Source organism: Oncorhynchus clarkii, chromosome 7 (genome assembly GCF_045791955.1).
Source record: "Oncorhynchus clarkii lewisi isolate Uvic-CL-2024 chromosome 7, UVic_Ocla_1.0, whole genome shotgun sequence".
Taxonomy (NCBI): Eukaryota; Metazoa; Chordata; class Actinopteri; order Salmoniformes; family Salmonidae; genus Oncorhynchus; species Oncorhynchus clarkii.
Window position 1 is genome coordinate 75,770,138 of NC_092153.1, and position 144,179 is coordinate 75,914,316.

General features: G+C 41.7%; 1 protein-coding gene across 1 annotated transcript; it reads right to left on the reverse strand.

The window, feature by feature from the left end:
• Window positions 1-52,416: 52,416 nt before the first annotated feature.
• LOC139412682 (ladderlectin-like) lies at window positions 52,417-55,455 on the reverse strand. The gene is made up of 5 exons (XM_071159342.1): window positions 55,398-55,455; window positions 54,623-54,900; window positions 54,346-54,480; window positions 52,921-53,029; window positions 52,417-52,583 (listed from the first exon to the last, which is right to left on the reverse strand). Exons 1-5 carry the CDS (start codon window positions 55,453-55,455, stop codon window positions 52,513-52,515), a joined length of 651 nt encoding a protein of 216 aa, XP_071015443.1. The 3' UTR covers window positions 52,417-52,512.
• Window positions 55,456-144,179: the final 88,724 nt, after the last annotated feature.

Sequence of the window (144,179 nt, forward strand, 5' to 3'; positions counted from 1 at the left end):
CCAGGAAAGGAAGCTGCTGATCCAAAGCTGCCTTCAAACAATCAAAACGTACGGTTTCTGATAAGAGAAAGATTGAGATCGAGATTCTCATGTATATAAAAAAAAAAATGTCATTGCACTTGTCACATTATAGCATGTCAAGAAAAGGAAATGTATTCAAGCCTTCGGCTAAGTATGACCTTTTTTTTAGGGAATCCCAGGCACACTATTACTAATTAACCCGTCCTGTTCATGCGCACAGACATTCACACACACGACGACGCTGCCTTCATTAAGAGAGACACGGAGATCAGACGATTAATTTAATCTACATAAATGCAAATGTCCTCCTTGAGCGTCCTACAGTTGAAGAGTGCGTTAAGGAGGGCACGCAATTTGAGTGCTGCAAAAGGCTATGAAATAGTATCGTTTACAAAAGTATTATGTATGCATAATATATCAATTTATTAAAATGTTTTAATAAGACAGCACTTCCTCATATAACTATTCACCTCTGTCCTAAATATTTCCGTTGTTGCTTTGATTTTCTTCTTCCCAGAAATAGACTACAGACATGGGCCTATGGCGCTAATTAGATTGAAACAAAGAACACTTGGTTTGAATTTGAACCGAGGACTTCATCATCAACCTCATTAAGTTGATAAATATACATTGATTATTAATGCAAATTAACCTAATTCGTAATGCTCTTTCTCTTCTCTAGCAGTCGGATATCGAAGCTTTGACATGTCCGGAAAGAAGAGTTAGTGCTTGACAGACATACATGCGTCTGTAGACTCAACTGTGAAATGCTTTGATTATTAGACAAACCAAATACCACACCATATGGCTACTCTTATTGACCAAAATATTGTAATAACGAAAATATAACAAGGACATAACTGTAACCCAATTGTTTTCAGCAATTGCCAAAACGTCAAGGTTGAAGTAAAATCAAACATTCAGTGTTTTATAGCATTATTGTACAATTGTATTACCAATCGAATTACTTGGTGTGATGCTGATAATATTTAAAACAACTTTTGAGGGGGAAAATCATCCAGAATTTAATCAAGGTGCTCTGACTCCTGTTATGTAAAAATATCTCATGTGCTTGGCATTTTATTGCACTACGCGAGCGATACATTAATTGTATTCAGTGAGTGGTGAAAATGTCACTGACCGTATTAGGCCGGTTAGTTATTCTTAGAAACCACAAGAGAAATGTTACACACATTGTGAAGTGAAAGGAACTAAGCTACATGCTTAACGTTGTTTTTCAGTGCTATCTCGAACTCCTTTTGATCCCTCACATCTACGTTTTAGAAAAGAACAAAAAGAAACGTGATTTGTAAGTTTATTGACATTTATGCGTTATCTTCTTAAATATGATTAATCACTCTACTAATTCTATAGCCTATAGGCAAACATAATGATAATGAATGACATCCAGTAGGCTTTGCCAATTGAGAACCTTTTTAAATACTAATCAAAATAAATACTGTAAGGCCTATGTCTAGAGCTTTTACAGCTAAAATTAAAATAATAACGGATGAACAGTTATTTTAAATGTGCACCCACTTTCAACCTCATGTTAATGTCAACATATGCCAGATAAAATAACATTTAGGCTACCTTTACAGCTCCAACTGTTGTACTAGAGTATCACTCAGATACAGGAAAACCTGTGTTTGATGCTCTCTTGTGTAGCCTACTCAATCATGTTTACAGTTCCTGACCAATTGAGGCAGCTGTTGTTGGTGAGTTCTGGAGAGAGAGAGAGCGAGTAAAAATAACACAGCACCTATAGTAGTTTTGACCCACCAGGCTCTGTTTAAGCGGTTAAAGGGTTCCCTAGATTGCTGCAGTGGGACTGCATCAGCCTCACATTTAACAAGTCTCCCCCTTTTAAAAAGCATGTTAAACAAACACAGCTCTTTTGTACGGGCCTTCCCTTTGAGGCCGGCACAGTGTGAAAAGGTGGAGCTGGGGGTGGAGAGACGAGTTCACCGCAAGCTAACACTAAAGGCTTGGCCCTTGTTGAACACAGGAGTTTAGGGAGTTTATTTAGAGAGAAGCAGTTGAATGGGGCTGCTCGGGCTGTGAATAGGGGGGGGGGGGGGGGCTGCTTTCATTAGGTAGTGACCGCCTGGCTGGGGTATAACAGGGCCTTAAAGGAGGCTTGATAGGTATGTGATGCCCTGCTGAGGATCCAGTGAGATGGAAATGCTGTAATTGTCATGATCTAATGACGGCTCCTCATGGCTGTTCCCAGAGAGTGCTCACTGTGCTCGCACCATAAGGAGGGGGCACAGGAGAGCTAGGAGGGTGGGTCAATCAAATAGAGCCACGGGCCCCTCTTGTCGCACTAGAATAGGGGAAAAAGAGCCAGGGTTAAGTTCAACTAGGTTCTGCCGAGGAGAATGTGAGGAAAAGGCTAATTTGAGACTGATCGTGTAGGGTTGGTTTGTACGCTTTCTAGGGTTTCAGTAAATACAGAGGTTACCACTTTAACACAGTGTCTTGAAAGATGTCATATTTTTTGAATTAATCAAAAACATCATACAAATAACAAAATAGTGCAAACGTTGATCAGTGCTTTTGTTTATCCAATTAAGTTCATTGTTTTATTTTACAATATCTAGTAAATAACAAAAAACATGCCTTTATCATTTCCACTAGCGCTGGCTTTGCTGATAACTACTTTATTGGGGGAAAATATACTTGATTTGATTGTGATGTGTTGTCTCACCTAGCTATCTGAAGATGAAAGCACTAATTGCAAATCGTTCTGGATAAGAGCATCAGCCAAATGACTAAAATGTCAATGTCAAACGTTCTGGATAAGAGCATCAGCCAAATGACTAAAATGTCAAATGTAGTAAGCCCAGATACAATATCCACATACTTCTAACATTTGTCATTAGAAATTGAATGAATAAAATATAAATGATAAAAACACGTTTATTAAAGTCCTTGGGCTTTTAGGGACATTTTGTTTGTATAAATGTAATCCCTAAATCTCCCCATTCCAACCCTGAAACATCACGCTGAAAGCATGAACAAAACGATGCAAGCCCAACGATATCAACATGACAAAATCACACCATGACATAACTTCCAATCCAAGCCCTGGCACAAACAATAGTGTAAACACCAAATCCATTGCCTAAATTATTCTGGTTCACAGAACCGATTGTATCGAGCCAGTAAGGCTATCACCGGTCACATGACATGCATTTAGAACAATAAATGATGTAATTGATGCCGCAGCTATTCACTGCTTCCCACTGCTTCCTCCGTGCCATCATTATGGAATAACTAAAGAGTGTGAACATCCTTTCTCCACCCGACGTTGCCTTTAAGACTCAATGGTGAGCAATACAGTCATCCTGATGCTGAGTTGGTCTCCTCTCCTCCGGCAGATATGATTTACAAACTGCATCAAGGGGACCTCAGGCTTTGTTTGCTGTGTCGCTGCCCTGAGACAGAGTACAGCGCATGCCTTCTGGACTACACTAAGCTAGGTTGGCAGCGGGCGTGTGTGAAGTGCCAGGCTTGAGGGAGGATTGGTGCATGTGTGTTTGTGTGTGTGTGTATGCACTTTGTGAATGTGTATGCATGCGTCTATGTGTGTGTGTGTGTGTGCCTGTGTGTGTTTGTGTGTGTGTGTATGCACTTTGTGAATGTGTATGCATGCGTCTATGTGTGTGTGCCTGTGTGTGTATGTGTGTGTGTGTGTGTATATGTGTGTATGTGTTTCGGTGTCTGGTGAGGACGATGTGACTCATACCACCTCGTTTGGCACTCATCAGTTTGAGACTTGTGAAAAGCGCCAAAGTGAGGATTGTAACGGAGCAGGACACTCGTCACCGGTTCCCCACGAGACTCCCTGACACCTGTCATGGCTGGTTATAGTGAGGACCTGCTATTCTCCACCTCCAGCCTCGCCTCTCCTCGCCTCTCCTCTCCTCCACCAAGGATGGGGGGAGGGGGGTGAAGTGGTGGAGGAGTGGAGTCCTCTCTCCGTCTCGGTGTTCCTCTGGTTAGAGGACATGGAGTGTGGAGAGGAGTGGAGAGGAGTGGAGGGGATGGGTCTGGGAATGTCTGCTGGGCGATCGTATGTCCTTCAGATAAGCATGCTTCTCTATGGGCCCTGTGGCTACTGCCTGACTGTGTGTGTGTGTGTGTGTGTGTGTGTGTGTGTGTGTGTGTGTGTGTGTGTGTGTGTGTGTGTGTGTGTGTGTGTGTGTGTGTGTGTGTGTGTGTGTGTGTGTGTGCGCGTGCGTGTGTGTGTGTGTGTGTGTGTGTGTGTGTGTGTGTGTGTGTGTGTGTAGCAAGGACAAAAGAGAGACTGTGTGTGAGGATAAAAACATAGAACATGTTTTTTACACAGTGGGCCCACTCTGATGCAGAGTTGGACAAAACGTTACATGAAGTTGCCCCTATTACTATCTAATTAACACAGTATTAACTGTGTTAACAACATAGCAGTTACATAGGTTTTACTATGTCATTACATGGTCATAGGGTTGTTATAGAATCCGTTATTACACAATTGGAACAAGGAATGTGTAATTACACAATCACTTGCTGAAGATTATTCCACATGTGTGTCACGTCCTGACCTTAAACATCCTTTTTATGTCTCTATTTTGGTTTGGTCAAGGGCGTGAGTTGGGGTGGGCATTCTATGTTTTGTGTTCTATGTTTTCTATTTCTGTGTGTTTGGCCGGGTATGGTTCCCAATCAGAGGCAGCTGTCTATCGTTGTCTCTGATTGGGAATCATACTTAGGTAGCCTTTTCCTACCTGTGTTTTGTGGGTAGTTGTTTTCTGTTTGTGTGTTTCTGCAACAGACACAACTGTTTAGCTTGTTCCGCTTTGTTATTTTTTGTTCTAGTGTTCAGTTTTATTAAAAATCATGAACACACACCACGCTGAACCTTGGTCCTCTTCTTCAAACAGCCGTTACAATGTGTAAATACTAACGTTATTAGACATTATCGTGTTCCACAGCTGTGAATTACCATGTTAATAAAACGTTAATAACTCAAACCAAAATATGACCTTGTTACATGTCACAACAAGGAGCCACTACCAATAGACTAGGACCTGGGTTGATACATAGACTAGGACCTGGGTTGATAAATAGACTAGGACCTGGGTTGATACATAGACTAGGACCTGGGTTGATACATAGACTAGGACCTGGGTTGATACATAGACTAGGACTTGGGTTGATACATAGACTAGGACCTGGGTTGATACATAGACTAGGACCTGGGTTGATACATAGACTAGGACCTGGGTTGATACATAGACTAGGACCTGGGTTGATAAATAGACTAGGACCTGGGTTGATACATAGACTAGGACCTGGGTTGTTACATAGACTAGGACCTGGGTTGATACATAGACTAGGACCTGGGTTGATACATAGACTAGGACCTGGGTTGATACATAGACTAGGACCTGGGTTGATACATAGACTAGGACCTGGGTTGATACATAGACTAGGACCTGGGTTGATACATAGACTAGGACCTGGGTTGATACATAGACTAGGACCTGGGTTGATACATAGACTAGGACCTGGGTTGATACATAGACTAGGACCTGGGTTGATAAATAGACTAGGACCTGGGTTGATACATAGACTAGGACCTGGGTTGATACATAGACTAGGACCTGGGTTGATACATAGACTAGGACCTGGGTTGATACATAGACTAGGACCTGGTAACAACATCTGTAACAAGGCGCACCCTGTCATTAACTACCGGTCATTTTCAATGTGTTTATTTCTATGTTAGGACCTGGCTCAGAGGCTAAACCGAATCAAGTGTAATGTAAGAACAATGCATTTACATAGGATATACTTGTATTTACAATGTACTTACCCAGGAGCAAGCAACTTAATATAAAGTGACATTTGAATTACTTTGTAGTTACAATGTAACAACTTTTGCAGACAATAAGCTATCCAGGAGAAATAAGGAGACAGGAGACATTTTTTAGTTTGGCAACTTAATGTAAGAGTGTTACCCAGTTCTAAACAGTCTCTGTATTGAGATTGTATACTCTACTTTATTTAAAGTAGCAGGTTTGACATTTGAAAGAGAATGTGAAGAAGTATTTATTTTATACTCACTATGAGCAAGACACTTGAAATCCCGCATCAATCATGCACTGATGTCTAAGGTAGATCTGAATTCAAACTTGAGACGAGTGCGGATTTCAGGTTAGGATTTGATCCTTTTATGCTGTATATAGAAGACTGTTTTCAGTCTTGAATACGTTGAGGAGCACGTTGTTATCAGGAATCACATTGACTGGGAAAAGTTGACATACAAACAGTCTGTGGGATGCTAAAATAGAGCAAGGTAAGAGCTGTAAAACAGTGTGAGGGAGAGAGAGAGAGAGAGAGAGAGAGAGAGAGAGAGAGAGAGAGAGAGAGAGAGAGAGAGAGAGAATGCGCACAGAGAGAGGGCGAGAGAGAGAGAGAGAGAGAGAGAGAAAGAGAGAAAGATAGAAGAAAGAAAGGGAGAGGGAAAGAGAGAGAAAAAGAGACAGAAAGAGCTGGAGAGCGAGTGAGTGATGAAGATAGAGAGAGGGAGAGGAAGAGCAGCAAGCTGTAAGCTCTGCTCTCACATGTGCATGGAAGCAATTAGACGAGAACAAAGCTGAAAAAGTCAAGACGAAATGTCGAAAACACGAGTTTGGTAAATGACCTCATAAACACCAGCCAACCCCCCCTTTCCTCCCCTTCGAAACACTACACCCCCCTTCCCTCCCTCTCTGCTCTCTCCCCCCTCTCTCACACCCTTTCTCTCTCTCCCTCTCTCTATTTCTCTTTCTTTCTCTCCCCCTCACTCTCTCTCTCTCTCTCCCCCTTTCTCCACTCTCTTCCCCTCTCTTCTTCAGCGCTCTATCTCCTTCTCTCACTCTGTCTCTCTCTCTGTCTCTCTCTCTCTCTGTCCTGCTTGGCTGCATGTTCAGTTCATCTGGTGTTCATATGGGCTCCAGTTCCCTCCTGCAATCCAGCCCAAAACTATTTCCTTTTTCAATTTCCAGGGGAAGTTGTTAAATGGTTCCTGAACCAAGCTTTTTTTTCTCCCTCTCTCTGTGTGCATTCTCTCTTTCTCTCTCTCTCTCTCTTTCTCTCTCTCTGTGCACATTCTCTCTCTCTCTCTCTCTCTGTGCGCATTCTCTCCCTCTCTCTGTGCGCATTCTCTCCCTCTCTCTCTCTCTCTCTCTCTCTCTCTCTCTCTCTCTCTCTCTCTCTCTCTCTCTGTCTCTCTCTGTCTCTCTCTCTCTCTCTCTCTATCTCTCTCTCTCTCTAGCTCTCATTCTATCTCTCTTTCTCTCTCTCTCCTCTCTCTTTATGGTATATACCTTGACTTTTACTGTGCTAGGGAAAGTCATTAATCCGTGAAATCTTTTTAGTTCTCCACCTTTTCTCCCATGCTCTTCTCTGTCACTTCCTGTTGGCTTGATTAGACTGGATATTCCAGCCGATAGTTCACTTCCTGTTGGCTTGATTAGACGGTGGATATTCCAACTGATAGTTCTGCATGACTCATCAAAGCATTTCCTCCTTAAAGCCAATCAAAACATTGCAAAATATCTCTGTTCATAATTCATCAAGTTCATCATCTGTAATGTCAGACAACCTGCAATGACTATTGTGTTATGTGGTTGAACTGCCCAGACTCGTCAAAATTACACAAGACAAAAAAGACATTACAAAACCTGCATCAGCGGTGGCCATTTTGAATCCAGCTAGGTCAGAGGTCACTCACAGAGGAGCGAGAGGGCACATTCATCCCTGGTGTCATGGCTGAACTGGTAACGCCCACTACTGTGAGAGGAAAGTGGCTGAACTGGTAACGCCCATTACAGAGAGAGGGAAGTGGCTGAAATGGTAACGCCCACTACAGAGAGAGAAAAGTAAAGACATTTTATATTTAATGTTTTAATCACTTAGCAGACACTCTAACCCAAAATGACTTACACTAGTCAGTGCATACATTTTCATTCGTACTGAGGGAGTGTACTGAACACATTCTTCCCACGGAGAATAGCAAAGCAACTACTGCCAATTGGGTGGGCACAAAACCAAGCACAGTTTCTCAGTAGATTCCCCCTGCTTGTATCTATATTTTAAAGTCTGACGGGGCTGATGTGATTCAGATAAGTCTATTACCTGAACAGTATATTACCTGAACAGCATATTTACTGAACAGTATTTTACCTGAACAGCTTATTACCTGAAAAGTATATTACCTGAACAGTATTTTACCAAAACAGTATATACTACCTGAACAGTATATTATCATAACAGTATATTACCTGAACAGTATATTACCTAAACAGTATATTATCATAACAGTATATTACCTGAACAGTATATTACCTGAACAGTATATTATCATAACAGTATATTATCATAACAGTATATTATCATAACAGTATATTACCATAACAGTATATTACCATAACAGTATATTACCTGAACAGTATATTACCTGAACAGTATATTATCTGAACAGTATATTACCATAACAGTATATTACCTGAACAGTATATTATCTGAACAGTATATTACCATAACAGTATATTACCTGAACAGTATATTATCTGAACAGTATATTACCATAACAGTATATTACCTGAACAGTGCATTATCTGAACAGTATATTATCATAACAGTATATTACCTGAACAGTATATTACCATAACAGTATATTTCCTGAACAGTATATTACCTGAACAGTATATTACCTGAACAGTATATTACCTGAACAGTATATTATCATAACAGAATATTACCTGAACAGTATATTATCTGAACAGTATATTACCATAACAGTATATTACCATAACAGTATATTACCATAACAGTATATTACCTGAACAGTATATTACCTGAACAGTGTATTATCTGAACAGTATATTACCATAACAGTATATTATCTGAACAGTATATTATCTGAACAGTATATTACCTGAACAGTATATTACCATAACAGTATATTACCATAACAGTATATTACCTGAACAGTATATTACCTGAACAGTATATTATCTGAACAGTATATTACCATAACAGTATATTACCTGAACAGTATATTATCTGAACAGTATATTAACATAACAGTATATTACCTGAACAGTATATTATCATAACAGTATATTACCTGAACAGTATATTATCTGAACAGTATATTACCATAACAGTATATTACCTGAACAGTGCATTATCTGAACAGTATATTATCATAACAGTATATTACCTGAACAGTATATTACCATAACAGTATATTACCTGAACAGTATATTACCTGAACAGTATATTACCTGAACAGTATATTATCATAACAGTATATTACATGAACAGTGTATTATCTGAACAGTGTATTACCATAACAGTATATTATCTGAACAGTGTATTATCCGATCACATATAGGAGAAACACACATAGGTACAATAGATATGTGAGTGTCTCACTCTCAGGAACGACCAGTTAGTGATGGAAATGTATGTATAGTGAGGCAATCCGTCATTGTAGAGAGATACAGTATGCTAGATGTATGTTTAAAATGTTTGCACTTTGTTTTGAATGCCTGTAATGTGGAACCATGAGTAACAATACACTTAAAGCAAGGTACCACTCTTTGTTTTTACACTGCTGCTACTCGCTGTTTATTATCTATGCATAGTCACTTTACAAATGACCCCGACTAACCTGTACCCCCGCACATTGACTCGCTACCGGTACCCCTTGCATATAGCCTCGTTATTGTTATGTACATTTCTTTTGTTACCTATTGATTGATTCAATTTTTTTTTACTCTAATTTAGTTAGTAAATATTTTATGAACTCTAGCTCTTGAACTACATTGTTAGTTAAGGGCTTGTAAATGAACGTCTCTCAGTAAGGTCTACACCTGTTCTATGTAGCGCATGTGACAAATACCATTTGATTAGATTTGATTCCGTACCATTGATGACAGTAAAGAACCCTGTGTTCATATGTCATAATACGGACAACGTACTTCGGCCATCTCTTGCCTCTTATAATTTAGCAATAAGGCACCTCGAGGGGTGTGGTATATTTCCAATATACCACGGGTAAGGGCTGTCCTTAGGCACAACGCAATGCGGAGTGCCTGGATACAGCTCTTAGCTGTGGTATATTGGCCATATACCACAAACCCCCGAGGTGCCTTACTGCTGTTATAAACTGGTTATCAACATAATTAGAGCAGTAAAATACATGTTTTGTCATACCCGTGGTATACGGTCTGATATACTGTACCACGACTGTCAGCCAATCAGCATTCAGGGCTCGTACCACCCAGTTTATAACACATCATAATAATACAGTCATAGTAGAACTATTGTTCTAACAGAAGTAAACAAAAACGATAACTGTCAAGGTTGCTGTTCATGGATCAGTCTCGTGACTTATATGTGTGTTATGACATTGGGATGAAATTTCCATATTCATATGTGGCATTAAATTAACCCTTTGGGGCCTGAGGTAATTCATAATCGCTTGATAAATGCTATCAAGAAGCATATCTGTATGTTCCCACTTACCCAACATGACTGCAAAGTTAAGTTGATATCTTTTTTTTGTTGTTGCATTTTGACGTTTCCTAAAAAATATGAATATACCGTTAAGGGCACAAAAGCATGGTGAGGACACGAGGACAGTGTTGAGCTGTGAGTCACCCTGACATTTCCGAATCAGGGCTAGAGTTGCTTTTCGTACAACGCAGTCTATTATACGACCCTATTCGTGCGCAGCCACAGGGTCATCCACCATGCACAGAACACACAGGTAGGGGAAGAGCTAAACACTGCCACTCTTCTCAACAGGTTCAGGTCGACTGCCCAGAAGACATGTATTCTTCACACGCATTAGATAAACATTCGTTATGGCATTTGTTGCAACACAACATCCACACAATATCACATGGGCGGGTTACTTACATGTAATAATTAGATACTGATCACACAGGATAGACAATCCTACTGTGTGTGATTTATAACGGAGTACACCTGCAGTAAGAAATATACATTTAAAGACATCTCTCTATTCTACTATCAGAGCCATTCTTAACCAATGTTTAAAATAACAGAGGTACTTGGGGCACTGTGTCTTAGTAATTCATTAGCCAGGGGGCTGTGATTATAGATCTAAAATATGTCTTCACAAGACAAGGTGGAACCCTGGGTCCTTTTACAGGTGACCTGACAGAGTAGGAAGGAGGGATAAGGGAGAAAGTGGGGGAGGAAGAAGGAGAGAGTAGGATGAGGGAGGCAGAAGGAGGTGTGGGGGTGGGGTGGGGGATCTTTACTGGCTTCCCAGGGCCTGTTTGTTAACATGGCATACAGGGTTAAAGGTCTGGCCCCAAGCTGCAGCCCTGTCACTGTGAATTACAGACAGGCAAAGTGTAGAGCCTGCCAGGGCAGATCTGGCAGGGGGCCTCAGGGAGAAGACACTGGAGGAATCCTCTGGTGCTCCGTGGACCCCAGCAGACCACCTCAGCCTATGGAAGATACTCCTTTGTAGTGTTTCATCATGGATGCTGTCCTTATATGGACAACATAGATTATAGCTACCGCAAATCTTTACAATTACAAACATCAAAATATGTGACATTCTAATTGAATGCAATACATTATTTACTGAAAGATTGTTTATGAGATTGTGTTGCAACCATTGCATCTGAGAGAGTTGCAGTGTTGGTTAAACTAATGTAAATGACAGTATTTGTCTTGAAAGCCATGGGAGGCTGAAAGGATGTAGTGGAGGATGATATCAAGGACACTATCATGTATCCTATCAATGTTCTCCACCTCGCAGCTTTGCTGTCTGTCTGTGTGCAGTTAGATTACTTCCTAGGAGCACTCGGCGATGTCAGACTCTCATACCAGAATCCACCCACTCTGGAAAAACAGATACTCTTTAAGGTTATTTACATGAGGCCTCCATCGTCTGTCCAACTCCACATATTCAGATGTCAATCAAAGTGCCAAGTGATTACAGACGATCACATCACTTTGATTAATTATGACTTTTATGCAAAACTTTACATTCAATGAGCGCTTATTTAACAATCTTATTTAACAATCTTATTTCACAATCTCAGTAGAGACTGCGGCGACCGACCAACTGACAGCTTTTAGCAACAAATTCATCTCATTAGATTAGGGGAAATGAAGAATGACAATATCTCATAACAGGTTCATGCAAACGAGCTCTTGCATTCTGATGTACAGGATCAGATCCAACCAAATATGCTACTCATCTCCTAATAACTTTATCTCCCAGTAATAAAACACACACTGTCATCCATGTTATCAGCAAAATACAAATTATTAACTTTTTACTGATAAACTTTTATCTATATTTTCCCCCTTAACTTTTACTTTTAGCTTCTTAACTTTTTACATAGAGGACAACAGAACAGACCTCAAACATCCTGACCCGATGCTTGCAATGACGCATCCGCACAAGTTTTGGCATTTATTAAGGATGACTTTGACGAGTTTGTCATTAGCTCCGAAAATGGCTTGCTGGATAGTGAGCCTCACTAATCCAAATTCGCTCACATTTCCTTGGCATGGTAATTGTTGTTAAAACAGGGCCTGTGGCGAAGATCTGCCCTGTTCATTAGAGAGGCTTCATCAATTAACGCTACCCAGAGGGCTGTGTGTCTAAAACGCTCTGAGCATACTCTCCTTTCTTATCAGCACTCATTTGGTTTTCTTTAACGCTCTACTTTTTCTCTGTGGGGAGAAGATACGGATACGCTACTAAGCACTGCTTATGGTAATGTTTATGTCATGAATTAACATGGTTTGATTGGTTTAGAATGGGTGGAAATAAGCAGAGGAGAATATTACTCAATTTGACTTCAATATATTAGCTATATGAGATCACTGTCCACCGATTTTGATATTTTGGGTCAATTATTGCAATAAACATACTGCAAATGCTTATTTTTGTATATCCACATACTATGTGTTTTGTTTATGATAGGACATGTTATTGATAATCGCAGGTAAAATATTAGGTCATAATAAGCCATGTGACCCTTAGATAAGCCTCTACTCATGTTTATGCTGTATTAACTGTACTGTAAGTCTATATAATGCACATACAACACATCATAAACTATTTATTGTGTGTGTGTGTGTGTGTGTGTGTGTGTGTGTGTGTGTTTGTGTGTGTGTGTGTGTGATTCACATCATAACTCTATGCTTGTTAGTGCCAAAATATCAACTTCTGTTGGCACAGAAATCAGAGAGAAAGATCGCCCTCTAGTGTCAATAGATGTAAACAACATCAAATTATTAGTCATTCTCAATGTACAGTTGACATATATTTATTAGGCCCAGTGCAGTCAAAAAATAGATTTCCTGTGTTTTATATACTCTGAGGGTACAAAACATTAAGGAGACCTGCTCTTTCCATGACATAGACTGACCAGGTGAGACCAGGTGAAACCAGGTGAAAGCTATAATCCCTAATTAATGTCACCTGTTAAATCCACTTCAACCAGTGTAGATGAAGGAGAGGAGTCAGGTTAAACAAATGTTTTTCATGCCTTGATACAATTGAGACATGGATTGTGTATGTGTGCCATTCAGAGGGTGAATGGGAAAGACAAAATATTGAAATGCCTTTGAACAGGGTATGGTAGCCGGTGCACCGGTTTGTGTGTGTCAAGAACTGCAACGCTGCTGGATTTTTTCACACTCAACAGTTTCCTGTGTGTATCAAGAATGGTCCACCACCCAAAGGACATCCATCCAACTGGACACAACTGTGGGAAGCATTAGAGTCAACATGGGTCAGCATCGCTGTGCACGCTGTTTTGAGGGCAAAAGGGGGTGCAACTCAATATTAGGAAGTTCCTAATGTTACTAATGATCCTAATGTTTTGTACACTCTATATTTCCACATTATGAGGTTGGAATAATACTGTGAAATTGTGAAAATAATGTTAATGCCCTTTTAGTGTAAGAGCTGTTTGAAAAGACTGCCTGAAAGTTCAGCCTGTTTTGGTGGGATGGAGTTGTGGCCTTACTTGGTGACATCACCTTGTGGTAAATTAGTCGATAGACCAAAAAGAGAGTTCCAAACCTCTCTGCTAATAACAGCACATTTTCAGTTTTCCTCTCCTTACTCAGAGCACTCCCAGACAGTCCTAGCTAAATTCTTGCTTGAGAAATTGCTCTTCGCTAAGAAGCTATTTTTGTTTTGTTTTTACAATTTTTAATGAAAACAATTACAGTACGCTACTTAATTGTTACCCAGAAAGGATTTGATATTTACATAAAAACGGCTGCATTGGACCTTTAATGGCAGTGTTTATGGTCTCCCTTTCTTGCAGTGAAATTACCAAATCACCCTCTAATGTCCTTATGGGTGGAATATTATTCATATGAATAATTCATCATTTATTTAACTTTATTTTAGAAATCCACTGAAAATCCAGTGTTTTTATATCATACAGTTTTGCTATAATTTTGTATATAAAGTGTAATATTGGGATGCAAAACTCAAAATGTAATACATTTCAACTCTTTATCTGACATGGTACAGGTGCCTTTTTGTTAAGCCCATAACCATGTGTCACATGCTAAATATCTGTGTAATGTCACATGCTAAATATCTGTGTAATGTCACATGCTAAATATCTGTGTAATGGCACATGCTAAATATCTGTGTAATGTCACATGCTAAATATCTGTGTAATGTCACATGCTAAATATCTGTGTAATGTCACATGCTAAATATCTGTGTAATGGCACATGCTAAATATCTGTGTAATGGCACATGCTAAATATCTGTGAAATGTCACATGCTAAATATCTGTGTAATGTCACATGCTAAATATCTGTGTAATGGCACATGCTAAATATCTGTGTAATGGCACATGCTAAATATCTGTGTAATGGCACATGCTAAATATCTGTGTAATGGCACATGCTAAATATCTGTGTAATGGCACTTGCTAAATATCTGTGTAATGTCACACTAATGTTTTCCATATTTTCCTTATGCATATTGAGAAAACTTGGGTAACACTTTGTGAATTCACAAACAGATGCAGGCTTTCTTGCTGCGTAGAAAATATGACATTCAATCCTGCAAACACATTCAATTATATATACAATAGTAAACACAGAATATAATAAACCATGTTGAGTTTCCTTGTTAAAAAATCCACACATTATGCTTCACTCACATTTAAAACAATTTCCATAATAACAGACAACAAATGAACAGGAGGAACTGTCACAGAGTGAAAATTCAGAAATTCCAGGGCAACTGTCGATTTGTTTCAGTGTGACTGAGAAAGAAAGGTCAGTGTGTGTGTAAGGGGCGGGAGTGCAAGGGAGGCCAGGAGGGGGGCGACTCCCCCACACACCTGAGAAGGCTAAAGAACCCTGCTTGTCCTTAATTACTGGCTCCATAACTTGGTCTATTGTCATGCATAGACGATTGGGCAGGACTCGCAGTGTGCAGACAGCATGCCACACTAAGTGTCGGGTGTGGTGGGTTGGTGGGGTCACCGAGATCAGCATCTCCTGTAATTAGCCTGTGTACTGGCCCCTTCCCAGAAAACAGGTAAGAGTCTTCCCGAGAGAACGCAATCCAACAACCAACAAACCCCCAAATTGTAAAGTTAATGAGTCCTCTTACCTAATCCTTTCTCATTTTGGCAGCTGAGGCCAGTTTGAGTTGAGACAAGTTATATGTTTTTAAATGCAGCTAATGGAATTAAATTACTATCTGGTCTGAATGGTTGACAATGTAGCGGGGTGATGTTGTCTTTGGTAACAGAAAACATTTAAATGTCTCTGTTTTTTAATGAAAGGTGTACTTTCTATTTTCCTCAGTTGTAAAACTAACATGTGCAGTCTCTTATTACTCACGTATAAAGCCCTGATATTGAAAGCGTTGGGCTGAAATTTACAATGAGCCCAGTGTCGTTTTATAACTTAAGACATTTACAACCCGCATTAAACCCCAGGATAGTCTCCCAGTAAAAAGTGCTCTGCTGTTAGATTAGTGGCAGGAATGAATGGAGAGTAGAAATGCCACTAAAATACACTGGTGATCTTCATCAGCTCCATGGATGATGTTGGATAGGCTTTGGTACTCGTGCATCTCTAGTTGTTCTTAGTAATTATTAATTACTATGAACTAATAAATATGTCACTTCCTACCTTTGCCAATACAAGTCCTAAACTCATTCTGAAACTCAACTAAGATAGATAGATATACAAGGCAATAAATAGATAGATATGCAAGGCAATAAATCTGTCTTAAATCAACCTAAATACATACAATATGCCCCCCCCCCCCCCCCCACCCCCAAACCATTTAATAGAAACAGAACACATTGAAATCAGACAATGCTTTGTTTCCATGTGAGGCTTCTCATGCAATATCCCTCATCTGGTTGAGAGTGCCTTTGAAAAGCTCAATACATAATTCAACATAAAAAAACAGTAGAATGAAACAATGGGTTCCTTTAAAGAGTTTTGGATCTTCAACCTTTTTTAAAAGTTTGCTTTTGTGTGGCTGTATCTGTCCAGAACGGGTAGTGAACAGGGACCAACAGTTATTCTCCATTTTCTTTTTGCACCTTGTTTCTAAATCATCAATGAGAAAGAAAGGAGCTTTTCTTCTTCTCCTGATGCTTCTCCTCGAATTGTCAACTAAGTGCACCACACCACAGACAAAATCCCCTGTACCGCTTGTTTACCATAAACAACACGATACGCATCACAAGGAAAAATGCCTCTGGGGAAAAGTGTAGGGTTAACAAACCAAAAATCCAGCCCTTCTAAATGTTGTTGCTTGGATAAAATAATTGAGGAAACAAATACCTGTTTGACTACATAATACATGCAGTGCATTCTTAAAGTATTCAGACCCCTTGACTTTTTTCACATTTTGTTACATTACAGCCTTACTCTGAAATTCATTACATAGTTTTTTCCCCCTCATCAATCTTCACACAATACACCATATTGACAAAGTATAAACAGGTTTCTAGAAATGTTTGCAAATGTATTCAAAATAAAAACCTGAAATATTACACTTACTCCACTCAAGGACATTCAGAGAATTGTCCAGAATTGTCCTCCAGACGTGAACCTTGGCATTCAGGCCAAAGAGTTCAATCTTGGTTTCATCAGACCGGATTTCAAGGTCTGATTGGTGGAGTGCTGCAGAGATGGTTGTCCTTCTGGAAGGTTCTACCATCTCACAGAGGAACTCCAGAGCTCTGCTTGAGTGACCATTGGGTTCTTGGTGACCTCCCTGACCAAGGCTCCCCCGATTGCTCAGTTTGGCCGGGCGGCCAGCTCAAGGAAGAGTCTTGGTGGTTCCTAACTTCTTCCATTTAAGAATGATGGAGGCCACTGTGTTCTTGGGGACCTTCAATGCTGCAGAAATGTTTTGGTATTCTTCCTCAGATCTGTGCCTTGACACAATCCTGTCTCTGAGCTCTAAGGACAATTCCTTCAACCTCATGGCTTGGTTTTTGCTCTGACATGCACTGTTAACTGTGGAAGCTTATACAGGCAGGTGTGTGTCTTTTTCAAATCATGTCCAATCAGTTGCATTCAAATCATGTCCAATCAGTTGCATTTACCACAGGTGGACTCCAATCAAGTTATAGAAACATCTCAAGGATGATCAATGGAAACAGGATGTACCTGAAGTTTCGTAGAAAAGGGTCTGAATACTTATAAGGTATTTCTGTTTTTTATTTTTAATACATTTGCAAAAATGTCTACAAACCTGTTTTTGCTTTGTCATTATGGGGTTTTGTGTGTAGATTGCTGAGGATATTTTCTTTTTTTAATCCATTCTAGAATAAGGCTGTAACGTAACAAAATGTGGAAAAAGTCAAGGGGTCTGAAAATGTCAGAATGCACCGTATATGTATTTGTGGGACTTTGACGGGGATAGAAACAGAGGGCACCAGGTAGCCTAGGGGTTAGGAGAGTTGGGTCAGTAACAGAAAGGTCGCTGGTTTGAAGAGCCGAATAGGTCAAAAATCTGTCGATGTGCCCTTGAGCAAGGCACTTCATTCTAATTGCTCCTGTATGTTGCTCTGGATAAGAGGGTCAAATGTAAACAAAGGCATTTGTTTTGAATGTGAGGGAGAAAGTATTTTTCAGATAAAAGGAGAACAACTCACCAGAATACTTAGAGGTGCTGAGTTTAGGGCTAATGCAGGATTTGTGCAGTAGAGTGACTACACTGGCTACACGGGCAGTGAGTGACAGTTCCAATCTCTTGTTGTTCTGAGGAGGCAGGAAGACTGCAATAGGGTTTGAGAGAATCAGATCAGGGTGGATGCTCTTATCTCTCTAAGTATGTGACAGGCAGGGCCTCAGGGCTAACTGGGGATGGAGCTTGATATCGTTCACATTCAGAACAGGCAGGCAGGCAGGCAGGCAGGCAGGCAGGCAGGCAGGCAGGCAGGCAGGCAGGCAGGCAGGCAGGCAGCAAGTTGGAACATTCATTTACTCCTGTCTCTTCAAGAAGGCTTTTAAACGATGTGATGTAACGATTGTCAATATAGGCGATTAGACCTTGCATGAATCTTAAAGGGATAGTTCAGCAAAATTACCTATTTAGATATTATAGGGGAAATCTGCTGTTGAAAAAATAACAAAGGACCACCTCAACACGTTTAAAAAAAATAAAAAGCTGGGGATGGGGAGGAGCAACATAAATATTCAAATTCATAGACAGAGCTATGGATGCAAAAACGGACCATCCTTGATATAAAAATGATAACCATGTTTTGAGGCTATACAGTATTTGTTTACATTGTTCTTTCAAAACAAGGCTATATTTTGGGTCATGATCGGGTACGACAGTTAAACTAAGCTCATGAGGCATTTATGAGTTATATTCTTCAAGAATTAATGGGTCCATATAATTTATTTATATGTCCGAAAATGTATGCAACTGAAGATTTCCCCTTTAAGTTGGTCCTTACCTTGATCCCTTTTATAATGGAGGACAAGCACATATGCTAACATGGATAGATAAAACAAAACTAAAAAGACATGGCTTTAATCAGAATGTTATGCACTGGATACCTACCACACTAAAGTGAACTCTCATACCACAAATCAATCTAATAACAACATGATGTAAATCAGTCCGTCTCTCTGAAACCCATCATCAATATAATAACCATGCAGCATGTGTACTGTATGAGTTTCAGTGCCATGGTTTAACCCAGTGACAAGTGAGACACATTATATAATCTTCATACCAAACAGTCCACAAAGCACAGTTGTATCTATGCATATAGGGTGGCTTCTGAATGATAACTTTCTCAGTAGGATGAGACTTGGTAGGGGGCTGCAACACCAGAATGTCCCTTGGGCAGAATGCTCCAACACCAGAATGCTCCAACACCAGAATGCCCCTTGGGCAGAATGCTCCAACACCAGAGTGCTCCAACACCAGAATGCTCCAACACCAGAATGTCCCTTAGGCAGAATGCTCCAACACCAGAATGCTCCAACACCAGAATGCTCCAACACCAGAATGCCCCTTGGAATGCTCCAACACCAGAATGTCCCTTGGGCAGAATGCTCCAACACCAGAATGCTCCAACACCAGAATGCCCCTTGGAATGCTCCAATAGCAGAATACTCTGAGTCGATATTCACATAATAATAAATAATTCCCCTCGACCACGTCGACAAATTGGGGAAAACAACCATTCTTTTCCACTCACCCTCATTGTAAAAGAGGCAACTTTGTTTTAGATTTTTTCTATACAGAAATAACTAAACATGCCAAAACGCTGCTGTGTTGTTCAATGTAACCAGGTCAAAAATCCCGACCTACGAATCGCAATGCTCCCTCGTAGGGACATTGAGCTTGCAAGAAGAGCCCTGTCGCTTCAGGCTATTCGGGGTGGGAGAGTGGGAAATGTGGGACCCGGTGCCCAAGTAGTCTACACGTAGCTATGGTAAGACAGGTAAGACGTTTAACTTGTTTAGTATAGTCCGTTTGTTTGTGTTATTGGTCTTGGCTATAGCTTAATGTGTCACTCATAGAGAGCCTTTTTATTCTCTATTTTGGTTAGGTCGGGGTGTGACTAGGGTGGGTAATCTAGGTTGTTTTATTTCTATGTTGGCCTGGTATGGTTCCCAATCAGAGGCAGCTGTTTTTTTTTTGTTTTTTTTGTTGAATTTTTACCCCTTTTTCTCCCCAATTTCGTGGTATCCAATTGTTGTATCCAATTGTTGTAGTAGCTACTATCTTGTCTCATCGCGGACTCGGGAGAGACAAAGGTTGAAAGTCATGCGTCCTCTGATACACAACCCAACCAGCCGCACTGCTTCTTAACACAGCGCGCATCCAACCCGGAAGCCAGCCGCACCACTGTGTCGGAGGATACACCGTGCACCTGGCAACCTTGGTTAGCGCGCACTGCGCCCGGCCCGCCACAGGAGTCGCTGGTGCGCGATGAGACAAGGACATCCCTACCGACCAAGCCCTCCCTAACCGACAGAGCCTGGGCGCGAACCCAGAGACTCTGATGGCACAGCTGGCGCTGCAGTACAGCGCCCTTAACCACTGCGCCACCCGGGAGGCCCTAGAGGCAGCTGTTTAGCGTTGTCTCTGATTGGGGATCATATTTAGGCAGCCATTTCCCCACTTTTTTTTGATCTTGTTTATGTGTAGTTGCCTGTGAGCACTCCATAGCTTAAAATATGTGAAACCCATATCACGCTGTGCTTTTGTCCGAATGTTCTTACGACAACCGTGACATGATGTTCCAGTCAGTAGCTAGCTAGCACTCACACACGTGGCTGCTAGCACCGTCATGACAAGGGGCATGAGAGAAGCTACAATATTAGGTTTTTCTAAGTAGTGAAAATGCTCTGCAGAAGGCAATGTTGAAAAGTCATCTTTAGACACTTTGTACTATTCTTAAATGTAGTTTTGTCATTGACTAAAACAAGCAGACAACAACAAAAAAGGTCACGTTTTTGCTGTGAGTCAATGGCAACCACAGGTTATTTTTCCCACAGGTGGGCAGGGCCGCGATGTTTTATCTAATATTGACTGGGACTATACCAGAATGCAGAATGCTCCACAATACCAGAATTTCAACAGAAACCTAAAGCTTTTCAGACCAATTGAACATACAGCGAAGCTATTAGCCTCAACTACAAGGAGAAACTGCCAGTTAAAAGCTAAACTTTTACAACTCAGACTATGGAAATGACTGATGCCATAAGATGTTCATGTGGCACTTGACTGTTTTGATTCATATTAAGGTTGTGGGAAGCACTTGTGTACACACCATTTTGTGAATGACTACTAGTATGAGACTGAGGTATGAATAATAATTGTCAGTCATACAGTATAGCCAGCCATTCATCATGTCTGTATCATCACACATAAAATACGATTATTTGATCTTAATGTTTCCCTTATACAGAATAAATAATAAACCCATAATCTTATTAATCTATGTTCTTTTTTAAATACTCTGTGTAAAAAAATACATAGAAGATATCTTATGTCATGTTTTTTCTATCACACTATTCAACCAGTAAATACAGAGAAACAAATAGGTCCAGACTTAGTTGTGTGGACAAATGTGTCTAAATGTGCTGATTGGAGCATTAATGTGGTAATTAACGAGGCCATCACCTGACATTACAGCTTGGCAGATGAGCACTGAGCCCTCCAACCTCTCTGATGATGAGTCGTTGTTCAAGAACCTGAACAGGATGCAAATGGTTCACTCAGACCCGTTGCCAACTACAATGCACTCAGCAACCCTGGATCCAACAGCAGGGCACTAATTCTTTGAATATCCACACAAAAAAAGAGCAGGAGATCCATCCAAGACATACCACAAAGCATTAAAAACATGTCAAAACTGGACATTAATAAGAAGGACGAGAAGGGGTTGAAAGAAGACTTCGATTTTCTCATTTTCTCATTAAAAGGTCTCGAGGGAGATGAGTTGACTTCCTCCAAGGCACGTAGTTTTAGACAGAATTAATTTATTCAAACGTAACAGCATTTTTAAAACTGTACTTGGAAACAACAAACTAAGAAACTAATTTAGTACAATCGGGTCATTAGTGCGATGGTAAATTTTAAAAGCAATTTTCTTGTTTGTGCTATATCCCTTGAAGCCTTGTATAAATCTGAAAGCACAATAGTCGACGCCTAGAGGATTTGGCCTTAAACATTCACGGTTGGTGAAAGTAAAATGAAATCAGTTATTTAAACATAAGCCTTCTCACACTTCATGCGAAGGACATCCCCCGTCCCCATCTGTCTCACACATTTCCGCATTGCTTGACAAGAACGAGATTCTTACCCTTGAGGCAGACGGCAAAAAAACATTACTTGGTGTCAGAAGGGACAAACAGCCCAGGTGAGAATGGGATGATTATTACATTTTAACATCACTATTTAACCATAAATCAAATGGCCTGTGTGGCTGCATGCTGTACAGTCTGGGAGTTCTACTGCAGTGGCTATATTTCTCTACCTCACTCACTTTCACAGCTGCTTTCCACTGATAGATAAGCATGTTCAGTTTTCTTATAATTAAGCAATAAGGCACCTCGGGTGTTTGTGGTATATTATCAATATACCACGGCTAAGGGCTGTTCTTACACACAACGCAACATAGAGTGCCTGGATACAGCCCTTAGCCGTGGTATATTGATAATATACCACAAACACCCGAGGTGCCTTATTGCTATTATAAAGTGTTTACCAACTTATTTAGAGGAGTAGAAATAAACGTTTTGTCATACCCATTGTATACAGTCTGATATACCACGGCTTTCAGCCAATCAGCATTCGCTGCTCGAACCACCCAGTTTATAAAATTGTATAATATACACATATACTGTATGTCACATATAGTATATATAATGACATTTTAATACATACAGTAAACTAAGTAAAATACTGATTCAAAATGTATATTTTAGGACAATATGTTCTGTTAACATATGTTTACATATATCAGAATGTAAGTCATTTGTTTAAGAACAATTCTCCATAACAAATATATATAATTCATGATTGCATTATTTCATGTCTTTAATCAAAATAATGTTACCAGAGGTAGGTAGAGTACTGAAAATCTGTATATAAGTAAAAGTTTAGATTGTAATTAACTCATGTAAAAGTAAAAGTATCCATCTTAAGAAACCAGTCAAGTAAGAGTAAAAAAGTATATGGTCAGACTACTTAAGTACTAGTTACACATTTTGTTCTGTAATTTTTTACACCTTATGGTAAATTGTGACAGCAAACAAAAATAACATGAACTTAGTGCAAAGGATTTGACATTAATGTAGTATTTAAGCCTGCTAGCACCATCTTGCACAGGTAGGCTGTAACGTTTCAATTAGTCTTATTCAAATATCTATCAATATGCTCAATTTCATAAAAAGGTAAATGGTACGAGACATCAGAATACTTTCACAATTTCAATAGCATTAATGAACATTTATTTCACAATATTCACAATTTCAACTACCTGTGATGGTAAAATGCGTAGTAAAAAGATTGCTACTGTCACGAGTGTCGTTGGAAGTAGACCAAAGTGCAGCGTTGTGAGCGTACATTTTCTCTTTTTATTTTAAAATGTCGCCAACAAAACAACAAACGAAAGAAACAACCGTGTCAGAACTACCCACCACCAAAGGACCAAGCAGCGTGGTCAGGTGGAGAGGACATGACGGAAACCTGAGAGGCAGCCCCAAAATATTTTTTGGGGGGAGCAGATGACGTGGGCGTCGGTGCTGAGGGGTGAGTCCAAGGGTGCCCAGTCCGGGGCCCACAGCGAGGGTGCCCAGTCCAGGGCCCGCAGCGAGGGTGCCCAGTCCGGGGCCCTCAGCGAGGGTGCCCAGTCTGGGGCCCCCAGCGAGGGTGCCCAGTCCAAGGCCCACAACAAGGGTGCCCAGTCCGGGGCCCGCAACAAGGGTCCCCAGAACGGGGCCCGCAGAGAGGGTCCCCAGTCCGGGGTTTGCGGCAAGGGTCCTCACACCAGAGGCGCCACCAAAGCGGGGTGAGCCAGAGGTGGAGTGGGGTCTACGGCCCACCCAGACCCTCCCCTATAGGTTCAGGTTTTGCGGCCGGAGCCCGCACCTTTGGAGGGGGGGTACTGTCACGCCCTGACCTTAGAGAGCCTTTTTTATGTCTCTTTTTGGTTTGGTCAGGGTGTGATTTGGGTGGGCATTCTATGTCCTTTATTTCTATGATTTGTGTTTCTATGCGTTGGCCAGGTATGGTTCTCAATCAGGGACAGCTGTCTATCATTGTCTCTGATTGGGAATCATACTTAGGTAGCCCTTTTCCATCCTTTCAGTGTGGGTAGTTAACTATGTTTGTGGCACTAAAGCCCTGTAAGCTTCACGGTTGTTCATTTTGTTTCTTGTTTTGTCGGCGTCATTCCAAAATAAAAAGGAAAATGTTCGATAACCACGCTACACCTTGGTTCTTACGACGGCCGTGACAGCGACATTCTTTTTATCAAGGAGGTTCTGGTAAGTCTTAAAACAGTCAAACAAAAATCAATATTGAAATTTCACTATCAATCATGTTAATCGTCAGAAACATTTCAGCATGGAATTAAACATTAAGGTAAGAATCAATCATCTTTTTCCTGCCAAGGTAGGATGTACCCTCCATCCACCTTCTCTTCCGAACCCGAATCCTTTCCACTTTGAAAGGTGTTTTCTTGGCTGGCAAATTCTCCTCCCCCTTGGTTGTGTCCCTACAAGCTGTGAACACACACAAATATATATTTCTGGAGTTTCTCTCATTCTTCTCTGCAGATCTTCTCAAGCACTATCAGGTTGGACAGGGAGCGTCGCTGCACAGCTATTTTCAGGTCTCTCCAGAGAAGTTCTATCGGGTTCAAGTCCGAATAGAATTAAGGTCAGATTTGCCAAATGGAGGGCGGGGGAGAGATTTGTATGCATCTCTGTGTGTAGAGTAAAGGTGGTCTAGGATTTTTTCCCCCCTGGTTGCACATGTGACGTGCTGGTAAAAAGTTGGTCAAACTAATTTAAGTTTGCCTGCATTAAAGTCCCCGGCCACTAGGAGCACCACTTCTGGGTGAGCATTTTCTTATTTGCTTATGGCCTTATCGAGTTGGTTGAGAGTGGACTTAGTGCCAGCTTTGCTTTGTGGTGGTAAATAGAAGGCTACAAATAATACAGATGATGATTCTCTTCGTAGATAGTGTGGTTGACAGCTTGTCATCAGGTACTCTACTTCAGGAGAGCAATACCCCAAGACTTATTTAATGTTAGACATCGGTCACCAGCTGTTATTGACAAAAAGACACACCCCCACCACTCGTCTTACCAGAGGTAGCGTCTCTGTTCTGCCGGTGCATGGAGACTCCTACGTTGTCTTTTCTGTGAGCTTAGGATCATTGTTCTGTTGGAAGGTGAACTTTCACCCTCAGTCTGAGGTCCTGAGCACTCTGGAGCAGGAATTCATCAAGGATCTTTCTGTACTTTGCTCCATTTAACTTAAACCTGATTAGTCTCCCAGTCCCTGCCGCTGAAAAACATCCCCACAGCCTGGTGCTGCCACTACCATGCTTCACAGTAGGGATGGTGCCAGGTTTCCTCCAGACGTGACACTTGGCATTCAGGCCAAAGAGTTCAATCTTGGTTTCATCAGACCAGAGAATCTTGTTTCTCATGGTCTGAGAGGACTTTAAGTGCCTTTTGGCAAACTCCAACTTCATGTGCCTTTTACTGAGTAGTGGCTTCCGTCTGGCCACTCTACCATAAAGGCCTGATTGGTGGAGTGCTGCAGAGATGGGTGTCCTTCTGGAATGTTCTCCCATCTTCAGAGGTTCTCTGGAACTCTGTCAGAGTGACCATCGGGTTCTTGGTCACCTGCCTGACCAAGGCCGTTCTCCCCCGATTGCTCAATTGGGCCGGGCAGCCAGCTCTAGGAAGAGTCTTGGTGGATCCAAACTTCTTCCACTGTGTGCTTGGAGACCTTCAATGCTGCATACATTTTTTGGTTCCCTTCCCCAGATCTGTGCCTCGACACAACCCTGTCTCGGAGCTCTACAGACAATTCCTTCGATCTCGTGGCTTGATTTTTACTCTGACATGCACTGTCAACTGTGGGAATTTATATAGACAGGTGTGCCTTTCCAAATCAACCCCAAGCAATTGAATTTACCACAGGTGGACTCCAATCAAGTTGCAGAAACATCAATGATTATCAAAGGAAACAGGATGCACCTGAGCTCAATTTCGAATCTCATAGCAAAAGGTTGGAATACTTACAAATACTTACAGTTGAAGTCGGAAGTTTACATACACTTAGGTTGGAGTCATTAAAACTAGTTTTTCAACCACTCCACACATTTCTTGTTAACAAACTATAGTTTTGGCAAGTCGGTTAGGACATCGACTTTGTGCATGACACAAGTCATTTTTCCAACAATTGTTTACAGACAGATTATTTCACTTATAATTCACCGTATCACAATTCCAGTGGGTCATAAGTTAACATACACTAAGTTGACTGTGCCTTTAAACAGCTTGGAAAATTACAGACAATGATGTCATGGCTTTAGAAGCTTCTGATAGGCTAATTGACATCATTTGAGTCAATTGGAGGAGTACCTGTGGATGTATTTCAGGGCCTAACTTCAAACTCAATGCTTCCTTGCTTGACCTCATGGGAAAATCAAAATAAATTGTAGACTTCTACAAGTTTGGTTCATCCTTGGGAGCAATTTCAAATGCCTGACGGTACCACGTTCATCTATACAAACAATAGTATGCAAGTATAAACACCATGGGACCACGCAGCTGTCATACCGCTCAGGAAGGAGACGTGTTCTGTCTCCTAGAGATGAGCGTACTTTGGTGCGAAAAGTGCAAATCAACGCACGCACACACACACACACACACACACACACAGTGAGTGAGTCCAATTGAGTAGGAGGATTCTGCGCTGATTTGACCGGTTGATCTAGCTCACATCAGACTTTTTGCAGTGCCTATGTTCTGTTGCTTGTATTTTCACATGATGCACAATATGTAAATAATAGCCAAATGTAACCAAACATTGTCGACCAAAACGCGTTCCCTCGCAATCAGCTGGAAGCGCTTATGAAATTTGCCAGGGACAACTTTTGGTCTGTGCTTCAGTTAAACTTGGCTATTGTTGACATACTGTGCAGGTTTCATGTGAATTGTATCAGCATTGAAAATTCTAACCGACATACAGACCAGCGTACTGAAGTCGGGTTAATAACACTATTCTGTGGGTATTTTGTCTCGGTTTACCTACTACATAAGAACAAAATCAGAGGACAACAGGTAAAGTACTTATAAATGAAGTTTATTCAACTGTCTGACTTGTGATGGTACTGTTCACAAGTCGTGAACCTAAATGTTAGAGACGAGAAATCGGACGAGAAATAGGAGATTGAACATGCTGTCAGATTCTGCGTTAGCCAAAGCAAAATGACTAACTAGCTAGTTCGCTACCTAGCCATTTCATTTGCATTCGCCCTCAAAATAACATTTCAACAGCAGAATTGTTTACGAGAAACACTTGAATTACTCCAGAAATATATAATATTTCAAAGGCAGAAGGTAACTAAAGTCCAATTTTCCACTGATTGCATTTGGCTAAAAACACACAAACAAAAATCTCTTTAGGAGTGAAGATGTGCGCTTCACTTCAAGAGTTGTGGTGGAGATACAGGGTTTGACCGACAACTTTGAGAGCCAATCGACTTAAGAGTTTTGATGACAAGATATTTAGAATACATTTAATTGGTAGAGGGGTTGTGAAACGTTCTTACAGATGTAAAGGGAAACCAATAGTATCGAATCATGTAAAATGAAAATCACAACATTTGAGTGACAAGAGTGACAAGGTTTTTTCATTTCACAGTGACTAAACAGTGTAATACTATAAATCTAACTGAAGTGATTTGGTAAATGTAACAGAGTACTTCAGAAATTACTTGAGTAAGAATACAAGTACAGCCCACAGAGAGTAACTAGAAAAGTACTAGTTCCTCCAGACAGTACAGCCCACAGAGAGTAAATAGAAGGGTACTAGTTCCTCCAGACAGTACAGACCACAGAGAGTAACTAGAAGGGTACTAGTTCCTCCAGACAGTACAGCCAACAGAGAGTAAATAGAAGGGTACTAGTTCCTCCAGACAGTACAGCCAACAGAGAGTAACTAGAAGGGTACTAGTTCCTCCAGACAGTACAGCCCACATAGAGTAACTAGAAGGGTACTAGTTCCTCCAGACAGTACAGCCCACAGAGAGTAAATAGAAGGGTACTAGTTCCTCCAGACAGTACAGCCCACAGAGAGTAACTAGAAGGGCACTAGTTCCTCCAGACAGTACAGCCCACAGAGAGTAACTAGAAGGGTACTAGTTCCTCTAGACAGTACAGCCCACAGAGAGTAACTAGAAGGGTACTAGTTCCTCCAGACAGTACAGCCCACAGAGAGTAACTAGAAGAGTACTAAGAGTACTAATACTCACAGTAAGTACATGTAACGTGTTTTTACTGTGTGCATATTTCAAGTGAAGTAATGTCAAAAAGGTCACAATGTTATTTTTTTTTCGTGTGTACTTTCTAATTAGAAATGAAATATCTCTGTGTTGACGTGATTAGCTGGCTTCTGTTTCATTCAAAGCCTTCATCTGAGCTCCAGAGTGTTGACATTGATGAATTTACAAATGAAGCACCTCAGGGTATGCAGTGAAATGCGAAATGTCACTTCAAGAGGAATAACTGGCATGCCTCTTCTTTTCTTAATGCCCTATTTAACAACAGTGATAAGGTTGAAAAGTGAACAACGAGGAAATGTCATAAGGGAAAAATGTTTGGCAGGAAAAACATGGCATTACTTTTAATTTGTGGTACGTTAGTTACACACAAATACATACACAAATACATAATCCACTATAAATCTATCTAAAACACAACTAGTGTATGATGATGATTAAATAATGATTAAATTAAATGTAGAAGTTATAATAAAATAGTTTGCCTTTACAAAGGTACTGTACAATTTACTCTATATTACACGGGACAGATGAGAGACATTTGCATGGCACTGTTATTGTGAATATAATTACGAGCGACATTAATTACTGGGATTATGCTAATTTGGTAATTTCAGAAAGCCTCTAATTTGAACAAACCCTGAAGTATGAATATGTGATTGTGTCAGGACTTGAAGAAAGAGAAAGTGACAGTTTATTTGTTCATCCCTTTCCATGTTTGTTTTCACTGGTGGTCTCTGATATTTGGGCAAAACTGATTTGTGTGCCGAAAAAACAAACATACGAACACTACCCGCACTGTCCAGTTCTTTTTATCCTTTGGACATTTCATAGCCAGTTTCTCTGTTTACGAGTGGGACCATATGCCGCTCCAAACAAATCTATTTTTCCATCTCCACAACACATCACAACTCACAGACCCAACTCACATTGAACAATGGAATCGTTTGGTCATGTTATTGGGCCAATGGTCAAGAGACACTCATGGAAGAGAAGAAGTGAAGGAGCAAGCGAGTTCGATATCATAACATTAACCCTCCACCTCGACATCGCCATGAGAAAGGAAGTCTTCTGTAATTACCTATAGGCAGGTGGAACGGGGGGAACGAGGCCATGAGTTGAAGAAAACGTGTCCCTCTGAGTTTTTTAAACAATCGCAGCCTGTTGTTGATGCTCATGTTGTTGTCAGGTCAGGGACACTTGCTAGCAGTTTGGCCCCCCAGCATGGGGTGCCAGGGTGATGTAATCCTGCCCTCTCTGAAACTCTAATTCCACTGTGGGGCCAGGATCTTTCTCTATGTCCTTCGGGGACCCCCGGGCTTCAGAGGCTAACATTCAGCTAATCAGAGCGAACAGGGATGGCCCCTGGAGTCCTCTGCTAATGCAAGGCCAATTCAGCCAGACAGGAGGGTGACCCGTGTGGGATGGGAGGCCCATCTCTCCACAAATCACATATAGTGTAGCTACACTGTATAAACCCCATCGGCATATTGTCTATTCCCTCCCTATTCCATAGCCTGATATGTTTGTTGCTGTCATTGCTTCTCATTCGATGAAGTTGAAGCAGCCCTGCATCAAAATAGGAAAAGCACACCTATTGTATTGTACTCACATGGCTGAAAAAACTCTATGTATTTTCAATAGGAAAATACAATTCATTCATTCGCACATGCAAATATACTTGTTGCACGTGCGTGGGAAAATTAGCTTATGTCTTTTAAAGTAGTCCTGCATGACATGTTACAGTCCCATTAAAGTCAATAAAGATAAACGTAGGGTGGCATTTGACTTGAGATATGTGCACCTAACTACGACATTCTCCTAAATCATGCATTGATGTCATTGAGAGACTTGCACGAAAATTCGGAATACCTGCCATAAAGTATTATCATTTGAAACCACAATATTGTAGTAGGACAAATTGTAGTGATCAAATGCATTCTTTCCTTTAATGTCAACGTTATACTGAACAAAAATATAAATGCAACATGTAAAGTGTTGGTCTCATGTTTCATGAGCTGAAATAAAAGATTCCCGAAATTTGACACACGCGCACACATAGCTCATTTCTCTCAAATTTGGTGCACAAATTTGTTTACATCCCTGTTATTGAGCATTTCTCCTTTGCCAAGATAATCCATCCACCTGAGAGGTGTGGCATATCAAGAAGCTGATTAAAGAGCATGATCATTATACAGGTGCATCTTGTGCTGGGGACAATAAAAGGCCACTGTGAAATGTGCAGTTTTGTAGCACAACACAATGCCACAGATGTCTCAACGTTTTGAGGAAGCTTGCATTTGGCATGCTGACTGCAGGAATGTCCAACAGAGCTGTTGCCAGATAATTTTAGGTTCATTTCCATAAGCCGCCTCCAACGTTGTTTTAGAAAATCTGTCTGTACGGCCAACCGGCCTCACAAGCGCAGACCACACATAACCACGCCAGCCCAGGACCTTCAGATTTGGCTTCTACACCTGAGACGAGCCACCCGGACAGCTGATGAAACTGTGGGTTTGCACAACCGAAGTTTCTGAGTTTGTGCAGAAATTCTGTCTCAGGAAAGCTCATCTGCGTGCTCGTCATCCTCACCAGGGTCTTGACATAACTGCAGTTCGGCGTAGTATCCGGCTTCAGTGGGCAAATGCTCACGTTTGATGGCCACTGGCCCGCAGGAGAAGTGTGCTCTTCATGGAATTAATCCGGATTTCATTTGAACCGGGCAGATGGCAGACCACATGTATGGCGTTGTGTTTGGGAGTGGTGTGCTGATGTCAACGTTGTGAACAGAGTGTCCCATGGTGGTGGTGGGGTTATTGTATCGGCAGGCATAAGCTATGGACAACGAACACAATTACATTTTGTTTATGGCAATTTGAATGCACAGAGATACTGTGATGAGATCTGGAGGCCCATTGTCGTGCCATTCATCCACCGCCATCATCTCATGTTTCAGCATGATATTGCATAGCCCCATGTCACACGGATCTGTACACAATTCATGAATACTGAAAATGTCCCAGTTATGTCATGGCCTGCATGCTCAATGTCGCCCATTCAGCAAGTTTGGGATGCTCTGGATCGACGTGTACGACAGCGTTTCCCAGTTCCTGCCAATATCCAGCAACTTCGCACAGCCATTGAAGAGGAGACGGACAACATTCCACAGGTCACAATCAACAACTTGATCGACACTATGCAAAGAAGATGTGCCACATTGCATGAGGCAAATGTTGGTCACACCAGATACTGACTGGTTTTATGATCCATGCACCCTTTTTTTTAAAGGTTTCTTTGACCAACAGATGCAAATCTGTATTCCCAGTCATGTGAACTCCATAGATTAGGGCCTAATTCATTATTTCTAACTCCTAGAACAAATGATACTAACTCCTAGATCACATGTGATACTAACTCCTAGAACACACATGATACTAACTCCTAGAACACACATGATACTAACTCCGAGAACACACATGACACTAACTCCTAGAACACACATGATACTAACTCCTAGAACACATGTAATACAAACTCCTAGAACACACATGATACTAACTCCTAGAACACACATGATACTAACTCCTAGAACACATGTAATACAAACTCCTAGAACACATGTAATACAAACTCCTAGAACACACGCGATACTAACTTCAAGAACACACGATACTAACTCCTAGAACACACGTGATACCAACTTCTAGAACACACATGATACTAACTCCTAGAACACATGTGATGCTAACTACTAGAACACACATGATACCAACTCCTAGAACACATGTGATACTAACTCCTAGAACACACATGATACTAACTCGTAGAACACATGTGATACTAACTCCTAGAACACACAAGATACTAACTCCTAGAACACATGTGATACTAACTCCTAGAACACACATGATACAAACTCCTAGAACACACGTGATACTAACTTCAAGAACACACGATACTAACTCCTAGAACACATGATGCTAACTCCTAGAACACACATGATACAAACTCCTAGAACACATGTAATACAAACTCCTAGAACACACGTGATACCAACTTCTAGAACACATGTTTTACTAACTCCTAGAACACACATGATACTAACTCCTAGAACACATGTGATGCTAACTCCTAGAATACACATGATACCAACTCCTAGAACACATGTGATACTAACTCCTAGAACACACATGATACTAACTCCTAGAACACATGTGATACTAACTCCTAGAACACATGTGATACTAACTCCTAGAACACACGTGATACTAAGTCCTAGAGCTTTGAAGCTCATCCTCCACATTTCTATATACCTCAAACCTGCATAACCCTTCAAGTTTTTACCCATCTGTCTCCATTCTCTGCAACATTTAGAAAACAAGAAAGATTTCTTCTGAAACTATATGTTGAAGGATGTGGTTCAACTTCAAGCGATTGTGAACGCTCTTCCAAAAATGTCAACCAACAAACCAATCTTGGGATCTGGGTTAATTAAATGTGTGAGACTAGGATGTTCTGTACTCATGCTGTCAGTGTTGACAGGTAATTGGGGCACAATTATCCAGGCACTTGGACACTTGAGAATTACGCCATTGAACGCAACTCATTAACATGCCGCCCTAATAAGGAGTCTTTAAGTAGCGTTCAGGCGCTGCTCAGACTAGTTCTTGGGTGGGAGGCTGTCACTCTCGTCTCTAATATCTTACACAGAGGTGTGTTTACGTGTGGGTGCGTTTGGGAGAGAGGGTGAGGGAGAGATGAGGGTAGAGATGGGGGAGAGATTTGCATGTATGTTATATAGTAAAAGTTGAACGGTCAGCAAATATATCAGTGATTATCGATTATAGTGCCATCACAGCTGTGAAAAGAGATGTGTGTGTGTGTGTGGATTGTGGAGAAGAGAGTTATATGGGTGTTTCGTAGATCCATAAAAAAGATGTCTACATTTACCTTTTTACATGTTTTTGCGTAACTTTCCTTCCTGTTTAAGTTCAGTTTGTCATCATACACTAGGCCAGACATGTTCCCACAGCCACAGAGGACTATTCATAATGACGGAGGACGATTATACAGCAAACCGTTGTCAGTCTGGTGCGAATACCTGACAATTTAGAGTTTCCTCACATCTGTCCCAAATGCACTCAATTCCCTATATTGTGTACTACTTTTGACCAGGGTCCATATGGACGAGGGGTGAATTTTGGGGTGCAGACTTTGTTGTACTTCAATTGTCTTCACGGCTGTCTTCGCTGTCTCCGAAACACAGCTGCTGTGTCACTTTCAATCTCACCTTGCCTCTTACAGCCAGTCTCGACAAGCATGACGCAACCACATGCCCGTACTAACTCAATGTTTCGACACCCAAAATCATAGGCTGCCTGGCTAGTTCCTCCCTTCATTTACAAGACCAACTAAGAGTAGCACGTTCTAACCTTATGGCTTAGTTCAGTGGTTCTCCAACTCTGGGTCAGTGAACAGTGTTGTGCCCATAGAAAAGGGTGTGGCATGTGCGTGCGGGGGGGGGGGGGGGGGGGGGGGGGATGTTACCCAACACTGGAAGGGGGGACCGAATGAAAAAGTTTGGGAATCCCTGGCTACCTCTCCATTCAGATACTATAGCTACACAGTAACGGGCAGGAACACCCACAGTCAAAACCAACTAACACTACCTACAGTAAGTCTAGAACAGAACAGTGCACCCATAGCATACTTCTGTTCCCTAATTAATGAGTCCCTTTAACTGTTCAAGATCACAGAGACAATTTTATTTCATTTTGTTTCCTAAACGCACCATGGATTTTAGTTTGTTTTGACTGCTATGTGTGCGTAATAAAAGTTAGATAAACTTTAAAGTGAGTTTCTATAGGGCTAATGTACGGTAGGAGCTCTATAGGGCTAATGTACAGTAAGAGTTCGAAAGGGCTAACGTACAGTAAGAGCTCGAAAGGGCTAATGTACAGTAAGAGCTCTATAGGGCTAATGTACAGTAAGAGCTCTATAGGGCTAATGTACAGTAAGAGCTCTATAGGGCTAATGTACATTAAGAGCTCATTCTTCCCATGCTGTGGTGGAAGTAAAACTCAATTTTATTGATAACAGAAAATCAAAACGAGAAGCTGTGCATTCTCTCTGCATAACTAGGCCGTCATTGTTAACAAGAATTTGTTCTTATCTGACTTAACTGATAACAAAATTGTTGTTTAACATTAACCCCAAAAACTCCCTGATCGAATAGCAGTCTTTGGTAGGTTGACATTGTTGTAGTTGATTATTTCCTAAGACTTGGATCAACTACTAAGTAGTGAACCCCCTCCCCTCAACCCGTTCCCCAGTTATTTGCCCCATATTACCCCCCCCCCCCCCCCCCCCCCCAATTGGCCCTCAGGCTTCTTCCATTCCTCTTGAGTATGAAAATGTGGCTTGTGTGTCTCCAATAAATCCCTCAGACTAATGATCCCTTTTCGGTTGATTCACGGCCATACTGACAGGTCAAATTGCTGGTGTGAATCCTTGGCACGGCATGAAACCACAGAGAGCCCTCAGGCCAGAGAGCAGGAGAAAAGGGGTGGATCCCCAAGCTGCTTTTTAACTCTCTTAACCGACCAACCGGTTGTGCAGTATTTTGGGTGTGTGGAGAGTTTGAATTTGAAAACTTTATTGTCCACGATGTAGCAAAGATGTAGTACATTGGCAGAGGATTTAGAGAGTTAATCAAATTAGAAGGAACTTTGTTGTCCACACAATGTAGTCTACAGACTGACAGGTTGAATAATGTGAAGGAGTGATGTTACTGTAAAGATTGTGGGAAACAGAAAGGAAAACACCGCTCACTGCTGCTCATGCTCCCAGTTGATATTTATTTACAGCAACGTTTCGAAACGTGAGCAGCAGTGTGGGGTGTTTTCCTTTCTGTTTTCAGTTGAGTTTCCATTAAGCACAGCTGGATGTGCATATGTTCTTCAGCTTTTTACTGTAAAGATTGTGGCTATCGACAGTGTGGAGGGTCCATAGTGATTTTATTGTACCTGTGTTGAAAGTCTAACTATAACTATTGGCATGGTTTTCAGATACGTTCCTGGCTATTCAGTAAATATGATCAGGACTTTTATCAGCTGTTAAGTAATATGTGTTTCATGACGCTCCTAGCAGGCCATTGCTCTTATTCCCACCTACACACACACACACACACACACACACACACACACACACACACACACACACACACACACACGGTGACTCTTATTTGTTTTCTGGTTGGATCAATGAGCCAATGGCATGCCTACGATTAACCCCTCAATTTCCTCCCTGGCAGTTCCAGCAGTTTCATTTCCCACTCCTATGTCTGATGTAGCAGGGAGTTTTAACGATAGGGGGAAGATTTAACAATAGGGTTTTTTTATGCTTGGTTTAAGCGGCCGCTTATTTATATACAATAAATTGATGTGAAAATTATACTCAAGCCATTTGGAAGCCATTACAAGGGGGGAGAACACATAATGAAGTGTCTCTAGAAATAAAGCCTCTCTTCTGGTTGGATTTAAATGAACCCTGGTGTGTAAATCAGTGTTAACATCGTTAGGCAAAGTCTTTGTGGTGAAGGGTGGCGGGTGGTAGTGGTTTAGCAACATAGTACTGTACAAGGAGGGAAGACTGAGTTGTGTGCAGTGGCGCTGTTCAACAAAAGTTAATTTCTCAACTACTGTATGTACCTATATACTATTTTTCTGTTTATTGGTGCCTGACCTGTGCAGTGTTCTTCCCTGACAAAGAATAAAATACTGTAATAATGTAATAACTGTGTCATAAGCAAGCAGCTATACCAGGCCGATACAGCACTTAATCACAGAATTTGCTTTATGATCCCTAGAATGCATTTAAACCTCACAGTCAAAACTCCTTCAGGAAATACAAGTCCAGGACTACATCGGCAATAGAACAAATATGCTCATAGTTAAATGCAGCATTTCCCTTCAGATTATACCGCTTGTTCTGTCAGAGTCATGCTCGGAAACATGTTTCCACTAAAATCTACTTTATACTCTCTCTCTTTCTCTCTCGGTCTAAATGTTTTCCTTTCTGGCTTGCAGACAACAGCTTTTAGAGCTGTACTCCCCTAGGGCCCTGTGGTACTTTTTCCAACAGAGAAAAACAGTCTTCCAATGACAAATAACAGGGACTCACTCACTCAAGGGCACTGTGCTATGCAGATGGGAGCAGATCAAGGTTTGGGAAACTGAGCATCTCAGGACAGAGGATAGGTGGTATAGGCCATAAACTTCAGTATGACACTAAAATAAAAATGTGGTTTGTTAACCATCTGGAGTGCATTGTATTTCGTTTTTACTTTTATGTGCAAAGTAGTCGAATAATGCTGATTATATTGTTATAATGAAGTGGAAATGTAGCGAATCGACGACATTGAAGTTAAAATATGCCACAAGCTGGTATTTTCTGGCATATTTTTCATTCTTTTTTTCAATAAACAATGTGCATTTCAACATTAGACCAAAAGTCAGTAACACACTGTAAAATGTCTTGACTGATACGTAATATCAATCTGTCATATCAGACAACATGTCCTACAAGCCATACATGACAGTTGGACATAGCCCTATATTTTTACAGTCACATCCACTTATGGCGCTGTATCTGTCATTGATTTTGACTACATGATGGCATAATCAAACCTAATAAATAACCTAAATGGTTACACGTTGAACTCGCTGTGTGTTCAAACCCAGTCCTCCATCTGCTCATTTAATTTAGAGGATCTTTAGGAGCACTTACCTTACCTTGCCTGCGACATTTCGGGACAAGGCCTGGGAGAGACAAGAACCACAAGCTGTCAGAGAACAGACCCTGGCATCCCACATTCCCGTCAACGCCACGTCTCACACTAAATGGGATGATGGTACAAAAGCAAGTTGTAAAGGAGAATACTGAAGCAAAGAAGGCATAGCTCTTTGGTTCACTGCTAAGGATTCCGACTTACATATTAAGATACTTTTCTTCTCTGGTTTTTAGAGAGAAAAAGAAAAGTCTGTCAGCATTTGCGAGGTTGTGACTCAACAAAACGGAGAGACTCAGGGAGGCTAAAATGCTAAATAAGTTACATATCGCTATTGAGAAAATTATGAATTCTGTCATGGAATCTCTCGGGAGTTTTTTGGTGTCTGCTGAAAGAAGATGAATTGATTAATGTTTTGTTAGAATGAGGGCAATTTGAGTTTTGACGGTTGTGAAATAAATCTGATTTATATTAACCGCACAGACATAAAGGGATAATGTAATACATCTGAAAACTACGTAAGAAAGATGGCTCATTGTTTTGTTTTAGCACTGCCAATATTTCATTACTATTTTAATTTTATTTCACCTTTATTTAACTAGGCAAGTCATATATATTTCTTGACTAGACCAATTCATATTAGCCATTTTCTAAATATCCATTCAGGCTAAATATTTTTCATATCAAGTTAATGAAGAGGCAGACAAGTAAACTGCAGTTAGCCCAGAACAGAGCAGCACGGCTGGCCCTTAAATGTACACAGAGAGGTAACATCAATGACATGCATATCAATCTCTCCTGGCTCAAAGAAGAGGAGAGATTGACTGCATCACCTACTTGTCTTTGTGAGATGTATTGACATGTTGAAGGCACCCAGCTGTCTGTTCAAATGACTAGCACAGAGCTTAGACACCCATGCATACCCCACAAGACATTCCACCAGGGGTCTCTTCACAGATTAAAAAAACAGATCAAACTACTATGGAACAATGCGGACTGTGAAGAGACATAGACACACACACACACACACACACACACGCATACTCACACATGCTAGCGCATGCAATCTACAAACACATCCATTTTTAATATTGTTGAATGGTGTGGGTAAGTCAATTATTGAATACTGCAACAAAATAATAGGTGATAAGCTACAATTAGCCTAAATAATTGTATGGTTTCATACATTTATTTAATGCTTTTATCCAAAGCAACTTACAGTCATGCATGCATACATTTTTAGGCACGGTGGTTCTGGGAATCGAAACCGCTATACTGGCGTTGCAAAGCGCAATGCTCTACCAACTGAGCTACAGAGGAGGATCAGATGAGCTATAAAGGATTTGATTTTGAAAGCACAGATGAAAAGGTTATGTCCCAACAACTTGACATTTATACAATATTGTTATCAGTGGTGGGGAAAGTAGCCAATTGTCATACTTGAGTAAAAATAAAGATACCTTAACATACTGAACTAAAATATAAACGCAACATGCAACAATTTCAAAGATTTTACTGAGTTACAGTTCATTTAAGGAAGTCAGTCAATTTAAATAAATGAATTATGCCCTAATCTATGGATTAACAAGACTGGGCAGGGATTCAGCCATGGGGAACCAGGCACAATAAGAAATAGTTTTTCCCCACAAAGGGTCTTATTACAGACAGAAATACTTCTCAGCACCCACCTCCCCTCCCTCAGACGATGACACAGGTGAGGAAGCCGGATGTGGATGTTGTGGGCTGGCGTGGTTACACATGGTCTGCGGTTGTGAGGCCGGTTGGACGTGCTGCCAATTTCTCTAAAACGACGCTGGATGCAGCTTATGGTGGACATTCCTGCAGTCAGCATGCCAAATGTACGCTCCCTCAAAACTTGAGACATCTGTGGCATTGTCTTGTGTGACAAAACTGCACATTTAAAAATAGCTTTTTATTGTATAGAAGGTGCACCTGTGTAATGGTCATGATGTTTAATCAGCTTCTTGATATGCCACACCTGTCAGGAGGATGGATTATCTTGCAAACAATTTGAGAGAAATAAGCTCTTTGTGCATATGGAACATTTCTGGGATTTTATATTTCAGCTCACGAAACATGGGACCAACCCTTTACATGTGGTGTTTATATTTTGTTCAGTATAGAAAATTACTTAAGTAAAAGTGAATATCACATAGTAAAATACTACTTGTAAAAAAGTTAACATAATTGCTAATATATACTTAAGTTTCAAACGTTAAAGTATAAATAACTTCAAAGTCCTTATACGAAGCAAAGCAGATGGCACAATTTTCTTGTTTTTTTTGTATTTACGGATAGCCAGGGGCACACTCCAACACGCAGACATAATTTACAAAGAAAGCATTTGTGTTTAGTGAGTCCGCCAGATTAGAGGCAATAGGGATGACCAGGGACGTTCTCTTTAAAAGTTTGTGAATTGGACCATGTTCCTGTCCTGCTAAGCATGTAATGAGTACTTTTGGGTGTTAGGGAAAATGCATGAAGTAAAAAGGACATTATGTAGTGAAGTAAAGGGAAAAGTAGAAACAGTAAAAAATTACTTAAGTAGTAATTTAAAGTATTTTTACTTAAGTCCTTTACACCACTGATTGTTATTAGCTAAATCTGACTGAGATGTAATGATAATGTTGTTAGGTTCTAAATAAACAGAGTGGGTCAAACAGCTGCAAAGACAAAGTCATGTTTCCACCAGCACAAGTATTTATACCCTCCTATTAACAACAACATTGGCTCCTGAGTGGCGCAGGGGTCTAAGGCACTGCATCTCAGTGTTGGAGGTGTCACTACAGACCCTGGTTTTATTCCAGGCTGTACCACAACTGGACGTGATTGGGAGTCCCATTGGGCGGTGCACAATTGGCCCAGCGTTGTCTGGATTGGCCAGGGTAGGCTGTCAATGTTAATAAGAATTTGTTCTTGACTGACTTACCTAGTTAAATTTAAAAAGATTACTGACAGAATGTAAACTTTCGAAACTCCCCCTTTCTTACTCAGTGACTTTCCATACACCTAGTTCTCATTGACCCAAGCATAGACATTCATAATACATGCAAAGTAATCAGTAAGTTGTAGTATGATAACATTAATAAGTATATTTCTAGCGAGAATCCAACAATGTTTATTTGGTCTATTCCAGAGCTAGCACACCTGATTCAACTTTCCATCTCATCTTCAAGCTCTTGAATCTCACCTAGTTATTTTAAGATTAAGTCGCTCTGGATAAAAGCATCTGCAAAATGACTTGCCTCGTTAAATAAAGGTTAAATAAAAAATACAAAACGTGACCGACCGACTCCATTAAGTCTTATGTAGCAAAATCAAATGGTGTTGTTTTACACTGGATACAAGTAGAGAATCAGAGCTAGAAAATGGTATATCATACATTACTGTTGAGGAACAGTAGGAAAGTAATTCTGCTTTGAAAGTTGATTAACTTGTCACCCCACATTTCAGAAAATAGCTGGGCAATCCCAGTCCCCGCGGGCCTGATTGGTGTCAGACTTTTCCCCCATCCCTAGCAAACACACCTGATTTAAACTAATTGCATTTTCAACTGAAGATCATGATTAGTTGATTATTGAAGTCAGGTGTGTTCAAATCAAATAAAAATGTATTCATCACATACACATGGTTAGCAGATGTTATTGTGAGTGTAGCGAAATACTTGTTAGCTGGGGCTTGGGAAAAAGTGTGACACCAGTCACCTCGAGGACTGGAGTTGCCCAGGCCTGTAAGAGTTCTTCTTTGTCGACACCCATTCAGCATCATTCACACCCTCTTATGCCTTAGCCCCACCCATCTCTTTGAGGATTCACATGTGCGAAATAGAGTGAGGATGGTAGTGTACTAAACAACCAAAGAGTTCAAGACTAAAGGCAAGGTTATACTATGTCCATTGTCATGTCTGTAGATAGTTGTCGCAATGACATCATTAACATTTTATTGTCGTCCAACATCAAACTTGTTGTTATTGTCGTTATGAAAAAGTATGAACACAAAAACGACATTCTGCATGACATCGGCAGCCTGATGGTCCAAATACCATAACTCGTGTATTTTAACACCAATAAACCCCATCCGTTTGAAATGAATTTTGCATATGTAAATATAGCAAACCAGGCAACTAAAAGCAACTTTCTAAAAAATGTTTTGGTTATTTTATAGCTTGTTAGCTAGCTAGCTAATGTTAAGTTAGCTGGCTAGCCAGTTCAAATAATTACTATATCATATAACTGACAACATCTTAACTTTAGCTAATTTGGATTCATTTTTACAGGAAAATAAACTCAGGATAAGATCATTATTTACAAGTTAATGGTGAGCTAATTAAAGAAAATAGCTTATGGTTGTGTGTGTGACAAAAAAAGCAGGGTTTTAGAACTTGGACACTGTCTCGTTGGTCTAACGTTATATCCTAATTTGACTTTGGTGCAGGTCATGTTGTTCATCACATTAGTGTCTGGTAAACACACACTATATCAAATAAAATCTAAGTTTATTTGTCACATGCACAGGATACAGAAGGTGTATACTGCACAGTAAAATGGATACTTGCATAGTGGAGTCTTTTGTTTAGACATAGCTAGCTAGCTAAACAATAAACCAAAATCCCAACTCGTAACGTTACTACCCTGTAGCTAAAACTAACCAACTAGGTTCAATGCTAGCTGGCTAGCTAACATTATGCTATAAGTATCAATTTAAATTACTCTGAGATATGAATAATATTACTACACAGATCACACATGTCATGTTAGCTAGGAAGTCAGCCAGCTAACGTTAGACTCTCTTACCCGTACACATGGATGAAGACTTCTCCCTCTGTCATGGATGCCATTGTTGCACTTAGTTTAAAGATGTAATCGGGAGGCAGATGTTTTATACAATAGCCTTCAATTTGTTTCCCTTTCGACTCCCTCCGCATATTCGGAATCAAACAGCAGAATTTTCTCCATCTCTTTAGCTAGCATACTCTGCCTCCGGGCATTCCACTGATTTCAAAACTCAGTCCTCCAGAAAGTGGAGAGCAACACTTTTACAGTTTTACACGTTAGAAAAGGATCACCATCACCATCATTGTGCAGCTCCTGTTATAGACAGAAGCGAGCTACATAGCAGACCAATCTGAACTCATCTCTCGACATGTCCAGTCCATCCACTATCTCAGCCAATCATAGCTAGTGTGAAGGTTCCTTCCTTTTTCCGTGACTAAACCAACTAGGTTTGTAATTTAATACTTTTATTCGTATTTACAGATGGCATACAAGTTTGTTGCTAAGGCTCATTGAAGTTCACATGTCCAAAAACACATTTTGATAAAATAAAAAATATTTACGTTCAAATGCCTCAACTGTGAAGTAGGGATGTGCGACATACACCTGGTTTCCTGAAACGAATGACAAAAATGTAAAAAATAAATTGGTAGTTCAGAGCTGCAACAAAATTGTGAAACGTCTGGGTTTCCCCAAGGAGAGGTTTGAGAACCACTGCCGTAAAGCACAGCAGAGGTTACAGCAGTACATTACAGTAAAAAAAAGTTCCTTCAGAACCGAAAATGAACCAGATTTCAACGTCTATAAAAAAAAGTATTTTCAATGCAAAAAAAATATATGTATATGTATTTTCACGTTTAATTCAGAACCTGAAATTACCCTAACTAGAACGTCTGGAAAATTGGTAATTTTGCTTAATGGGATCAGGTTTGTCGCAACACATTGAAAAATAACTTGCGACTGTTGATCAGTCAGTGCAAATTTGGAATAAAAGGGCATGAAGAAAATGGTATTGACAGTGGACGGGGTTTACTGAATTAATGATACATAAGGTAAGGGAGGGAATTTGTCATGTGTATTGATATAGCTAACTTGCTAGCTAGCTAGCTAGCTAGCATGTTTACTCTCACTGCAATAAAACATTTTATTTAACCTTTATTTAAATAGGCAAGTCAGTTAAGAACAAATTCTTATTTACAATGACGGCCTACCAAAAGGCAAAAGGCCTCCTGCGGGATGGGGGCCTGGGATAAAAAAATAAAAATACTACTTGTTTGTGTATTGGCCAGGTTTAGATTCAACATAGAATGACAATTCATTTTATCATATAGAGTTTGTGTTGTTAGAGGCTGGTCTTGGTTGAGGAAATTTAGGCTAGCTAACAGTTGTTTGTGCTAAAACTAAAATCTGTCTGCACATGTAGCTAGCTAGCCAGCTTGACTGTATCATGCCAGAGTAGCTAAAGGAGCAATGCCCATTGCATGTATTATAAGTTAGCAGAGTGGCAGTTTCCCACATTTTTAAGGAAGAATGTAGCTAGTTAGGATATATTGTCAACATTGAGGTGTGGTCTACAATCTAAACAGCTATGATACAGTCTCGTCTGCTTGTAGCAGTGGCTAGTTGGCTAGCTAACTGGCTATAATATCAGCCAAGGATGTTTCCTAGCTTATTTGTTTGTGCTCTGATTTAGTTTACACAGATGATCAGCCATATGAAAACCTTCCATAGCAAAATATACCTAGCTAGCTACCTAGCTTTCTTCGCTTGTAGCTTGCCTCTCATCTGACTGGTGTTAGCTAGGTAGCTGCTAGCCTGCTACTAGCTAGCTGCTGCTGTTGCACAGCAAACAAGTTGCTGGTCCCAGTTTTAGAACTCAGATTCAGCTGAAAATATATTAGCATTGTCAGAAATGTTACAAAAAGGTAGCACATTGTTGGTTCTCCATTGTCACGTGAGAGAGAAAACGTACACATTTGTTCAAAACATTTGCCCCTACAAACTTATTCAACCCGGAAGGTTGCAAGTCTAATGGGCACTTTATGAATGCTGTAGTCTCTTTATTACCCGACACCTAAATATTGAGCTAAGTCAGGGCAAGAAATTAAATGTTTTCCTAAATACTAACAACCCTAACAATACGGTACGTGGTTCTGGACGGCTCATGAGGAGAGGTGGGGGGTATGTGTTCTGTACCTCCAATCAAGTTGATTTGCAAAGTTTCATTGACTTTGTTGTCATATTGGCTTAGATATAATGGTAGGGAAAATTGAATGTAACATTGAGTTTCAATCAATCCCTACTTATAGTGGCACCAGTTAGAGTGATTTTTTTTTCCCCTGAGAAGGTAAATGTGTTAACGGGAGATATTGTACTAGCGCTCTACTGGGGAGGTTGGGATCAACTTTATCAAACCAGTTATAGCCCTATATACAGGCATATCGTTCAAGAGTGAGTTCAAAATTGGACGTCTAACCATGTCAAGGACATTGGGAAATGCCTTCAAAACTGTCTGATGGAGGCAACAGTGAGCGCTATTAACATCAAGTAGGCTTGGGTTTTGCAACGTTAGTGTCAACATCCTGATGTCTGCCTTCAATGAATAACTCTCTCTTTCCCCTCCTTGCCTCTTTTGATCTCACCCTTTCCCAGTCACTTCCCACTCACAAGGCAGGCAATACGCTTGACCTCATCTTTGCTAGAGGGTGTTCACCTACCAATCTCACTGCAACCCCCCCCCCCCCCCCCCCCCTGAATTGTTCTCCATCCCGTGTCCTGATTCTGCCTCCTCAAACCTACTCACCTCCCTTTCCGTATCCTATGATTCGCACTGTCCCCTTTCCTCCTGGCCGGCTCGGCCCTCCCCTCCTGCTCCATGGCTGAGTGACTCATTGCGAGCTTACAAAACAGGTCTGCGGGCAGCTGAGCAAAAATGAAGAAAAACTAAACTTCCGGAGGACCTATCATCCTTCCACTCCCTCCTCTCTACCTTCTCTTCCTCCGCATCCACTGCTAAAGCCACTTTATATCATTGTAAATTTCACACTTCTGCCTATTACCCTAAAAAACTATTTTCCACCTTCTCAGCATGCAGTGTCGCTCGCATACTCTCTTTATAAAAGAGAAAAAAACCTCAATATTACATCTAACTAGGATGTTTGGAGTATTTCTCAATGAAAAAATGTGCATGAAAACAAGTAATCTCTCATTAAATGACAACAAATAGTCTATTTAAGAATCCCTGCTGTTGACCAATCACTGGCGAAGGGGCATAGAATTTGGCTTCTGAATTTGGCATGCCTCGAGAAAATGTGTGTCTACTAAACAGACGAAAAAACGCCACAAAATGTCTTCAAATATATGCACGACCTCGGACGACTTTGTTAACCACTTTTAAAAGGTTGACGACATCCGGTTCTCATTCACTCAGCATTTTGAGTACAGTAGTCCCACTGACACAGAACTTCCCTACGCCTTGACCTCTTTTTCCCCTCTCCATATGAAATCCTGTGACTAGTGAGGTCCGACCACCCGACAACCTACCTGCTCAACCTTATCCCCTCATCCCTTCTCCAGACCATCTCTGGAGACCTTCTCCCATTCCTTACTTCCCTCGTCAACTCATCCCTGACCCCTGGCTGTGTCCCCTCAGACTTCAAAAGGACCCGAGTCCCTCACCTCTTCAGGAAACCAACAGTCAACTCCTCTAATGTCAAAAACTATAGAATGGTGTCCCTTCATTTTTTCTTACCAAAACACTTGAGCATGCTGTCTCTAGGGAGTTTTTCCTAGCCACCGTGCTTCTACACCTGCATTGCTTGCTGTTTGGGGTTTTAGGCTGGGTTTCTGTACAGAACTTTGAGATATCAGCTGATGTACAAAGGGCTATATAAATACATTTTATTTGATTTGTCTCTGACAAACTCTCTCGCTATTTCTCTCTGAATGATCTTCTTGACCCTAACCAGTCAGGCTTCAAGACGGATCAGTCAACCGAGACTGATCCTCTCTGTGTCATGCAGGCTGCCAAAGCTAAATCTCTCTCCTCTGTTTTCATCCTCCTAGATCTATCCGCTGCCTTCGACACCGTAAACCATCAGAGCCTCCTCTCCACCCTCAGGGCTAGGCATTTCAGGCTTTACACACTCTTTGATTGCATCCCCTGGCAGGCCGCTCATACCAGGTAATGTGGAGATGACCTGTGCCTGCACCACGTACTCTCTCGATCGGTGTCCCCCAGGGCTCGGTTCTAGGCCCTCTTCTCTCTTTACACCAAGTCACTCGGCTAAGTCATATCCGCAAATGGTCTCTCCCCTTCTGACACCCAGGTGGCGACATGCATCTCTGCATGCCTGGACAACACCTTGTCGTTCTCTGCAAACATCAAAGCAGTGACTAACTCCTGCAGGTTCCTGCTCTACAACATCCGTAGAGTGCGACCCTACCTTACACAGGACGTGTGTAGGTCCTAATCCAGGCACTTGTCATCTCCCGTCTGGACTACTGCAATTCACTGTTGGCTGGGCTCCCCATTTGTGGTATTCAACCTTCCCAAGTTCTCCAATGTCACTCTGTTCCTCTGCACACTCCATTGGCTTCCAGTCAAAGCTTGCATCCATTACAAGACCATGGTACTTGCCTACGGAGCAGCAAGAGGAACTACGCATGCCTACATTCAGGTTATGCTCAAACTTTACACCCCAACCCGAGCACTCCATTCTGTCTCTTGGTCCTCCCACCCCTACGGCTCCTGCTAAGCCCAGTACAAGGTCTTCTCTGTCCTGGAAACCCAATGTTGGAACCAGCTTCCCCATGAAGCTTCAAAGACTATATCTTAAATAATCCCACAGCACACTCCTCGCACCCCCTTCCCTCCCTGAAAAAAAAGTGGATAAAAGAATGCCTTTCTAACACTAAGAGCAACTTGGAGCATCTTCGAAATTAGACGTTTGGAGGAATGTGGATGAACGTCTAAATCTGCAGTGCTAGTTGTATATGATCTCTCACACTAATATCCTAAGATGTTACAATTTTATATGATACAACTCAAGCATGTGTGCACTAATGCACACACGCATGCACGCATGTGTACTTGCGGGCACACACACACACATGTACACATGCACACACAATGTGAACAATGTGATTTAAATTGTGAGTTTCTATTCATCCAAGACAGTCAGAATGTACACAAACCATTGTAGAGATTTTCTCAGGGGCAATGTTATTTAGTAAGAACCAGAGCTGTACACAAGCATACCTCTTCTCCCACAGACACACGCATGCACACAGAGTGAGAGTGAGAGTGAGAGTGAGAATGCCAGGGTCAACCCCTGAGATTCCACAAGTGGTGTTATGATTTGTTAAATAGCTCCACCTACAGTATACATTGCCCACTCCAACCAAAGGATAAATGACTCCAGTGTGTTCTCCTCACAACATAACTGCAACTTCAACATCCTTCTCTATAACTCAAACAGACAGTGTAGTACACGGTACCTTAAACACCCCAATTTTGAAACTCAAATACTTTCCCTGTGATAACAGACCTCTAAGCAACCACTAAGCAGGCTGTCCAGACTATCAACACAGAGGGTCTTGATGGTTGGAATGGAGGCCTGGCTCTTTGAGGCAGTGTGGAGCCTTGATTTGCTCGACACTGGCGATTCACAACTTGTCACAACATATAAACATGAAATTCATCAAACGTCAAGACATCACTCACTTGTGGTTCAGTCACTGCAGACTCTGTGGTCCTGACTGTGTCTTATTCCCAGATATTGTTCGACTGATGGGGACATAGACTGAACAAAAATATAAACGCAACAAGTGTTTGTCCCATATTTCATGAGCTTAAATATAAGATCCCAGAAATGTTCCATATGCACATAAAGCATTATTCTCTCAAATGTCTTTCATAAATTGGTTTACATCCCTGTTAGTGAGCATATCTCATTTACCAAGATAATCCATCCACCTGACAGGTGTGGCATATGAAGAAGGTGAACAGCAGGATCATTCCACAGGTGCACCTTGTGCTAGGGACAATAAAAGGCCACTCCAAAATGTGCAGTTTTGTCACAACACAATGCCACAGATGTCTCAAGTTTTGAGGGAGCGTGCAATTGACATGCGGACTGCATGTCCACCAGAGCTGTTGCCAGAGAATTAAATGTTAATTTTTCTACCATAAGCCGCAGTCGTTATAGAGAATATGGCAGTACGTCCAACCGGCCTCACAAAAGACCATGTGTAACCCTGCCAGCCCAGGACCTCAACATCAGGCTTCTTCATCGTCTGAGACCAGCCACCCGGACAGCTGATGAAACTGTGGGTTCGCAGAACCAAAGATTTTCTGCACAGACTGTCAGAAACCGTCTTTGGGAAGCTCATCTGCATGTTTGTTGTCCTCACCAGGGTCTTGACCTGACCGCAGATCGGCATCATAAACAACTTCAGTGGGAAAATGCTGACCTTTGATGGCCACTGGCACGCTGGAGAAGTGTGCTCTTCAAGGATGAATCCGTACTGGATCAACTGTACTGGGCAGATGGCAGACAGCATGAATGGCATTGTGTGGGCAGGCAGTTTGCTGATGTTAACGTTGTGAACATGGTGGATAATGGTTATGGTATGGTCAGGCATAAGCTACACACAATGAACACAATTTAATTTCATCAATGGCAATTTTAATGCACAGAGATACTGTGACGAGATCCTGAGGCCCAATGTTGTGCCAATCATCCACCGCCATCATCTACTTTTTTAGCATGACAATGCACAGCCCCATGTCGCAAGGATCTGTACACAATTCCTGTAGGCTGAAAATGTCATAGTTCTTCCGTGGCCTGCGTACTCACCAGACATGTCACGCATTGAGCTTGTTTGGAATGCTCAGGATCAATGTTTACCACAGCGTGTTCCAGTTCCTGCCAATATCCAGCCACTTTGCACAACCATTGAAGAGGAGCAGGACAACATTCCACAGGCCACAATAAACATCTTAATCAACTGCATGCGAAGGAGATGCAAATAGTGGTCACACCAGATACTGACTGGTTTTGTGATCCACTCCTTTACATTTTGTAGGTATCTATGACCAACAAATACATATCTGTATTAGGGCCTAATGAATTTATTTAAATTGACTGCTCCACAAGTCTGGTTCATCCTTGGGAGCAATTTCTAAACGCCTGAAGGTACCACGTTCATCTGTACAAACAATAGTTTGCAAGTATAAACACCATGGGACCACGCATCCGTCATACCGCTCAGAAAGGAGGCGTGTTCTGTCTCCTAGAGATGAACGTACTTTGGTGCGAAAAGTGCAAATCAATCCCAGAATAACAGCAAAGGACCTTGTGAAGATTATGGAGGAAACAGGTACAAAAGTATTGATATCCACAGTAAAACGAGTCCTATATCAAAATAAGCTGAAAGGCCGCACAACAAGGAAGAAGCCACTGCTCCAAAACTGCCATAAAAAAGCCAGGCTACGGTTTGCAACTGCACATGGAGACAAAGATCGTACTTTTTGGAGAAATGTCCTCTGGTCTGATGAAACAAAAATAGAACTGTTTGGCCATAATGACCATCGTTATGAATGGAGGAAGAAGGGGGAGGCTTGCAAGCCAAATAACACCATGCCAACCGTGAAGCACGGGGGTGGCAGCATCATGTTGTGGGGGTGCTTTGCTGCAGGAGGGACTGGTGCACTTCACAAAATAGATGAATTAGTGAGGCAGGGAAATTATGTAGATATATTGAAGCAACATGAGGCAGGGAAAGGCATGAGGCAGGGAAATTATGTAGATATATTGAAGCAACATCTCAAGACATCAGTCAGGAAGTTAAAGCTTGGTCGCATTGGGTCTTCCAAATGGACAGTGACCCCAAGCATACTTCCAAAGTTGTGGCAAAATGGCTTAAGGACAACAAAGTCAAGGTATTGGAGTGGCCATCACAAAGCCCTGACCTCAATCGTATAGACAATTTGTGGGCAGAACTGAAAAAGTGTGTGCGAGCAAGGAGGCCTACAAACTGACACAGTTACACCAGCTCCGTCAGGAGGAATGGGCCAAAATTCATCCAACTTATTGTGGGAAGCTTGTGGAAGGCTACCCAAAACGTTTGACCCAAGTTAAACAATTTATAGGCAATGCTACCAAAACTAATTGAGTGTATGTAAGCTTCTGACCCACTGGGAATGTGATGAAAGAAATAAAAGCTGAAATAAATCATTCTCTCTACTCTTAGTCTGACATTTCACATTCTTAAAATAAAGTGGTGATCCTAACTGACATAAAACAGGGAATTTTTACTAGGATTAACACTGAGTTTAAATGTATTTGGGTAAGGTGTATGTACACTTCAACTGTATATATATATTTTTTCCACTAACTGTTAGTACTATCTCTTACAATACTGCCAATAAAATGTAATAATAAAAGCAAGAAACATGCACATTCTGTCACGGGTGAATAGGAGTGGAAGTTAGGAGTCAGGTGCAGAGAGCAGAGGGTTCAAGAAAAATAGGCTATTTATTCCGGCACAAGCGGTCACACTGACCAACCCAAAACACAGGGTAAAACAGTCCAAAGCACAAAACCACTGCCAACACTAAACGTGAACACAAAATAATCCTGCACAAACTAGAGCGGGCCTAGCAAGTTTAAATAGGCTAGAAAATCAGGAAAACACAAATAGGAACAGGTGCAACAAATAAGACTAAACTAACAGAAAAGGAAAAAAGGATCGGTGGAGGCTAGTAGGCCGGTGACCACAGGTCACCGCCCGAACAGGCAGTGGAGCCATCGTGACACATTCTGCATGACACATTCTTTAACAGTTTTATGATTTACGTTTTATTTGAAAGGCATCTTTACTGAAAACATTGCCTTTCACTCTTTTATCCAATTGTCTAGACTGGACAAAATTAATGTGTGTGCCCATCGACACCAGACATGATCAGGACATACAAGTTGAAATATCAAAACGAAATCTGAACAAACTATATTAATTTGGGGACAGGTCAAAATACATGAAACATTCATTGACATTTAGCTAGCTAGCCTGCTGCTGATATCTCACATTAGGTTGTTATTTTGAAATGCACAAGGTTATTTTCTTCTGAATTTTTAAAGAATTTTGACCCATATTGAGTCACACAAAATCTTGTGTTCTCTACTCCAACAATTCATTCACAGATAAAAGGGGGAACCTAGTTAGTTTCTAATCTCTCTTCCTTCAGTGTTCTTCTGTGGACTTTATATGTCAGTTGGCAACCAACTTTGACTGGATTGTGGACCTCAGCGTACTTGCAGCGAACTTGCAGTGCAACAGGTGTCAAGCAAAATAACCAAGTTCTATTTTTAGTGCCTGGCTACGCAGCCGCATGCGAGCAATTGGGATAAAATTATTGAATTGAAATGTACATTTATTTTGCAATGCACGGACACGCAACGTGTGGTCATGTCACTCCTAGGTGACACTCGTCCCTCAACCGATCTGTCTTATTTTTTATTTTTTTTAATAAAAAAATTATTATTATTTCACCTTTATTTAACCAGGTAGGCTAGTTGAGAACAAGTTCTCATTTGCAACTGTGACCTGGCCAAGATAAAGCATGCAGTTTGACACATACAACAACTCAGATTCACATGGAATAAACAAAGCATACAGTCAATAATACAGTAGAAAAAAATAAAACAAAAAAGTCTATATACAGTGAGTGCAAATTAGGTAAGATAGGGGAGTTAAGGCAATAAATAGGCCATGGTGGCGAAGTAATTACAATATAGCAATTAAACACTGGAACGGTAGATGTGCAGAAGATGAATGTGCAAGTAGAGATACTGGGGTGCAAAGGAGCAAGATAAATAAATAAATAAATACAGTATGGGGATGAGGTAGATAGATGGGCTGTTTACAGATGTGCTATATACAGGTGCAGTAGGTGCTCTTGTAGGAAGTGGAACTCGTTTAAAAAAAAACAAATTCTCTGCACCAGACAGAACTCTTTCGGTTTCGTTCCTTCTCTTTGTTATTTTTGTTATTTCAGTGTTCAGTTTAATAAAAATCATGAAAACGTATCACGCTGCATCTTGGTCCTCTCCTTCCAACAGCCGTTACATCAGTGCAGATGGCTGTCATGTGAGACAGCTTTTATGCAGACATACAGAAGTCAAATATCCAGACAAAAGTCAAATGAAATCAAACTTTATTTATATACCACAAGTATACAACAAGTATATTAATTAAAAACTGATTAAAGTAATCTATGCAGTAATATATGGTTCATCTAGCATAGTCTTTTAGAGCAGATGGAGGGTAGTGTGTAGTGACAGGGTTTGTTGTTCCAGCGCTTATGTACTGTAGAGAGAAAATACACAAGTCAATATATGCACTGTATATCCTAGAATATCTTTATACTATTTTTATTTGCCAAAATAGGTGTTTGTTGTGTATGTTAAATATGTGTGCGCCATTTTAAGAGTACACAGAAGTTATGGGTTTAGGGAGAGAAAAACAGATACAGAAAGCATTGTATGCATTGTAAGACTACGAGACAAAATATGAATAAACAAGCCCAGGTTTCACATATTTCTCACACTGTATTACACTCTTTTTTACTAAGGACAACTACACAACAAGGTGGTACTCTGCTATACAATGGTTGATATACTGTATATATAGCTATATCCTTTACCGCCAAAGTTCATCTCTAGGCATCTCTCTCTGTTGTTGTTGCTAGGCTCTCCTGGGTTCCAGCCATGGTAATCAAACCTGGACCCGTCGCTCCAAAGCCATATCGTGTTCTGTTCACAAACCCCACCCGCACACAGACAGTCAGTCACTGTAGGCCTAGTGTAGTCTCAAATTGTTAGAGGGTTGAGTTCCTAACATTGACTGAACCAAAAAGAGGCATATTATAGAGGCATATCAAAATGTAAGAAAAAATAAATAGAAACAGTTAACGTTGTTGTTTTGGTTTTGTTCTCTCTGTAATTTAAATGAGAAAAGTAAGGTCAATTACGCTGAGCAAAAATAGAAACGCAACATGTAAAGTTTTAGTCCTGTTTCATGAACTGAACTAAATGATCCCAGAAATGTTACATATACACAAAAAGCTTATTTCTCCCAAATGTTGACAAATTTGTTGACATTCCTGTTAGTGAGCATTTCTCCTTTACTAAGATAATCTATCCACCTGACAGGTGTGGTATATCAAGAAGCTGGTTAAACAGCATGATCATTACACAGTTGCATCTTGTGCTGGGGACAATAAAAGGCCACTCTAAAATGTGCAGCTCTGTCATAGAACACAATGCCACAGATGTCTCAAGTTTTGAAGGGAGCGTGCAATTGGCATGCTGACGGCAAGAATGTCCTCCAAAGCTGTTACCAGAGAATTTAGTGTTCATTACTCTACCATAAGCCACCTCCAATGTAGTTTTTGAGATTTTTACAGTACTGTTCATCGAACCAGCCTCACAACCGCAGACCACGTGTATGGCGTCGTGTGGATGAGCGGTTTGCTGATGTCAACATTGTGAACAGAGTGCCCCATGGTGGCGGTGTGATTATTGTGTGGGCAGGCAATAAACTACGGACAACAAACAGAATTGCATTTTTACCAATGATGAGATCCTGAGGCCCATTGTAGTGGCATTCTTCTGTCGCCATCACCTTTTGTTTCAGCATGATAATGCACAGCCCTATGTCGCAAGGATCTGTTCACAAATCCTGGAAGGCTGAAAATGGCCTGCATACCATTGAGCATGTTTGGCATGTACTGGATCGACGCGTACGCACAGCCATTGAAGAAGAGTGGGACAACATTCCACAGGCCACAATCAACAGCCTGGTCAACTCCATGTGAAGGAGATGTGTCGCGCTGCAGGATGCAAATGGTGGTCACACCAGATACTGGCTGGTTTTCTGATCCACGTCCCATGGACCCTTTTTTAAAGTATCTGTGACCAACAGATTAGGGCCTAAATAATTTATTTCAATTGACTGATTTCATTATATGAACTGTAACAGTAAAATCTTGGAAATTGTTGCATTTATATTTTTGTTCAGCATAAATAAAACATTTAGCAAAATGTAAAGATATTAAAGAAGAGTTTACATAGACGGCATCAGAGCCTCCGATCCAGGTGCCTGGGAACCCATTGGTATGGCTCCTAACCAGCTCCTGCAGAAAATGATACTCCTGGGAGTTGTGAACTGACGCCAGGTTCGCTCCGAAGTGCACACAGTACCGCTAGAGGGGCAGAGACATTTTCAGACAGAGAATAGAATACAGAGTAATTGTGCTTGTATTGTATTCTACTTACAAGTTGTAATTGTTATAAAAAAAACAATGCGGTCTAACATTTGCTGATACAGATATGTGTTCACTGTACCTCTGCCTCAATCCATGTGCTGGGGCCACGAACAAACATCAAACAGCGGGATCCGTATTTGGTCCAGCCTGAGGGACACAAGCTCCTGCTCTCTACCCCCACCTCCTCTTGCACCTCCTGCTCCTCTTCCTGCACCTCCTGCTCCTCCTCCTGCACCTCCTGCTCCTCCTCCTGCACCTGCTGCTCCTCCTCCTGCACCTCCTGCTCCTCCTCCTGCACCTGCTGCTCCTCCTTCTGCACCTGCTGCAACTCATGCAGCTCCGCCACCCCATTAGCCTCTGTAAGTCAAAGTGATACACACCCCATATTATGTTGCATCTGTTACCACCAGGGGTTTAAAATGTCAGACGGTTTTTGTTCAACACAGTTTGCCTCCTCTCCTTTGTCCTCTACAAAAACATAGACAACAGAGACAAGTCAATGATGATGGTGGAATATTAGCTATTTGAGTGGAGACATAAATGCTGACGTTTTACTGCAGAGGGCTGTATAAAACCTACCAAAAGCAAGGAGTTGATCCACATCATTGGCCTCCTGTAAGGGCTCTGAAACATCAACAGTGATGTTATTTTAAATACAACACACACACGTACACATACACATACACACACACACACACACACACCACAGGAGGTTGGTGGCACCTTAATTGGGGTAATGACTGGAGTGGAATCAGTGGAACGGTGTCAAATATACACACACAATTTTGCTACAACATAAAAAATACAGAATGAATAATGTAAAGTGTGTGTGTGTGTGTGTGTGTGTCTCTTACTTGCATTGCCCAAAGCCAAGGCAGCGCTGAGAAGCAGAAGAATGGTCATCATCGCCATGGTGATAGTCTCCTCGGAGAGAGAGAGAGAGAGAGAGAAAGAGAGAGAGGGAAACAGGGAGAAGAGGTCAAAACAAATTCAGCAACAGAGAATACTTCAGAGTGCGTAGAAAACATACTTGTTGTAGAGTGAATCACAGGTAGATACCGTAGGTTCTGTTCAGATGAAGAGAGAGGAGCGCCTTTATACACCTGGCCACAAGGAAGCAACTATTATTTTCGAACAATAGTTAACTAATATATCGACTTGTTTATGGGGCATTCCGTAGAAATGGATCAAAGTGCAAAAAAACAGGATCATATGTGCTTATGGCTCGGTTCTTATTCTCCTAAATAAGTGAAGAGTTTCGTTCCAAAACGCTATATCCACCCGTTTTTCTAAACTGTGTTTTTTCATAGGAATTTATGCTCAGGCTCCTTCATGTGTGTGGGTAAAATATGACTGTTTTCAGATTTTTTTATTAATAGATTTTAGATGTGTATTAAAATGTTTTTTTTGTATACCAAACGTGTCGAACGCATTCCACAAGAATGCTGGCCTCTGTTGACTCCAATGCTTCCCACATTTGTTTCAGGTTGGCTGGATGTCCTTTGGGTGGTGGACCATCCTTGATACACACGGGAAACTGTTAAGTGTGAAAAACCCAGCACCGTTGAAAGGAACTTACAGTGAGCTCCAAAAGTATTGGGACAGTGACACATTGTTTTGTGGTTTTGGCTCTGTACTCCAGAACTTTGGATTTGAAATGATACAATACACTACATTTCTAAACATGTGTACACTAATGTGGATGCTAACATGATTAATGAATCGTGAATAATGATGAGTGAAAAAGTTAGACAAACAAATATCATCCCCCCAAAGATGCTAACCTCCCCTGTTATTGTAATAGTGAGAGGTTAGCATGTCTTGGGGGTATGATATAAAATGCTTACCTCCCCTGTTATTGTAATAGTGAGAGGTTAGCATGTCTTGGGGGTATGATATAAGATGCTAACCTCCCCTGTTATTGTAATGGTGAGAGGTTAGCATGTCTTGGGGGTATGATATAAGATGCTAACCTCCCCTGTTATTGTAATAGTGAGAGGTTAGCATGTCTTGGGGGTATGATATAAAATGCTAACCTCCCCTGTTATTGTAATAGTGAGAGGTTAGCATGTCTTGGCGGTATGATATAAGATGCTAACCTCCCCTGTTATTGTAATAGTGAGAGGTTAGCATGTCTTGGGGGTATGATATAAAATGCTAACCTCCCCTGTTATTGTAATAGTGAGAGGTTAGCATGTCTTGGGGGTATGATATAAGATGCTAACCTCCCCTGTTATTGTAATAGTGAGAGGTTAGCATGTCTTGGGGGTATGATATAAGATGCTAACCTCCCCTGTTATTGTAATAGTGAGAGGTTAGCATGTCTTGGGGGTATGATATAAAATGCTAACCTCCCCTGTTATTGTAATAGTGAGAGGTTAGCATGTCTTGGGGGTATGCTATAAGATGCTAACCTCCCCTGTTATTGTAATAGTGAGAGGTTAGCATGTCTTGGGGGTATGATATAAGATGCTAACCTCCCCTGTTATTGTAATAGTGAGAGGTTAGCATGTCTTGGGGGTATGATATAAAATGCTAACCTCCCCTGTTATTGTAATAGTGAGAGGTTAGCATGTCTTGGCGGTATGATATAAGATGCTAACCTCCCCTGTTATTGTAATAGTGAGAGGTTAGCATGTCTTGGGGGTATGATATAAGATGCTAACCTCCCCTGTTATTGTAATAGTGAGAGGTTAGCATGTCTTGGGGGTATGTTATAAGATGCTAACCTCCCCTGTTATTGTAATAGTGAGAGGTTAGCATGTCTTGGGGGTATGATATAAAATGCTAACCTCCCCTGTTATTGTAATAGTGAGAGGTTAGCATGTCTTGGGGGTATGCTATAAGATGCTAACCTCCCCTGTTATTGTAATAGTGAGAGGTTAGCATGTCTTGGGGGTATGATATAAAATGCTAACCTCCCCTGTTATTGTAATAGTGAGAGGTTAGCATGTCTTGGGGGTATGATATAAGATGCTAACCTCCCCTGTTATTGTAATAGTGAGAGGTTAGCATGTCTTGGGGGTATGTTATAAGATGCTAACCTCCCCTGTTATTGTAATAGTGAGAGGTTAGCATGTCTTGGGGGTATGATATAAAATGCTAACCTCCCCTGTTATTGTAATAGTGAGAGGTTAGCATGTCTTGGGGGTATGATATAAAATGCTAACCTCCCCTGTTATTGTAATGGTGAGAGGTTAGCATGTCTTGGGGGTATGATATAAAATGCTAACCTCCCCTGTTATTGTAATGGTGAGAGGTTAGCATGTCTTGGGGGTATGATATAAAATGCTAACCTCCCCTGTTATTGTAATAGTGAGAGGTTAGCATGTCTTGGGGGTATGATATAAAATGCTAACCTCCCCTGTTATTGTAATAGTGAGAGGTTAGCATGTCTTGGGGGTATGATATAAGATGCTAACCTCCCCTGTTATTGTAATGGTGAGAGGTTAGCATGTCTTGGGGGTATGTTATTTCTGCACTTGTAACTTTCTCATTCATCATTATTCACGATTCATTCAAGACTATCCGTAATCATGGTAGCATCCAGATTAATGTAGAACTGTTTAGAAACATGTTATATTCTTATTTACAATAAAAGTGATTCAAAAATGACATAATACATGATTTACCATTAATTTCGATTGGGCACAAAATAATCTTAAAAACAACCAAAACAAACAAACGCATCCAACAAGTTTGTAGAGTAACAATCTTGATGTAAGGAATATGGGACAAAATACTAAACCCTTGACTACTTTATAAACATATACGTGAATTTGTCCGAATACTTTTTGTCCCCTAAAATTGTCTGACTATTTACAAAAAGTGCTGTAATTTCTAAATGGTTCCCCCGATACGGATGCCAATACCCTCAAATTAAAGCTGACAGTCTGCACTTTAACCTCAGTTATTGTATAATTTCAAATCCAATGTGCTTGAGTACAGAACCAAACAACAAAACATGTGTCACTGTCCCAATACTTATGGACCTCACTGTAAATATTTTGTCTTGCCCATTCACCCTATGAATGGCACACATACACAATCCATAACCTGTCTCTTCCCCTTCATCTACACTTATTGATGTGTATTTAACAAGTGACATCAATAAGGGATCATAGCTTTCACCTGGATTCACCTGGTCAGTCTATGTCATGGAAAGAGCAGGTGTTCTCAGTGTTTGGTATACTCATATTGTTTAGCTGGAATGGAATGTTCGTGTTCTGTATATTTGACTGATATGTGGTTGTCTCACCTAGCTATCTTAAAATGTACAATGCAGATGTTTATTTTATCTCAATATCAAATCGTTTCTGGGTAACCATTAAGCACTTTACTGTGATTTGTTTTAAATTAATATGTTCAAAAATAAAACAAAACAAGCTTCTATCGCAAAGGGTAATTTCTCAAGTAAGAATTTTACTAGGACTGTCTGGGACTGGTCTGAGTGGTCTGAACATGTTCTGATATTGGCAGAGAAGTTTGGATCTCTCTTTCTTATTGGTTTATATATTTTTTTGCGGAATGGTGATGTCACCACAGAAGGACAAATCTCCATCCCACCAAAACAGATAAAAAGTTCAGGCCGTCTTTTCAAACAGCTCTATTCCAACCTCATGGAGTGCAAATACACACATATATATATATATATATATATATATATATAGTTGAAGTCAGAAGTTTGCATACTCCTTAGCCAAGTACATTTAAACTCACACACAAATCCTGACATTTAATTAGGATCACCACTTTATTTTAAGAATGTGAAATGTCAGAATAATAGTAGAGAGAATGATTTATTTCAGTTTTTATTTCTTTCATCACATTCCCAGTGGTTCAGAAGTTTACATACACTCAATTAGTATTTGGTAGCATTGCCTTTAAATTGCTTAAACTTGGGTCAAATGTTTACCACAATAAGTTTGAATTTTGGCCCATTCCTCCTGATGGAGCTGGTGTAACTGAATCGAATTTGTTGGCCTCCTTGCTCGCACACGCTTTTTCAGTTCTGCCCACACATTTTCTATACGATTGAGGTCAAGGCTTTGTGATGGCCACTCCAATGTTGCTTCAATATATCCACATAATTTTCCTACCTCATGATTCTAACTGTTTCGTGAAGTGCACCAGTCCCTCTTGCAGCAAAGCACCCCCACAACATGATGCTGCCACCCCCGTGCTTCACGATTGGGATGGTGTTCTCCCCCTTTTCCCTCCAAACATAACAATGGACATTATGGCCTAACAGTTCTATTTTTGTTTCATTAGACTAGAGGACATTGCTCCAAAAAGTACGATCTTTGTACCCATGTGCAGTTGCAAACCGTAGTCTGGCTTTTTTGGAGCAGTGGCTTCTTCGTTGCTGAATGTCTATATAGGTCACGTTTTACTGTGGATATAGATACTTTTGTACCTGTTTCCTCCAGCAACTTCAAAAAGTCCTTTGTTGTTGTTCTGGTATTGATTTGCACTTTTTGCACCAAGCTGCGTTCATCTCTCCTTCCTGAGCGTTGTGACGGCTGCGTGGTCCCATGATGTTTATACTTGCATACTATTATTTGTACAGATGAACGTGGTACCTTCAGGCGTTTAGAAATTGCTCCCAAGGATGAACCAGACTTGTGGAGGTCTACAATTGTTTTTCTGAGGTCTTGGCGGATCCTCCCATGATGTCAAGCAAAGAGGCACTGAGTTTGAAGGTAGGCCTTGAAATACATCCACAGGTACTCCTCCAATTGACTCAAATGATGTCAACTAGCCTATTAGAAGCTTCTATAGCCATGGCATCATTTTCTGGAATTTTACAAGCTGTTTAAAGGCACAGTCAACTTAGTGTATGTACATTTCTGTGAAACATTGAATTATAAGTGAAATAATCTGTATGTAAACAATTGTTGGAAAAATGACCTCATGCAAAAAGTAGATGTCCACTACATACAGATCTCATATTACTACCGTATTGGGGGGTGTTAGAATGTCTTGGTACATACAGTACCAGTCAAACAATTGGACACACCTACTCATTCCAAATCAAATCAAATGTATTTATATAGCCCTTCTTACATCAGCTGATATCTCAAAGTGCTGTAAAGAAACCCAGCCTAAAACTCCAAACAGCAAGCAATGTAGGTGTAGAAGCACGGTGGCTAGGAAAAACTCACTAGAAAGGCCAAAACCAGGCTGTGACGGGTGGCCAGTCCTCTTCTGGCTGTGCCGGGTGGAGATTATAACAGAACATGGCCAACATGTTCAAATGTTCATAAATGACCAGCAGGGTCAAATAATAATAATCACAGTAGTTGTCAAGGGTGCAACAAGTCAACACCTCACTTTCATTGCCGATCATTAAGAGTATCTCTACCGCTCCTGCTGTCTCTAGAGAGTTGAAAACAGCAGGTCTGGGACAGGTAGCACATCCGGTGAACATGTCAGGGTTCCATAGCCGCAGGCAGAACAGTTGAAACTGGAGCAGCAGCACGGCCAGGTGGACTGGCAACAGCAAGGAGTCACCATGTCAGGTAGTAATGAGGCATGGTCCTAGGGCTCAGGTCCTCTGAGACAGAGAGAAACAGAGACAGAGAGAAAGAGAGAAAGAGAGAATTAGAGAGAACATACTTAAATTCACACAGGACACCGGATAAGACAGGAGAAGTACTGTAGAAAATAGTAAAAATAAAGAAAACCCTTGAATGGGTAAGTGTGTCCAAACCTTTGACTGGTACTGTATGTAGAAATATACATAAAATGTCATGTCATACAATATATTAAAAACACAGGTAAAAAGAAGAGATCAATAGTCATATATTTTGGTGTCTGTAGTGCGGCATGTAGCTATAGAATATTAACTTATTGTTTGCTCTGACAGAAAAGGGGTGTTAGGTCAGTTGTTTATTACAGGATGAAAAACCCATATTCTTTTTTTTGGGGGGGGGTGCATCTTTATGTAAAATATTTTCAATTCAGTCAAATGTATTTTATAAAGCCTTTCTTACTTCAGCAGTTGTCACAAATTAGTTTACAGTGCTTTACAGTTACCCAGCTTAAACTCTCAAAGAGCAAGCTAAGAAGGCAGAGGCAGAACCACGGTGGCTAGGAACAAAGAAGGAACCCTACAGTATAAGGAAGGAACCTAGAAAGAAACTAGGTAATTAATCATATTCTGCTGTGAACTTCATGCTGGGCTTTCTGCAGTGCTCCTACAATATAGCAAAGTGCAACATATAGCCTTTTTCCTGGATACTCATGACCCTTTTCCTGTCAAAATGTAACATAGTAATCTCACGCCACTAGATAAATAAAAATAATAATTACAAGCCCTTTTTTGCTTTCTACATTTGACAGTTCCTATTGGTAATCATCACTAGTATGTCGACTGAGTGAACCCTTTTCCCTTTTCCTGTGGATCTATAATATCAAGCAGTGTTGAGACTTACTAATGTAAATCTTAAGATTTTGACTGAACTTTTTACCCCTTTAGTTATTAATGGGAAACCTAACAACCATCTATGTTGCCTGCCTAATGTTTGTTTCACTGTTGTAGAGTGAATCACGAGTAGATACCGTAGGTTCTGCTCAGATGGAGAGAGAGGAGCACCTTTACACACCTGGCCACAAGGAAGCAGCTATTATTTTTTAACAATTGTTAACTAATATATTGACTTGTTTATGGGGCATTCCGTAGAAATGGATCAAAGTGCGCATTTGTGTTTGTAAGTGGGTGTGTTTGTGTGTATGTGTGTGTGTGTGTGTGTGTGCGCATGTAGGTGTGTGTCAGTGGCAGTAGGTGCTATTTAATTTTAGGGAGTATGATTTTTTTTATGAGCATGGCCTTATTTATGTTACAGCATATTGGATGACTCATTCATATTCCATTCACCCAGTTCAATATAACATTGATAGGTTTAGGCTACAACATGATGCTCAAATTTTCCCTGTACCCATCATGAGGTTGCTACAACCTAGCCAGTGGTGTAAAGTACTTATTTAAAAATACTTGAAAGTACTAGTTTCCTGCAGTTTTTTGGGGTATCTCTACTTAACAATTTATTTTTTTGGAAACTTTTATTTCACTACATTCCTAAAATAAAATAATGTACTTTTTATGACATACATTTTCCCCTGACACCCAAAAGTGCTCATTACATTTTGACAGGAATATGGTCCAATTCACACATATCAAGAGAACATCCCTAGTCAACCCTACTGCCTCTGATCTGGTGGACTCACTAAACAGAGAACATCCCTAGTCAACCCTACTGCCTCTGATCTGGTGGACTCACGAAACAGAAAGGCTTTGTTTGTAAATTACATCTGAGTGTTGGAGTGTTGGAGTGTGCCCCTGGCTATTCGTTAAAAAAAAGTTAAAATTGTGCCGTCTGGTTTGCTTCAAATGAGGAACTTGAAATTATTTATTACGTTATTTTTGATACTTAAGTATTTTTAAAACCAAATACTTTTAGACTTTTACTCAAGTAGTATTTTACTGGGTGACTTTAACTTGAGTCATTTTCTATTAAGGTATCTTTAGTTTTACTCAATTTAGCACTTTTCCCACCACTGAACCTATGAATGAACATTTATAACGTAGGTGCACAGGTTGATAGACAAATTGGAGTCATCAAGGTGACAGACAGTGACACATTCTACACAGCCTAACAAACTCTTGCCTGCAACTAGCTGATCTCGGGTGTAGTCATTAGTCCAAACAGTTCTGTTTTGCAACTAAAACAAGAGTTTCTGTTGGTCAAATTCAGGTAGGCCCATACCGTTTCATTCCGTTTGTTTCAATTTAAGAAACGTTTAGCAACAGAAATCGGCAGAATGAATAAATCCCTGATTACCCTGGCTCGCAGTCTGCGTTCCAATTCCGGGCTATCTGCATTGTGTCCCGCCACCCGCCACCCGCCAACCCCTCTTTTACACTACTGCTACTCTCTGTTCATCATATATGCATTGTCACTTTAACCATATCTACATGTACATACTACCTCAATCAGCCTGACTAACCGGTGTCTGTATGTAGCCTCGCTACTTTTATTGCCTCGCTACTGTATACAGCCTGTCGTTTTACTGTTGTTTTATTTCTTTACTTACCTATTGTTCAGCTAACACCTTTTTTGCACTATTGGTTAGAGCCTGAAAGTAAGCTGTTGTATTTGGCGCAACTGAACTAAATAACAATCACTCATTTCTGTCATCATGAAGTGCTTTGAGAGACTAGTCAAGGATCATATCACCTCTACTTTACCTGACACCCCAGAACCTTCTCAATTTGCTTACTGCCCCAATAGGTCCACAGACAACGAAATTGCCATCACACTGCACACTACCCTATCCCGCTCGAAACAAGAGGAATACCTACGTAAGAATGCTGTTCATTGACTACAGCTTAGCATTTAACACCAGAGTACTCTCCAAACTCCTCATTAAGCTTGAGACCCTGGGTCTCCACCACGCCCGGTGCAACTAGGTCCTGGACTTTCTGAAGGGCCGCCCCCAGGTGGTGAGGGTAGGTAACAACATCTCCACCCCGCTGATCCTCAGCACTGGGGCCTCACAAGGGTACGTTCTCAGCCCTCTCCTGTACTCCCTGTTCACCCATGACTGTGTGGCCATGCACTCTTCCAACTCAATCATCAAGTTTGCAGACGACACTACAGTGGTAGGCTTGATTACCAACAACGACAAGACGGCCTACAGGGAGGAGGTGAAAGCCCTCACAGTGTGGTGTCAGGAAAACAACCTCTCACTCAACATCAACAAAACAAAGGAGATGATCGTGGACTTCAGGAAACAGCAGAGGGAGCATCCCCCATTCCACATCGACAGGACAGTAGTGGAGAAGGTGGACATTTTTGAGTTCCTCGGCACACACATCACGGACAAACTGAAATGGTCCACCCACACAGACAGCGTGGTGAAGAAGGCGCAGCAGGGCCTCTTCAACCTCAGGAGGCTGAAAAAATGTGGCTTGTCACCAAAAGCGCTCACAAACTTCTACAGATGCACAATCGAGAGCATCCTGTCGGGCTGTATCACTGCCTGGTACAGCAATTGCTCCGCCCACAACCGCAAGTCTCTTCAAAGGGTAGTGCGGTCTGCACAACGCATCACCGGGGGCAAACTACCTGCCCTCCAGGACACCTACAGCACCCGATGTCACATGAAGGCCAAAAAGATCATCAAGGACAACAACCACCCGAGCCACTGCCTGTTCACCCCGCTATCATCCAGAAGGCGAGGTCAGTACAGATGCATCAAAGCTGGGACCGAGAGACTGAAAACAGCTTCTATCTGAAGGCCATCAGACTGTTAAACAGCCATCACTAACATCGAGTGGCTGCTGCCAATATACAGACTCAAATCTCTGTCCACTTTAATACATTTAATCAATGGATTTAATAAAGGTATCACTAGCCACTTTAAATAAGCTATGGCACACGGCCATCGCTCATCCATATTGTTATATATACATATTCTTATTCATCCCTTTACATTTGTGTGTATAAGGTAGTCGTTGTGAATTTGTTAGATTGCTTGTTAGATATTACTGCACTGTCAGAACTTGAAGCACAAGCATATCGCTACATTCACATTAACATCTGCTAACCTGAAACTTGGCTCATTCATCCCCATCCTCTCCCCTGTAACTATTCCCCAGGTCGTTGCTGTAAACTTCCCTGGTAAAATAACAGATAAATACAAATAATAAGTAAATAAATAAATAATCATGTGTATGTGACCAATGAAATTTGATTTGATTTGATCTGAAACCCTACCTCTTCAAAGACTATCTTAACTAATTCCACAATGCCCCCTTTGCACCCCCTTCTCAGCCAAAAAGGGAACAAAAATAATGCCTTTCTAACACTCGGAATAACTTGGAGCAACTTCGATCTCACACTAAAATTCTAAGATGTCACACTTTTCTATGATGCAAATCAAGCATGTGGACACACACACACAATGTGGGCAATGAGGGTTAAATTTAGCGCTATTTTTTTGTTGTTGACAGAATGCACAAAAAACATGTTAGAGATTTTCTCAGGGGAAATGTTGTTTAGTAAGAACAAGAGCTGTACATACAAGTATATCTCTTCTCCCACGGACACATGCACACGCACACACACAGAGAGTGAGAGAAAGAGGGAGAGAAAGAGAGAGAGAGGGAGAGCGAGAGAAAGAGAGAGAGAGGGAGGATGCCAGGGTCAAACCTTGAGATTCCACAAGTGGTGTTATGATTTGTTAAATAGCTCCACCTACAGTATACATTGCCCACTCCAACCAAAGGACAAATTACTCCAGTGTGTTCTCCTCACAACATAACTGCAACTTCAACATCCTTCTCTATAACTCAAACAGACAGTGTAGTACACGGTACCTTAAACACCCCAATTTTGAAACTCAAATACTTTCCCTATGATAACAGACCTCTAAGCAACCACTAAGCAGGCAGTCCAGACTATCAACACAGAGGGTCTTGATGGTTGGAATGGAGGCCTGATTAGCTCTACATGACTGATTTGCTCTACACTGGCGATTCACAACGAATCACAACATATAAACAGGAAATCCATCAATAGACATGACATCACTCACCTGTGGTTCAGTGACAGTAGACTCTGTGGTCCTGACTGTGTCTTATTCCCAGCTATTGTTTGACTGACAGGGACATACACTGAGAAAAAATATAAATGCAACATGTAAAGTGTTGGTCCCATGTTTCATGAACTGAAAATAAAAGATCCCAGAAAGGTTCCATGCACTCAATTTCTCTCAAATGTTGTGCACAAATTTGTTAGTGAGCATTTCTCCTACGCCAAGATAATCCATCCATCTGACAGGTGTGGCATATCAAGAAGATGATTAAACAGCATGATCATTACACAGGTGCATCCTGTGCTGGGGACAATACAATGCCACTCTAAAATGTGCAATATTGTCACACAACATAAAGCCACAGATGTCCAGTTTAGAGGGAGCGTGCAATTGGCATGCCGACTGCAGAAATGTCCACCTTAGTTGTTGCCATACAATTTAATGTTAATGTCGCGACCTTAAGATGCCTCCAATGTTGTTTTAGAGAATTTGGCCGTATGGCCAACCAGCCTCACAACCGCAGACCATATATAACCACACCAGCCCAGGACCTTGACATCTGGCTTCTTCACCTGCGGAATCATCTGAGACCAGCCACCTGGACAACTGATGAAACTGTGGGTGTGCAGAACCAAAGTCTTTCTGCACAAACTGTCAGAAACCTTCTCAGGGAAGCTCATCTTTGTGCTTGTCGTCCTCATCAGCAGTTTGGCGTTGTAACTGACTTCAGTGGGCAAATTCTCACTTTCGATGGCCACTGGCACACTGGAGAAGTGTGCTCGATCCTTGTTTCAACAGCACTGGGCAGATGGCAGACAGCGTTTATGGCGTCGTGTGGGTGAGCAGTTTGCTGATGTCAACGTTGTGAACATGGTGCCCCATGTTTGGCAGTGGGGTTATGGTATGGGCAGGCATAAGCTACGAACAATGAACACAATGGCATTTTATCAATGGCAATTTGAATGATACCATGACGAGATCCTGAGGCCCATTGTCGTGCCATTCATCCACAACTGTACAAAATTCCTAGAAGCTGAAAAAATGGCCTGCATACTCACCAGACATGTCACACATTGAGCATGTTTGGGATGCTCTGGATCGACAGCATTGTCCACCAATATCGACCAACTTTGCACAGCCATTGAAGAGGAGTGGGACAACATTCCACAGGCCACAATCAACAGCTTGATCACCTCTATGCGAAGGAGATGTGTCGCTCTACGTGAGGCAAACGGTGGACGCACCAGATACTTTTTATACACGGCCCTACTTTTTTTTTAAGGTATCTATGACCAACAGATGCATATCTGTATTTCCAGTCATGTGAAATCCATAGATTAGGGCCTAATGAATTTAGTTCAATTGACTGATTTCCTTATATGAACTGTAATTAGTAAAATCTTTAAAATTGTTCTCATGTTCCGTTCATATATTTTTTCAATGTAGTTTCCAAGGGGACTTTGCTTGGGTGGTATTTTCACTATTGTTTTCAACTTTCAGCTTGGGCCCCAATAACTTGTTGTTGAATATGCTGTTATTACAGTGATACAACATGCCCACTAACATTGGGTAGTCTAGTGGTTAGAGCGTTGGACTAGTAACCGGAAGGTTGCAAATACACAAATGTAAGGGATGAATAAGAATATGTACATATAAATATATGGATGAGCGGGTTTTCAGTCTCAGCTTTGATGCACCTGTACTGATCAAGTGCTGTAGGTGTCCTGGAGGGCAGGTTGTTTGCCCCCGGTGATATGTTGTGCAGACTGCACTACCCTCTGGACAGCCGTGCGATTGAGGACAGTGCAGTTGCCGTACCAGTTGGTGATACAGTCCGATAGTATGCTCTCGATTGTGCATCTGTAAAAGTTTGTGAGGTTGACAAGCCAAATTTCTTCAGCCTCCTCAGGTTGAAGAAGCTCCTTCATCACCACGCTGTCTATGTGGGTGGACCATTTCAGATTGTCCGTGATGTTGTGTGCCAAGGAAATTACCTTCTTCACTACTGTCTTGTCGATATGGATGGGGGTTGCTCCCTCTGCTGTTTCCTGAAGTCCACGATCATCTCTTTGTTGACGTTGAGTGACACCACACTCCGAGGGCCCTCACCTCCTCCCTGTAGGCCGTCCGGACGTTGTTGGTAATCAAGCCTACCACTGTAGTGTCGTCTGTAAACTTCATGATTGAGTTGGAGGCGTGCATGGCCACACAGTCATGGGTGAACATGGAGTACAGGAGAGGGCTGAGAACACACCCTTGTGAGGCCCCAGTGCTGAGGATCAGCGGGGTGGAGATGTTATTTCCTACATTCATCACCTGGGGGTGGCCCGTCAGAAAGTCCAGGACCCAGTTGCACAGGGCGTGGTCGAGACCCAGGGTCTCAAGCTTAATGAGGAGTTTGTAGGTTACTCTGGTGTGCATGTTGTAGTCAATGAACAGCATTCCTACACAGGTATTCCTCTTGTCCAGATGGGATAGGGTAGTGTGCAGTGTGATGGCGATTGCATTGTCAGTGGACCTATTGGGGCGGTATGCAAATTGGAGTAGGTCTAGGGTATCAGGTAGGGTAGAGGTGATATGATCCTTGACTAGTCTCTCAAAGCACTTCATGATGACAGAAGTGAGTGCAACGGGGCGATAGTCATTTAGTTCAGTTACCTTAGCTTTCTTGGGGACAGGAACAATGGTGGTCATCTTGAAGCAGGTGGGGACAGCAGACTGGGATAAGAATTGATTGAATATGTCTGTAAACACACCAGTCAGCTGGTCTGTGCATGTTTTGAGGACACAGCTATGGATGCTGACAGGTCCGGCATTCTTGCGAGGGCTAACATGTTTAAATGTTTTACTCACGTTGGCCACAGAGGAGAGCCAGCAGGCTTTGGTAGAGGGCCGTGTCAGTGGCACTGTATTGTCCTCAAAGCGAGCAAAGAAGTTGTTTAAATTGTCTGAGAGCAAGCCATTGATGTCCGCGACGGGGCTGGTTTTCATTTTGTAATCCGTGATTGACTGTAGACCCTGCCACATACGTCTCGTGTTTGAGCCATTGAATTGCGACTCTACTTTGCCTTTATACTGAAACTTTGCTTGTTTGATTGCCTTGCGAAGACAATAGCTACACTGTTTGTATTCGTTCATGTTTCCAGTCGCTTTGTCATGATTAAAAGCAGTGCTTCGCGATTCCAGTTTTGCGCGAATGCTGCCATCAATCCATGGTTTCTGGTTAGGAAAAGCTTTAATAGTCACAGTGGGTACAACATCGCCTATGCACTTACTAATAAACTAGCTCACTGGGTCAGCGCATACATCAATTTTAATGTCTGGGGCTATCTGGAACATATCCCAGTCCACGTGATCGAAGCAATCTTGATGCATGGAATCCGATTGGTCAGACCAGTGTTGGATAGAACTGTGCACTGGCGTTTCCTGTTTAAGTTTCTGTCTATAGGCTGGGAGCAACAAAATGGAGTCATGGTCAAATTTGCTAAGGAAGTGCAGGAGAGGGCTTTGTATGCATTGCGGAAGTTAGAGTAGCAATGATCCAGAATGCTACCATTCCGTGTCACGCATTCGATATGCTGATAGAATTTAGGTTTCTTCCTTCACAGACTGCATGAAATTATGACCTCTACCTGTTGTGTATGGTTTCCTAGAAACAAGGGTGGCTCAACTTACCTCTTCGTCTCAACTTACCCCACTTTCCCCTAAAAAGTTCAATCAAGTTTCAATTGTCAATTTTCAAGTTTGTTAGTCGTATATACAGGATACACAAGGTATACACTGTACAATGAAATGCTTACTTGCAGGTTCCTTCTCAATAATACAACAACAATAAATAATAAAAGATAAGAATACAAACATAAAGTAAATGGCTGAGTAGAATAGAATAAACATTTTAGCGAAAGTATAGTACAGGAAGGCACAATTTATAGTCTAATATTACATGTGTTTTGGGGAAGGGGGGATTGGGGGGCAAGTGTTTAAATTGTGCTGCATTTAGCAGTCATAATAAGAGTCTGGTAGCAGCAGTTGTGATGGTTGTGTAGCATGAATGTGTGTGTGTGTGTGTGTGTGTGTGTGTGTGTGTGTGTGTGTGTGTGTGTGTGTGTGTGTGTGTGTGTGTGTGTGTGTGTGTGTGTGTGTGTGTGTGTGTGTTAGCGAAGGTGTGGCAAGTCAGAACAGGTGGTCAGTCCAGTTCAAGTGTTCAGCAGTCTGATGGCTTGTAGATAGAAACTGTCTCTGAGCCTGTTGGTATCAAACGTCTGCCCGACGGTAAGGGAGTGAACAGCTCGTGGCTGGGTTGTGTAGGGTCCTTGATGATGCTGCGTACCTTCCTCCGGGACCGTTTGGTGTAGATGTCCTGGATGGGTGGGAGCACGGTCCCAGTGATGTACTGGGCCGTCTTCCCCACCCGCTGGAAGCCTTGTGGTCGTGGACAAAGCAATTCCTGTACCAAGTCGTGATTCAACCGGTCAGGACCCTATCGATGGTGCAGCAGTATTATTTAGAGTAGGACCGAGGGTGACATGCCAAATTTCTTCAGCCACTTTAGGACATTTTTGCGCCCTCTTGACAAGACTGGTGGTTTTGTTGGTCCATGTCAAGTCCTTGGTGATGTGGACACCGACAGACTTAAAACTGCTGATTCTCTCTACTGCAGTCCCATTGATGTAGATCGGGGCATGTTCCCTCTGCTTCCTGAAGTGAACAATCAACTCCTTTGTTTTTGCTGATGTTTGTAGAGGTGGTTGTCCTCAGTGAGGGTGTTTGAGATAGGGTAGGCAGGTCCGGGGAGGAATCCAAGGGAGTAGTGGAGTGGGGAATCCAGGACAGAGCAGCAGGATGACGAGACGTGGGACAGGAGACGGGAGTCAGAGCGGGCAGAAAAACAGCATTGGGCAGGTCAATAGGAAAACAGCATCAGGCAGGGAAACAGGCAGAGCAGGGTAACAGGATCTGAGTTGTAACAAATAGCTAGAAGCGTAACTGACTGAGCAGAGGTTACGATCTGGCATTGTGGGAGTGGCAGGACTGAGTATTTGTAGAGGTCTTGACTATGGGTTGCGGATCTGCTTAGACTCCAGCACACCTGTTTCCGCCCGCATAATCACACACACACACACACACACACACACACACACACACACACACACAGAGGGAAAGAGCACTGGGGGAGGTGGCAGGTCAAAGAGAAACAGGATGACCACTAGAGGGCGTTGCAGGAGCAGATGTGACAGTCACACCCTGATCGGTTTCACCTGTCTATGTGCTTGTCTCCAACCACCTCCAGGTGTAGCCCATCTTCCCCATTATCCCTTGAGCATTTATACCTGTGTTCTCTGTTTGTCTGTTGCCAGTTTGTCTTCTCAGGTTTTACCAGCGTTCTTTCCCGGTTTCGTTTCTCTAGTGTTTGTTTCCTAGTTTTCCCAGTTCTGACCATTCTGCCTGCTCTGACCCCAAGCCTGCCTGCCATCCTGTACCTGCCTGACTCTGACCTGATTAAGAGCCTCTGCCTGCCCTAACACCAAGCCTGCCTGCCGCCCTGCACTTGCCTGACAATGACCTGATTGCGAACCTCTGCCTGATCCCGAGCCTGCCTTCTTGCCATCCTGTACCTGCCTGACTCTGACCTGATTACGAACCTCTGCCTGTCCTCGACCTGCCCTTTGCCCCGTGTTATAATAAATGATTGAGAACTGTATTATGCGCCTCCTGCGTCTCGGTCATATCTTGAATCATGATAGGTTCAGAGAATTAATCTAGTACTGAAAGCATAAGCTACAGGTAGTTAGCACTGCAGTGCATGAAATGTGGTGATTAGTTGACTCAAAGAGAGAGAAATACAATAGTTGAACAGTTTTGAACAAATTCAAGCAATCATTTTTTTCAATTTCAGTTTCACTTACTTAGCTGGCAAATGCAGCTAGCTAGTGTAGCCTACTGAAACACCCTGCTCAAACAGAGGGATGCGTTGTTAGCTAGCTGGCTATAACAGAGGGATGCTATGTTGGCTAGCTGGCTATAACAGAGGGATGCTATGTTAGCTAGCTGGCTATAACAGAGGGATGCTATGTTAGCTAGCTGGCTATAACAGAGGGATGCTATGTTAGCTAGCTGGCTATAACAGAGGGATGCTATGTTAGCTAGCTGGCTATAACAGAGGGATGATATGTTAGCTAGCTGGCTATAACAGAGGGATAATATGTTAGCTAGCTGGCTATAACAGAGGGATGCTATGTTAGCTAGCTGGCTATAACAGAGGGATGATATGTTAGCTAGCTGGCTATAACAGAGGGATGCTATGTTAGCTAGCTGGCTATAACAGAGGGATGATATGTTAGCTAGCTGGCTATAACAGAGGGATGCTATGTTAGCTAGCTGGCTATAACAGAGGGATGATATGTTAGCTAGCTGGCTATAACAGAGGGATGATATGTTAGCTAGCTGGCTATAACAGAGGGATGATATGTTAGCTAGCTGGCTATAGCAGAGGGATGATATGTTAGCTAGCTGGCTATAACAGAGGGATGCTATGTTAGCTAGCTGGCTATAACAGAGGGATGATATGTTAGCTAGCTGGCTATAACAGAGGGATGATATGTTAGCTAGCTGGCTATAACAGAGGGATGCTATGTTAGCTAGCTGGCTATGACAGAGGGATGCTATGTTAGCTAGCTGGCTATAACAGAGGGATGATATGTTAGCTAGCTGGCTATAACAGAGGGATGATATGTTAGCTAGCTGGCTATAACAGAGGGATGATATGTTAGCTAGCTGGCTATAACAGAGGGATGCTATGTTAGCTAGCTGGCTATAACAGAGGGATGCTATGTTAGCTAGCTGGCTATAACAGAGGGATGATATGTTAGCTAGCTGGCTATGACTATCTAACACAACACTGGAACTCTTCCAAGGTAAGCTTTTGGTATTACGAATTTATTGCCACCGGGGCCTGCAGTTGTAACTGCTTACTGACTGTACACTAACGTTACTGCATGGGTCAGCGGTCTAAGGCACTGCATCACAGTGCTAGAGGCGTCACTACAGATCCTGGTTTGATTCCAGGCTGTATCACAACCGGCCGTGATTGGAAGTCCTATAGGGCGGAGCAAAATTGGCCCAGAGTGGTCAGGGTTAGGGCTTGGCTGGGGTAAGCCGTCATTGTTAATAAGAATTTGTTAACTGATTTGCCTAGTTAAATAAAGGCGAAATAAATAACAGTTATATTAGCTATGCTGACTATAATGTTAAATTAGCTAATATGGTGACAACGATGTAGGCTGTTTGGCTTGGATTTTTTTTTTGCCTGATCACATACAGCTGGTGTGTACATTGATCAGGGATCAGGGGTGTATTCATTCCGCCGATTCTGATGAAAATGTTTCCTTAAACGGAAGCAAGCGGAACAATACGGGGATAAACATACTTGAATTTGTTCAATAGAAAATCTATTTTGCAATTGTTGGACTAATGATTACACCCTATATCAGCTAGATGCAGACAAGAGTGTGCAAGAATGTCACTGTCTGTCACCTAAAATCTCTCTCTCGACCTGTGTGTACCTACGTTGTAAACTGTCATTCATAGGCTAGGTTGTAGCACACAGACACAAACATACCTAACCCCTATATGACTGAAGACAATCCAACACACACTTATATCCCATTAGGCCGTCCACCCACACAGTCAGTTCCATCTAAAAGCAGGTAATATTGGCCAAATTAGCCACATTTACTTGTCCTTCAACACAGTCTAAAGGCTTCACTAATTTCAAAAACACTATTCCTTGTGTTCTGATGTGTAGCATATGCACAACTAGACAGGATCGAGGCAAAGATTAACAGAGAAAAGTACAAAGAGATCTTTGATGAAAACCTCACCTTCCAACAGGACAAAGACCCTAAACACACAGCCAAGGCAACACAGGAGTTGCTTCGGGATGTCCTTGCTTCTGAATATCCTTGAGTGGCCCAGCCAGAGCCCAGACTTGAACCCGATCGAACATCTCTGAAAATATCTGTGCAGCAACACTGACAGAGTTTTAGAGGATCTGCAGAGAAGAATGGGAAAAACTCCCCAAATACAGATGTGCCAAGCTTGTAGTGTCAAACCCCAGATGACTCGAGGCTGTAATCACTGCTAAAGGTGCTTCAACAAAGTACTTGGTAAATTATTCTAATTGTTTTTTTTTTCATTTAACATTAATTTAACTAGTCAAGTCAGTTAAGAACAAATTCTTACTTACAATGACGGCCTACCCCAGCGACGCTGGGCCAATTGTGAACCGCCCTATGGGACTTCCAATCACGGCCATATGTGATGCAGCCTGGAGTTGAACCAGGTACTGGAGTGACGCCTCTCGCACTGAGATGCAGTGTCTTCGACCACTGCGCCACTTGAGAGTAAAAGGTCAGAGTAGTTATGTAAATGTGATATAAAAATAATAATAATTCAATACATTTGCAAAAAATTCTAAAAACCTGTTTTTGCTTTGTCACTATGGGGTATTGTGTGTAGATTGACAAGGGGGAAAAATTATATAATACATTTTAGAATAACCCTGTAACGTAACAAAATGTGGAAAAGGTCAAGGGGTCTGAATACTTTCCAAATGCACTGTATATAAACTCAGCAAAAAAATAAACATCCCTTTTTCAGGACCCTGTCTTTCAAAGATAATTCGTAAAAATCTAAATAACTTTCCAAACCAGCACTGTTCCCATTCTTCTTCAATGAACCATAAACAATTAATGAACATGCACCTGTGGAACGGTCGTTAAGACACTAACAGCTTACAGACGGTAGGCAATTAAGGTTACAGTTATGAAAAATTAGGACACTAAAGAGTCCTTTCTACTGACTCTGAAAAACACCAAAACAAAGATGCCCAGGGTCCCTGCTCATCTGTGTGACTTAGACATGCCTTAGGTATGCTGCAAGGAGGCATGAGGACTGCAGATGTGGCCAGGGCAATAAATTGCAATGTCCGTACTATGAGATGCCTAAGACAGAGCTACAGGGAGACAGGATGGACAGCTGATCGTCCTCGCAGTGGCAGACCACAGTGCAACAACACCTGCACAGGATCGGTACATCTGAACATCACACGTGCGGGACAGGTACAGGATGGCAACAACAACTGCCAGAGTTACACCAGGAACGCACAATCCCTCCATCAGTGCTCAGACTGTCCTCAATAGGCTGAGAGAGGCTGGACTGAGGGCTTGTAGGCCTGTTGTAAGGCAGGTCCTCACCAGACATCACCGGCAACAACGTCGCCTATGGGTACAAACCCACCGTCGCTGGACCAGACAGGACTGGCAAAAAGGGTTCTTCACTGACGAGTCACGGTTTTGTCTCAACAGGGGTGATGGTCAGATTCACGTTTATCGTCGAAGGAATGAGCGTTACACCGAGGCCTGTACTCTGGAGCGAGATCGATTTGGAGGTGGAGGGTCCGTCATGTCACAGCATCATCAGACTGAGCTTGTTGTCATTGCAGGCAATATCAAAGCTGTGCGCTACAGGGATGACATCCTCCTCCCTCACCTGGTATCCTTCCTGTAGGCTCATCCTGACATGACCCTCCAGCATGACAATGCCACCAGCCATACTGCTCATTCTGTGCGTGATTTCCTGCAAGACAGAAATGTCAGTGTTCTGCCATGGCCAGCGAAGAGCACGGATCTCAATCCCGTTGGGCACGTCTGGGACCTGTTGGATCAGAGGGTGAGGGCTATGGCCATTCACCCCAGAAACGTCCGGGAACTTGCAGGTGCCTTGGTGGAATAGTGGGGTAATATCTCATAGCAAGAACTGGCAAATCTGGTGCAGTACATGAGGTGGAGATGCACTGCAGTACTTACACCAGATACTGACTGTTACTTTTGACCCCCCCCCACCTTTGTTCAGGGACACATTATTCAATTTCTGTTAGTCACATGTCACATGTGGAACTTGTTCAGTTTATGTCTCAGTTGTTGAATCTTGTTATGTTCATACAAATATTTACACTTTCAATTTGCTGAAAATAAATGCAGTTGATAGTGAGAGGACGTTTCTTTTTTAGCTGAGTTTATATATATTAAAAAAGTAGCTAGACATCAGTCAGAGTGTTTTCTGCAGATAGAATACCCATCCGAGTGGAGAAGAGCAACTGAAACACAAAATGAGTCTGATGCCAAGCAGAAATGACAGCAGAGCAGACAGGCCTGTAGCCCTAGCGACTCCAGACTCCAGACAGACACTGTGTGTACACGCTTCAGAGCAAGTACTGTTCTTCCTTCAGACAAGCATGTGTCAAAACTTTTTTCATTTGCACAATGTCTCTTGTTCACATTCATTTGTAAATGTCCAAGCTCCTACCTATACATCTTTATGAGCTGGATTACTGTCTTTGCACTCGCTAGCACATTTAGCAAGCAGCCTCCATGGAACTTCGCTATTACTTGTGCTAATTTTGTTAGCATTCCGGTAACAGATGCCCAATGGTTATTTTTCCGTTTTTTTGGCGCCCCCTTGTGTACTAAAATGTAAATCCCCGGATAAGAGAAGGACGATATGAAGATATGAAAATCTGGAAACCGCCCAACCCTACTGTTAGTACTCCATCTCTCTCTCGCTCTGTCCTACATCCCATCCCTCCATCTCTCACTGTGATGTAAACTGCTTTCTTCAAGTCAATCGCTCCCTGAGCCCTCCCTCCTTGCCTGTCTCTGTCTCTCTCTACCCCTCTCCCTACATCCATTAGGAAATGCTCGACACACACACACACAAACACACACACACACACACACACACACATTTTAACTTTCTAGTGTGTGCATAACATTTCATCCTGTGTTATGAAGTCCTTTGCTAAAACTATATTTGACTAAATAGTAATAATACATGTAATAGAAACTGAAATGTAAGAATAATATTTCCAGATATTCCTTTACTGGCACCTAAATCAGCTCAGCAGGACAGAATGGTTTTCAGTTAGAACAAGGATCTCAGTAATACTGTAACTATTCTCTGATAGAGGAGAGAAAGTCTGTTTGCTGTTGTTTAGTCCTGAAGAATGTTAAGTTTCATTTCCTGATTTTATTTTGAATTGAATTGGACCAATGACTGCGGAGTTCATGGGCGGGAACAGACAGCTGACTCGACTCGTCCAATGAAGGAACAGAGCCGCTGAGAGTGAAGAGAAGCAGAAACAGAGACAGACCCAGACATTGGATCAACCGAATCCCGCATCAGCTACTCCCCCCACACACATACACCCCACCACCCCTCTTCCTTGCCTCAACACCTTATAAAGTCAGATGCTGTATTGAGAAGCAACACAACATTTCTCCTGACTGGAAAAACATAAAGACTGAATAAACTGTCTTGATCTTCATTCAGTTCATTCTAGTCGACAGATTGACATTAAGACTTGATGTTCAGTGATCTGTAGAAGAGAAGCTTCACTGTGTTTCCACAGCCTGAGGAGCTACTGAAGAACATCTGACTGATATATTACAACAACAGGAGACTCCTCACAGGTGCGTCCTCAATTTGAGGGACTATAATACTGATGTACGGTTTCTTCTGTGTTCTATTGATTTCTATTAGAATCACAGATGTCTATACTGTGTATCCACAACAACTGCTACTCAGCCCAATAGTATGGCAGTCCCCTGCTCTAACCTCTGTTTGTGCATGTGTGTCTGTCTGAGTGGTTGAGATAAACGGAAGTCGAATTTCCGTTGGAAGTTGTGTACAATTGGACAATAAAAACAGCTTATCTTATCTTACCTTATTTAATAAAGATAAGTTAACGTGATTATGGTGATTAAAGTTAGTCTATTCCACTCTATATAACTCTGACTGTTCACCACAGAATGAGAGAATGTACTGACTTCAAACTGAACACTGAAAATACCTAGAATTTAAATTAAAATTGTCATAATTCCAGCATGATAGTAAGAGAGAAGGTTAAATGATGTTCCTCCTAATCAGTCATCTCTCTCTCTCTCTCTCTCTCTCTCTCTCTCTCTCTCTCTCTCTCTCTCTCTCTATAGGTGTGCCATGTCCGTTCCCTATGTGGAGGTGAGGAGTAGAGAGTTGGGTGGGTCGGTGGACATCGGGCTGTTCCACCAGCATCTCAGCGGGGGGTCACATGTCAGGGGACCCGGCGTGGGCGCCAGCATCGAGGCATCCAATCGGGACGGAGTCAAGTTGATGGCCAGAGCCCAGGTTCTAACGCTGTCTCAAGGCGAAGGGGAGGGGAGGACCAGGGTGGGGCTGGCGTTTGACACGGGCGTAGGGATTGGTCCAGAAGGGCTGGAGGCAAAGGTGTTGGGGACTGGGCTGAGGCTGGGGCCGAGACCCACTGTGTCCCTGGTGGGAAATGAACTGGAGTGTTCTGTCATGTAGACTTTGACTGTGTCCTAAATTGTACACTATAGTTCCCTATATATTCCCTATATAATGCACTTTATAGGGAATAGGGTGGGGATGAACTCTGTGTTCTGTCATGAAGTCGCTAATGTACACTGTTTCTGGAACAGCTGGCAACCTGAAGGGTATCACTTCACTCTGGACAATGTTGCGTGTTGGAGCATGTTGGGGTCAAAATGGTTGAACCTAAATGTATAATAAAATCAAGAGTTTTTACATATTAAGAGTGTGGCCTACTTTTACTGATGTCTTTTAGCATTCAGGAGAGGGAGCGTTGAGAAAGAGGGAGGGGAAGAGGACAGGAGGAGGGGGGAGGAAGAGAGAAGGAGGGAGGGGATAGGAGGAGGGGGGAGGAAGAGAGAAGGAGGGAGGGGATAGGAGGAGGGGGGAGGAAGAGAGAAGGTGGGAGGGGATAGGAGGAGGGGGGAGGAAGAGAGAAGGAGGGAGGGGATAGGAGGAGGGGGGAGGAAGAGTGAAGGTGGGAGGGGATAGGAGGAGGGGGGAGGAAGAGAGAAGGAGGGAGGGAGGGGATAGGAGGAGGGGGGAGGAAGAGAGAAGGAGGGAGGGAGGGGATAGGAGGAGGGGGGAGGAAGAGAGAAGGAGGGAGTGAGGGGATAGGTGGAGGGGGGAGGAAGAGAGAAGGAGGGAGGGGATAGGAGGAGGGGGGAGGAAGAGAGAAGGACGGAGGGGATAGGAGGAGGGGTGGAGGAAGAGAGAAGGTGGGAGGGGATAGGAGGAGGGGGGAGGAAGAGAGAAGGAGGGAGGGAGGGGATAGGTGGAGGGGGGAGGAAGAGAGAAGAAGGGAGGGGATAGGAGGAGGGGTGGAGGAAGAGAGAAGGAGGGAGGGGATAGGAGGAGGGGTGGAGGAAGAGAGAAGGAGGGAGAGGATAGGAGGAGGTAAGAGGGGCGTGAGAGGAGAGGAGAGCGATTGGACTGGACTGAGTCTTAAAACATTCTAAATCAAATAGCTAAATGATCCTTGGTATGGGCTTTTTAAATCAATTCCATAATTCCTATACATCCTGACAAAATATACCATATTACTGGCCTGCTAATGTGTCTTCACGGGTCCAAAAAGGAACTGGGGCTATCCCACCCGGTCCCGATATGCATAAAACAGTTTGTTTAATATAGAGACCTGTTTCAAACAGACCCAAGGACAACTGGACCCATTCATATAGACTTGGTGGATCCAGACCCGATCCGATCCGTATGAGGGAAGAGAGCAGAAAAGTCATTTTTAAGCTACTTTATTAACCAGAGCTGATAAAGCGGGAGAGGAGTGAGAGAAACACAGAGGGCCGTACCATAGCCACAGGAAGTAGGGGTTCTGAGGGTGCAGGAGCACCCCCTGAAAAATCTGATTGAAAAATATAATATTAATAAAATACATATATTTTTCTCTCACAAAAGTAGTGCACTGGGCCTTTAGTTGTCCTGTATTAGCTGACCATAACTATGCAAATCGCATCCCCCCTCCCCACCCACTACTTCCAACTGTTATGGGCCATACTGTGAACGAGTGCTGCCTGTTTTCATAGACTAGACGTTGCATTACTCATTTCATATGTATATACTGTATTCTATTCTAAAATCTGATTTGATTTGACATAGTAAATGGAGATCCGGAACACATTAATTAGTATGTATGATATGTTACGTTTGGTATGGTTACATAAGACAGATGGTTACAAAAATGAAAGTAGGGTGGTTGGTCAGCGTGGATGGGTAGGGATTTGATGTGAAAGTCTAGCAACACAAAGGTTGTGAGTTCAAATCTCATCACAGACATTTTTTGCTAATTAGCAACTTACTACTTTTTTTTTAGCTTCTCTGCAACTACTTACATGCTGACCACACTGCCGGCATTGCGTGTGCGAGCTTAGCAAAATAAATGTACACACGTTATTCAATAATTTTATCTAAACTGCTCTCGTGCATCAATGAGCATCTGCATATTCCCACGTGGGTGATTGAAAGATGAACTGTGGTCCACACTCCAGTCCAGTGGGGGATGGTAATGCACCTTAAAGTTTGTCGCCAACCGCCATATACAGTCCACAGAAGAAGAAGAAGAAGCAGAGATTAGTAGAAACTAACTAGGTTTCCCCTTTTATCTGTGAATTAATTGTTGGAGTAGAGAACACACGATTTTGTGTTGACTCAAAATGGGTCAAAATTCTACAAAGATCCAGAATAAAAGGACCTTGTGGATTTCAGGTAAAATAACAACCCAATTTTTATGGCCCAAATTAGCTAGCAATTGCAAGCTAGCTAGCTAAATGTCCATGAATGTTTCATGTGTTTCGACTTGTCCCCAAAATTATATAGTTTGTTCAGAGTTAGTTTTGATATTTTTTATATGATCTCGTCTGGTGTGGATGGACAAAATCAACATGCTGGGTCTAGTCAGCATGTTAGCATGTTAGCTAACCCTTCCCCTAACCCTAACCTTAACCCTTTTAGCTAACCCTTCCCCTAACCCTAACCTTAACTCTTTAATCTAACTCATAAACTTAACCCTAACCCGTAACCCCTAAATTCGTAATACATACCATACAAAATATAACATATTATACTAAATGGGAGTGTTATGTAATTACGTAAAGAATAATATGAAATGCTCTGAGACCAGGTTGGCGTGTGACATGGGGAGCAGGGAGGAGAGAGGGAGAGATAAGAGACAGCAACCAACCAAACCCGGCCTCTGCTATAGTAGACTAATAGCTGCCATAGATAGGTTATTGATGATCAAATATGATTATGTAGTACCTGCCTTGGACTGCATCAAACCGGGATAAGCTAGTTAAGATAGCTAACATTAGCTAGCTATGCTAACTGAGGCTGCAGTGCATGGCTTTCTCATCTTACAGATGGAGAGATAATAACAACTCATAATATTATGTAGCAGCCTGCCTACCTGTTGGCTCTTGGTCGTTCTAGCCTATCCTTCTCCTTTAACATTTAAATCTGTCATTTTAATTCCATATTTCATTGATTAGATATCTCCTAACTTTTGCCATACATTGAGCGAGGCTCTGTGACTGTAGCCTATTGCCGCTTTGATGACTTATGATTGGCGCCAACAACAAGCTACATCTGCCACACTCCACTCACATGAAAAGCAAGAGCAGCAGCGTAAATTATACAATGTCTCTCTATGTACTACAGCAGTCCTGTTAGGATCTTTCAGACAAGTCAGTAAAAATCACAAATACCCGAGAACCATGGCTACCATATCAGATCTGACCCAGACCCATGACATTATTTTGAATTCTGGATCCAGACCAGGTCCCGGATTGGGTCTAGGGTATTCGAGTACCAGATCCGGTCTCAAGTATTGGGTACAGGTGGAACCGTGAAGACCTCTAGCCTCACATTGTAGGCTAAACTGCAGAGAAATAAAACATAACTGATCAAAATGGTAGCCCAATCATAATACCATTCTTCATTACATTGTGTTGTTGTAGCTTAGGTAGGATACATTTCTTGTAGCCGAGCTAAAAAACTGAAACAATAGGGTTGCTTTTCAAGCTGCATACCTGGGGACTGGGAGGGAGGCACTCTGGGAAGTCTCGGGAGCGCACATAGTGTAGGCTACCTTTGATTTCCTTATCTGATAACTTTTCTTTCTCTGTGCAAAGTGACTGTATATCTTTACTGCATTATTAAGCCTAACACTGAGTTTATGAATTATGGGTTTATATGCATAGGATTCTAACTTAGGCTATAGGTTACATCTCGAGCCTCTCTGTTTTCATTGTTCTGTTGCGTCATTACTAGAGTCCCAGGAAAAGCCAGACTATAAAAACGTAACACTTATTTTGACTTATTTTCTTTATCCTACTAATGGCCTGTTGGAGGAGAGACGCGCCCTTGCTTGCTGAATGTAAAATAGTCTAAAGCATTAAGAACTGGTTGGGCGTTGGAAAATAGAAGAGCATATTTTCCTATCATGAACCTATTTTAACACTGGGCTACATCCTGACAAAATACACCATACCAGTGGTCTGCTAATGTACCTTTCTGGACCTTCTAAACTGTCAATAATAGACCCAAACTGGTCCAAATGGTTGCATAATCAGGCTTAGGCTCAAGGCCTATGCAGTTATTTTGTCATGAAGCAAAACAAGAAGTTTGAGCGGTTATTCTAATTAGCCTACATCACTGCAGTTTACAGCCCATGGACAATAATTGTGTACTCACTTGATAACAATTAGAAATGCATCATTGCACTGTCTAGTTGTAGCCCAGGTTTAATAATGGTCTTGTTTAAAAATGTAAGCCTAATCAATAGTGGAGCTTTGCGTGCCAGGGTACCACAGAGCACAACCTGGAGGAAAGCACTAGGTCCTTCAGATCTTCAATTTCATCGTCTTTGAACTTATTTTTTTCTTGCACTTTGACAGGAACATATTTAGAGTATAGCCCTAATATTTAGCTAGTGAATGTCCTAATACTTAGCTTCTTAATTCGGCTACACATAACTTCCATCTGTTCCTGTGCCAAATAGGTCATAGGCTAAGCAAGCCTTTCCGCTATAGGTCATTCCCCCTCTCCTTTAATCCCATGGAAAGCTATATCTACAAAAGCTATAGGTCATTCCCCCTCTCCTTTAATCCCATGGAAAGCTATATCTACAAAAGCTATAGGTCATTCCCCCTCTCCTTTAATCCCATAGAAAGCTATATCTACAAAAACTATAGGACATTCCCCCTCTCCTTTAATCCCATGGAAAGCCATATCTACAAAAGCTATAGGTCATTCCCCCTCTCCTTTAATCCCATAGAAAGCTATATCTACAAAAGCTATAGGTCATTCCCCCTCTCCTTTAATCCCATGGAAAGCTATATCTACAAAAGCTATAGGTCATTCCCCCTCTCCTTTAATCCCATGGAAAGCTATATCTACAAAAGCTATAGGTCATTCCCCCTCTCCTTTAATCCCATGGAAAGCTATATCTACAAAAGCTATAGGTCATTCCCCCTCTCCTTTAATCCCATAGAAAGCTATATCTACAAAAACTATAGGACATTCCCCCTCTCCTTTAATCCCATGGAAAGCCATATCTACAAAAGCTATAGGTCATTCCCCCTCTCCTTTAATCCCATAGAAAGCTATATCTACAAAAGCTATAGGTCATTCCCCCTCTCCTTTAATCCCATGGAAAGCTATATCTACAAAAGCTATAGGTCATTCCCCCTCTCCTTTAATCCCATGGAAAGCTATATCTACAAAAGCTATAGGTCATTCCCCCTCTCCTTTAATCCCACGGAAAGCTATATCTACAAAAGCTATAGGACATTTATTTAGATACTTTTGTATATTAAGCCTGATAGCCTAATCATGGGGAAAAAAACACGTTTGCTCTTTCTAAGTGCTGAAACACTATGGTTCCAAAATCTGACAAGGTTTTTCTAGGGGATTCTTGTATTGGAATCCTATAGGATCCTATAGGATACATTGAAACCTATAAGATACAATCCTATAGTACTCCAATAGGACTTGTTCCAAAATGTATTAGGATTTTTCTAATAGATTCTTGTATTGGAATCCTATAGTATCCTATAAAATAAAATCCTATAGGATATACAGTAATCCCATAGGAGTCCAATGCATTTATTTTTCAGTTTTGGCGACCCCCAAATGAAAATATAGCACTCCTAAATGTAGCTGGTTGTCTTCAGCAGGTTGTTCTCTAACAAGTAGCTTAATGAATGTAAACAAAACCAATCCTACCTGAAGACTGAGGCTACTGAGGGCTAAATAAAGGGAGAGTAATCAGGGTGATGATGAAGTCCCGGTGTGCGAAGCGAGGTGGAGCAGGTGTGTACAATGATGGTTGCCAGGTGTGCGTAATGTTGGTTGTCAGGTGTGTACAATGATGGTTGCCAGGTGTGCGTAATGTTGGTTGTCAGGTGTGTACAATGATGGTTGCCAGCTGTGCGTAATGTTGGTTGTCAGGACCGGTGATTAGAAGAACTGCGATGTCAAGTGCCAGTGAGAGAGAGCAGGAGTAGGCGGCTCCAGCCACAGGACGACACCGGCCAGGGGGACGCCCCGAGTGGGAGCGGGCCAGTCCGGGCGGTGGAGGTAGAAATCCAGGATGATTTGTTGTCCACCGGGACCCAACAGAGCTCCTATGGACCTTACACCTCCCAATCCACCAGGTACTTCTAGCCGACACCCACAACATCGGGAATCCAGGAGGGACCTGGCAGTATAAGCAGGGCTCCCATCGATGTCCAGGGGAGGTGGAGGGGTGTTGCAGGGGATGGCACCACGCAGGGGACCAGGAACCATCGGCCTGAGGAGGGAAAGATGAAAAGAGGGTGAGATTCGGTAGTTAGTGGGGAGTTGTAATCTATAGGTTACATCGTTGACCCTCCCGAGGACCTTGAAGGACCCCACAAACCAGTGGCTCAGCTTCCTAATGGGCAGGTGGAGTGGGAGGTTCCTAGTGGAGAGCCAGACGCGATCACCAGGATGGAACACCAGAGCCTCACACACTCCTTCTTGTGGCTGGCGGCATGCTGGAGCCTCACATGGGCATTGTTCCAGTTCTCCTCTTCGACCCGTGACCCCCAGTGAATTGGGGGCCACGGTCGGAAACAATATCCTCCGGGAAAGGCCATAGTGCCGGAAGACCTGCTGGAACAGTGCCTCAGTGACCTGGAGAGTGGTACGGAGACAGGGATAAAACAGCAGGATTTAGAACATCTGTCCACAATTAACAAAAATGTAGTGAAACCCTCAGAAGAGGGGAGATCAGTGACAAAATCTATGGACAGATGAGACCAAGGTCGCTGGTCCCTACTGAAGTGTGCCGGGACATATACTCAGCAGGAGTTGACATAGCAAGCGACGTCCTGCGCCAAGGTGGGCCACCAGTACCTTCCTGGAAATAGATTGAACAGTGTGGGTGATACCTGGGTGTCCAGCGATGAGAGATGTGTGCGCCCAGGTCAAAAGCCAATCCCTTATCCTCGTGGGAACGTAACTGCACTCTGGAGGACAAGTAGCAGGCGTGGGTTCCCTCTACAGAGCCTGTTGAGTGTTCACATCTACTTCCCAAAGCATGGGGACAACGACTCGGGAGGGCAGAACGATGGGTACACTCGTGACAGGAACCTCTCCCCAATCGTAGAGACGGGACAGGGCATCGGCTTTGATGTTATGATATGCTTTGATATGACAAGGTGAAGTCGAATACAACTTCCTATTGAGGCAATGTAAGTTATATTTAAATTTAGAGTTACTGACATGAAAAGAAGCATATACAAGCAATCAATCAAATGTATTTTATAAAGCAACCTTTGACATTAGCAGTTGTCACAAAGTGCTTATACAGATACCCAGCCTAAAACACCAAAGAGCAAGCAATACAGAGGCAGAATTACAGTGGCTAGCAAAAACTCCCTAGAAAGGCAGGAACCTAGGAAGAAATCTAAAGATGAGCCAGGCTCTGGGGGGTGGCCAGTCTTCTTCTGGCTGTGCTGGTGGAGATTATGAAGGAGTACAGCAACTTAGGTCAGATCGTTCTTCAAGAGGTTTAAACGTTTATAGATGACCAGCAATGTCAAATAATAATCACAGTGGCTGTAGAGAGTGCAATAATTCAACACCTCAGGAGTAAATGCCAGTTGGTTCTTCATAGCCAAGCATTTAAAGGTTGAGACAGTAGGTTCCGGTAGAGAGAGACCGGGTCAAACAGCAGGTTCTGGTAGAGAGAGACAGGGTCAAAAAGCAGGTTCGGGTAGAGAGAGACAGGGCCAAACAGCAGGTTCGGGTAGAGAGAGACAGGGTCAAACAGCAGGTTCCGATAGAGAGAGACAGGGCCAAACAGCAGGTTCGGGTAGAGAGAGACAGGGTCAAACAGCAGGTTCGGGTAGAGAAAGACAGGGCCAAACAGCAGGTTCCGGTAGAGAGAGACAGGGTCAAACAGCAGGTTCCGATAGAGAGAGACAGGGTCAAACAGCAGGTTCGGGTAGAGAGAGACAGGGTCAAACAGCAGGTTCGGGTAGAGAGAGACCGGGTCAAACAGCAGGTTCGGGTAGAGAGAGACAGGGTAAAACAGCAGGTTCGGGTAGAGAAAGACAGGGCCAAACAGCAGGTTCCGGTAGAGAGAGACAGGGTCAAACAGCAGGTTCCGATAGAGAGAGAGACAGGGCCAAACAGCAGGTTCCGGTAGAGAGAGACAGGGTCAAACAGTAGGTTCCGGTAGAGAGAGACAGGGTCAAACAGCAGGTTTGGGACAAGGTAGCACATCCGGTGAGTCCTGAGCAGGTTAGGGTTCCATAGCCGCAGGCACAAACAGCAGAGACTGGATCAGCAGCACGACCAGGTGGACTAGAGACAGGGACAGCAAGGAGTCGTCAGGCCAGGTAGTACTGAGGCATGGTCCTAGGGCTCAGATCCTGCATCCTTTATTCAACTTGAGTGTAGACTGGAGGTTATGTAACATGATTTTGCCTACTTGTCAATCCAGATCTGAATGTTTGATGTCCTTTTTACTGTACACTGGTCATAGTATTTTCTTCCACAGCAAATCACTGAATGTCCTACTACAAGGATGTGGTCAGGTTGAAATACTCCTGAGTCACAATAACACAGAATACACAAACACCGTAGATTGCCAGGGCAAGTACATTGAGCAGCTGGTTACCCGACACACACACACACACACACACACACACACACACACACACACACACACACACACACACACACACACACACACACACACACACACTTAATTTAGGTTAGTGTGTAGTCAAGGCTTTGTCATTAAGATAATACTACGCCTATCTTTCAGATCTGCCAACCAGGCTCGTTGGGTGACAGATGACAGTGTTTCCACCAAGCTGTTCCAGGCCTGGAGTGGCACACTGGAACTTCCGGATGCACGTATACTCACTCACTCTGTTTTGTTGTATAAACATTGTCACTTACAGAAATAAGTATGACTCTGTATATATTATGTATGATGAGGGTTTTTATTTCATCTATGTGTCTGCTCTACGGCAGCGGAGGCTCCTCAGGAAGGGGAGGACCATTTTCCTCAGTGAATATTTTTTCGATAAAACTACTCTAAATATATTTACATGTCAGCAAAATACACAATTTTGCATTGAAGGTCTATAGTAGCCCTAACAGCACTCTGTAGGGTAGCACCATGGTGTAGCTGGAGGACCCCTAGTTTCCGTCCTCCTCTGGGTACATTGACTTCAATACAAAACATAGGAGGATTGTGGTTCTCACCCCCTTCCGTAGACTTACACAGTAATTCTGACAACATCCGGAGGATGTTCTCCAACCTATCAGAGCTCTTGCAGCATGAACTGACATGTTGTCTACCCAGTCAAAGGATTAAGGAATAATATGCTGCTGAAAGCATAAGATACAGCTAGCTAGCTTGAACAGTTTGATTAAATTAAAGGAGAAGCAAGAGAGAGAGAGAGAGAGAGTGATAGCTGTATTTCATTGTATTTTTTTCCACTTTCACTTACTTAGCTAGCAAATACAGCAAACTTGTTAGGCCTACTCAAACACCCGGCTCAAACAGAGAGGGATGCTATGTTAGCTAGCTGGCTATGACTATCCAACACTAGATCTCTTCCAAGTCAAGGTAAGCTTTTGGCTTTATTCATGTATCGCTACCAGGGCCCGCCAGTGTAACTGCTAAACTGCTTGCTGACTCTAAACTGTACTGAATGATTGTAGCGGGTTTACTGACATGTTAGTTCTAGTAGCTAATTTGATTATGATGTTAGCTAATATGGTGATAACAATGGAGGCTGTGTGTAGTGGGTAGCGGTTATGATATGACGGTTTGGCTTGGAAAGGTTTTTTTGCTTGGTCACAGACAGTTGATGTGTTGTGCACTGAAGTCTACAAGTGAAGGGAAAAGTTGAGAGGAGGAGGGTGCGTAGATGCAAGAAGGAATTATACAATGATCAAAGGAATCATGTTGTTCGTATATGGCTGCTATGAAAGTGAACGGTGTTTGCGTGTGATCAGGGGTGTATTCATTCGGCCGATGATCGTGATCTCAAGTATATTCTTATATACCGGTAGTATACATTCCAGCAGTCTATGCTGATTATTAGTATTATTACATATTTAACTATTCAGCAATAAGTGCAATCACACACCAGGGATAAAGAAAATGAAATCAAAACTTGGGTGCGTGCTTATACACTGAGTGTGCATAACATTAGGAACACTGTGTTCCACAGGGATGCTAGCTCATGTTGACTCCAATGCTTCCCACAATTCTGTTAAGTTTCTTGGATGTCCTTTGTGTGGTGGACCATTCTTAATAAAAAAAAACGGTGCGCCTGGCACCTACTACCATACCTCGTTCAAAGGCACTTAAATATTTTGTACTGCCCATTCACCCTCTGAATGGTACACATTCACAATTGTCTCAAGGCTTAAAAATCCTAAAAATCCAGAAAAGGACTGGCCACCCCACATAGCCTGGTTCCTCTCTAGGTTTCTTCCTAGCTTTTGGCCTTTCTAGGGAGTTTTTCCTAGCCACCGTGCTTCTACACCTGCATTGCTTGCTGTTTGGGGTTTTAGGCTGGGTTTCTGTACAGCACTTTGAGATATCAGCTGATGTACGAAGGGCTATATAAATAAATTTGATTTGATTCTTTAATCTGTCTCCTCCCCTTCATCTACACTAATTGAAGTGGATTTAACAAGTGACATCAATAAGGGATCATAGCTTTCACCTGGATTCACCCGGTCAGTCTATGACATCGAAAAGGCATGTGTTTCTAATGTTTTGTACACTCAGTGTATTTGTCTTATTTCACACATGTAAAAGTGTATATTAATACACTTGTGTGAATTGGAAATGTGTTTTTTGTATATCCCAACTCCCTCTGAGACACTCTCGTAGAGAGGGGTCATGGCCAGGGTTTTTTGTATATCCCAACTCCCTCTGAGACACTCTCGTAGAGAGGGGTCATGGCCAGGGTTTTTTGTATATCCCAACTCCCTCTGAGACATTCTCGCAGAGAGGGGTTACGACCAGGGTTTTTTGTATATCCCAACTCCCTCTTAGACACTCTCGTAGAGAGGGGTCATGGCCAGGGTTTTTTGTATATCCCAACTCCCTCTGAGACACTCTCGTAGAGAGGGGTCATGGCCAGGGTTTTTTGTATATCCCAACTCCCTCTGAGACACTCTCGTAGAGAGTTATCAATGGCGACACTGGAACAATTTGGGTTAAGTGTCTTTCCTAAAGGCAGATTTTTCACTTTGTCGGCTCGGGGATTTGAACTACAGATGTAGAATCTTAATTTGACCAGTATTGTTGCAGAAAGGTAATCCTGAGCCAACAGAATTTTAACATTTAGTCCATAATGTTGCACAATCTGAAGTTAGGCTATTAGCTGGCCAAAATTAGCCTGCATAAAAAGTGCAATTCTGTGAATATAACCGCGTGGTAATTAGAGTTTTCACTGAATTCATGTAAGTCACAAAGCTCATCTAGATTTCAATTAAGATTCTACATCTGTAGCTACCTTTCAGTAACTGGCCCAACGCTCTAACCGCTAGGTTACCTGCCGCCCTAAAAATGGAAGGACCGACATGAAATTAAGTTGACATATTCTTGAAATAGAGTGTGTCCCTGTCTGTCTGTAAAAGAAAATCAATTTTAACAACAAAATTGTGCTGTCTAGTTTGGTTAATATGAGCAATTTGCTGAATAGCATTTACTTTTTACTTTTACTCAAGTATGACAATTGAATACTTTTCCCACCACTGAACGTACGTATATTTAAAACCAGATACTTTTAGACTTTTACTCAAGTAGTATTTTACTGGGTGACTTTCACTTTTACTTGAGTCATTTTCTATTAAGGTATTTTTACTTTTACTCCATCACTGAAAATGGACTGATTGTCATCATGTAAAATTAGAAAAAAATAATAGATACATTTTTGGTTTGCTCTGGTTAATTATTGTAAACTGTATCACTTCAGCAAAATTTTTACTTCATTACTTTTTTACATTCGTTTTTTTCCAAGAGACCTTCTAGTGCTCTGTATGTGCTGTTCTACTCTGTTGGGCAGTTAATAATGACTCCTCTCTCCTGACAGGCACACCTGTTACCTGAGGGATGTCGGACAAAGAAGGTACATACTGTAGGCTACATGAACCACACATGAGGAAAAATGCACCTTCAAATTATAGAAACATTTAAAGACTTCCTGTTGTTCAATTAATGATCTATACGCACTGACTCTTGAAGAATAAAACATGTTGCCTCATGAGCTTAGCCTTACCCATTGTAACCTTCACCGAAATATAAAGTTGTTGTTATTTGCTTTTGTTTTGCTGAGTATTTCTAAACAAACAATGTTGATCTCATAGACTGTCAGTCCATAATATAACTCTATTAATCCTCCTCTCTCTCCATCTTGTACTAACAACACGGTAAAACGCAGCCATTAAAGCTTTATCTGCCGTTGAAGATTGCTTTGAACGGGTAACTGGGCCCTGGGGATTCAACGAGATGAATGAGAACATGGACCGACCTCTAAACTCAAGCTGTTCAACAATGCACAAATAGACCTCAACGGTGGAGAGACAAAGTGGCGCAGAGAGGCAGGATTGTACACGGGTGAATATGAGCGCAGCGTGTTAAGGGCGAAGGCTGAGTTGCCCAACATCAAAGCTGGTATTGGGGAATCGATGGAAAAGGATATAGTGGGCACATTGACTACGCATTAGGAAAAGCTGAAATAGACATGGGCGTGTTGAAGGTGGAGGGCAGCTTGCCCGGCGCCAGTGGTGCTTTTCAGGCAACAACCGATGGAGCAAAAGTAATGCTCAAGGCTCAGAGCTCAGAGGTCCACTGCTTTGGATATGTATTCATTCCACCTGTTTAGTTCTCCTACAGCCTACAGACAAGGCTTCAGGGACATATATGTACTTGGTTACTTTTCCTAATGAAAACAGCTTTATGTATTGTTCTTAATAAGTGGATTGTATTTACAATATATACAATACATTCTTATCAACTATATTTGTGATTGTTCTTTTTTATGCACACACACACACACACACACACACAGACACACACACACACACCTCACACCTCACACTGAAGTGTTTATCATGGAAGCCTGGTCTCCTCCAGAGGACACTATCTCCTCCCAGTGGACAAACTGAGCTGCTACAGAAGAGGACTCTTTCTTTTGGTTTGCCTACAAAAACATTTGTGTGTGTGTACATGTATATTTGAGTGTCAAATCAAATCACCGTATATTTGTCATGCGCACATGATACAGCAGATGTATTAGCTCTTCCTCAACAATGCAGTGAAAACTAGGTCAGAAATATAACAAACAAAAATATGAGAGGTAAAAACTCACGAGAATGTACACTATATATAGTTGTGTGTGTGTGTGTAGGTACTTGAAACTCCCCGGAGGCCCATCTGCTATTCTGCTAGCCCCGGCCCGCTAGCTGTCTGAATCGCCGTGTCTCCAGCTCGCCTAGCTACTCACTGGACCCTATGATCACTCGGCTACACATGCCTCTCCTTAATGTCAATATGCCTTGTCTATTGCTGTTTTGGTTAGTGATTATTGTCTTATTTCACAGTAGAGCCTCCAGCCCTGCTCAATATGTCTTAGCTAGCCCTTTTGTTCCAACTCCCACACATGCGGTGACCTCATCTGGCTTAAATGTTGCCTCTAGAGACAAAACCTCTCTCATCGTCACTCAATGCCTAGGTTTACCTCCACTGTACTCACATTCTACCATACCCTTGTCTGTACATTACATTACAACCCGGATGTCCTAGCCGTGTCTGAATTCTGGCTTAGGAAGGCCACCAAAAATCCTGAAATTTTCATCCCTATCTATAACATTTTCCGACAAGATAGAACTGCCAAAGGGGAAGGAGTTGCAATCTACTGCAGAGTTCTGTCATACTATCCAGGTCTGTGTCCAAACAATTTGACCTTATACTTTTAAAAATCCAGCTTTCTAGAAACAAGTCTCTCACCGTTGCTGCTTGTTATAGACCCCCAGCTGTGCCCTGGACACCATATGTGTATTGATTGCTCCCCATCTATCTTCAGAGTTTGTGCTGTTAGGTGACCTAAACTGGGATATGCTTAAAACACCCCGGCCATCCTACAATCTAAGCTAGATGCCCTCAATCTCACACACATTTTCAAGGAACCTACCAGGTACAACCCTAAATCTGTAACCATCCTGACCAACTTGCCCTCTAAATACACCTCTGCTGTCTTCAACCAGGATCTCAGCGATTACTGCCTCATTGTCTGCATGTGTAATGGGTCTGCAGTCAAACGACCACCCCTCATCATTGTCAAACGCTCCCTAAAACACTTCAGCGAGCAGACCTTTCTAATCGACCTGGCCCGGGTATCCTGGAAGGATATTGACCTCATCCGGTCAGTAGAGGATGCCTGGTTGCTATTTAAAAGTGCTTTCCTCACCCTTAAATAAGGATGCCCCATTAAAAAAAACAGATATAACCCTTGGTTCACCCCAGACTTGACTGCCCTTGACCAGCACAAAAACATCCTGTGGCGTTCTGCATTAGTATCAAATAGCCCCCACGATTTGCAACTTTTCAGGGAAGTCAGGAACCAATATACTCAGTCAGTTAGGAAAGCTATGGTTATCTTTTTCAAACAGAAATTTGATCCTGTAGCACTAATTCCAAAAAGTTTTGGGACACTGTAAAGTCCATGGAGAATAAGAGCACCTTCTCCCAGCTGCCCACTGCACTGAGGCTAGAAAACACTGACAACACCGATAAATCTACGATAATCGATCATTTCAATAAGCATTTTTCTACGGCTGGTCATGCTATCCACCTGACTACCCCAAACCCGGCCAACATCTCAGCACCCACTGCAACAACTTGCCCAAGCCCCCGCTTCTCCTTCACCCAAATGAAGGAGAAGAGCTGCAAAATCACTATCCCTACAAATCAGCTGGGCTAGACAATCTGGACTCTCTCTTTCTAAATTATCCGCCAAAATTGTTGCAACCTCTATTACTAGCTTATTCAACCTCTCTTTTGTATCGTCTGAGATACCCAAAGATTGGAAAGCTACCGTGGTCATCCCCCTCTTCAAAGGGGGAGACACTCTAAACGCAAACTGTTCTAGACCTATATCCATCCTGCCCTGGCTTTCTAAATTCTTCGAAAGCCAAGTTAAAAAACAGATCACCAACCATTTCTAATCCCACCGTACCTTCTCCACTATGCAATCTGGTTTCTGAGCTGGTCATGGGTGCATCTCAGCCATGTTCAAGGTCCTAAAAGTTATCATAACTGCCATCGATAAAATACAGTACTGTGCAGCCGTCTTCATTGATCTGGCCAAGGCTTTCGACTCTGTCAATCACCACATTCTTGTCGGCAGACTCAATAGTCTTCGCTTCTCAAATGACTGCCTCGCCTTGTTCACCAACTACTTATCAGATAGAGTTCTGTGTGTCAAATCGGAGGACCTGTTATCCGGACCTCTGGCAGTCTCTATGGGGGTGCCGCAGGGTTCAATTCCCGGGCTGACTCTTTTCTCTGTATATATCAATGATGTCGCTCTTGCAGCTGGTGATTCTCTGATCCACCGCTATGCAGACAACACCATTCTGTATACATCTGGCCCTTCTTTGGACACTGTGCTAACAAACCTCCAAACGAGCTTCAGTGCCATACAACATTCCTTCTATGGCATCCAACTGCTTTTAAATGCTGTTAAAACTAAGTGCATGCTCTTCCAGCGGTTGCTGCCCGCACCTGCCTGCCCGACAAGCATCACTACTCTGGACGGTTCTGACTTTGAATATGTGGACAACTACGAATACCTAGGTGTCTGGTTAGACTGTAAACTCTCCATCCAGACTCACATTAAGCATCTCCAATCCAAAATGATATCTAGAATCGGCTTCCTATTTCGCAACAAAGCCTCCTTCACTCATGCTGCCAAACATACCCTCGTAAAACTGACTATCCTACCAATCCTTGACTTCGGCAATGTCATTTACAAAATAGTCTCCAACACTCTACTCAGCGAACTGAATGTAGTCTATCACAGTGCCATCTGTTTTGTCACCAAAGCCCCATATACTACCCACCACTGCGACCTATATGCTCTCATTGGTTGGCCCTCACTACATATTCGTCGCCAAACCCACTGGCTCCAGGTCATCTATAAGTATTTTCTAGGTAAAGCCCCTCTTTATCTCAGCTCACCATAGCGACGCCCATCCCTAGCACGCGCTCCAGCAGGTATATCTCACTGGTCACCATAGCGACACCCATCCCTAGCACGCGCTCCAGCAGGTATATCTCACTGGTCACCATAGCGACACCCATCCGTAGCACGCGCTCCAGCATGTATATCTCACTGGTCACCATAGCGACACCCATCCCTAGCACGCGCTCCAGCAGGTATATCTCACTGGTCACCATAGCAACACCCATCCCTAGCACGCGCTCCAGCAGGTATATCTCACTGGTCACCATAGCGACACCCGTCCGTAGCACGCGCTCCAGCAGGTATATCTCACTGTTCATTCCCAAAGCCAACATTTCCTTTGGCCGCCTTTCCTTCCAGTTCTCTGCTAATGACTGGAACCAACTGCAAAATCACTGAAGCTTGAGTCTTATATCTCCCTCTCTATAAGTATTTTCTAGGTAAAGCCCCTCTTTATCTCAGCTCACCATAGCGACGCCCATCCCTAGCACGCGCTCCAGCAGGTATATCTCACTGGTCACCATAGCGACACCCATCCGTAGCACGCGCTCCAGCAGGTATATCTCACTGTTCATTCCCAAAGCCAACATTTCCTTTGGCCGCCTTTCCTTCCAGTTCTCTGCTAATGACTGGAACCAACTGCAAAATCACTGAAGCTTGAGTCTTATATCTCCCTCTCTAACTCTAAGCATGCATCAGCTGTCAGAGCAGTTTACTGATCACTTTACCTGTACACAGCCAATCTGTAAATAGCACACACCAACTACCTCATCCCCATTTTGTTACTTATCCTCCTGCTCTTTTGCACCCCAGTATCTCTACTCATCATCTGCACATCTATCACTCCAGTGTAAATGCTAAATTGTAATTATTTTGCCTATATGGCCTATTCATTGCCTTACCTCCCTACTCTTCTACATTTGCACACACTGTACATAGATTTTTCTATTGTGTCATTGACTGTACGTTCGTTTATGTGTAAATCTGTGTTGTTGTTTATGTCGCACTGTTGCTCTATCTTGACCAGGTCGCAGTTGTAAACGAGAACTTGTTCTCAACTGGCCTATTAAACATGAAATACATTAAATAAAAATAAAATGTCCAGTCTCTAGATAACAAGGTAGACGGTGCTACCAAGGACTGCGGGCCCTCTCTCGCCTTCTCCGTGGCCAACACAAGTAAGACATTTAAACGGGTTAACCCTCGCAAGGCTGCCGGCCCAGACGGCATCCTGAGCCGCGTCCTCAGAGCATGCGCAGAACAGCTGGCTGATGTGTTTACGGCCATATTCAATCTCTATTGCTGTCCAAACATGCTTCAAGATGGCCACCTTTGTTCCTGTACCCAAGAAGGCAAAGGTAACTGAACTAAATGACTATCGCCCCGTAGCACTCACTTCTGTCATCATGAAGTGCTTTGAGAGACTAATCAAGGATCATATCACCTCCACCTTACCTGCCACCCACTTCAATTTGCATACCGCCTCAATAGGTCCACAGACGATGCAATTGCCACCACACTGCTAACTGCCTTATCCCATTTTTACAAGAGGAATACCTATGTATGAATGGAGTTCAGCATTCAACACCAGAGTAACCTAGCTCATCATTAAGCTCATCATTAAGCTCATCATTAGCTCATCATTAGCTCATCCTTAAGCTCATCATTAAGCTTGAGGACCTTGGTCTCAAACTCACCCTGTGCAATTGGGTCCTGGACTTCCTGACGGGCTGCGCCCAGGTGGTGAAGTTCACCCCGCTACATCTCCACATCGCTGATCATCAACACTGGGGCCCCACAAGAGTGCATGCTCAGCCCTCTCCTGTACTCCCTGTTCACCTATGACTGCGTGGCCATGCACACCTCCAACTCAATCATCAAGTTTGCAGACGACATAACAGTAGGGGGCTTGATTACCAACAACAAAGAGACAGCCTACAGGGAGGAGGTGAGGACACTCAGAGTGGGGTGTCAGGAAAACAACCTCTCATTCAACGTCAACAAAACAAAGGAGATGATCGTGGACTTCAAGGAACAGCAAAAGGAGCACCCCCATAGCCACATCGATGGGACAGCAGTGGAGAAGGTGGAAAGTTTTAAATTCCTCGGTGTACACATCACGGACAATCTGAAATGGTCCACCCACACAGACAGCGTGGTGAAGAAGTCGCAACAGGAGGCTGAGAAAATTTGGCTTGTCACCTAAAACCCTCACAATCTTTTACAGATGCACAGTTGAGAGCATCCTGTCGGGCTGTATGGAAACTGCACCGCCCACAACCACAAGGCTCTCCAGAGGGTGGTGCCGTCTACACAACGCATCACCGGGAGCAAACTACCTGCCCCCCAGGACATCTAGAGCACCCGATGTCACAGGAATGCCGAAAAGATCATCAAGGACAACAACCACCCGAGCCACTGCCTGTTCACCCTGCTACCATCCAGAAGGCGAGGTTAGTACAGGTGCATTAAAGCTGGGACCGAGAGACTGAAAAACAGCTTCTATCTGAAGGCCATCAGATAGAACACTAACACAGAGAGGCTGCTGCCTAAATACAGACTTGAAATCATTGAAATCACTTTAAGGATCACTTTAATAACGCCACTATAATAATGTTTACATATCTTATATTACTCATATCATTTGTTTAAACTGTATTTTTTGTACCATCTATTGCGTCTTGCTTATGCCGCTCGGGCATTGCTCATCCATATATTTATATGTACATATTCTTATTCCATCCCTTTAGATTTGTGTGTATTAGGTAGTTGTTGTGGAATTGTTCGATTACTATTAGATATTACTGCACTGTCGGAACTAGACGCACAAGCATTTCGCTACACTCGCAATAACATCTGCTAACCATGTGTATGTGACCAATAAAATTTGATTTGATTTGAAATGAGTAAAAACATATTTTTACAGACATTGAATATCCCTTTGAGCCTATTGAAGTATTTTTTTTATTTTTATTTTTTATTTAACCTTTATTTAACCTTTATTTAACCTTTATTTAACCTTTATGTAACTAGGCAAGTCAGTTAAGAACAAATTCTTATTTACAAAAAGGCAAAAGGCAAAAGGTGTCGTGCGAGGACAGGGGCTGGGATTATTTGTTTTTAATATTTATAAATATAGGACAAAACACACATCACGACAAGAGAGACAACACAACACTACGTAAAGAGAGACCTAAGACAACAACATTGCATGGCAGCAACACATGACAACACAGCATGGTTAGCAACACAACATGACAACAACATGGTAGCTACACAACATGGTAGCAGCGCAACATGGTAGCAGCACAAAACATGGTACAAACATTGTTGGGCACAGACAACAGCACAAACGCAACGCAGCCACAACTGTCAGTAAGAGTGTCCATGATTGAGTCTTTGAATGAAGAGATTGAGATAAAACTGTCCAGTTTGAGTGTTTGTTGCAGCTCATTCCAGTCGCAGCTAACTGAAAAGACAAGTGACCCAGGGATGTGTGTGCTTTGGGGACCTTTAACAGAATGTGACTGGCAGAACAGGTGTTGTATGTGGAGGATGAGGGCTGCAGGAGATATATTTTTTACCTTGGGGATTCAATCTTGCAACCTTTCAGTTACTAGTCCAACGCTCTAACCACTAGGCTACCTGCCACCCCATATAAGGAGCATTGGTGACAAATCTGATGGCCAAATGGAAAATAACATCTAGCCGCTCGAGAGCACCCTTACCTGCCAATATATAAATTACTAGATTAACGTAATCTAGCATGGGTAGGATGGTCATCTGAATCATGGTTCGTTTTGCAGCTGGGGTGAAAGAGGAGCGATTACGATAGAGGACACCAAGTCTAGATTGAACTTTGAAACATATCTCAACATCATACACCGAGCCAATAGTTTAACTCGGAGGTAAATACATAATAATAGTTTCAGACTTTACTCTGATCCCCTTCCCTCTCTTCTTCTGTCCTTTTTCCTCCTCACCTCACCATGCTCACCTCTCTCCAGACACTCCTAATGTCCCCCCTCTTCACCTCACCATGCTCACCATGCTCACCGCTCTGCACACTCCTAATGTCCCCCTCTTCTCCTCACCATGCTCACCTCTCTCCAGACACTCGTAATGTCCCCCCACTTCACCTCACCATGCTCACCATGCTCACCGCTCTGCACACTCCTAATGTCCCCCTCTTCTCCTCACCATGCTCACCTCTCTCCAGATACTCCTAATCCCCCTCTTCTCATCTTCTCCACAGGGTCCTGGCACCTCTAACTGATTTCCTGAATGAACCAAAACCAAAACTGGATCACCAGCTGCAGGATCTCGAACATGACTTCAAGAAGAGGACTTTCCATAGACACTGTTCTACTATTGTTCTGAAATATTGATATTTTGCTCATGAATATTTGTATCTACACTCTTGACACTTTATATTTGACCCTTTTGTTGTTTACATGTCTGTTCAAAGCAGACATTGTTCTACTCTTGTTCAGAAAGATGTATAACTACACTCTGACACTTACATTTTATTCCACAGACACTTGTTTACATGTCTGTTCTCAGCAGACACTTTTGTATTGTGGTTTACTTTCAGAAGCAAGAATAAAGGTTTATTTGTGTGCTGAAAAAGCTCTGTTGGCAGTTCTTCATCTCAATACAAGGTGTTTCACTGCATTCTATGTGAACATCAAGTGCTGACAACGTAGAGAAGAGCTGTGTGCTACAGACTTTACAGACTGACAATGTAGAGAAGCGCTGTGTGCCACAGACTTTACAGACTGACAACGTAGAGAAGCGCTGTGTGCCACAGACTTTACAGACTGACAATGTAGAGAAGAGCTGTGTGCCACAGACTTTACAGACTGACAATGTAGAGAAGAGCTGTGTGCCACAGACTTTACAGACTGACAACGTAGAGAAGCGCTGTGTGCCACAGACTTTACAGACTGACAACGTAGAGAAGAGCTGTGTGCCACAGACGTTACAGGCTGACAACGTAGAGAAGAGCTGTGTGCCACAGACGTTACAGACTGACAACGTAGAGAAGCGCTGTGTGCCACAGACTTTACAGACTGACAACGTAGAGAAGAGCTGTGTGCCACAGACTTTACAGGCTGACAATGTAGAGAAGAGCTGTGTGCCACAGACTTTACAGACTGACAATGTAGAGAAGAGCTGTGTGCCACAGACTTTACAGGCTGACAACGTAGAGAAGAGCTGTGTGCCACAGACTTTACAGACTGACAACGTAAAGAAGAGCTGTGTGCCACAGACTTTACAGACTGACAACGTAGAGAAGAGCTGTGTGCCACAGACTTTACAGACTGACAACGTAGAGAAGCACAGTGTGCCACAGACTTTACAGACTGACAACGTAGAGAAGAGCTGTGTGCCACAGACTTTACAGACTGACAACGTAGAGAAGAGCTGTGTGCCACAGACTTTACAGACTGACAACGTAGAGAAGAGCTGTGTGCCACAGACTTTACTGACTGACAACGTAGAGAAGAGCTGTGTGCCACAGACTTTACAGACTGACAACGTAGAGAAGAGCTGTGTGCCACAGACTTTACAGATTGACAATGTAGAGAAGAGCTGTGTGCCACAGACTTTACAGACTGACAACGTAGATAAGAGCTGTGTGCCACAGACTTTACATGCTGACAACGTAGAGAAGAGCTGTGTGCCACAGACTTTACAGACTGACAACGTAGAGAAGAGCTGTGTGCCACAGACTTTACAGACTGACAACGTAGAGAAGCGCTGTGTGCCACAGACTTTACATGCTGACAACGTAGTGAAGAGCTGTGTGCCACAGACTTTACAGACTGACAACGTAGAGAAGAGCTGTGTGCCACAGACTTTACATGCTGACAACGTAGAGAAGAGCTGTGTGCCACAGACTTTACAGATTGACAACGTAGAGAAGAGCTGTGTGCCACAGACTTTACAGACTTAAAACGTAGAGAAGAGCTGTGTGACACAGACTCACAGTGCACACAAAGAACTGAGTCTTTGCGTCCATCAATAAGGGGGTGGCAGGTAACCTAGTGGTTAGGGCATTGTTTCACTAACTGAAAGGTTGCTAGGTCAAATCTCTGAGCTGACAAGGTAAAAATCTGTTGTTCTGCAACCTGAACAAGGCAGTTAACCCACTGCTCCTAGGCAGTGAATTGTAAATAAGAAGTTGTTCATAACTGACTTGCTTAGATAACGAAAAAAAAAAATCTTCATGCTTGCAGCCACGATGCCGAATGCATTCTGACTCTACGACATCGAGAGTTGTGGTAGTTCCAGGTACGCCCAGGTTTATTGAGATGGAGCCCTGTGAAAGAGAGGTAACAAAATAATGTCATATAGCTCTCTCGGCCGTGTGAACCTGTAGCAGGCATCTTCTCTGTGTCCATATCTCGCCTATGAAGTGTGATGGACAGGTACATCCAATCTAGTAGATCCCAGGCAATTTGCAAAAATTACATTTTGCGAGTCAAGTATCTCTATGTGTACACTATTTTATTTTCCCGCTCACCTTCCTTGTTTGTCCGTAGATGGCTATTACCAGCTCACCGCCCTCCACTGTCCCTGGTAATATGGTCTTCATAAAATGGTGGAAAATCAATAAGTAAACATTTACAGTACAATCAAAAGTTTGGATGCACCTACGGGTATTCTTTATTTTTATTCTTTATTTTAAATTAATTGTTACTATTTTCTACATTGTAGAATAATAGTGAAGACATTAAAGCTATTAAATAACACATCAAATCATGTCGTCACTAAAAAAGTAACCACCCTTTGCCTTGATGACAGCTTTGCACACTTTTGGCATTCTCTCAACCAGATGATGAGGTAGTCACCTGGAATGCATTTCAATTAACAGGTGTGAATTGTTAAAAGTAAATTTGTTGATATTCTTTCCTTCTTAATGCGTTTGAGCCAATTAGTTGTGTTGTGACAAGGTAGGGGTGGTATACAGAAGATAGCCCTATTTGTTAAAGACCAAGTCTTTCAGCAAAGAGAAATGACAGTCCATCATTATTTTAAGACATGAATGTCTGTCAATCCAGAAAATTTCACAAACTTTTAAAGTTTCTTCAAGTGCATTCGCAAAAACCATCAAGCGCTGTGATGAAACTGGGTCTCATGAGGACCGCCACAGGAAAGGAAGACCCAGAGTTACCTCTGCTGCAGAGGATAAGTTCATTAGAGTTACCAGCCTCAGAATGTAGCGCAAATAAAGGCTTCACAGAGTTCAAATAACAGACACATCTCGACATCAACTGTTCAGAGGTTACTACGTGAATCAGGCCATGGTCTAATTACTGCAAAGAAACCACTACTAAAGAACACCAATGAAGAAGAGACTTGCTTGGGCCAAGAAACCCAAGCGATGGACATTAGACTGGTGGAAATCTGTTTTTGGTCTGACGAGTCCAAATGTGTGATTTCTGGTTCCAACCCCTGTGTCTTTGTGAGATGCAAAGTAGGTGAACGGATGATCTCTGCATATGGGGTTCCCACCATGAAGCATGGAGGAGGATGTGTGATGGTGTGGGGGTGCTTTGCTGGTGACACTGTCTGTAATTAATTTAGAATTGAATTCACAGTTAACCAGCATGGCTACCACAGCATTCTGCAGTGATACGCCATCCCGTCTGGTTTGTGCTTAGTGGGATAATCATTTGTTTTTCAACGGGACAATGACCCAACATACCTACAGGCTGTGTAAGGGCTATTTGACCAAGAAGGAGAGTGATGGAGTGCTGCATTAGATGACCTGGCCTCCACAATCACCCGACCTCAACCCATTTGAGATGGTTTGGGTTGAGTCAGACTGCAAAGTGAAGGAAAAGCATCCAACAAGTGCTCCGAATATGTGAGAACTCCTTCAAGACTGTTGTGAAATCATTCCTCATGAAGCTGGTTGAGAGAATGCCAAGAGTGTGGAAAGCTGTCATCAAGGCATGTCTAGTTAAATACATCTAAAATATTTGTGTTTATTTTTTAAAGGCCAAGGATGGCTATTTTGAAGAATATAAAATATACAATATATTTTGATTTTTTTAAACACTTTTTGGTTACTACATGATTCCATGTGTGTTATTTCATAATTTAATATCTTCGCTATTGTTCTACAACGTAGAAAATAGTAAAAAATTATGAACAACCTTTGAATGATTAATAAGTGTGTCCAAACTTTTGACTCGTACTGTACATATTTTAAAGTAATTCTAGTGCTTAATTTCAGGGACTGACAGCTTAAGAGGATTTAACAGTGAGAATAAGTTCACAGAGAAGCAGTGGTTTAACTGTTAGAAATGTTGTTCAAAGAAAATCAATGGTTTAACTTTTTAGAAGTGTTGTTCACAGAGAAACAATGGTTTAATTGTGAGAAGTGACTTTTCACAGAGACACAGTGGTTTTAACTGTGAGAAGTGTTGTTGACAGAGAAACTGGTTTAATTGTGAGAAGTTACATTTTACAGATATACAGTGGTTTTAACTGTGAGAAGTGTTGTTCACAGAGACACAGTAGTTTTAACTGTGCAAAGTGTTTTTCACAGAGAGAGTGGTTTAACTTTGTTGTTCCGAATATTACACTTTTTGTAGGTCACCGATAACAATGGGATCAGAGAGCGTAGTATGCAAATCAGTGAGTTACTTTACAAAAGTTGTTTGTCACGTGTCACAGGTAATTCTAAAGATAAATGTAGTTTGTGGGTATCGAGGTGAAACAAATATAAGACTTCACCATTTACGACTGAAGTTATGTCTACAGGGGTATGAAAACAAAACGGGATTTCTGTGTGCTTACGTCTGTGTTGGTAGCTGGTGGCGATAGCACTAAATTACCTCTAAATATCAATAAAGTTTTTTCAATCAAATATATGTGTTCAGTTCCATTCATGTCAAAGGAAATGTTTATTTCATTGTTTAATAGTTTAATTGTTAATAGCCCCGCCTTATCTCAGCTCACTGGTCACCATGGCAACACCCATCCTTAGCACACACTCCAGCAGGAATATCTCACTGGTAATCCCCAAAGCCAACACCTCCTTTAGCCGCCTTTCCTTCCAGTTCTCTGCTGCCAATGACTGGAACGAATTGCAAAAATCACTGAAGCTGGAGTCTTATATCTCCATCTCTAATTTTAAGCATCAGCTGTCAGAGCAGCTTACCGATCACTGTACCTGTACACTATCTGTAAATAGCACACCCAACTACCTCATCCCCATTTTATGAATTACCCTCTTGCTCCACAGTATCTCTACTTGCACATTATTATCTGCACATCTATCACTCTAGTATTAATGCTAAATTGTAATTATTTTTGCCTCTGGGGCCTATTTATTGCCTACCTCCCTACTCTTCTACATTTGCACACACTGTACATAGATTTTTCTATTTTTCTTTTGTGTTATTTACTGTATGTTTGTTTATGTGTAACTCTGTGTTGTTGTTTTTGTCGCACTGCTTTGCTTTATCTTGGCCAGGTCACAGTTGTAAATGAGAACTTGTTCTCAACTGGCCTACCTGGTTACATCAAGGTGAAATAAATAAATCAAAAATGTGCAGGGACAGTTGTAGCATGTTCCCATTCTTCCACAAAGCTTCACTAATTAATTTGCAGTGTCGATATTACCCCATTCAAATGAAAGCACTGACATCTACGGTTGAAGGACAGCTAATGTCTCACATTCAGATATTCGTCATATGTTCTTCTTTAGTAATATACAACACATCATAATACATAATATCAAATGTGATGCTCTTTACACCATGTACTAGAGGGGTTGATATTCTCTATGGGTCCATACTTACAAACTCTGGCTTCAACCCCTTGCTCTTTACACCATGTACTAGAGCCTGTTAGGGATGATGCGAATTTTCGCAGCTTTTCGCAACTTTTTGTTAAAAATCGCGCAACATTTCAACGTCCTGCTACTCATGCCAGGAATATAGTATATGCATATGATAAGTATGTGTGTATAGATAACACTCTGAAGTTTCTAAAACTGGCTAAATCATGTCTGTGGCTATAACAGAACGTGTTCAGGAGTAAAAATCCCAGGGAAAACTGTTCACCAAAAACACAAAAAAAATATTAATCCGCCAGTCTTTGAATTGTCTAAGGCGATAGAAAATAGATGAGGTCCCGTTTACAATGCCTACAGCTTCAGTAGCTTCAGCCAGTACTGGCATTTCATTGCAGGTTTATCCTTGGTGGGATGACGTATAGGCACTTCCTGTCTTGGGGTGCATCGAGGAAATTATGAAAGTGAAAAAAATGGACGATGATTTCAAGACTTGCTGCTATCGAATACAGATCGCCCCGTGATCAATTTGATCGATTATTAACGTTTATTAATACCTAAAATTGGTTTACAAAAGTAGTTTGAATTGATTTGTAAAAGTTTATAGGCAACTTTTTACATTTTAAAAAGTAACGTTGCGTCTTGTAAAGGTGAATTTTCCTTGGATCAGACGGCCTTCATAAATGGACATTTTGGGTATACAATGACGGATTTAATCGGGAAAAAGACCCAATTGTGATGTTTATGGGACATATAGGAGTGCCAACAAAGAAGCTCGTCAAAGGTAATGAATGTTTTATATTTTATTTCTGCGTTTTGTGTAGCGCCGGCTACCGCTAAATCTTTTGTTTAGGTCTCGTTCAGGTATTTCGGGGGTGCATGCTATCAGATAATAGCTTCTCATGCTTTCGCCGAAAAGCATTTTACAAATCTGACATGTTGGCTAGATTCACAACGAGTGTAGCTTTAATTGAGTACCTTGCATGTGTGTTTTAATGAAAGTTTGAGTTTTATTGAGTACTACAGGTGGCGCTCTGAAATTTCCGCTGATTTTGGTTCCTGTACAGGAACAACAATACGTAAGAGGCTAGAGGGGTTGATATTCTCTATGGGTCCATACTTACGAACTCTGGGTTCAACCACTTGCTCTTTACACCATGTACTAGAGGGGTTGATATTCTCTATGGGTCCATACCTACGAACTCTGGGTTCAACCACTTGCTCTTTACACCATGTACTAGAGGGGTTGATATTCTCTATGGGTCCATACTTACGAACTCTGGGTTCAACCGCTTGGTTTAACCTTTGGGAACATCTTTGTGCATGCAGAGTTTTATTTCTGGTAATGGGATGTGATCAAATATGTCTTTAACAATAGACATTGTTTTCCTGACTAATATAAATGCCAAGTAGGCCGTTTGTTTCACCAGATAAGTTTATTGGCTTCACTTGTGCTTTAAATTTAAATCTCAGAAGGGATGTCACGACCGTTGTATGAATCATTGGACCAAGACGCAGCGTGAGTAGAATTCCACATTTTAATGATCGTGAAACTTCCAAAACAACAAAGTTATAACGATCGTGAAATACGTAGCGCACATAGACACTCATACAAAACAATATCCCCCCTAGCAGGTGGGAAAAAGGACTCACTAATGTCGTGTCTTTGGCATCATTAAACTGAAGATTAATCTTTATCAAATAACTCTCTGTAATTATTATTACACGATTAAACTGATTAATCATGTAACTGTAATTAACTAGGAAGTCGAGGCACCAAGGAAAATATTCAGATTACAAAGATATAATTTTCCTAATATAACTCTTCAGATATTTTCATATCTGATCAACAGTCTTCTGATTAATGTATCCTTCTTTACCTCACGTTAGTCTCCTTCCAAACGTCGTAAATTGTTGGTTATCTGCACAAACCCAGTCTTCACTATGAGTCATCCATACATCAATTGTCTTAAATCATTTATTTACTAAGTAATTCACAGAAATGCATAAACAAACTGTAGATAGTTACAAGGAAATTATAACGGAGTTTCATGATAAACCGGCATCGCGGCTTGGTGTACAAAAGTGAAGTGGGGGTCGACTGACAACACACAGTTGATAATTATAACAATTGAAATGCTAATCCTTTGCACACTGCCTTTTACTGAGGAGTGGCTTCCGTCTGGCCACTCTACCATGAAGGCTTGATTGGTGGAGTGCTGCAGAGAAGGCTGTCCTTCATGAAGCTTCTCCCATCTCCACAGAAGAACTCTAGAGCTCTGTCAGAATTCCCCAGATCTGTGCCTCAACACAATCCTGTCTCGGAGCTCTACGGACAATTATTTTGACCTCATGGCTTGGTTTCTGCTCTGACATGCACTGTCAACTGTGGGACCTTATATAGACAGGTGTGTGCCTTTCAAAATCATGTCCAATCAATTGAATTTACCACAGGTGGACATCTCAAGAATGATTGATTGAAACATGATGCACCTGAGCTCAATTTTGAGGCTCATAGCAAAGGGTCTGAATAATTAATAAATAACTTTTTATTTATTTTTTATAATTGTGCAACAATTTTTAAAAATAAACTGTTTTTGCTTTGTCATTATGGGGTATTGTGTGTAGACTGATGAGAACAATACATCATATAAGGCTGTAATGTAACAAAATGTGGAAAAAGTCAAGGGGTCTGAATACTTTCCGAATGCACTGTATGTCTCTGCCTCTATCCAATCCTGCCGCAAAACACACACAGTGAAACAGACCTGCCCACCAGCTCAGCGGATCTGACTTTGCTTAGATGATACAACACATTACACATTTTTTAAACTTGAGAAATACTGCACCAAACACCTTATCTAGACTTAAAATTGCACGACCAAACCTCATTTTCAAAAACGTCAAAATTAATTACAGATTTCTTGAGTAATCTTAGATTCATTCTGACTATTTTGAGGAGGTAATACTGACTTTGTTCCTAAGGTGTCTCATGTGGGACACACATCAGTAACGGCCACATGAACCACACCTCAAAGGCTGAAATCTTATTTTCTTAAACCTGTCTATGACTGGGGTTCCGCTAGCGAAAGCTCCACAAACGATTATGTTAGGTCACCACCAAGTCACAGAAAAACCCAGCCATTTTTCCAGCCAAAGAGAGGAGTCACAAAAAGCAAAAATAGAGATACAATTAATCACTAACTCTTGATGATCTTCATCAGATGACACTCATAGGACTTCATGTTACACAATACATGCATGTTTTGTTCGATAAAGTGCATATTTATATGCAGAAATCTCATTTTACATCGGCACGTTACGTTCAGTAGTTCTAAAACATGCAGTGATTTTGCAGAGAGCCACATCAATTCACAGAAATACTCATTATAAATGTGGATGAAAATGCAAGTGTTATGCATGGAACTTTAGATACGCTTCTCCTTAATGCAACCGCTGTGTCAGATTTCAAAAAAACTTTACGGAAAAAGCAAACCATGCAATAATCTGAGTACAGCGTTCAGACAACAAAGCAGCCAAAAAGATAGCAGCCATATTGTGTTGTCAACATTAGTCAGAAATAACATTATAAATATTCACTTACCTTTGATGATCTTCATCAGAATGCACTCCCAGGAATCCCAGTTCCACAATAAATGTTTGATTTGTGCGATAAAGTTCATAATTTATGTACAAATAGCTTCTTTTGTTAGGGCGTTTGGTAAACAAATCCAAACGCGTGTTCAGGTCCAGCCGAACGTCGTTAAAAACGTTATATTACAGGTCGTAGAAACTTGTAAAACTAATTTTAGAAACAATCTTTAGGATGTTTTTTATCATAAATGTTCAATAATGTTCCAACCGGAGAATTCCATTGTCTGTAGAAAAGCAATGGAACGAGAGCTACCTCTCATATGAATGCGCGTGACTGAGATCGAGGCTGCTGCCAGACCTCTGACTCAATCCCCTCTCATTCGGCCCCCCTTCACAGTAGAAGTCTGAAACAACGTTCTAAAGACGGTTGACATCTAGTGGAAGCCGTAGGAAGTGCAAAATGACCCATACCCCACTGTATATTCGATAGGGGCTGAGTTAAAAAACCACAAAACTCAGATTTTCCACTTCTTGTTTGGATTTTTTCTCAGGTTTTTGCCTGCCATTTGAGTTCTGTTATACTCACAGACATCATTCAAACAGTTTTAGACACTTCGGAGTGTTTTCTATCCACTACTAATAATAATATGTATATATTAGCATCTGGGACTGAGTTGGAGGCAGTTTACTCTGGGCACGCTTTTCATCCAAAAGTGAAAATGCGGCCCCCTATCCCAAAGAAGTTTCACTGCACAACAGAGAAACACATTCGGAATTTGTGTGTTCAGTCACTCTTTAAGGCAGCAAAATGGGAAGACTGTGCAAGGGAGTGTGCAGACAGTCTTGGTGCTTCCACCAAGTACTAATTCTGGGGTGTGAAGACATACGCAATCAATGCACCCCCACATTTTTACATTGAAATAATTGTGCTACGGTAGAAGATTATAATTTTTTATTTAATGTTTTATTACATTTTAAGCAGTGCAATCAAAAATATGATTTTCCAGTTTTTGTAATTTATTTCCACACTATGAGGTTGGAATAATAATGTAATATTGTGAAAATGATGTTATTGCATTTTTAAGAACTTTTTGAAATGACCGACTGAAAAATTAGGCTAAGTCTGGCTAAGTGGGGTTTTTGCATCACCTGGTGACAAGCCCATGTTTTGCCATATCTAAATATTTGGTTCTCTCCGGCCTAATGGAGGATGACACCTGACAGTGACAGTGACCTGACAGTGACAGCCTCTACCGTCTACGTCTTTCATTGGTTGATGCGCTATTTGTTCCCGGAAATATAACTTTGCACATGTGGCTCGTGGTAACATGGTGGCTAAAAGTGACATGTTTTCCTATGGGAAAAGCCAACAGCTACTATAACTGTTCTAAAAGGTTTAAGTTTTGTACGTTTTGACTCAATTAGTCTGGGTGAATTTAACAATACTCCAAATCAAATTACAATCAAAACAATGAACATAAGAGAGGGAAGAGACTAATAATTAAGACCTGATGAAGATGATGGTATTAATGTTGATGGTGATGATGATGATGATGATGTTATTAGTGATGCTGATGATGATCACTTGTGAAAAACTCTAGGGCAGCACTGATTTGTTGATGACTATCATTATTGCTTTCCGTTCCTTCAGGTTGGCTATGCACTGTATCTTCTTAATCAATTTTATCCCCTCAATGTTTTGCAAAGGCCAGGAGAGGAATAACCGTTCACAATATTATATTTCTAGCAACCACAGCTAAAAAAACTTGAAGGTAACATGCCGAAACAAGTTGGTTTTAAAGCTACAATCCTTCATTGAAACAATAACAAAGTGTCACCCTACCTCTGTTTGTTTTATAAAAACCTGAGGGATGGGCCTGGAGAAATGTAACCACTCTCAAATTCATAGACAAAGCTATGGATGCAAGGACCGAGCATCCATGATATCGTTTTAACCGTGTGTTGAGGCTATACAGTGTTTGTTTACATTTACATTGTTTGCAAACATTGGAGTAGAACAAGCTTTAATTATGGGTTTTGATGGGGTACGACAGTTGAACTAAGCTCATGAGGCATTTATAAATGTAAGTCCAAAAATGATTGTAGCAACAAAGGATTCCAGTTTCAATACAAATGAAAAAAGCATTTCTGATATCTACTTCCATTGTCTTCTAAGTCAAAGAGTGTCTGAATAAGTTCATTTCTGCAGCTCGCTCCTCTATTCATGCACCTTGGATGGAGAGTAAAGTAATGACAGTTGTGTAAAATACGTAGTTTTTTTTGTGTAGCATTCCAATCGATGTAGTGGTATTTGGCAGCGTGAGCCCTCATTCTTTTAATCTTTAGTGACGCAGACTGTCTTAAGATGACCTTGCCACTTGGTGGGAGCATTGGCATAGCAAATAGGCTTTTCAGAGTTCCAACAGAGTTCCACCAGCAGAGTCAGTACAATAAAAGAGAAGTACGACAACTGGAAAGTTCCTTCATATGAAATTACTCTTTATTTACAATATTTTCAGATAATGACCCAATGTCCATTGAATACACAATATTCATACTTACAGGAAACAGGTATTGGAAAATTCAGGAGTGGGTTTAATTAATTAAGGCAGGGGAACTAGGTGAAAGAGGGGATATAGTTGGATTAAGGGTTGTATTGAACCTTTATAATAGTCATTGGGATACCAATAAAGGATAAGCTTTATGCTATGAGTTATGGTTCACACTTTAAACAAACAACAACTTTTTAGGCTGTATCAAACCTTCATGAAATTTGTCATGAAGACTGTGCTTATTTTATGCTTATATTCTTGTCATATGTTATCTTATGCTTGTCATAGGTTTTTATAAAGGCCTATCTGTTTCTGAAAACATTCATAATACATGTAATTTAATTAATTTATTTCACATTTATTTACACACATCAATATAAATACAAAATGCAAACAGAAAGAAAAATCAGTAATAAGGTCCTCAATCAGCTGTCTGAATGACCCTAGAGGCACCAGAACATCACATTCATCAATAATAAGGTCCTCAATCAGCTGTCTGAATTACCCTAGAGGCACCAGAACATCACATTCATCAGTAATAAGGTCCTCAATCAGCTGTCTGAATGACCCTAGAGGCACCAAAACATCACATTCATCAGTAATAAGGTCCTCAATCAGCTGTCTAACTGACCCTAGAGGAACCAGAACATCACATTCATCAGTAATAAGGTCCTCAATCAGCTGTCTGAATGACCCCTAGAGGCACCAGAACATCACATTCATCAGTAATAAGGTCCTCAATCAGCTGTCTGAATGACCCTAGAGGCCAGAACATCACATTCATCAGTAATAAGGTCCTCAACCAGCTGTCTGAATGACCCTAGAGGCACCAGAACATCACATTCATCAGTAATAAGGTCCTCAATCAGCTGTCTGAATGACCCTAGAGGCACCAGAACATCACATTCATCAGTAATAAGGTCCTCAATCAGCTGTCTGAATGACCCTAGAGGAACCAGAACATCACATTCATCAGTAATAAGGTCCTCAATCAGCTGTCTGAATGACCCTAGAGGCACCAGAACATCACATTCATCAGTAATAAGGTCCTCAATCAGCTGTCTGAATGACCCTAGAGGAACCAGAACATCACATTCATCAGTAATAAGGTCCTCAATCAGCTGTCTGAATTACCCTAGAGGCACCAGAACATCACATTCATCAGTAATAAGGTCCTCAATCAGCTGTCTGAATTACCCAAGAAGCACCAGAACATCACATTCATCAGTAATAAGGTCCTCAATCAGCTGTCTCAATTACCCAAGAGGCACCAGAACATCACATTCATCGGTAATAAGGTCATCCCATTGAACATCACATTGAAGAACATTTTGAAGATTGTTCCACAAATAAACTTTAAGACAAGTAAAAGCTGATTTACCTAACTCAGTAGAGACCAGAGGAATTTCCAGAGTTTTCCATCCCTGAGACCTGGAGTGGTAACTCCTATGTCTAAAATTTAGTAAAGACGTTAGGTTCAGTACGTCTTTTTTAAAAGGCTTTATAAATGAAAACATAGTAATGTATCAACATACGTGACATCGAAGAGGGCCAACCAACTTCCTGGTAGAGAATGCAGTGATGAGTACTAAAATTGTTGCCCTTTAATGGCTTTAATGAAGTGGCAGCTGCGTTCATATAGATGATGTCGCCATAGTCTAGGACCGACAAGAACATCGACTGAATAATATGCTTTCTACTATTTAACGAGAGGTATGACCTATTTCTTTAGAAACCCATTTGTATTCTCAGTTTATGGACAAACTCATAAATATGCTTTTTAAAAGAAAGATTTTCATCTATCCAGATGCCCAGATATTTGTAAGCAGGGACACAATCAATATGGACACCATCCAAAGAACATTATGCTTAAATCATCAGTTATTTGTATGTGCTTTAGAGAACAACATATACTTAGTTTTACCTGCATTCAAAACTAATTTCAGGTCAATAACATTTTTCTGTAATAACATGAAGGCAGACTGTTGTTCAGATTGACAATATAATCGGCACAAGTGCAGGTTCCAATTTTTTACGTACAATTTGATATTGTTCATGTAAACAGTAAAAAATACAGGACCTAGAATCGACTAGTGCGGGACACCTTTCGTAATATCCAGGAGACCTGACTTAACACCATCAGTAGATACACATTGAGTTCTAGTTGCCAAGTCATTTTTAAACCAGTTACATGCAACCTGGTCTTTGCCAACGGAGGAAGCTTCTGAATTTGCAATGAGTGATCAACAGTATGGAACGCCTTTGACAGGTCAGTGAAGAGGGCAGCATAATGTTGCCCTCTATCCATACAGATAACCACATCATTTATACCTAAAGATGCAGCAGAGATAGTGCTATGACCTGTTCTAAAAATGGAATTGTGTACATTTAGAATACATTTAAAACATAAGAAAAGTCTTAGCTGAAAATTAAACAATGATTCTAATATTTTAGCAAGGCAAGAACGTTTAGAAATAGGGTGAGAATGATTTAGGTCACAAGGGTCACCACCTTTGTGAAGGGGGAGTACATGGGCTGCCTTCCAAACCTTGGGTATAGTACCAGATATAATCATTAGGTTAAAAATATGGGTTAATGATTCAGCAATCAGGGGGGCAGAGAGCTGCTGCAAAAATGGATCAAGCACATCAGCCCCAGTGGAATTAATAATCATCAATCTTAAGCAAGGCATCTAGCACATCACAGATAGTAAATTGTTGAAATGAAACATTATTTTTTTTAACATTCACTAGAAGTTGACCGGATAACTATGGAGTCAGCTAGAGGCTGGTAAAGGCAAGAGCAGTCGATTGACTGACCAGGGTCAACTACTCCACCGTTTCTCTCAAATAAAAAGCCTGCCTAGATAAATGATGAATCATCACTTATCCCATTCTTCTCAGTTATGATGCCAGAGTCAGAAAGAACTTGCTCAGGCAGGGAAGAAGAGGAATTAGTGTGCTTCAGTGCATTTACTGTTTTCCAAAATGTTGTCAAGCTATATAAAGAATGACAAAAGGGTTATGTAGTATGGTATAAATTATTTATGTAGTGTTTATGAAGATTTTTATAAATGCTGTCTAAAGCCTTTATAAATTGTAGGTCTAACCAATTTATCAATGGGATTTACATATCTGTGTGTCCTCCTGGCCCATTCTACCACCTCATTACATACATCTGATATGTTATTGTACTGACACACCAGCTTTTGAAAACTCATCAGCACAAATAGAATATACAGTACCAGTCAAAAGTTTGGACACATCTACTCATTCCAGGGTTTTTCTATATTTTCACTATTTTCTACATTGTAGAATAATAGTGAAGACATCAAGAATTATGTAGTAACAAAAAAAGTGTTAAACAAATCAAAATATATTTTATATTTGAGATTCTTCAAAGTAGCCAGCCTTTGCCTTGATGACAGCTTTGCACACTCTTGGCATTCTCTCAGCCAGCTTCATGAGGTAGTCACCTGGAATGCATTTAAAGTAATTATTTGGTAAAACACCAAGTCCATATTATGACATATTACACCATCACACCTCCTCCTCCATGCTTCACGTTGGGAGCCACACATGCAGAGATCATCCATTCACCTACTCTGCATCTCACAAAGATACAGGGGTTGGAACCAATAATCTCACATTTGCACTCATCAGACCAAAGGACAGATTTCCACCGGTCTAATGTCCATTGCTCGTCTTTCTTGGCCCAACCAAGTCTTTTCTTATTGGTGTTCTTTAGTAGTGGTTTCTTTGCAGCAATTCGACCATGAAGGCTTGATTCATGCAGTCTCCTCTGAACAGATGTGTCTGTTACTTGAACTCTGTGAAGTATTTATCTGGGGTGCAATCTGTGGTGATGATGGACTGTCATTTCTATTTGCTTATTTGAGCTCTTCTTGCCGTAATATGGACTTGTTTTTTTTACCAAATAGGGCTGTCTTCTGTATATCACCCCTACCTTGTCACAACACAACTGATTGGCTCAAATGCATTAAGAAGGAAATCAATTCTATACATTAAGGCACACCTGTTATTTGAAATGCATTCCAGGTGACTTCCTCATGAAGCTGGTTGAGAGAATTCCAAGAGCGTGCAAAGCTGTCATCAAGACAAAGGGTAGCTACTACCAATATAAAATATATTTTCATATCTTTGACACTTTTTATGTTACTACATGATTCCATATGTGTTATTTCATGGTGTTGATGCCTTCTCTATTGTTCTACAATGTAGAAAATAGCAAAAATAACCAACTATTTTTTATTTCATTTGTCAAGCTGAATGCATATAATATGGTTGAAAGTGAAAGGGATGGTATTTGTAGCCAGAGGAGTTTTCTTATAACAAAGACATAAAACACTTGGATGTCTGAGTATTGCTATTTCGAGACAGGGGAAGTTAGTGAAGAATCATTGGAGGTTATTGTAATGGGCAGAAAATACATCCTTCTCTCACACACACACACCTCAAACATGCATTCACACACACACACACACGCACGCACGCACACACACACACACACACACACACACACACACACACACACACACACACACACACACACACACACACACACAGAGATACACACACACACAGTTTTCCAAGACTCTCAAATGAAAGGCACTATAACATTTCTTTATTTGTTCTTTCCATTTTCAAAAAGCCACAACACCTGTGTCCAGATGGCAGTTTTTTTCCATCTGTGAGGGAAGGTGTAAAGGATGATCGATATCAGCAGCTACAACAGCACCCACCTCCAGATGGCATGATCGTTCAGTTCTGAGATGCCTGTTGTTGGGAGTACAATCATTTCAGCTCCAAAATGAAAAGCATATTGTTTTTCTTTATGTTAGAATAACCTATACAATATTTAGATTGTATCTGCGCAGATACAAGTGATCCCATGATGTTTCTAGTAGACTATACACAAAAACAGTGATGTTTTTGAGATGATGACTAATTAACCTCTAAAAGTCTACTAAGCTAACATATGAAATTGTTTTAAGACCATGGATCATTTAGCTAAATTATTTTGAATTTTCTGACCCCTTTAGGTATCCCCAAAATGTTGCTTTTTAACAACTGGTTATCAATGTGGATTCTAGGAGCTGGAGCTTTCCACCCCTGGTCTAAAAATCGGAGAACGTAGCCTCCAATCTTAGCTAAAGAATCTATGGAACTTTATGAAGTAATCTAAAATAAAGCAAAAAGTTCTCATGAGACATCATAGCAGCGGAATCTTGTCTACTATCTGTGACATAAATATCATAAATTGCACATTACTTTTCCAAATTTTAATTTCGACTAGTGACAAAGAGAACTGACAAATGGTTTGATGGATAAATTATGTTTCTATTTGTTGATTTTACATGTAGCGAGATGTCATTGTGCTCCGTCTTTCTAGGTCTTCCTCCTGTCAAGCCAAGACAAACTCTCAAAGAGCCCTGTCATAAATTCTTGGAACATGAAGTCAGGGAGAGAGACAGGAAAAGCAACCAGGTGGGACATTGTCTGAGTCTCAGGGATCTGCTAAATGTTTGCTCCAATTAACAGACACTCAGCCCGTCATCTACTCGACAGTTGTCACTGGCTAGTGCAAAGCAGCTTATGTCTGTGGCACTGTGACTGATAACTCTACATTTCAGTATACACTTTTATCCAGAGAGAGTTTCAGGAGCAATTAGGGTTAAGTGCCCTGCTCACGGGCACATCAACATATTTTTTTTTACCTAGATGACTCTGGGATTTCAGTTACTAGCATAACACTCTTAACCACCAGACTACCTGTCGCCATTAGCTCGCTAGGTGACAGGGTGGTGTTTCCCCAAAACACTTCTTTGGAGTCTCACTGGATCAGTAAGGAGTAGGTAAATGTTGGTGTCTCAGCTAGGATCAGTAAGGAGTAGGTAAATGTTGGTGTCTCAGTTAGGATCAGTAAGGATTAGGTAAATGTTGGAGTCTCAGTTAGGATCGGTAAGGAGTAGGTAAATGTTGGTGTCTCAGTTAGGATCAGTAAGGAGTAGGTAAATGTTGGTGTCTCAGTTAGGATCAGTAAGGAGTAGGTAAATGTTGGTGTCTCAGTTAGGATCAGTAAGGAGTAGGTAAATCTTGGTGTCAGTGGATCAGTAAGGAGTGGGTAAATGTTGGTGTCTCAGTTAGGATCAGTAAGGAGTAGGTAAATGTTGGTGTCTCAGTTAGGATCAGTAAGGAGTAGGTAAATCTTGGTGTCAGTGGATCAGTAAGGAGTAGGTAAATGTTGGTGTCTCAGTTAGGGTCAGTAAGGAGTAGGTAAATCTTGGTGTCTCAGTTAGGATCAGTAAGGAGTAGGTAAATGTTGGTGTCTCAGTTAGGATCAGTAAGAAGTAGGTAAATGTTGGTGTCTCAGTTAGGATCAGTAAGGATTAGGTAAATGTTGGTGTCTCAGTTAGGATCAGTAAGGAGTAGGTAAATGTTGGTGTCTCAGTTAGGATCGGTAAGGAGTAGGTAAATGTTGGTGTCTCAGTTAGGATTGGTAAGGAGTAGTTAAATGTTGGTGTCTCAGTTAGGATCGGTAAGGAGTAGTTAAATGTTGGTGTCTCAGTTAGGATCAGTAAGGAGTAGGTAAATGTTGGTGTCTCAGTTAGGATCAGTAAGGAGTGGGTAAATGTTGGTGTCTCAGTTAGGATTGGTAAGGAGTAGTTAAATGTTGGTGTCTCAGTTAGGATCAGTAAGGAGTAGGTAAATGTTGGTGTCTCAGTTAGGATTGGTAAGGAGTAGTTAAATGTTGGTGTCTCAGTTAGGATCAGTAAGGAGTAGGTAAATGTTGGTGTCTCAGTTAGGATCAGTAAGGAGTAGGTAAATGTTGGTGTCTCAGTTAGGATCAGTAAGGAGTAGGTAAATGTTGGTGTCTCAGTTAGGATCGGTAAGGAGTAGGTAAATGTTGGTGTCTCAGTTAGGATCAGTAAGCAGTAGGTAAATGTCTCAGTGGATCGGTAAGGAGAATGTAAATGTTGTCCCCTAGTCACTGATAATAGTATCAGACATTATTAATCTTCGTAATAGTTGAGGTAAGAATAGAGGGATGAATAATCTGATCTCAGATCGTTGGTAAAGGGTGATTTCTACCTCAGCACATATTTTCACCTGCTACTGTCTTGCATTTACTTCATGGAAAAATACTTATAATATTTGACCGAGTTTCAGACTGACGGGATCATAATCTGGACTTGAACAGAAGCCTCTTCAACAAAGGAGTATTTCTGCTGAATGTCACCCTGTTCTACCCACTGGGCACACACTGGTTAAATCAACGCTGTTTTCAAGTCATTTCAATGAAATGACATTAAATCAACATGGAATAGACGTTGAATTCATGTCTGTTCCCAGTAAGTATGTAGTGCACTAATTTTGAAAAGTGCTTGTGATTATTCCTATTTATTTATTTTCGTCTAGACTTGTCTGGGTTTTGACATTTATCTGCAATCCTAAAAGCTTTGTTTCAGTTGCCTTTAAAAACCGGGCTCCTGTAATTGATATGCGCTGTGACAAAACTGTCAAGCTTTTCTGGATTCAAATCCACAAATGTAACAAGATAATAGCCCTGTTTGATGTTAGATATCTTGTCTGTAACCAGTGAGGTGTCCCAGTCCATAGCTTATTCATGCAATCTAACACCTCAGAGAGCCCTACAAAAATAACAACTCTGATTCTCCCTAACTCCCAGGTATAATGTACTTTTTCAACCACAAAATAGGTATTTGAGAGTGCACCATAGGCCTTATTATATCTCCAATCCACTCAGTGGGAAACGCAAATCCATCATGTCCTTAAGCAAGATGTTTTCCACCGCACAACATAACCCCTAACCAGAGGCAGATCCCACGAGGTTGCCATCGAGGGATCACATTTAAAAGCTTAACAACTGAGAGAGTAAGAGATCTCCCCCCTCAGATTCTATTTAGCGGTTCTTCCTGGGGCACAGAGGAGCTCAGGGAACTCCTTCTTCTGCTATTGTTCTGTGAATGGGCAAAGTGAACTGACATTTGTGACCGACAAACCTGGATTCGGACCTATGTAGGAAAATTAGAAATTGTATTTTTTACATTGGATAAAAGTAAAGACTCAGAGATATAAAATTATATATCATACACTGCAGTGGAGGAACAATGGGAAAGTAATTCTGCTTTGAAAGTGAATAAACATGTAACCCCACTTTTGAGAAAAAGTTTTGAGAAAATGTTCTGGGACACCTACTGGAGAGATCCTCTTTGTCTACACTCATTCAGCATTGTTCAACCCCTCTTAAGCCTTAGCCCCATCCATCTCTTTAAGGATTCACATGCGAGGACATGTGCTAAACAACCAAAGATTTCAAGACTTAAGGTTGGTTTATACTATCTATCGACATGTCTGTAGACAGTTGTCACAGTGACATCATGAACATTCGATTGTTGGCTGACATCAAACTTGACGTCGTCGTTGTGAAAAAGTATTAACACAAAAACGTACAGGCTGTGTAACATCAGCAGCCTGGTGGTCCAAAATAGCATAATTTGTGTATTTTAACACCAACAAACCCATCCGTTTAAAAATGTATTTAGGATATGTCAATCTAGAAAACCAGGCAACTAAAAGCAACTTTCTAACCAACGTTTTGTTGTTTCTAGCTTGTTAGCTAGCCAACTAACATTAAGTTAGCTGGCTAGCCAGTTCAGATAATGACCAAATCAGAGCTGACAACGTCTTAACTTTCACTAATTTGTATTCATTATTACAGTAAAATAAACTCACCATAAGATCATTATTTACATGTTAATGGCGAGCTAACTACAGAAAATAGGTTACGGTTGTGAGAGTGATGGAATAAAAGCAGGGCATTCTACCAGGGAATTTTAGAACTTGGACACGGTCTCATTGACCTAATGTTATATCCTAATTTGACTTTGGTGCAGGTCATGTTCTTCACATTACCATCTCTGGTAAACACATACTATATCAGATAACTTACAAGTTTATTTGTCACATGCACAGGATCCAGAAGGTGTAAACAGTACTGTGAAATGGATACTTGCATAGTGGAGTCTTTTGTTTAGACATGTTGCTAGCTAACTAGCTAGCTAAAAAATGAACCATAATACAAACGCATAACATTACTACCATGAATGAATCTGCAGATACCTAAAGTTAACCAAATAGTTTCAATGTTAGCTAGCTAGCTAACATTAGGCTATAACTAACAATGAAAATCACTTTCTGAGATACAAAAAAATATTACTATACAGATCATACATGTAACATTAGCTAGCGAGCCAGCCAGCTAAAGTTCGCTAGCTAGTTTACAGTACACTTTAACTTGAAATGAAAATGACTTTCTGACAAAACTAGAAACCTATCATATCTGAAAATATAGCTAACTAGACTCTCTTACCCATATATATGGACGGACGCTTCTCCCTCTCTGCCACGGATGCCATGGTTGCCCTTAGTTTGAAGATGTAATCTGGAGACAGGTGTTTTATACACAGCTTTCTGTGTTTTCTCTTTTCAACTCCCTCCGCATATTTCTGTTAAAATGCCAGAGTTTTCTCCATATCCTTAGCTGTCATACTCTGTTTTCACCGGTCATTCCACAGATTTTAAAACTCCTTCATTGCAGTGCTTCGTGATATATTTTTAAAAAGCTGTGTTAGAAAGGATTACCTACACATACTGAGCAGCTCATGTTATACTGTAGACACAAGCATACTACATGTACTGTACATGACAGGCCAGTCCGAATTCATCTCTCGACATGTCCGGCCCATCTGATATCTCAGCCAATCATGGCTAGCGGGAAGGTTCCCCTCTTTTTCCAAGCCTAAACCAACTAGGTTTGCCTAGTTTCCTGAAACAATTCACATTTGTCGATCCTGGTGTGGATTGTTATTTCAAATCTTGGCTAAAAGGAGCGTTGAGAAAACTCCTGGAAGTCCTTTGTTATGTCACAAGATCATCTCTCTGGATGCTTAGAGGGGTAATTTGACAGGAATAGTGTTTGAAAAGAGCCGCACCCAGTCCATCGCCTAGTGTGTGTAGTTATTGGATCTGCCTTTCATGGTTTATTACTTTGGCACAGTTTCCCAGATACCACAGAAGACACCCAATGATACTTGCACACGCTAAGATTTCCAGTTTTTGTCCATGAAATAAAGAAAAAATACACAATGCGAGAAAAGTCTCAGTAGAAAAAAAGTCTATGTAAATGGCAAACATAATGTTTTGACTCAATTGACTGTCAATTTGGTAGTCGAGATGATTTTGTCACAATTGTTGTGTTTTAATTAATGTGACCTGCCAAATTCCTGATAATAACCTTTATTCCTGATACTAACATTCATGTCTTTCAATGTATGGTTTGTTGCAAACACTATCTCAAAGCTTGATGCATTAGTGAATGGAACAAATTGATTTGAAAACCCTAACTATGACTCATCTCTATGTAACGAGATGAAATACTCAAATTTCCAAAGAAAACATAAAGGGCAGGTTTCCTGGACACAGAAGTCTTGGACTCAAAAGCACTTTCAATGGAGATTCTCCGTTGATAGTCTATGGAGATTGTACTAAACCTGGGTAGAGGAAACCAGTCTTTCCAGACTAGACAGATGGGTTGCCACTGACAATGTACCAATGCTCCAGCTTACACATCTGTAGAAGTTCCGCCATCAGTTGGGACAGAGAGGACGAGTCGAAAATGGGACGTGCGTCACCAGAGACATCACTGCTGTATCTGCTTGTTGCCCAAGCAACATGAGCACAATTCCTGCCTGGATTTTAAGCCCCGACTACCTAAACTTGTGATTTGTTGGGAGAGTTGTCTGTCGGAAGAGGACCCACCCGGAGGACCCTCCAGAACCAATTTTTTTTACCCTTTCGAATTTGACATCCTCCCCAGACCTAGTGGTCTGGCTCCTAGGTTTGGGTTTCCTAGACAAGGGGGAAACCTGTTGAAACAGTCTGGTACCTGACAGACTTTGTTTCAGTCTTAATGAACATCACACTCTCTGCCTTGCCTCACAGTAATAGGGATCATTTGGAGAATGATTAGACTCCATCTTAGACAGGGACATATTACCAGGAAATGTTAAAAAAAAGATAATCGAAGTGGATACGACCGGTAGCCTCTTTAGGTACTTTGTGAAATATTCACGAGGATGTGGAGAAGGAGAGGGAGGGAGATAGGGGAAGGAGGAGGCACGATCAGCTTCAGTGGAATAAAAAGAACATGAAATGTGTCGTGCCATTATTTCTTTAGACTGAGCATGAACAGCAAAATAATAGTCTAATACCTCAAGCAAGTGTATCTTGGACATCAAATCCTTTTCAGCGATAGATACACTATATGACCAAAAGTATAAGGACACCTGCTCATCGAACGTCTCATTCCAAAATCATGGGCATTCATATGGAGTGGGTCCCCCCTTTGCTGCTATAACAGCCTCCACTCTACTGGGAAGGCTTTCCACTAAATGTTGGAACATTGCTGCGGGGACTTGCTTCCATTCAGCCACAAGAGCATTAGTGAGGTTGAGCACTGATATTGGGCGATTTGACTGGCCTGCCAAATTCTTCCACACCGATCTCAACAAACCATTTCTGTATGGACCTCGCTTTGTGCACGGGGGCATTGTCATGCTGAAACAGGAAAGGGCTTTCCCCAAACTGTTGCCACAAAGTTGGAAGCACAGAATCGTCTAGAATGTCATTATATGCTGTATCGTTAAGATATCTCTTCACTGGAAGAGGCCTATCCCAAACAGCCCCAGACCATTATTCCTCATCCACCAAACTTTACAGTTGGCACTATGCATTCGGGCAGGTAACGTGCTCCTGGCATCCGCCAAACCCAGATTTGTCCGTCAGACTATCAGATGTGATTCATCACTCCAGAGAACACGTTTCCACTGCTCCAGAGTACAATGGCGGGGAGTTTAACACCACTCCCGCAGATGCTTGGCATTGCGCATGGTGATCTTAGGCTTGTTTGCGGCTGCTCGGCCATGAAAACCGATTTCATTAAGCGAACAGTTATTGTACTGATGTTGCTTCCAGAGGCAGTTTGGAACTCGGTAGTGAGTGTTGCAACGAAGGACAGACGTTTTTTTATGCGCTAAGCGCTTCAGAACTCTCCAATCCCATTCTGTGAACTTGTTTGGTCTACCTCTTCGCGGCTGAGCTGTTGTTGCTCCGAGACGTTTCTACTTCACAATAACAGCACTTAAAGTTGAACGGGGCAGCTCTAGCAGGGCAGAAATTTGATGAACTGACTTGTTTGAAAGGTGGCCTCCTATAATGGTGCCACGTTGAAAGTCGCTGAGCACTTCAGTAAGGCCATTCTACTGCCAATGTTTGTCTATGGAGATTGCATGGCTGTGTGCTCGATTCTATACACCTGTCAGCAACAGGTTTGCCGGAAATAGCCGAAAACACTCATTTGAAGGGGTGTCCACATACTTTTGTATAAACGGTGTATATTAAGGCATAAAAACAGACAATATACTTATCCCCTCATTGACACATACTACTAATAAGTACATTTGTGAAATTCATTGAATCATAGTTATCACTATAAAGTATCAACAACCTCCCCACACCTATTTGTATCTCTCTGTTGAATACATCGAGCTATCACCCAGAACATGAATGAAAAAAAAGCTCTATTGTGTATGCATAGGACCTATACACAGCAGAGATCACCTCATATTAATAATTCAGCACGCTGTTGAATAATGGAAAATGCATAAGCTCTTGACAAGAGAGATATGTATGAGCCTTCACCAGGTCTTTCCAAGTAACAGCACGTGTGTTCTATATCACAGGAGCCTTTAGAAAACAACAAATCAGGATGCTGAAGCCCCTAGTGTGTTTGATAGGTGTTTGATATGCAGGCTTTCACTATTTTGCACCTTGACAGATGCACCAAAACAAACACTGTTTTGTGAAAGCTGCTCTTTTTAACCTTCTATGACAGTATAGATCTATTCCTGTGATATGCAAATTTGAGATATGTTTGAGGCTTCGCTTTGAGCGGTTATTGAAATATGGGACAGTGGCGCTATGGCTCACTGCACATGTAAGCAGCGTTAAATCAACCACATTTAAATTGAGTTTCTGAGGAGCATAGGGCAGAATTCCGATCAGTGTACTTCCAAGTACAGTATTGTTAGAGATACAGCTAAGTAAATGTGGTACTAACAGAAAAAGGACTGATTCAATTTAGCATGAAGTACATCTTTAAAGGTGTTAGTGTTGTATTACTCAAGATATTATTTGTTATGGAATGAACTTCAGTTAAGATTTGTCTTACAGCTCACTGTTTTATGTTGACATCTGTCTGACAACTGAGGGACTTCCTAATATGGATGCCGTATCACTGCGGCACAATAAGACAACACAAATGATGAAACAGAACACAATGTGTTTTGGAGAACAGAAACACGGAAATGCGTCAGTACAAAATTACATTCATGTTGAGCCAGTGGTCGCCAGTACTTAATTGGGGGGGGGGGGGGGGGGGTGTTACCAGGGCAGCTCTAAAAGAAGATCTCCTTTATAATAAAGCATTGCATGCATTTCATTACATTTGCATAGTGGTATAGAGCAGTAAAGGAGAGGCATTTACAGAAGTTGCGTACATGGGAAACAGTTTCTTTGGGAAATGTTTGTTCTTTTATAAACACATTTCATGCAATTCTACATCATTTTACATGACTGGAGACTATGGCATGATCTTTTTTAATGCCGCATTCAAAACAACTCAAAACAGCTCGGAGCACCATAATACCGTACAAATGATCTAAATGACAGGCTACTTTGACACTGAAAAACTGAGAATCTGAGAGAACTATGAAAATTAATAAAGAGGCAACTCAATGAACTTTGATCGCATTTATTCTAATTTTTACATTGCAAATAGTGACAATTTGTTTTCATCCCACGAGAGGTACCGGATCCAGCCAAATAGGTTCTTAAACGAAACAGTCCAAAATGGAGAGGCGCTGGATCCTGTTCCGGCTCAAATGAAGCACTGGTGATCGCCATTAAAAAGGTATCAACGACTCAGGTGGGGTTGCGTTCAGCCAAACCCTGGGTACCCTCGTGGACGTAGGCATGCAAGCTAAGTGGTCCCAATGGGACCAGAGAAGCCACAGTGTGTTAGTGTCTGTCTAGCTTTACACACAGGCTATAGGGCCATAGCAGAAGCGCTCAATGCGATGCAGCCTTGGGGATCACCAGTCTCCCTTATTGATGAGTTACCAGGTGCCACCACCTGTGTGCTTTACAACTCTACCGCTTCATTGTGTTTTAATGTGTTTCCCCAACATACAATAGTACACAAGGGCTAAACCTAAAGCAGAAACTGGATCAGGTTCCACTGGGTTTGATGCAATGTCTATGGCGAGGGAAAGGCCCAGACTTTCTTGCACATGATCTTCCTTCCCCATTGGAACCAATTTCTCACTTACTTCCTAAGTAGAGAGCCCAGGGAACCAATTTCCCTTGTTTGGCTGTGCACAGTTTCACACCAAAAGGATGGGGGGACAGGGTCATGGTCTCACTTGATGACAGCCACATCACATATTACTTACAGACCTGATTTCATGAGATCTGTTTTACCGTATCGTTGTTCTTGTTTTGCTTTGTTTATTTGCATGAAAGAGTGCAGACAGATATTATTTTCCCAGTTCTGTCCGTGAAACAATGAATGCATATGTATGGACTAGCCCAAACAACACTAAGTGATGAAGACAGTCAATAACAATTGGTGTGGTACTGTATATATACAGTGCCTTGCGAAAGTATTCGGCCCCCTTGAACTTTGCAACCTTTTGCCACATTTCAGGCTTCAAACATAAAGATATAAAACTGTATTTTTTTGTGAAGAATCAACAACAAGTGGGACACAATCATGAAGTGGAACGACATTTATTGGATATTTCAAACTTTTTTAACAAATCAAAAACTGAAAAATTGGGCGTGCAAAATTATTCAGCCCCCTTCAGTTAATACTTTGTAGCGCCACCTTTTGCTGCGATTACAGCTGTAAGTCGCTTGGGGTATGTCTCTATCAGTTTTGCACATCGAGAGACTGACATTTTTTCCCATTCCTCCTTGCAAAACAGCTCGAGCTCAGTGAGGTTGGATGGAGAGCATTTGTGAACAGCAGTTTTCAGTTCTTTCCACAGATTCTCGATTGGATTCAGGTCTGGACTTTGACTTGGCCATTCTAACACCTGGATATGTTTATTTTTGAACCATTCCATTGTAGATTTTGCTTTATGTTTTGGATCATTGTCTTGTTGGAAGACAAATCTCCGTCCCAGTCTCAGGTCTTTTGCAGACTCCATCAGGTTTTCTTCCAGAATGGTCCTGTATTTGGCTCCATCCATCTTCCCATCAATTTTAACCATCTTCCCTGTCCCTGCTGAATAAAAGCAGGCCCAAACCATGATGCTGCCACCACCATATTTGACTGTGGGGATGGTGTGTTCAGCTGTGTTGCTTTTACGCCAAACATAACGTTTTGCATTGTTGCCAAAAAGTTCAATTTTGGTTTCATCTGACCAGAGCACCTTCTTCCACATGTTTGGTGTGTCTCCCAGGTGGCTTGTGGCAAACTTTAAATGACACTTTTTATGGATATCTTTAAGAAATGGCTTTCTTCTTGCCACTCTTCCATAAAGGCCAGATTTGTGCAATATACGACTGATTGTTGTCCTATGGACAGAGTCTCCCACCTCAGCTGTAGATCTCTGCAGTTCATCCAGAGTGATCATGGGCCTCTTGGCTGCATCTCTGATCAGTCTTCTCCTTGTATGAGCTGAAAGTTTAGAGGGACGGCCAGGTCTTGGTAGATTTGCAGTGGTCTGATACTCCTTCCATTTCAATATTATCGCTTGCACAGTGCTCCTTGGGATGTTTAAAGCTTGGGAAATCTTTTTGTATCCAAATCCGGCTTTAACCTTCTTCACAACAGTATCTCGGACCTGCCTGGTGTGTTCCTTGTTCTTCATGATGCTCTCTGCGCTTTTAACGGACCTCTGAGACTATCACAGTGCAGGTGCATTTATACGGAGACTTGATTACACACAGGTGGTTTGTATTTATCATCATTAGTCATTTAGGTCAACATTGGATCATTCAGAGATCCTCACTGAACTTCTGGAGAGAGTTTGCTGCACTGAAAGTAAAGGGGCTGAATAATTTTGCATGCCCAATTTTTCCGTTTTTGATTTGTTAAAAAAGTTTGAAATATCCAATAAATGTCGTTCCACTTCATGATTGTGTCCCACTTGTTGTTGATTCTTCACAAAAAAATACAGTTTTATATCTTTATGTTTGAAGCCTGAAATGTGGCAAAAGGTCGCAAAGTTCAAGGGGGCCGAATACTTTCGCAAGGCACTGTATATTTTTAACTAGGCAAGTCAGTTAAGAACACATTCTTTCTTACAATGATGGCCTAGGAACAGTGGGTTAACTGGCTTGTTCAGGGGCAGAAGGACAGATTTTTACCTTGTCAGCTCAGGGATTCAATCTATCAACTTTTCGGTTATTGGCCCAAAGCTCTAACCACTAGGCTACCTGCCACGCATGGAGCAACATACAGTAGATATGCTATATATATTATTGATATATTACAGAAGCCTGAAAAGATTCCTCAGATAACTTGATAGCATTCTGAAAGTCTACAAAATAAGGGAAGAGAAAGAAAACATGCATATCTGCACAGCATATTAATTAACAAAAACAGTCTCTTGTCATCTTTTCCATACTTTTTGTCCTGTGGTCAATGCACAGAAGAAGAAGAAGAAGATGAAGAAGTTCTGTATTTGATGTCGAAATAATAACATTTGCTCACCTCGTTCACGGACCAACTTTATTATAAAAAAGTCTTCAGCAGAGAGTAATAATATAGAGGTTGTGATAGATATGCATTAGAGTGCAGGCTATGGAAGGTTTGGCAAATCAGGTAGGAAGCTTGATATGATATGAGAAACACACTTACCTGCCACCCAATCTCACTCTGGGCTTTTCTCCATTAATATTAGTGAAGTGGTGTGTGCAAAGATTGAGATGCAAATTTGTCTAACCGCTATCTAATTCCCTATATGCTCCTGGATATTAAACTACAAATGAAAAGGATTCCCCCCTGCTGCATACTCTCACATAATAATTACAGATTTGACGTTTTAGCTGGATGGATAACTTACAAAGGCCCTTAGGAAAGGCACGTGTGCACTCCCACATGTAAGGGGAGTCTATTCAGTAGAAGCAGGTATTTACAGTATCCAACACCATTATGTAATATTATTTCACAGTTGGAAAAATAGTTACCGTGTTACACCATATAACTTCAATGTGGATTTATTTGAATTGAGTTAGATAGGTACAGTAAATTATCAACAATTTTACACTGGTCGTGTGGCATCTTACAAAATGTGTTAGGGCATAGCGCTTGCATAGCCAGGGTTGTGGGTTCAATTCCCACGGGGGACCAGTGCCAAAATGTATGCACTCACTACTGTAAGTTGCTCTAGATAAGAGTGTCTTCTAAATGACAAAAATGTCAAATATAGATCCTATCTGAGATACAAAACACCATATTAGGACACCGTAAACACGGTTCTACTCTTCTATGGATGTCCACTTTCATGGACTGTGCTAATATGGACACCATATACAGTGGTAATGTAACATGTAACAAACAGTTACGTTACCTACGGTATGGTCAATGCTTCCGACTACTAAACAACCATTGATTTAGAACCATGAAGAGTTACCGCAAGTCGAAAAGAAAACAGAGCTGCCTGCACCTTTCCAGCACCATTTCATCTTCAACATCATCAAATCACCTATGCTAAGTTTAATAGTGACAACTAAAAGATACCAAAAACAATTTAGTCCAATCGAATTGTGTGTGTGTGTGTGTGTGTGCGTGTGTGTGTGTGTGTGTGTGTGTGTGCGTGTACAGTGCACACTTTTATTTTTTGTTTTCCTAGGCTCCTGGATAAAATCCCTATCTCCATCCGAGGACAACAACACAACGAGAGGCAACAATTCTAGTTTTTTCTGTAAATTATATTCTGCTTTTGATGTGATGTGATTGGTGGGATGCCACATCCAAACTGACTTCCCTTGACACTTATTTTGGTGCGCCAGGAACATTCACAGATGAGCTCACACAGTTTAGCTCAACGCTGATTGGCTATTATTATTTTTATTTTTTTATCAAGGGAAGTCAAACGCTCGCTGGCTTCCCTTGCATTTAATGCTACGGGTGACAACAATGTCATACTCTTTTTGACCAGACAGCATCAGATAGATGGGCTACACATATTGAGAAAGAGGGCCATTGATTTGCTCGCTCTGATGCTCTCTTCCGTGAGATACTGTACATTCAGCCTCTAGCGAATTGAAGGAAAATTATGAAACACAAAGAAATGAAAGATCATTTATTTTACACATTTTCTTTATTTCTTGGTAAATATTTTGGTGAAGCCTGGCTTCCCATGGCGTCCATTTTCTTTCCACTGCTAATGTCAGAAAATACCTCTTAACATCCCACTAGAGCACATCTTGAGTTAATTTCAAACATCTCACCATGCCAACCTCTTCTGGCGTTCACACTTATCTCCTCTTCATATCCGGAGAGGGCTGAATTGAAGTGGTTTCACATCATCAAAACAGTGGCATAAGTTTGACACATAACAGGCCATGACAATTTATGACACTAACTGACAGAAGAAGCATAAATTCAAAACAGTCACAACTGCTATAATGCAATTAGTAAAACTACTGATAAAATGTGTGCATTATACAGTCCCTCCAGGATTCCCCGATTCTGTAATCACAAACAATTCCCTGCATATTATGCGACATTTACAGCATAATATGGTTAAGTCAAGCCCCACATCCCCAAACCTTTTACCTCGTCAGTGCATTTTCGCGTCAAATTGGACAAAAACGTTGCACGTTGCCGTGCAAATTATCAGAATTAACGCAGCAAAACCAAGCATTTCTGCTGCATAACAAAATCCCAGTGAAGTCATGGAGGGACTAATTATAGCAATGTTACATCTGTTTTCATACAGTTGAAATTAGGTTTCTTACGTTTTAGTTGGTGTCGTGAATTGTCAAGGCTTTTTATGTGTGCGACCACGTTTAAGTTGTTCCTATGTTTGTGTGTGCTTGTGTGTGTGTGTGTTAAGGAGATTTTCATATTTTGAATTCAGACACAGTACTGTAACTGTCTGAGAGGAGGCAAAACAGCCTCATCTTAACAGCGAGGCTGCGAGACCACTTGACTGGAAGGGAAAATGAAAATCGTACTCCAAATGTCAGGAGACTCAAATTTATTTCAGAAGAGGTGAATTATGCATTTAAAATAAGTAACATAACTTATTTATATGTAGATATAGACCTTGGGGAGAAATGAATGGCTCAATGCTATCTCTTAAGTGTTGCTCAAGTGGCTCTTTATGTAATTTAAAAATCACATTCATTTCCTATTGCTTGCTTGTGTTTGTCGTGATGGAAACAATGTCATTCTTATGACAGTGTTACGTGTGCTATGTATCAGCTAAGTGATACAAACAGTTGTTACTGCACTATGCCAGAGCAATTGCTGGCATGCACTGGCACAAATCAGACGGTATAATGAATGCTTATCCATACTGGATTAATTGATTGCAGTGTGGGAGTAGTAAGAATTTGTTTGATGATGGTCATATTGGCATTTAATGATAGTAAGATTGTAACGAACCATACCCTTGAAAAAATGGCTTTCAACTAACTTACTACAAGGAGATCATATTGCTAGTCCTTAAAAATCTAATCAGAGCTTGGCAGTGTCTGCCAATAAAAATGTAAGAGGTAATTCATTAAAGTCACTGACCCAAATAAATTAACCACTGTCCCAGAGTATCCAAGTATGCGTAAACCTTTAAATATTTGCAAGGTGCATACTGCATTAAATGAGAAGAAAGGTAGACGACAGCATAACCGTGCTTCAGTTCATTAGATAAAAGGATACTGTTTACCTACTATGACTTTATGATAATGAGGTAAACTTAAGACATGATTTTACAAGATGAAACAAATAAATACTGCCAATAGAGAACAAATAGTATGTAAACGGAACAGTTTGCAACTAGAGCATGTTTCTATTGGACAAATTCAGGTAGGTCCCTCCCCGTTTAAGAAATGTTTTACAAGAGAATCGGCGTAATGAATATGCCCCAGAATTGTGCTGACTGTCTAAACACAGTCTTAGAGGCACTTAATCAAACATTGTTATAAATTGTAATGTAATCATATATGAGTCTAGACCGCCGCATAAATCAACTACTACATCTATATATACACAGGAGAAAGTCCTGCTGAGATGTCCTAATATGGACACCATACAGGAGGGTTCAGAGTAAAACTTTACATCAAGATATATATATCACAGAATACTAACACATTCTCAAATTGTGATCTGATACAAATGAGGAGGTTCAGTATTTGCAAAATAATAGCCTTGGTTTGTCGATCTCCTGAGCCCCGACTGATGTGTGTAATCTGACACATCATTATTAGAGAGATCAGTAGCTCCTCCGTTCCTCTACTACACAATCCATCACACCCAAACTTAATTGCATTGCTAAATGATGTGTAAAAAAACAAGTAATTGCACTAAAAGGCACTTTCTGGTAGATTGGCAAGGAGTTTGGAGTGAGGAGTTAGTCTGGGCACATTCAAACTGACTGGCCTTGTTCCAGACAGACTACTTTGCAGACATTTAATTGCATTAAACAATGGTTGAGTGCCACGTCATCAACAGCGCTGTTGGGACTGATATACACTGCATTCGGAAAGTATTCAGACCCCTCGACTTTTTCCACATTTTGTTACGTTACAGCCTTACTCTAAAATTGATTCATCAATCTACATACAATACCCCATAATGAAAAAGCAAAACATTTGTTATTTTTTTTTGCAAATAACATACTAATTAAACAAAACTGAAATACCACATTTATATAAGTATTCAGACCCTTTGCTATGAGACTCGAAATTGAGCTCAGGCGCATCCTGTTTCCATGGATTATTCTTGAGATGTTTCTACAGCGATTGGAGTCCACCAAAGTACACATTTTTCCTCCTGAACTTTAGGCTTGTGTCACGCCCTGACCTTAGAGAGCCTTTTTTTACTCTCTATTTTGTTAGGTCAGGGTGTGACTTGGGTGGGCAAATCTATGTTTCTATTTCTTTGTTGGCCTAGTATGGTTCCCAATCAGAGGCAGCTGTTTATCGTTGTCTCTGATTGGGGATCATACTTAGACAGCCTTTTTTCCCACCTTCAGTTGTGGGATCTTGATTATGTTAGTTGCTGTATAGCCTGCAGAACTTTACATTCGTTTATCTTTTTTTTTTTTTTGGTGTTCACAAAAATAAAGAAAGATGTACGCTTAGCACGCTGCGCCTTGGTCTCTTTCCAACAACGGACGTAACAGCTTGCCATAACAAAGAGCTTGAACACGTAATGATTCAATACATTGCAGCTTTTCATTTTTTTATACATTTGTAAAGATTTTTAAAAAAAATATTTCGACTTCGAAATGATTGGGTATTGTGTGTAGGTCAGTGACACACAATTTCAATTGAACAAATAAAACATTTAAGCTGAAAAACCACAACTTGTAAAATGTCAAAGGAAGTGAATACTTTCTGAAGTCGATGAACATACTATCTATCTGTCATCTCTATGTCCAATTACTTATTAATTTTGCACGCCCAATTTTTCAGTTTTTGATTTGTTAAAAAAGTTTGAAATATCCAATAAATGTCGTTCCACTTCATGATTGTGTCCCACTTGTTGTTGATTCTTCACAAAAAAATACAGTTTTATGTCTTTATGTTTGAAGCCTGAAATGTGGCAAAAGGTCGCAAAGTTCAAGGGGGCCGAATACTTTCGCAAGGCTGTCATCTGTCATCTCTATGTCCAATTACTGACTAGAGGTAGAGATCAGTGGTGTGTATTCATGGTATTCAGGCTTCCCCCCAAAAATTACCAATAAAAAAATCTTTAGTCTTTATCTTTAGTCTTTCTGTGTTTCATAATATTCCTGGGATTCGCAAGAGGCTGAATGTATCTGACCAGAGAAAGCATCTGAGCAAGCGAAACAGCACCCCTCTGTCTCTCTACGTGTAGGACATCTATCTGATGCTGTCTGGTCAAAACGAGTATGAAATTGTTGCCACCTATACATTGCTTCCTTTGTATAAAAAAATGTGCCAATCAGCATTGAGCAAAATTGAGTGAGCTCAACTGCGAATGGTCCTCCTGGCGCACCAAAAAAAAGATTCAAGGGAAGTCAGGTTGGATTTTGACATCTCTCCAACAGTATCACATCATATTGAGATCATACGTCATTGACAGAAACAACTTCTTGACCATACTTGAGACGCAGACGTCTCAAGTATGCACCTGGAAATGCAAATGCGCTACGCTAAATGCTAAATGTACTCGTTACAACTCAATCTTTGATCAAAATTCACAAGCAGGGTATTGAATTAAAGCTACACTCGTTGTGAACCTAGCCAGCAAGTCAGATTTTTAAAATGCTTTTCGGCGAAAGCATGAGAAGCTATTATCTGATAGCATGCACCCCCCAAAATGCCAGCACGACACGTAAACAACAGATTTTGCGGTAGCCGGCGCTACCCAAAACGCAGAAATAAAATATAAAACATTCATTACCTTTGACGAGCTTCTTTCTTGGCACTCCTATATGCCCCATAAACATCACTATTGGGTCTTTTTTTCGTTTAAATCGGTCCATATATACCCAAAATAGCTTTGTATGGAAGCTGTGTCATTCAGAAAAAAACATCGTTTTTAAACGCTGCGTAATTTTTTTAAATTAAAAAAGTCGACGATAAACTTTCACAAAACACTTCGAAATCCTTTTGTAATCCAACTTTAGGTATTAGTAAACGTTTATAATCTATCAAAATGATTACAGGGTGATGTATTTTCAATAGGTCTTCGCTTGCAAATCAATGGCTGCTAATGTCTTCATCAACAACATCCGGGTGAAGACTGGGAAAATGGATGCCAGATAGATGGATTTTCCAACAATTAATTCAATTGAAAATGACGACAATGGCGACATCGTGTGGAATTTGTATGAATTGCAGGCAGGTCGATATTAAATTCTGTTCTCTTTTAACAACTCGTGGAAGTGACTTATGGAAATTATTTTTAGCTTTCAGAGAGCAGTTTTTCTTGCGTTTTTCAATGAAACACACGATCTGTTATAGTCACAGCCGTGATTTAACCAGTTTTATAAACTTCAGAGTGTTTTCTATCCACACATACTAATCATATGCATATACTATATTCCTGGCATGAGTAGCAGGACGCTGAAAAGTTGCGCGATTTTTAACAGAATGTTCGAAAAAGGAGGGGGTAGAAGTAAGAGGTTAAACTGTTGCATCTTCGTTGTGTTGTTGTCCTCCGGTGACTAGCTAGCTAGCTAAAATCATCCCTTCCTAAATTTGCCATGGATGGAGATAGAGATTTGGACTTGTGGTTTTACTTAATTTTATGTACTGGCCAATGATTATAACGACGATTCTGATCCAACCATTAATTCATACATTATTGTGATACTTGTCTGAGAGTATGGAAGTTCCAAATGTAGCTAGATTCCGAAGGATAATGTTAACAACATCAGCTAACGTTGCCCATGAATGGAAGTTAGGGTAGCGCGCTAGCGTTTTAGCAACGTAGCCAAGGCCCAAAAAAAAGGGTTTACTGTATGACAGAGTGATAGACAGTTTGGTCAACATGAAAGAGAGGAGGGTGGCATTGGAATTTCTCTACAAGTAGGGTGTGTCACGTTCTGACCATAGTTCTTTTGTGTTTTCTTTGTTTTAGTGTTGGTCAGGACGTGAGCTGAGTGGGCATTCTATGTTTTGTGTTTCTATGTTGGGTTTGTTGTTTGGCCTGATATGGTTCTCAATCAGAGGCAGGTGTTTGTCATTGTCTCTGATTGGGAACCATATTTAGGTAGCCTGTTTTGTGTTGGGTTTTGTGGGTGGTTGTCTTCTGTCTTTGTGTCTATGCACCAGATAGGACTTTTTCGGTTTTTCCACATTTGTTATTTTGTATTTTGTAGTGTTCACGTTTATTGTCTTTATTAAACATGTTGAACACTAACCACGCTGTGCTTTGGTCCTCCTCTCCTTCAACGGAAGAAAACCGTTACAGAACCAGCCACCAACCAAGGACCAAGCGGCGTGGTAACAGGCAGCAGCAGGAGAGGCAGCAGCAGCAGCCGCAGCAGCAGCAGGAGAGGCAGCACTATTTAGAGAAATGGACTTGGGAGGAGATCCTAGACGGGAAAGGACCCTGGGCACAGCCAGGAGATTATCGCCGCTCCAAAGAAGAGCTGGAGGCACCGAAGGCGGAGAGGCGCTGGTATGAGGAGGCAGCACGGCGGCGCGGATGGAAGCCCGACAGACAGCCCCAAAAATGTTTCGTATTGCGTCAGACAACAACATTGACGAATACGCTGATTCGGTGTGCGAGTTCATTAGAACGTGCGTTGAAGATGTCGTTCCCATAGCAACGATTGAAACATTCCCTAACCAGAAACCGTGGATTGATGGCAGCATTCGCGTGAAACTGAAAGCGCGAACCACTGCTTTTAATCAGGGCAAGGTTTCTGGTAACATGACCGAATACAAACAGTGCAGCTATTCCCTCCTCAAGGCTATCAAACAAGCTAAGCGTCAGTACAGAGACAAAGTAGAATCTCAATTCAACGGCTCAGACACAAGAGGCATGTGGCAGGGTCTACAGTCAATCACGGACTACAGGAAGAAATCCAGCCCAGTCACGGACCAGGATGTCCTGCTCCCAGGCAGACTAAATAACTTTTTTGCCCGCTTTGAGGACAATACAGTGCCACTGACACGGCCTGCAACGAAAACATGCGGTCTCTCCTTCACTGCAGCCGAGGTGAGTAAGACATTTAAACGTGTTAACCCTCGCAAGGCTGCAGGCCCAAACGGCATCCCCAGCCGCGCCCTCAGAGCATGCGCAGACCAGCTGGCCGGTGTGTTTACGGACATGTTCAATCAATCCCTATACCAGTCTGCTGTTCCCACATGCTTCAAGAGGGCCACCATTGTTCCTGTTCCCAAGAAAGCTAAGGTAACTGAGCTAAACGACTACCGCCCCGTAGCACTCACTTCCGTCATCATGAAGTGCTTTGAGAGACTAGTCAAGGACCATATCACCTCCACCCTACCTGACACTCTAGACCCACTCCAATTTGCTTACCGCCCAAATAGGTCCACAGACGATGCAATCTCAACCACACTGCACACCGCCCTAACCCATCTGGACAAGAGGAATACCTATGTGAGAATGCTGTTCATTGACTACAGCTCGGCATTCAACACCATAGTACCCTCCAAGCTCGTCATCAAGCTCGAGACCCTGGGTCTCGACCCCGCCCTGTGCAACTGGGTACTGGACTTCCTGACGGGCCGCCCCCAGGTGGTGAGGGTAGGCAACAACATCTCCTCCCCGCTGATCCTCAACACTGGGGCCCCACAAGGGTGCGTTCTGAGCCCTCTCCTGTACTCCCTGTTCACCCACGACTGCGTGGCCACGCACGCCTCCAACTCAATCATCAAGTTTGCGGACGACACAACAGTGGTAGGCTTGATTACCAACAACGACGAGACGGCCTACAGGGAGGAGGTGAGGGCCCTCGGAGTGTGGTGTCAGGAAAATAACCTCACACTCAACGTCAACAAAACTAAGGAGATGATTGTGGACTTCAGGAAACAGCAGAGGGAACACCCCCCTATCCACATCGATGGAACAGTAGTGGAGAGGGTAGCAAGTTTTAAGTTCCTCGGCATACACATCACAGACAAACTGAATTGGTCCACTCACACAGACAGCATTGTTAAGAAGGCGCAGCAGCGCCTCTTCAACCTCAGGAGGCTGAAGAAATTCGGCTTGTCACCAAAAGCACTCACAAACTTCTACAGATGCACAATCGAGAGCATCCTGGCGGGCTGTATCACCGCCTGGTACGGCAACTGCTCCGCCCTCAACCGTAAGGCTCTCCAGAGGGTAGTAAGGTCTGCACAACGCATCACCGGGGGCAAACTACCTGCCCTCCAGGACACCTACACCACCCGATGTCACAGGAAGGCCATAAAGATCATCAAGGACATCAACCACCCGAGCCACTGCCTGTTCACCCCGCTATCATCCAGAAGGCGAGGTCAGTACAGGTGCATCAAAGCTGGGACCGAGAGACTGAAAAACAGCTTCTATCTCAAGGCCATCAGACTGTTAAACAGCCACCACTAACATTGAGTGGCTGCTGCCAACACACTGACACTGACTCAACTCCAGCCACTTTAATAATGGGAATTGATGGGAAATGATATCACTAGCCACTTTAAACAATGCTACCTTATATAATGTTACTTACCCTACATTATTCATCTCATATGCATACGTATATACTGTACTCTATATCATCGACTGTATCCTTATGTAATACATGTATCACTAGCCACTTTAACTATGCCACTTTGTTTACATACTCATCTCATATGTATATACTGTACTCGATACCATCTACTGTATCTTGCCTATGCTGCTCTGTACCATCACTCATTCATATATCCTTATGTACATATTCTTTATCCCCTTACACTGTGTACAAGACAGTAGTTTTGGAATTGTTGGTTAGATTACTTGTTGGTTATTACTGCATTGTCGGAACTAGAAGCACAAGCATTTCGCTACACTCGCATTAACATCTGCTAACCATGTGTATGTGACAAATAAAATTTGATTTGATTTGATTTGAAAATGTATTGGGGGAGGCACAGGGAGAGTGTGGCAGAGTCAGGAGTTAGACCTGAGCCAACTCCCCCTGTTTAACCGTGAGGAGCCAAGGATGGAAACAGAGCAGTTGTCGAAGTTGAGGTGTGCGTCTCAGAATGTGGAGGAGTTATTGGACAAATTGGAGGAGAGTGAATGGAGGGGAGATTATGAGACATTCGAAGAGAGAAGAGCTGTCGGTTTGGCGCAGTATGCACGGCACTCGTCCTGAGGTGCGTGCTAGCCGTCTGGTTAAGACTGTGCCAGCCTCACGCACCAGGCCTCCTGTGCACCTCCCTAGCCCTGCACGTCCTGTGCCAGCTCAGCGCTACAGTGCTCACAGCTGTGCTAACCGTGGCGGGTGTTGTACTGGTCAGGCACCGTGTTATGCGGTGGAACGCATGGTGTTCCCAGTACGCGTGCGCTACATCCCAGCTTCCCACATCTGCCGGGCTAGGTTGAAGATCCAGCCAGGGCGGATGGTGCCAGCCCTGCTCTCAAGATCTCCAGTACGCCTTCATGGTCCGGTCCATCCAGTGCCACCTCCAAGCACCAGCCCTCCGGTGGCAGCCCCCCGCACCAGGCTGTCTCTCCGTCCTTTGGCTACAGGTGCTCCCGCCTGTCCAGCGCTGATAGATTCTCCTGCCTGTTCAGAGCTGCTAGAGTCTCCTGCCTGTCCAGAGCTGCTTGAGTCTCCCGCCTGTCCAGAGCTGCTAGAGTCTCCCGTCTGTCCAGAGCTGCTAGAGAGGCTCCCGTCTGTCCAGAGCTGCCAGTCTGCAACGAGCCGCCAGAGCCGCCAGTCTGCAAGGGGCCGCCAGAGCCTCCAGTCTGCAAGGAGCCGCCAGTCTGCAAGGAGCCGCCAGAGCCGCCAGTCAGCCAGGAGCCGCCAGAGCCGCCAGTCAGCCAGGAGCCGCCAGAGCCGCCATTCAGCCAGGATCTGCCATAGCTGTCAGTCAGCCAGGAGCTGCCAGAGCCGTCAGTCAGCCAAAAGCTGCCAGAGCCGTCAGCCAGTCTGAGCTACCCCTCAGTCCTGAGATACCCCTCAGTCCTGAGCTACCCCTCAGTCCTGAGGTGCCCCTCAGTCCGGAGGAGTTTGTTTAGTCCAGTGGGGCTCTTTAGTAGAGTTGCCAGTCCAAGGTCGGTGGCGAGGGTCGCCGTTCCTAGGAGGACACTAATGCGGACAAAGACTATGGTGGAGTGGGATCCACGTCCTGGGGGGGGGGTACTGTCATGTTCTGACCAGAGTTCTTTTGTGTTTTCTTTGTTTTAGTGTTGGTCAGGACGTGAGCTGAGTGGGCATTCTATGTTCTGTGTTTCTATGTCGGGTTTGTTGTTTGGCCTGCTATGGATCTCAATCAGAGGCAGGTGTTTGTCATTGTCTCTGATTGGGAACCATATTTAGGTAGCCTGTTTTGTGTTGGGTTTTGTGGGTGGTTGTGTTCTGTCTTTGTGTCTATGCACCAGATAGGACTGTTTCGGTTTTTCCACACTTGTTGTTTTGTATTTTGTAGTGTTCACGTTTATTGTCTTTATTAAACATGTTGAACACTAACCACGCTGTGCTTTGGTCCTCCTCTCCTTCAACGGAAGAAAACCGTTACAGGGTGAGTCAGCATATTTTTCTACTTGCACGATTGGGCACGCACACACACACACACATATATGTCAGAACCATGAACAGCCACATATTTAGCTTACGTTAATTGGACTAAATAGTTTTTGGTATCTTTTAAATAAATCAATATTTGTTTTAGGGATAAGAAAATGTCTGAAACATTAACTTGCTTGACCATGCTGTAGGTCATGAAATTGTTTGTTACATGCAATATGCTTTTGTTGACTAAACCGGACAGAGGTTGTGTTACCTTTTTGTGATAAAATAAAGGTGTGGTTGAATGTATTCTTCCAGTGTGTCTTCCTATTGTCTCAGCCTTAGGTCCAATTGGCACAGCGGTCTAATGCACTGCATCTCAGTGCTAGAGGGGTCACTACAGACACCCTGGTTTGATTCCAGGCTGTATCACAACCGGCCGTGATTGGGCGTCCAGCGTCGTCCGGGTTTGGATGGTGTAGGCCTTCATTGTAAATAAGAATTTGTTTTTAAATGAATTTTCTAGTTAAATAAAGGTTCAATTAAAAAAATATGTACAGTTGAAGTCGGAAGTTTACATACACCTGAGCCAAATACATTTAAACTTAGTTTTTCACAATTCCTGACATTTAATCCTAGTAAAAATTCCCTGTCTTAGGTCAGTTAGGATCACCACTTTGTTTTAAGAATGTGAAATGTCAGAATAATAGTAGAGAGAATGACTTATTTCAGCTTTTATTTCTTTCATCACATTCCCAGTGGGTCAGAAGTTGACATACACTCAATTAGTTTATAAGAGCATTGCCTTTAAATGGTTTAACTTGGGTCAAACGTGTCGGGTAGCCTTCCACAAGCTTCCCACAATAAGTTGGGTGAATTTTGGCCCATTCCTCCTGACAGAGCTGGTGTAACTGAGTCAGATTTGTAGGCCTCCTTGTTTTCACACACATTTTCAGTTCTGCCCACAAATGTTCTATAGATTTGAGGTCAGGGCTTTGTGATGGCCACTCAATAACCTTGACATTGTTGTCCTTAAGCCATTTTGCCACAACTTTGGAAGTATGCTTGGGGTCATTGTCCATTTGGAAGACCCATTTGTGACCAAGCTTGAACTTCCTGACTGATGTCTTGAGATGTAGCTTCAATATATCCAATAATTTTCCTACCTCATGATGCCATCTATTTTGTGAAGTGCACCAGTCCTTCCTGCAGCAAAGCACCCCCACAACATGATGCTGCCACCCCCGTGCTTCACGGTTGGGATGGTGTTCTTAGGATTGCAAGCCTCCCCGTATTCCCTCCAAACATAACAATGGTCATTATGGCCAAACAGTTCTATTTTTGTTTCATCAGACCAGACGACATTTCTCCAAAAAGTACGATCTTTGTCCCCATGTGCAGTTGCAAATCGTTGCCTTGGGTTTATTTATGGCGGTTTTTGAGCAGTGGCTTCTTCCTTGCTGAGCGGCCTTTCAGGTTATGTTGATATAGGACTCTTGTAACGGGATTCTTCTGTTGAAGGAGTGGCGGACCAAAATTGTGATACATCTTTAATAAAGATGAAAATAGAACAATGTACAAAAAACAAGAAAACGTGAAAAAAAAAATGAAAACAGCTCTATCTGGTGTAACAAACACAAAGACAGGAACAATCACCCACAAACCCCAACACCAAACAGGCTACCTAAATATGGTTCCCAATCAGAGACAATGACTAACACCTGCCTCTGATTGAGAACCATATCAGGCCAAACACAGAAACAGACAAACAAGACATCCAACATAGAATGCCCACTCAGATCACACCCTGACCAAACAAAACATAGAACATACAAAGCAAACTATGGTCAGGGTGTGACAACTCTTTTACTGTGGATATAAATACTCTCTACCTGTTTTTTCCAGCATCTTCACAAGGTCCTTTGCTGTTGTTCTGGGATTGATTTGCACTTTTAGCACCAAAGTACAATCATCACTAGGAGGCAGAACGCGTCTCCTTCCTGAGCGGTATGACGGCTGCGTGGTCCCATGGTGTTTATACTTGCGTACTATTGTTTGTACAGATGAACATGGTACCTTCAGGCGTTTGGAAATTGCTCCTAAGGATGAACCAGACTTGTGGAGGTCTACAATTTTTTTTCTGATGTCTTGGCTGATTTCTTTGGATTTTCCCATGATGTCAAGCAAAGAGGCACTGAATTTGAAGGTAGGCCTTGAAATACATCCACAGGTACACCGCCAATTGACTCAAATTATGTCAATTTGCCTATCAGAAGCTTCTAAAGCCATGACATAATATTCTGGAATTTTCCAAGCTGTTTAAAGGCACAGTCAATTTAATGTATGTAAACATCTGACCCACTGAAATTGTGATACAGTGACTTATACGTGAAATAATCTGTCTGCAAACAATTGTTGGAAAAATGACTTGTGTCATGCACGAAGTAGATGTCCTAACCGACATTCCAAAACTATAGTTTGTTAACAAGAAATTTGTGGAGTGGTTGAACAACGAGTTTTAATGACTCCAACATAAGTGTGTGTAAATTTCCAACTTCAACTGTATATATATCACGTTTGCAAGGCATATGAATTTACATGTTATAGAGCAAACAAATCAATTATCACAACACATAGGTTGTAATGGCTTTTTTTCTGGCTTCTCAGTGATTTTACCCACTCACTGCTACTGGTAGAGATGAAGATTAATCACCCTCCTCTTCCTCAGCCGCTACAAAACATTCCAATCCCCTTCATCGTGCTTGGCTGAGTATGGAAAGTGACAGTGTTTGTGAGTGTGTAAGTGTGTATGTGAGAGAGAGCGTGTGTGTGTGTGTGTTGGAGGGGGGGGGGGGGGGTGAGAGTGTGTGTCTCCTCCGTCTCTTTTCACATGCATGTGTGTTTTAGCTTATATACTGTATACTGGGGTATTTTGGAAATTGCCAGGGGATGTATTTTCAATTCCGTCAATACCGTTGAAACTATTTATTTGAAGTTTTTCAAAACATTTTTATATTTGTAGCTACTTTAAGTAAATACCTGCAGTCAACTTGTGCAATACCTTTGGAGATAAAGCAGATCACGTTCTTCGTTTCACCTGTCACATTTTTTTACACTATGAAGCTTATCGTAGTTTCCCAGAACAGTTGAGCCAGTCACGTGTTTGTTTGTAAATAACAGGAGAAAGCGGGAGCAAGTGAGTCCAGCAGTGTATTGACACGGATTGCGTTTTATAATGAAAGTCAATCGTTTATTTTTTTGCTTCAGTAGAGTGTTCAGGGATGTGCAACTATACAGAAAATAGATTAGTCCAACTCATTCAGCAGAAAGTACATTAGTCCAACTCATTCAGCAGAAAGTACATTAGTCCAACTCATTCAGCAGAAAGTACATTAGTCCAACTCATTCAGCAGAAAGTAGATTAGTCCAACTCATTCAGCAGAAAATACATTAGTCCAACTCATTCAGCAGAAAGTAGATTAGTCCAACTCATTCAGCAGAAAATAGATTAGTCCAACTCATTCGGCAGAAAATAGATTCATTTTCATAAGATGACAACAGAAGAACAATGCAATTTGGCGGGTAGCCGAAAGTAAACAAGCTTACAATGAAAAAAACAAGGTATTTTTAGAAATAAATTATGCATGGCCATCCTATTTCTAATGTTTATCATAGAAATAGTGTAGTCAGCTACATTTCCAGATGTTTTGTTTAAAGTTTGTCTTGAATTTTACCAGAGAAAAGTAGGTTGGCTACACCGAGAAAAGTCCTGGAGAAAAGTAGCTACACATCAGTCAGAGGGCTGTCTGCTGATAGAATGCCAATTTGTAAATGATCAACCAAGCATAGAAGTAAAACTGAAGCACCACATTTTTCAGAAAATTAAAATAAGAAGGATTAAAGATCTGCATTCATGAAACGCATCAAGATATTTCTTATGCGTTTTATCTTTGTTTCCAGCGTATAAAATGAAGAATTCTGCGTTAACGCAACCCCTATGTTGAATTTGCTAGTTATTTAAGCAATTTACTGAATTACTAAGGTGACGGAGCATCATATTGTGTAAGCTTTCTGACGAGGTTGAGAATTCAAAGCCCTTTGAACGAGTTATCTGTTTAGCTGCCACTGCTATCTTTTCATATCCTTGACTTTTATTCTCCTCTCCGTTCTCAGCCTGTCTGCTCCGCCCCCATCTTCTCAGAGTAGAGCAGGCAGGCCCTTTGCCCTAGCGACTCCAGACTCCACACAGACACAGGTTGTATACATGGTGCTCCACAGCCAGTACTTTTCTTTCATTAGACAAGCATGCATCAAAACGTTGTTCATTTGTCTCCTGTTCACATTCGCTTGTAAATGTCCAAACTCACCATTTGGTAGCTCCTACCTATATATGTATAACTTTATGAGCTGGCTTGCTGTTTTTGCGCTTGTCAGCATATTTAAATAGCATTCTCCATGGAAATTCACTATTTCTTGTGCTAATTTTGTTAGCATTCTGGTAACAGATGCCAAATTGTATTTTTTTTGCATTTTTGGCGGCCCCTTGTTTACTAAGCCGGTAATACTGTAAATCTCGGGATGAGAGAAGGATGATATGACCATATGAAAATCTAGAAACTGCCGAATCCTAGTGTTAGTGCTTGACCTCTGTCCCTCTTACTCTTGTTTCTACACCTCATCCCCTTTCTAGCCCTGTCCTACATTTCATCCCTCCATTTCTCCCTGTGGTGTAAACAATTTTCTTCCAGTCAATCGCTTCCTGAGCCCTCCCTCTCTCTCTTTCTCCACCCCCCCTCTCCCTCCATCCCTCCCTCATTAGGAAATGCTTGATACACACACACACACACACACAAACA

Coding starts and splice junctions, on each gene's coding strand:
- LOC139412682 (XM_071159342.1), bottom strand. CDS start 55,455: ATGGCGATGATGACCATTCTTCTGCTTCTCAGCGCTGCCTTGGCTTTG. Junction 54,901..55,397: donor CTTGGCTTTGGGCAATGCAA/GTAAGAGACACA, acceptor TTTGACTTACAG/AGGCTAATGGGGTGGCGGAG. Junction 52,584..52,920: donor CCTAGAGATGAACTTTGGCG/GTAAAGGATATA, acceptor TTCTCTCTACAG/TACATAAGCGCTGGAACAAC.